Source organism: Callithrix jacchus, chromosome 9 (genome assembly GCF_049354715.1).
Source record: "Callithrix jacchus isolate 240 chromosome 9, calJac240_pri, whole genome shotgun sequence".
Taxonomy (NCBI): Eukaryota; Metazoa; Chordata; class Mammalia; order Primates; family Cebidae; genus Callithrix; species Callithrix jacchus.
In genome coordinates this window covers 116,334,216-116,475,237 of record NC_133510.1, presented here as the reverse complement: position 1 = coordinate 116,475,237, position 141,022 = coordinate 116,334,216, and the positions used below count along the sequence as shown (strand labels likewise).

The following is a 141,022-nucleotide window of genomic DNA, read 5'->3' as shown; positions in this document are numbered from 1 at the left end:
GTCTCCTTGCTCCAAGCCCCAAGTGAGGAGAGTGACAGAGAACAACCCTCAGTTCCCATGGGCCAACTCCACCAAACCCTCCCTTTGGTTCCCACCTTGGCTCCCTGTTCCGGGAAAAGAGCTGGTCTCTGAGCGCCTTCTCTTCATGATCAGTTTGCCCTCAGAAGGAAATAGAACTCTGTCTGCCAAATATCAGTCATTATACTTTGGATGGCTCTAACATAGTTCTCTAGGACGCTCTGGCCAATGTAAGTTGGGCTGAGGACATGCAACTCCTAATCCACAGATTGAAGGGTGAAACAGAGAGGTTTAGGAACTTTCCCAAAGCCACACAGTAAGCCCAAAGGCAGAACCAGGCCTTCTAATGTTGAGTGTGGCTTATCCCCAACACTGGCTGATGTTCTTTCTACCTACTCTCTCCAAATTTGCCTCCGAGGACAGTGAAGGTTGCAGGTTAGAAAAGCCACACCGAGTGGAGAAGTCAAGTGAACGGCCCATGGTCTCGCAGCTAGGAAGGAGCTGGTCTGTGCCTTTTCAAACCAGAATTCCTCCTCTCCTCCCATTTCTCAGGTCTCCAAGGAACATGTGCAATCACCGGTCTCTCTATTGATGTGCACCACTGAGCCTGGCTGGAACTGCAAACTCCTTCTTTGGATCATTTTTTATCTTCCTGGTTTCATATTTAATCTTCCCCATGAACTCCTGGGGCAAGATCTGGGTCTGATTCATCTTCCTGCTTCCCACCCCTCACCAAGTGTCTTGAGGCTCAATAAATACCTGCTTATTCAGTTTGATTCTTTTCTTTCTTTCTTTTTTTTTTTTTTTTGAGATGGAGTATGGCTCTGTTGCCCAGGCTGCTTGTGAGTGCAGTGGTGCAATCTCCGCTCACTGTAACCTTCACTTCCTGGATTCAAGCGATTCTCCTGCCTCAGCCTCCTGAGTAGCTGGGACTACAAGTGTGTGCCACCACACCCAGCTAATTTTTGTATTTTTAGTAGGGACAGAGTTTCTTCATGTTGGCCAGGCTGATCTCGATCTCCTGACCTCAGGTGATGAGGTGGACAGGGGAAATCATGGAAAGAAGGGAGAAACAAGTCATTGACTGAATAATGTTCACAGCCCTGGCTTGCTCTTTGCATACCTGGGTTTCTGTCCCCTCCATTTTTGCCATCATGTGTAAAACACCAAGGTAGCCAAATTCCAAACTCTGGGCTTCAGACGCCTCTAAGGTAGGAGTAATGACAGAAAGAAGGGCTTGAGATTTAGGCTATCCAAATCTGCCTTAAACGAATCACTCCACTCTTCCAGTAAAGGAGACAGGGAAAAGGAGAATGATGATCAGTTTAAATAAACTGATCAATACCCCAATCAAACCATTGTAGGGTCAGGGTTGCTGATACATGAGCTCCACTTCACAGAGTCGTGCCCAGAGAGGTAGAGCGATTCTCCCAAGTTCACACAGCAAAGAAGTGACCTATTTAGGCAACATAATATTGATCTAATAAAAAACATCCCTGTTGGAAGATGGTACTGGCAAGTTAACCATCCTCAGCTCTGGATTCAGTCTTGGCTTTGCTAATGACTGGGTGTGAAATCCTGGAAGAGTTGCTCAACCTCTCTGCACCTCAGTTTCCTTATCTGTGAAATGGGTGGAATAACAACACCTACCCTGATGATACATGGGAAGTGCTTTGCACTGTGCCCAGCACATGCAATCTCCAGACAAGTTGTCACAGCTGCTTACCTTCCCAAGAGCCCCAGAGAAGTGATGCTAATGGTGGAGATGCCTTGCACAGACACAGATCAGAAGAGGACATGTTTTAGACCAGAAGGACTTCGAATACCTCTCAGATCTTACAAGCATCTGGTCCCAGACTGCCTGCTCACCTCTGTGCACCCTGTGCCTGCAGACTCCACAGGTAACTTGGCCAGACTGAGAGCTATGTGCAAAATAGCAGGATCAGCTCTCTCCAGGGAAGGACCCAATGGTACCTTTTGAGGTTTTGGCACCTTTTGAGGTCTGGTTTCCTCAGGACCTCAAAAATGCCAAAGCATGAGGGAGAAAGGCAAAGAGGTTCTGAGAGGTTTTCACATTTGCCCTACCAGCAAAGATTCATCTTGGAAAAGCCCATGCAGCAGCGGGCCCTGGAACTCTGACCAGCCAGGGAACCCCATTGGCCCAAGGGGAATGGGCAGAGCCTAGCTGGGAGTGACACAGCCCCTTCCCAGGAGGACATTCAGTGGAGCTGGGCAGGAGAACCGGGCTTCTTCCCAGCCATGGGATGTGAGGCAGGGTATCTTCACCTCTGCGCTATTGACATTTTGAGCTGAATGATTCTGGGACTGCAGGAGGAGCGGGCATCCTTCTGTATATTGTAGGGCGTTGAGCAGCATCCGTGGCCTCTGAATACAGATGCCAGTAGCATCACCACTCAATTGGATCAACCAAACATGTCTCTGGACATTGCCAAATGTCCCTTGGGAGACAAAAATTTCCTAGTGAAAACCACTGATGTAAAGGCAGCTTCCCAGAGGAGGAGGGCACACAAGGAGGAAAGAGACACACAAGTTAACAGTGGTAGGTAGAAGGTGAAAGAGAAGAGGGAGGGAAGGCAGAGGTACCTGTGTGCTTTAGGGGTAGAAAAGGACTTCTTTTAACCCTGAACAGATCACATTTGTATCCCTGGAGATTTGATCCAGGAAGCTCTTATCCTCCTCCTTCACGCGGAGGTAGACCCCTTCCTATTTTTCTTAATAAGGGCAAAATTTCACTCTGTAAATATTTATTGATTGCTTTTTGTAGACAAGGTACTTTCATACATCCATTCCAAACAACTATTCAACAAGTCTGTAATGTTATTGTTATTACTTAATATTTCATCACTAACAATTAATTGCAGCCATCATAAGTTGGGCATTCGTCTTGTGCCATGCACTGTGCTAAGCACCTGACATTTGTCTTCTCCTTTAATCCTCCCAACAACTTCATGAGGTTATTAGTTTCTTTTATCTAATAAATGAGGAAATGAGCCCGAGAGTAAGTAACTGAACCAAAGGCACCCATCTCCATACACTTTTGGGTGAATGAGTGAATGAATTAACAGCCCCTCTTCCTCCGATATCCACAGTAATGCGTAGATGTTGTACAGAAATTTGTGTTGATGTGTAGGTCTCCTCTGCTAGGCTACGAGCAGCTTGCGGGGGTAGGGGGTAGGAGGTGTTCATTCACAGTGGTTTCTGCAGCCTCTGGTACATTCCCTAGTACACACAGTAGGTGCCAAATACATGCTTTCCTAATGAGCAAATGAAGGAGAGTGCTTTGCACGCTTCTAATTTAACTTTATAAACACCCAGCACAAGCCCTGTCCCCATGATAGCGCTCAGTATGATTGTGTTTTGTTCGAGGGGTAAAGGGTAGGAGACATGGAATGGACGCACATCTTTGTAGAACGCTTCTGTTATGTACAGGAAAGCTTCCCTGCAGGATCACAGTGGCTCAGATAAAACCTGTGGGAATGAGCTTTTGTGTGAAGGCAGGCCAACCCCAGCCCTGGGACTGGATATTGAAAGGCCCTTTCACAACTCCAAGCACACAGCTCTCTACACCTCTCTCCAAGAAGATAACCCTCACCTTCCTTCTCTAGCTATTTCAAAGTCCAACCAAATGAATTCACTTACTTTCACCTGCAAAAAAAAAAAAAAAAAAAAAAAAGCAAACAAAGTAACAAAAAAAACCTGTTTTTTCAAAAAATAAAGTCACCCCCAAACAAGACCCAGTAACACCACCTACTGTGCAGGGTGCTCCCCAGTTTCCCAAACATCATCTAGCTAAATGATCCCAGTAAGTCTCTAAGGCAGGCACCATTATTGCCCCACTTAACAGATTAGGAGACTGAGATTCAGGGAGGCTGGGCATTCCCACCTGCCATGCATGAGTAGGTTAGCATGGGAGCTACCAGGACTCTAACAGCTCCTCTAACTTCAGAGCCACCTTGTGTCTCCTCAGGTAAGAGAGAGCTCTTGAAGGAGATGAGCTCTTAAACAGTGAGTCGCATCTTTTCCCGTTTGCTCTAACACAGATAAAACAGGTCAAAACAATCCCTCGTGGCTATTCTGTGAGACAGACATACACCTTTTTTATGTGACAGCTGCCATAGAAACAAGTATATGCTTTTATCCCCATTCCTTAGATGTGGAAACTGAGGCACAAAGAGGCTAAGTGATTTGCCCTCTATTGCACAGCTGATGAGTGATGGAGCCATATTCCAACCTAGGAGCACTGAGCCCCAGAGTCTTGATGTTAACACTATACTTCATCAGCTCCCCCACAGATGGGACTGGTAACCTTTCCAAAAATTGTATAATTTAGATGTCTTGTTGATTCCCTGTATTTTCCACTATCACTCTTTTTTTTTTTTTTTTTTTGTAATCAAGTGAAGATTTCAGATCCAACAAGAACAATAAAAATCACTCTCTGAAGCCATAGACCTGTTTCTCCACCCCAATGTGATTCTGTATCTGGTCTGCAGAATCCACCCAATGACTGCACTCTCCTGGGGTCCTTGGACAAGCTTTTCTTTCATCCTCTTTCCAAACTGGAAACCCACCCAGCCAGCTGCTCCATTTTCGGACCTCAGAAGATGGGCAAATAAAGCTCAGTCTTGTCTCAGCTCTGCCCATCCATCTCCATTCACTTCTGTAGCTCTCTCTATGTATTCATTCATTATTCATTCAGTCAACAAATATGTATTGAACAACTATGTTCCAGGTACTGAGCGAGGCATTGGGGATTCAACAGTCAGCAAGACAAACACAGTTTCTCTGCCCTCATGGAACTGATATTTTATTAAGAAAGACAGACAATGTGCACCTAAATATATAAATAGAATAATTCTAGATATTGATAAAAGCTACAAAGAAAGTAGACAGAGAGGAGGGCTAGAGAGTGACTGGGGTTGAGGTGCTTTTAGACAAGGTGGTCAGAAGAGGTTTCTTTGAAGAGTTGACATTTGAGCTGAGACCTAAATGACAAAAGGGAGCCAACCGTGTAAGAATCTGAGGGCAGAGGAGAAGCCAAGTGCAAAGGTCTTGAGGTGAGAAAAACTAGGTCTGTGTGAGCCACAGCAGGGGCGGGCGTGAGGTGAGCAGAAACCAATCACAAAGAGCCCTGCAGACCAGGGTGAGGAGTATGGATTTTATTCTAAGTGCAATGGGGAGTTGTTGGAGGGTTAAAAGCAGAATGACAAGATCTGATTTATGATTTTAAAATATAACTTTAGTTATAGTGTGGAGACTAGATTGCAGACGAGGGCAAGGATAGAAGAATCAGGGAGCCCGGTCAGGAGGCTGCTGCTATAAAACAGATGAGATGGTGGTGGCTTGGACCAGGCTGGTAATGGAGGAGAAGATGAGAAGTAGATGGGTTGGAATATATTTCCAAGGCAGAGCTAACTGAACTTGCTGATGGATTGTGTGTGAGGCAGGAGAGAAAGGGGAAATCAAGGATGACTCCTAACTGTGGGTCTAAGAGATTTTCACATTAAGCTGGGCTCATTCTGCAAAATGCCCACCCAACCCACATGGAATGAGAGCCTCTGACCTCACCACTTTCACTCCTTCCTCTCAAATTTAGGACTTAAACCAAATTCAAGTCTAGTCCACAGTCCATAATGGCCAGGGAATTCAATGGGACTGTGCTAAAAAAAAAAAAAAACAACAACAACAACAAAAAAAAAAAACATTGTAAGCACAAGGCAACCATCAGTGTGGCTCCGATATCATGGGTTATTAGAGTAAGTACAGTCTCCAAAGCCAATAAGATCTGGGTTAGAATCACACGCCTTCACAGCATAACTATAAGCAACTTAACTATTTCTGGGCCTCAGTTTCCCCATGCATAAAATGGGGCCATGATATGTATCCACCATTTTTTAGATTTGCAAAGATCAAGGAACCAGATGTACAGAATGATCACTAAATAAATGGCTTTTTAACAAATGAATCCTTCACCCACCCAAGGTCAGTACATCTCTCCTAGCACCATGTAGCTCTGCATTCTGAGGGGGATGGAGGTTCATGGTCCAAAGGAGTGACCACATTGGTCTTAATTAAAGAGCTAAGGGTGTTTGAGTGAAAATTTAACAGTCAGGGTCTGGAGGAACTGGAGTGTCACTCCCCCAACCCAAAGATACAACCCTTTATCACAAATTCTTTGGGTTTGAGAATTCTGGTTCATCTGCCTTTATGGGCAAATTAGCTCTACACTGTTTAAGTAGGGAGCCAGAGTTATTGTATTCCATTGAACTCACAAGAACCACCCCCCTTCACATGTACTGGCAATACTAACAACTGGGCTTAGCTGACACCCCTGCAGTGGGGAGGCCTGAAGGATGCTGAGAAGACCAAATGAAGATGTGGCCCTAAGGCACCTGGGCCCTCTGGGAGGTAGCGTATCTATGAGATGCCAGAGGAAACATACACAGCTCTCTGTGCACTAAAATGGGTGCCCACCCCCAGGAAGGAGGAAATATGTGATTTTTTTTCCTTCCCTGTACAAACTTATTTAGGCAAGTACTGCATAATAATTTGAGCAAAGGAATACTCTTGGTGATGCACCATGCCAGGTGTCTAGGTAACACCATGAACATTTAGAAAATTAAGCACCAGATTAACCCTTTTCTACCCAAACTTTCCAAAGGAATCATTTTCCTCTTACTGCCGATCCTGAAGATTGCTGTCCTTATGGATCTCATCTCTGTCTCAAAGGGTTAAGTCAACTTCATTTCCATCACTTTGGCCCTCACAAGCCATCTTTCATCACACAGGCAGGTGTCTTAGTCTGTTCACCACCAACTTCCCACCCCCCGCTCCAGCTCTTGTATTTTCTACCCAAGAAGTTAAGATGTTAAGGATATGATATTCCTGAAACTAAAATTTCTAAACCCTTTGCCTCTTTATTGGAATAAATCAAAGGGCAGACTCGTGGCATTTGATATGGTTAGTTCTATTGTTTTAAATATGAATTTCCATTTATTTGGGAGTGGAAATATCCATTTCTCTCTGTTTTAGAGTACAGTTAAACCTTTCTAACATCATTTAGTTGGGAAGAAAGAAGACACCGTTTTCAATCAATCATTTTGTTCTTTGATATACGTATATACACCTGTGTACAGGGCGCAGGTTCTAAGGTGAGCCCCAGAAACGGGAAATAAATTCAGGGGAAGGCAACAGTCACAGAGCGAAGGGAGCTAGAAGGATGGGGGGTAAATGAGCGGAGGGCTGGTTACTGGAGCCCTTTTGCCCCAGCGGCGACGCAGCCGATTCAGCACCGCGGACAGCTCCTGTCTTTGTCTTGGTCCAAACTCCGGCGCTGCAGCACCGCCGGGCAGCGACCAAGGTTCAGTCCCGCCTTCTCCGACAAACCTGCTTAGGGGATAAAGAAAGAGAGAGCAGAGCAGAGCAGAGCAGAGCGGTGGAGATTTTTCTATTCTCTCCCCGCATCCTCCGAACTCGGCCCTAATCCTATCCCACCGCCTCTCAGAGGCCGATTTTAACTCGGTTTCACGGGGACCTGGCTTCTGCCCAAACGGGGCTTGGGTGGGTGTTGGGGGCCGGGCGAGCGCATTGGTGAATCCAGAATGGGTTTGGAATTCGTTTCACTGTTACTGCCCGAGGCCCCAGTGGGCCGCGATCTGTCCCGAGACAACGCCTTGCCTTCGACCAAACAAAACAAAACAAAACAAACAAACAACAACAACATAAAGCGGCGATGTCAAACATTTCACGGGTGCATGTCCGGGTCTGTGAATACGCAAGGACCCCCCCCCCCCCAGATCAGCTGAGCCTCGTTCCAAGACCCGTAACCTAAAATCCAGGGAACTAGAAAGATGAGAAAGTGTTTCTTCCGTCGCAACCGCGTCCCGGGAAAAATACAAAATAAAAAACTTGCTGAATTACGTTACAATCAGAACGTATATTCCCCAACCCTGGGCACCGTTTCCACCGCATTTTTTCTCCCTTTAGCCGGGAAAAGCGTCTGGCTCCGAGTTCAACAAGCCTCATTCACAGAGGCTGCTCAAAATGTTTATTTTTTCTGGGTCCGTTTGCAGGAACCAGGATAAAAGGGATTCTTCTCACGTTTTACACTGCCCGAAATCTCGCTTCTTCCAGAGGGTGAAAAATGCTGTGCACGAAGCTCCCTCGCCAAATCTCACACACATACGTAAACAAACATCACAGGCACACACTCACCCTCTAGCCCAGATTCAATAGTTACTCGCTTCCTCCAAGCTTTAGGGAAGTAGGCCAGCCTAGCTATGATTTTATTCTCACTGAATTTATTCCCGAAGTGGGGCTCTAGGGTAGGGGTATTCCTGGGAAAGAAAGTTTAAGAATGAACCCTTCCCAAACCCCGCCTACGCAAGGAAGGCTCTTCCTGCGGTCTGCAAATGCCTTAGGAGGCAAGAAAGACGCCTCTTCGCAGGCTCCCTAAAGCCTGGGGCCCCACTTGGGCATCGAGGTATAAGGAGCTCACCCCTAACCAACTACCCAGAAGACCCAGAGCATCTGCAGGCCGATTTGTATTTGCCTCTAAAATAAGATACCTCATCCCACCACCTTCAAAAACATCCCTGAAATTTTTTTTGAAACGGCACTCTGCCCTTCCCTACCCCTCCCCAAGAAACATGGGGGAGAAAGGACCCCTCTCACAGTGGGGCAGCTCAGAGGAGTTTTAGCACGATCCCGCAGCGGTCCCCATGGAGCAGAAGGGTGCCCAGCAGGGTAAACATACTCGCCTTGGAAGTAAGGAGCTGGGGTCGCTTTCCCCGGACCCCTCCTCCCTCCCGGAATCTTCGGCGTTGGGCGCCTAGGGGGAGGATGGGCGCCTGGCAGGGTGGGCAGGGTCCCCGCCCCCCAGCCCCTCGGCTGTCGGTGTTCAGCCAGGCTGCTTCGTAAACCGCCGCTTCCCGATGCAGATTTCCCTTTTAACACCTTCTAAACAAAGGCTAATGAGGCCACTGCATCACTCTATCAACACACAATCATTAGCAAGCGAGAAATACACGCGCGGGCGCGCGCGCACACACACACACACACACACACACACACAGCGCTAGGGCTGCCAAAGTCGGGCCAATTCTAAAGGAACCCATATTAGGCTAACAAAAAGGAGGTGGGATATGGAGAGGCGGGAGAGGGGCTGGGAGAGAATGGAGAGAGAGAAGGGGAAGAGCGTGTTTTCTTGATACTGAAAAAAAGGCCAAGAGAAAAGAAAGAGGAAGCAGATGCAGACTGAAACATGCCTGTGCTGGTTGGAGGCAGATCATTAAAAAGTCTGGGGACCCTTATTTTGAAGGATGGGGTCCCTGCAAATCTCTTCCTCTAAGGGCACAGGAGCTAGAGTGGGGCTGCAGGTGTCTTCTTAGAAATAGCTCTCAGGGCCTGGTGCATGGCCTCTACCATCAGATAGTCTCAGTGGGGCCAGAGGGGCCAAGACCATGGCCTCCTATACCCCAGCACTGCCTGCCATAAGACCCCAAAGGGCCAGGACCAGCCTCCAGCCCTAACCAGCTATGCGAGATGAAGAGAAGCCAGACAGTGCTCAATGCCCAGCTGGGACCCACTGCTCAACCAGGGCCACTGGCAGCCTGGAATCCAAGCTTCACCCTTGGGGAGGTGGGCTGCTCTGTGTTGAGTATGGGGCTTTCCCTCTCAGAACAAAAACATCAGTGTTTCCCTCACAGGTTTTCCTCACAGTGTTTCCCTCCCCTCCCCTCCTCACACCACCCCAGCCCCCTCCCCTCCCCTCCCCTCTCCTCTCCTTCTGTCCCTCCCAGGCCCCCTTCTGGTCCCCAGGGATCAGTCCCAGGTTTCACCCTCCTGGGAACTGAGTGTGTTTTGCCTGGGAAAGGAGCACCCAGCAGGAGAAGGTAGCCTGCTTTTGCTTGCCAGATAGCACTGGGTGTGGGACCTCTGGGGGAGGGGTGCATTCCAGGTGAGGGGCTTGCAGTAAGGAAGGAGAGAAACCCTGGCCGCTACAGGTTCAGAGGGACCTCTGAGCTGGTCCGCACTCACCAGCGCACACACTCACTAGGAGCCTGGATCTCAGCCACTGCCCTCTTCACCTGGTCCAACCCCCAAGATCCAGGGCCAGTCCCCCAGGGGTAGTAGGCCCAGTGGACTTCCACTAGCTGGGGCCACTGATGCTACAGCTCCAGAAGTCGCCTGTCAGGTCCCATAGGCAGCCCCCTTAAAGTTCCAGCCTGAATACTGGCCTGGGGTTGAGTTCGGACTCAGAGTCCTGCTTTCCTATGCTGGGAGGGTGGGAGGTGGATGCAGAGGAAGATTGGGCAGGGAATAAACTTGGAAAGGGGTGCCATTGTTTAATTCCCATTTTCTGCAGCTGTCCAAAGGAAGGAAGAAGGGAGGGAGGGAGGGAGGGAGGGAGGGCGGGCGGGCAAGGAAGGAAGGAACCAAGGAAGAAAGGAACCAAGGAAAGAAGAAGGAAGGAAGGAAGGAAGGAAGGAAGGAAGGAAGGAAGGAAGGACGGGAGGGAGGGAGGGAGGAAAGGAAGGAGGGAGGACATAGAGAAGGAGGGAGGGAATGACAGAGGGAGGAGAGAAGGGAGGGAGAGGAGAAATTCCCTGCCTTTTTGATTAAACGTCCCGGGTCGGGCCTGCCCAGTTAACGAGACCGTTAATTAAGCCGAGCTTGATTCAACTGACAGGAAGGCTCTGCGCCCCGCAGAGATGTTCTGGAAACCAAGCAGTCCAAGGCCTAGCGCCAGTGGGGCACACCAGCCGCGACGCCCCCGACTCTCAGGGTTCCACGCGGGCTAGGACACTCTCCCCGCCCAGGCTCTGGGACCCTCTGAGCCGGCCACTTTGAGGGTTCCCCAGAAAATTCACCCACCCCCTCCCCACCCACCCCACTCCTACCCCCGCCATGCCTCTCGCATCCCTGCCCGAGTGTCTAGGCCTTAGCACCCATCACAGCCCGCCGGCGTCCACTTTGGGCAGCATGGGCGCACGCGGTCTCGAGGTCCTTGGGAAACCCGAACTGTGGAGCCCAGAGGCTGGCCTCGCTGGGTCTCGCCGGAGCGCCACACCAGTCGCTCTCCTAGGGCCTCTAGGCAGCGGGGCCCAGCCTTCACGCCCGCTCCTACTCGGGGGCCCGATTCCTTCCGGCGGCGGGCGGTGCGCTGCGGCGCTGCGGGATGCTGAGTGTGTGTGCGAGGCGCGGCCTATATTTACACCCCAAACAAAATAATTACACTTTTGTCGGAGGGAGAAAGCCAGTGATTAGGCGTAGGCTCTTTGCGGCAAAACAGTTTCTCAGTGGTACACCAGTATAATTTTTCACGGCTGGCTGAAATCAAAGAGGGGAGGTAATGAATCCGGCGAGCAATTTAAATTTACAATTTGTAACGCCGCCGCCGCCGCCGCGCAGACCCGGCCGAGAGCGCAGCTCGGAGGCGCTCGCTGCGTTTGTTTAATGTTAAAGCCGCGCTGGCTCTTGGAGGTGGGGTGGGGGGAGTATGCGTGTTGGGGATAGAAGCGGTAATGACCGAACTCGGGAGAGGACGGGCTGGGTCGCTCAAGATGCCACCAGGAGAAGTGGGCAAAGGGCGCGCCTCTCCCTTCCCCCCAGCCACTCGGGACCCCAGCGCTTCCCAAAAAAGCCGTTCGAAGAGAGGGGAGCCAGGAGCGAGACTGTCCTCCAGAGAAGCCCCCCTTTTCTGCTTGGCTGCAGAATCCCCTGGCCAGAGACTTCTTGTGAAGAATAGCGAGGTGCTACTGAAACGACCTCTTCAACCCACGGGAGGGTCAGCTCCAAACGTCCGGAAGAGCCCTCATTCTGGCCGCTGCCCAGTGTCCCGGGTTAAAGAAGTCGAGAGAGGTAACCCCCCATGCCCCAGCTCAGCGATCCTCAAAAGTTCCACCACCGGCTAGTGTGCGCCTCCTCGCCCGTAATTAATTACCGAACTCAAGGGGGAATATGCAAACCGCATATTACTAACTCTACAGGGCTTAAGTGATTGGAAACAGATTATTATCTTGTTTGTCTTTTGTCTGTTTTACTTATCCCGCCGCCGTCTGTCGAGTTGTAATGTTGATACTCTGTACTCTAGGAGGAAATTTTTTATATAGTAAATTCCATCAACATCTTGTATAAGTGACATTGCGTCTCCATGCATTACCCTGTTAAGACACAAGCGGTTTATTAGTTACATATAGGAAGGGATTTCGCTGCCTGGTCGCCATCTGTTAGCGCTTTTAGGGCGGGATTCGTCTAATAGCTGGTCTGCTGGCATTTTCCGATGCTGTGCACCGGGAAGGAGGTGGGCTAGAGAAGGCCGGGCGGGTTCTGGGCAGCTTGGCTGGGCCCAGGTCCAGGGAGCTCTAGAATTGAGGCCAAGCTGTGAGGCCCCCAAGACAACTCTGGGGGCCTGCAGCAAGGGAAGGTAAGTTCCCCTACAAGAAATGGAAGGTCCGACCAAGGCTTCTCGAAGCAGAGTCCTCATCTCCTGCAACCAAATATTCAGCCCCAGGTAACTCACGCTCATCCCTACTCAGGGTTGCTCTCATCTTATTTCCTCTTCCTTCGACCTCCCTGGCCAGCTACATGGTGGCTGGGGCCTGGCTGTGCACTGAAGCTCTCTTGGAGAGGCGGACAAGTGAATCTGTCCAAGAGTCTGATACAGCTGGGTACGCAGGGTCCCAGCCACCACCATCAGGTGGGCAAAGCCAGGACTGGGAACACACACCAGACAGGGCACTTTGGATATTTTGTGCGGTTTGGGAAAGAATGGGCTCAGTGTGCCTAGCCTGGAGCAGAGAAGAAAGCTATCAGATGGAGGTTTTTAATGATCATGGAGCACGTGGCGGGGGTGCAAGCCTTTCCCCCCACACCCCAAAATCTGCACAATGGACAATAAGGAGCATTCATCTCAACACTGAGTCGGATGCTGGATTTGGAAGCTCCAGCAGAGAGGCCAGGAGAGGGGAACAAAAAGAGAGAGAAATGGAGAAAGAAAGTGAGGGAGAACCAAGAGAAAATGAAACAGAACAGTTTCTGAGCATAACAGAAAAACGGAGACAGAAAGGAAAACAGAGATGTGGCAAGAACTCAAGAGAGACAGAAAAAGCCAGTGAGACAAAGACAGAGAAGGCAGCGCGATTTGCCTCTGCCGGGAGCCTGAGCACCTCTCTTCTCTCCAGGTTCTTATTTCTTTCCATCTCTGCCCTGCCAGAGCTCAAGGATCCTTTATGCCCCAGGCGGGCAGGGCCAACTGCTGCCAGAAACTGCAGTTTCATCTGGAGTCTCTCATGGCTGAGCCTAGGAGGCCAAGTGAGATTCATCCTGCCTGTTCCTGGTTGAGCTGGGGTCTAACCAGCCTTATTACAATGCTCTGTAGACGCCTGTCCCCTGAAAAGCTAGTGGGTCAGGTAACAGCACCAACAAGCAGAAGTTGCCTGGGTTAGGGATTCCTTTTCCAGTGGACTGGCTAGTGAGTCAATGCTTCACTGTCACCAGCACCCATCAATTCCCTGTCCCAAGCGATACCACCTCCTTTAGAGACTGTGGGGAACAGTGTGGGGGACAGGTCTGAAGAGGAATGGGAACAAGTGGGCATCCCTGAGCCCCAACACAGGTACCCACAAATCCTGTTCCCTCAAGCTCTGAATCGACAAAGGTAAGTGCTGCTAGGAGTACACACACAAACACAAATACAAACATAACCCCACACACACACACACACACAAAGCCTACAGGAGTCACATAAACAAAAAAACTACTGTTTACAAAAATACACACGCATGCAGGCACACACACAGACTGGCACACAAACATTGATCTTCAAAATTCTGCACTCACAAACACACCCAACCCAGGTCAGTCTCATACACACAGGGTCTCAAGCATGCACGCCCTCACCTACACACAAACACACACATTCAGATTTTTAAAAATACACTTTTACATCAATGCTTGCAACCATAGGCACAAATACTCTTATGTGAATGCATGCATACACATGAAAACACCCTCACATTCATGCGTCCTCAAATAAGCATACAGACATAGGCACAGACCAACGAAAATAAAAGGTGATAAACACAAACATTAGCTGAACCATACACAATTATAAACACATATCTGCACACACACAAATGCACACGCAGAAATGTACTCACAGGACTGATACTAACACAATAGAAGCAAAAAATGGAATTCTCAAACAGCGAGTATACACTAACAAGCTCAGGAAATACGCCCAAACAAACGTTCACAGCCAAGCGTCAGCACAAAACCCTCTAGCTTCAGCCCTTGGGCCCAGGCCCTACTCCCTCGGCCACCTTTCCAGAAGCGAAACGAAAATCCTGGTTGTGCATTCCCGGCCTCCCCAACTTGGCCACGCTGGCCCCGAGGGAAAGGAGGCCTGGTCCCTTCGCCCCCTCAGACCCACACACCCCCGCCTCACACACACCTGCCAGCAGCCCCTCCACCCCACCCCCACTTTCTCTCTCTCTCTCTCTCTCTCTCTCTCTCTCTCTCTCTCTCTCTCTCTCTCTCTTTTCACACTGGGCTCCCTGCCGAGCGCAGAACACACGTGCGAAGCTTCTCCAGCCCCCAAAGAGGGGACGAACTTGCACACCCAGCCCGCACGGCGTGAGTGCAAACAGTGTTCATACAGTCGCTGGTGTCCCCGCCTCAGCGGTGCAACCCACTCATCACAGTGCCCAGACAGGCTGACCTGGAATCTGGAAGGCGCAGCGAGGAAAGGAGAGACTTGGTGAGTGCCACCTCCGAGCTGTCTCCGGGAACACCCGTCCACCCTGAATCTCCCACTGTCCACATCTCCCTCAGAGCCCGGTGAGCAGCGCACTCAGGCCTGAAACTCTGGAGTTCGAGACCAGGCCAAACGGCACCCCTCCTCCTCCCCCACCTCCCCAATCTGGGCCTTGGACTGGGCCGGGGCTCGGCGGCCAGGCGGAAAAAACTACCCAAGCTGCGCAGCCTCCACTAGCTAGCTCTCTCCATGAGAAAGGTCCGGCTGGGCCCCAGCCCCGTGTATGACAAAAAGAAGCCAGGGCCAGCTCCGCGAGCCCGGGGGACCGAGCTGACGCAGCTTCAGGGCGCGGACCGGGCGCGGGGAGGAGGAATCCAATCTGGGCTGGCTGGACTGGAGAAGGGGAGGCAGGTGTGGGGCGTGGGGCAATTTCTGCAAGTTCCGGGTATGGCGAAGGGGGCAGGGGTACCTCCCGGACTAGGCCTCGGAACCCCTGACCCCCAAATATTTTGTGAGGAGAGAGGAAGAGAGAAGCAGTTTTTGCATCGCGCGGCCCCCTCCCCCTCAGCCCCAAACTGGAAGGTAAATACTTACTTAGCCTCCGAACCAGGTACAAGCTAATACTCAACAATACTGATGCCTTGTTTTTTTTGCTCTGTCCGGACCGCAACGCTGTAGCCAATTTAGATATGCTATAAATTTAAGAGGTTGCCATGGCCACGGTGCGCCCATTGGCCGATGTGCCCCCTACGTGCCGCGCCACGTCACCAAATCTGAATAAGGATGCGCGAATTACGCGGCGACCAGACAAAGATGAGGATCGGGACCGCTTGAAAGTGGGGGAAAGTGCCGGCGCCTCCGCCACCGGGGAAAGCCGCTCCGCAGCGCTGAGGCCAGCAGCCACCCGAGATAGCTGGGGAAGCCCGGAACAGGCGCCGGGGCGTGCGGCCGGTGGCATGAGGTTGTGAACGCCACCACCCCCTACCTCACTCCGGGCCGCCCAGTGCCAGGCCAGCGATTGCCCAAGGACTTGACCGGCTGAGTCTTGGTCCGGACCAGACTCGCCCTGTAGCTGCTGAGACAAGAGGCGGAGGGCAGCGGAGGGCCCGGCAGGCCTGAGGGCCAGGGGCCCAAAGGGAGGGCAAGGCGGCCAGAGCCGCCGGGACGCGGGGCTATGATGGTGCACTGTGCGGGTTGCGAGCGGCCCATCCTCGACCGCTTTCTGCTGAACGTGCTGGACCGCGCGTGGCATATTAAATGTGTTCAGTGCTGCGAGTGCAAAACCAACCTCTCGGAGAAGTGCTTCTCGCGCGAGGGCAAGCTCTACTGCAAAAATGACTTCTTCAGGTAAGAGGCCGCGCCGCTGCTGCCTGCCCACTCTGGGCGTACTCCACTGGGGCGCCGAGGAAGGGGAGACCCCCACACCCATCCCAGCCTCCCTTCATAACAAGCTTAGATGGGGAGCGGGCAGCACTTTGCTCTCCTCCTGTCCTCAGTCCAGGAAAGGTCCCGAGCCCAGGTGGAGGAAGAAGGACGCGCTGCTTTGCTGCTTCACGTTCTCTGGAGGCCGGCTCAGAGCGCTGGCGGGGCAGAGGGAGGAAGCCCTGACAAACTTGCTCTCCACCCCTCTCTGCCCCTTCCCAGAGACTGCAACCCCAAGGCAGATGCTTCAAGCCAGGTCCCGACTGAGGGGAAGGATTTTTGCCTGAGTTAGAGACGCCTGGAAGCTTTTCGCTCCAGGCAGAAGGTGTGAGCCCAGCGGCCAGTCGCAATCCCAAACGGAAACTTCTCAGCTCCAGAGGGGGCCCAGTGAGGAAGGTCTCCCTGGTGATGGGAGGAGAGTACCTCCCCCTACTCACCTCCCAACCCCTTAAACATTTCCTCCCGTGTTGAAAAGCAGAAACGAAATCGAGGCTGACAATCAGGACCTCTGGGGTCTAGACTGGGCTGTGGCGCCTCCTCCACCCCACCCGTGTGAGCCCACTGGCTAGCCAGGGCAGATCAACTCTCTGGGCCTCAGTTTCCCCAGTCTGGAAGCCAGTGGGATTTAGGGCAGCTGAGTCCTGCCTGTTTCCCCTGGGCACCCAGAGCCAGCTTTGTGAACAGGACTTCCCCGCGCTGAGGAAGGGGGGCGTGAATCACGCCGTAGAGAAAGGCAGCCTGCCGGCCCTGGCGACTCTGCACTGGGAATTTGAATAGGAGAAAATGTCAGCCGCTCCTTTACACGTGTAAACTCCCTGGCCCCGGAGGCCCGGTGCCCCTAATGTAGCAGTTCTTGCAAAGCGCCTAATGATTTTTGATAAGGTGCATATGGCCAATTACGCTGCCGGATAAGGCCAAAAGTGACTTATGGCTTCTAATGCCCTCACTACATCAATGTCACCCAAATTCGCCCTGTTTAGAGGTATGGGTGTGAGTAGATGTGGGGTCCCCAGAGTCCTTAGTCCTCCCCCACGCCACCCTCAACCTGAGCCTCACCCATCTCCCATTTCGGGGGAGGCTAGCTTTCTCCCTGAGCTCAAAGAAGAAAGAAAAGGAATGAGATCAAGAACGTGGGAAGGAGGGATTTGAGAGATTCCCGTCCTGGCCGAGCAGGGTCTACAATTGTCTTCTATTCACATTCTCCTGGTGCCTGCCAGGCCAGAGGTTTAGTGGAGCTGAAACTCAGTCCCTGCTCTCTAGGATCTGCCACTATGAGGCCCTGCTGTCCACAGCTCCTGATTAGCTCCAGCGGGTCCCAGAGTGGTGAACTGGAAAGCCTCTCCACTGGTACTGGAAATCAGTGGAAGATTCCCTCCTTTCTGCTTCCTCCTTCCAGCCTGGGAGAAGGGAACCCCACCCCATGGCTAGGCTGAGCCAGGCAGGCAGATTGGCCCTACCTAGGCACCAGCAAACCAGAAAGGATGCAGGAGGCAAAACCACCAAGTGACCCAAACCCTGCCCGCCTGGTTTCAAATCATTCATGGGCTCAGAGTTTGCCTGAAGCAACCGAGGCAGGCCTGGCAGGGGTTGGGTTTGGGGAAGGATATCTTGAGATGCTCTGGGCCCTCTGCTTGGCTGAAGGCTACACCCGCTGCTCCCCACTTCCCAGCCCAGGAGAATCTGAAAAAACCCCAGTGGAGGCATGGGAGTCCCAGGCCCCAAAAACAGCTCAGGACATTTGTCCCACTTCTCCTGCTCTGGCCAGAGAGCTCAGGATTGGGGTTCCGTTTAACAGATGTGGAAATGGGGACTTCACAGAAGTCGCGGGGAGGGGGAAGAGGTCGGGGGCTGGGGACGGTTGGATTGGGTCCCACCCCGCAGTGACGGGCACCTTGTGTCCACAGGCGCTTTGGCACCAAATGCGCCGGCTGCGCACAAGGCATCTCGCCCAGCGACCTGGTGCGCAAGGCCCGGAGCAAAGTCTTTCACCTCAACTGTTTCACCTGCATGGTGTGTAACAAGCAGCTGTCCACTGGCGAGGAGCTGTACGTCATCGACGAGAACAAGTTCGTGTGCAAAGATGACTACCTGAGCTCATCCAGCCTCAAGGAGGGCAGCCTCAACTCAGGTAGGAAGGCCTCCGCCCCTCACTAGCCTTAGGCCTTAACACCCTCCCTCCGTGCCCAGCCTGGCACTCCCTGCTTGGCCCCCTGTGTGCTGTCTGTGCTGGGCTTAGAGCTCATCACCCCTAGGCAGCTCTAGGGCAAGGCCAGGGGGTGAGAGGCTAGAGAAGAGGCTTTGGAGCGGGTTTTACAGGGGAGCTGAGGGCCACCAGCTCTTCCCCCTACTCCTCCAATTCAGGAGCCTTTTCCAAGTTTCCCTCCTCCCCTAATTTAGCACCACACAATTCACCCTCATGTGTCATCTGAGCTCCAGGTAATTTCTAGAGGCACTGGGAGGACATTAATTGAGGTCTGGAGGAAGGAGGGAAGGGAGAGGAAGATCCAAGGGAATCTGCCCAAGGGAATCTGTGTTCAGTGCTGCGAACACAGGGAATCTGTGCCCTCCTCATCCCCTCTCCCTGAAGGCGGGAGTTCTCCAGAGGGCATGCCTACCCCCACCCTTACTCAGGTACTAGCTGAGACGCGCTGAGAGGGCCAACGAAGCGCCCGTTTCAAAGTCCGGGCCCCGCCTGGAGAGAGTGGGCGGGCACCGGGTCCCTGGGGGAGGGGCTGTCGCAGGTTTGGGAGGAAACCCCGCGGGGCCGGCCGTAGCTTGGGCCGGCAGGAACCCGCCACTGGATTGAAGAGGCGTCTGGCGGTCGCTGACGCCGTTGTACCCTTCCCGATCCGTCCGCCCGCAGTGTCATCCTGTACGGACCGCAGTTTGTCCCCGGACCTCCAGGACGCACTGCAGGACGACCCCAAGGAGACGGACAACTCGACCTCGTCGGACAAGGAAACGGCCAACAACGAGAACGAGGAGCAGAACTCGGGCACCAAGCGGCGCGGCCCCCGCACCACCATCAAGGCCAAGCAGCTGGAGACGCTCAAGGCTGCCTTCGCCGCCACGCCCAAGCCCACGCGCCACATCCGCGAGCAGCTGGCGCAGGAGACCGGCCTCAACATGCGCGTCATCCAGGTGCGGCCCGGGGCCCGCTGGCCCGGGAGCCGGGAGCCTCGGAGGAGTCTCCCACCAAGCTTCCTTGGCGCCGGGTTCTTGTCTGGGAGCAGACCTTGCGCCGGAGGCCGGGGAGCTCCGGGCACTCGCCAGAGGTCGGGAACTGTGAGCGGAAAAGATTCCATCTAGCCCAGCTGTCCTGGCTGTGCGATTTAGAGCGGATCACTTTACCTCCCTGAATTTCACGGCCGCCCTGACCCCCCGCCCCTTCCCCTTGCTCAAGGAAGGTTGTAAGACACTCTGGGATCCAGGATGCCTCTTTACCTCCCAACTTTTGAGCAGAGAAAGAGGCGATGCCCCCTCCCTCCCTGCGCCGAAGCGCGGGCAGATAAACCGCCCGAGGCCGGCTCCGGAGCCGAGCGGCCGAGGCAAGAGCCGTGCAGGGAGGGAGACCTTTATAGAGCCGTCAGGCCGCGGGCGAGCCGAGGGCCAGGAAGCCCAAGTCTTTATGAGTCGCCCCACGGGTCCGCGAAATCCTTCACCCTTGGCTGGCTCTCCACCCCTCCCGGCCTAATCCAGCCCGGCCCCGCCTCGGGGGAGTCTTGGTGCGGAAGAGGCGCAAGGACCCAAAGCGGGCAGCCCAGGCAAGGGATGGAGGAGAGGGGAGGGGAGGACGCTCCGGACCCGGAGCTCACAGCCCCCTCCTCTGTCCCAGGTGTGGTTTCAGAATCGACGGTCCAAAGAACGCCGGATGAAACAGCTGAGCGCCCTGGGCGCCCGGAGACACGCCTTCTTCCGGAGTCCGCGGCGCATGCGTCCGCTGGGCGGCCGCTTGGACGAGTCTGAGATGTTGGGGTCCACCCCGTACACCTACTACGGAGGTAAGGGGCGCTCCGGGATGCGCTGCTCTGCACCTGCCCCGTTCTGGGAGCTGAGGGCTCAGGGCCCCAGCCAACGCGCTTTCCGCCGCTCCGGGAAATCGCCCACTCGCTGGACCCAATCACAGACACACGTACACTCACCCATACGTTCTGGACACAAAATCAGATACATGGACTCACTCACCCATTCAGTGATGACACGGAAGCACACACGAGATAGTGACACACACCCTCATCCACGCAGGGCACAAGGCACACTCACACTTGCGTTCAGAGACTCCAGGGACACACGTCTAGACACGATCGCATGATCACGTACAGGTACATTCCACCCTTCCACACACAGGTACACTCACAGAGACACAAATCCACAGGCGCACACACTTCTAGCAGTCACACTGAGGCCAGCACTGGCAAATCCACATGCGTGCCACCCCCACGGACAGACACACGAACTTCCTGCAGCCCTGGCCCCTGTACCTAGTGTACTTGGCATGAGGAGGATTCTGAGAGCCGGAGGGTAGCTTGAAGGGAGGGGATGGGGGTCTGGATTCATCCCAGGCCGCCTGCTCACTAGCTTCGAAAGCAGCAATTCCTGTTCCCTGTGGCGGGGTGTGTGCCTACAGGATCTGCCAGTGTTAGCCCAAATGCCCGCAGTTACTCTGGGCAGGACTCTAGCCCACCCTCCAGCCCCAAACCCCGTGGGGTTCCTCCAGACTAGGGGCACCAGGTTTGGGCCAACCCCAGATGTCCGCCGTCTTTGGGGCTGCATAGATCTAGGTGCCCCAGTTCACAAAGGGGTTTGGATGGTGGTACAAAGCTTGGGCCTGGGGTGAGCCGCCCCCTTGTCACCGAGATTTTCCTTCTATCGCTTCCCTCACACTGGATTGGTGAACCATCAACTCCTCCACTCCGTTTTTTGAGCTCCTTGCCTTGAGCCGCGTTGCTTGAGCTCGCCGAGCTCACCGTCCTGTTCTTCCCAGAGCTGAGGACTCAGGAAAGCACCTCCCCTCTTCTGTTCTGAAGCTTCTGAATTTGGGGAGACCCCAGGACTGCCTGTGTCTGAGAGGCATCTGCACTTCTGCGTCACCCCTTGCCATGGGCCTATTTAGGGCCAGTAGCACAGGTTGGGGAGAGGCAATTTTTCTTAGAAAGTGGGTTCAGTGGCAGTGTTGGGGAGGCAGGGGCTAGGCACCAGGGTAGACCCAGAGGGAAAGGAAGATAACCCCATCACTGACCTCAGCACATCCGGAAGCCTGATAGGGGATTAGACCTTGAGACCCAACCGCGGCCCCTAGGAATTGTGGGCAAAATGCCAGGCTGTGCTTTTTTTCGGGGCAGAGACCCCACGCAGTGGCAGGGCTCAGACCAGAGCACTACAGCCGCCCAACCCTGGACAGCCCCCAACCCTGGAAAGACCCCCACCCCTGGACAGCCCCCAACCCTGGACAGTCTGGATGGTGGGCGTGTCCTCCGGGGTCTCCAGTCACCGACTCTCTCCACCTAAATTTGCCTCTTTCCCTACGAAATCTGGGCTCGGAGCAGCGAGGTGGTGGGGGCAGTACCAGCCCGGAATTTTTCCCCGCCTGGGTAATTAACCAAGGTTTCCCGGAGGACGAGTTCGCCCCCTCCCCGACCTATCCCACCGCCTCCTCTCCCTGCGCGCTAAATGGGGTGGGGAGCCGGACATGGGGGCCTCCCATTCCCCGGAATGGTGGGAAGGCCTCCCCAGCCCCCAGCGAGGCAGCCCCGCCTAATCCGCGCTGGGAGATCCCGGCGTTGGCGACCGGCAGCGGGCGAGAAAAGGGGCCGGGCGGCGGGGCCGGCGGCTCCCCGTGGGAGCGCGGACAAAGCCCCAGCTGCGGCTTTTGTGCCCTTTTCAGACGGCGTTTGTTCCAATTACCTCCGGCCCGGCAGCCATATGGGCGGAGGCGGCGCGCACGGCGCCGGGGCCGCGGCCTCCGCTGGTTTGCCGGCTCGCTGCGGGCCGCGGCGGTCTCCCATCCCAGTCCCTTTGGGGCTCCAGATTCTCAGTTCCCCATCTTTCCCCGAAAGGAAAGACTTTCGGGGAGAATTAAATTAATGGTTTTAAAAAGTAATTGGCAACCGTTTTAGCTATTGCCTAGACTGCCTCCAAGCCACGCCTCCAGACAACCCCCACACCCCAATTTGGACAGATTTCAGGTTTTGGAGAGGGAAGATGGTGGCGGGGGCACCAGGAACTCGCCCCTTGACTGAGCTCCCAGGACTCAGCAGGGAGAGTGGATTTGCCGAGGAGACTCTGGCTTCTGGACACGCTGGTTTTCCCGCTGTACAAAGCGGGTGCCAGGTACAAGATGGTCCTTTCGTGAGGTCCCCCACCCTAGTCCTTTCAGGGCCCCACCTGGTGGGGGGAGACAGGATATCCCGAAGGTTCTGGAAGAGGAGCTATGTGAGGAGGTCAGCGGGTTGATGCAGATTTGTTGAGGCATAATGGGTTTGTAATCCCGAGTCCCTGCACCTCCTGAATTTGTGGGCAAAATTCACATCCTTGCATTTTCCTCGAGAGAGCCCATAGCTATCACCAGCTTCCCAAAAGGTCTCAATGTCCTCAGATGCTTCAGAACCTGGGGGTCCTGGCAAAACCAGCCCGGGGCGATGCTGGAGGACCGAACTTCTACCCCAAGGCGCCCGCGGAGCTCTGGGCATGACCCAGAGCATTTTCTTGTCCTCCCCCTCTCTCAAGTCGCTGGAGCTCAGCTTTCTCTGTCCCAGGCCAGGCGAGGCCGGCACAAACGGTCTCACCCGGATCAACACGGGGGCCTTCCTTGGCGAGGCGAAGTACTTGCACCGGGTTGGCGGGGCTCAAGGGCCGAGTTCCTGGCGCCGAGGTCCACTCCACCAGCCCCTCTACGCTCCGGCCGCGGCCCGAATCGAGCTTCCCCTGGCCCAGTCTCTTCCCGGTCTCGACCATTTCACGCTCTGCTCTGTCCGATGTTCGGTCCCTGCCCGGTTCCTCTCCCGGGCCTCTCAGCCTCAGCTTCTCTGGAGGTTTCTGGGACTCATCCTTGATCCACCGTCTTGCGTTATCAGGGCTCATTGACCTCTCTCCATCTTCAGGCTCACTCCTCACTCCCTCGCCGTCCGCCCCCCGGGGTTTCCACGCGTGTCTCTAACCACGGTCGTCTCACCGCTCCCGGCATCTCCTCGACTCCTCCGCGACCTCCGATCTCTCGGGCTCTCAGGTCTCAGCCGCGGACTGCGTCTCTGGGTCTCTTTTCCGCCTTTCCCTCTGCCCCTGTGCCGATCTCTCCGTCTGTCTCTCGCTGTCCCGCGTCTCTGTGTCTCTCACCGACTCTAAGACTCTCAGGAATCGTTCTCTGTCTCTGCGTCTCTGGCCGCCGCTGTCTCTCTCCACCTCTAGGTGTCAGGGAACCTGTGACTTTGAAATCTCCGAGTATTAGCCGCTTGTGTCCCCCACGGTCTCGGAGTCTCTCCCGTCTCTGCCCTTTCGAGAGCTCTCATTGTCTCTCTCCCCAACCTTACCCGTGGGTCTGCAACGTCCACCATCTCGAGGGACTCTGGCCTCCGCGGGTCTCTCTAACCTCGGGTTGGTGTCGCGCGCTCCCCTCTCTCGCCTGCCCGGGCCTCTGGACTTGGTCTCCCCGTTCCCTCCCCGGATCCCAGGTCCCCCGCCTCCTTCGCCTTCTCTCACTGCCCCCTCTCTCCTTCCCTCTCCCCGCCGCAGACTACCAAGGCGACTACTACGCCCCGGGAAGCAACTACGACTTCTTCGCGCACGGCCCGCCGTCGCAGGCGCAGTCCCCGGCCGACTCCAGCTTTCTGGCGGCCTCGGGGCCCGGTTCGACGCCACTGGGCGCGCTGGAGCCGCCGCTCGCTGGCCCGCACGCCGCGGACAACCCCAGGTTCACCGACATGATCTCACACCCGGACACGCCGAGCCCCGAGCCGGGCCTGCCGGGCGCGTTGCACCCCATGCCAGGCGAGGTGTTCAGCGGCGGGCCCAGCCCGCCCTTCCCCATGAGCGGCACCAGTGGCTACAGCGGACCCCTGTCGCATCCCAACCCCGAGCTCAACGAGGCCGCCGTGTGGTAAGGCCGCCGGGCCACCCCCGGCGCTCGGCCCCCGGGGGCTCCCGCCCCGACACAGCCTCCTGAAACCAAAAGGCCCGAAGCGGACGCAGTGGGAGACGTGGTGTCCCTGGGGGTTCTCTCTCGGGTCCGCACTCCACCGGCAGCTGCTCCTCGGCTGGGCGCCGAGGGCGGAGCCGACTCTCATCTCCACCCTGCGGGCTCTCCAGGAGCCCCAGCCCACCGCCAGCGCTCTCCTGGCCACGCGAGCAATTTCTTGGGACCAAAGTCAATACTCCAGAGGGTCAAGAGATTTCAAGCACGCTCTAGACTTTCCCCGGGCCCCCACCCACGCACCCACCCACCGCCACCTCTTCGAACTGAGAGAGGGTGAGGCCAAGGGGCGGAGGCCGTGTTTTCCCCTCTCTGCAATCCGAGTGGCATTTTGTAATCTTATTTCTCGCTGTGCTTTCCCCGTCTTTAAAAAAAATAAAAATATAAAAGGAGGAGAGATTGAAAGAGAGAAAGGAAGCGGGGGCAGGATGAGGAAGAGAGAGATGGAGAGAGCGTCAGCCAGAGGGAGAAGACGGAGAGCGAGCGAGGAACTCTCGTGAACCGGGAGCCACCTGGAGGGAGACCGAGCCACCTGCACGCTGGCGCTCCCTGGTGGCCAATCTTGAGGTTCAAGGTCAGCTTCTCTAGGAAGGGGGCTGTGGGTCCGGACGTGGCCAGCTGGGGCCAGCTCCTGCTCTTCCTTACTTTGCCGTTTATGCTGAGCCCGAGGGTGCAGGCCGGACTCGAACACGCGCACATCCTGCTCTCCCCCTGGGTGAGGCGCCAAGGTTGCTGGGCTCAGACCCACAGATCACCCTCCCTGCCCGGGGCCTGGAGGCTGGGCCGTCAGGATGTACAATATTATACTTTTTTGGAAGTTGAACGCTTCTAGTTTCCTTATTTTGTATAAAGAAGAAACAAATAAAGTATGTTTTTGTGTTTACTGTTTATTTATTGTACTCTAATTATCCGGGGCTGGACATTTTTATATTTTTAAGAGGAGGTAGGACAGAGTGAGGGAGGGGAGGCAGAGAGGTTTACCTAAAAAAAAAAACAAAAAAACAAAAACAAAAAAAAACTTTTTTAAAAAAGAAAGATTAATAAAAAAATTCTTTTTTTTCCCTCAGTGCTGTGTGGCTTTCTTTTTATTGTCCCTAGTTTGATAATGACTCAGAGTGAATGAAACCTTTTCTTTCCCTGGTTCTTGTCTCTGACGTTAAGCTTCTGATGGATGCAAAAACCTCTGCTCACCCAAAGGGGGAGCTCTTCTAGTGACTCCCAAGTTCATGAAAGTGGCTGTCCTCCGTTGAAAGCTACTATGGGCCAGGCCCTGTATCTCTCCATGCTTTACGTAATACCCTGCTCTAATACAGGCCTGCCCAGCACATAGAAGATCTTCAGAATGTCTGACAAATGAATGAATGTGTGATTTGTTTGTTGCCAGCACATCAAAAGAATTACAGCTTCACTCCTAACTATCCCCCCCCCCCCCGCTTCCCCGCCCCATGTAATTCCTGGTGGCCAAAAACAAAAAGAGCAGGCTGGTAAGCTGATGCTGGTTATCTGCAAGGCTATGTTAGGATTGAAGAGCCCCTCCCCAAAGTGGGGCTGTTGTGCTCTGCAAGTCTTATGCAGTACATGCTTATCTTTGGGTAAAGGCATGAAGGAAAGAGAGCCAAGTCAGATTTAGGAGGCCTGAGGCCACCACCTAAAACAACACTCTCTTTTTTTGCCTCAGTTTCCCTACTTGCAAAAGCAGGGGTTGGAGAGGGTGCTTCCTACATCTCCTTCTAACTCAATCATCTGTAATCCCAGCACTTTGGGAAGCCAAGGCAGGTGGGTCACCTGAGGCCAGGAGTTTGAGACCAGCCTGGCCAACATGGTGAAACCCTGTCTCTCCTAAAAATACAAAAATTAGCCAGATGTGATGACAGGCGCCTGTAATCCCAGCTACTTGGGAGGCTGAGACAGGAGAATCACCTGAACCTGGTAGACAGAGGTTGCAGTAAGCCAGTATTGCATCACTGCACTCTAGCTTGAGTGACAGAGCAAGACTCAGTCTCAAAAGAAAAAGAAGAAAAGAAAAGCAGGAGAGGAGAGGGAGGTAAAAATAAATGGAAGAGTGTCCTGCATTGGGATGACTCTTCACCCAAGCTTGGGCCAGGGGGAAGCTGGCCCATTGTAGCTGCAGCAGGGGAAGATGGGGGAATGAACTACCATGGGACAGGCACGTGCTCAGAGCCCCACACTTCCGTCCTTCTTCTTCATGTGCTCCTCACAAGAACCATGCAAGGTGACTTGCCTTTTTCTTTTCTCTCTTTATCACACATTTGTCTTTATCAGACCAATGCTACTTGCTCGAGGAAAATTTAGAAATCTCAGGTAAACAAAAGGAAGAAAATGTCATTACCGAGAATCTCGAGCACTGTGGAAAGGTAGTTGATGCATTTTCTTTCAGACTTCTTTTTTCTTTCTTTCTTTCTTTTTTCATTTTGAAACTAGAGATCGTACCCTGTACTCAACATGTGGTCATCTGCTCTGGTTCACTCAGCAATAGCTTCCAGATGTATAAACTGATCTTCGTAGACAGAGCTCTGTCATTCCATGTAATCACTGCTTAAAAGTTCCCTTGAATGGCTGAGCCATGCTTTTTTGGTTTTTGTTTTATTTTAAACCAATTCTATTTGTTGGATGTTTGGGTTCATTTCCAAGGTTTCACCACTGTAAACCACATTGGAATATCCTTGCAGTTGAATCCTTGGAAGTTTATCAGGGTAGGTATGATTAGCCCCCTCAGGGTACTCAGAGAGGTTGAGGGACCGGCCCAAGGTCACATAGCTGGGAAATGGAAAAGCTGGGATTCAAATCCATGTATTGGGTTGTGTTTCTACTTCCCTATGGTGCCCTAATTGTGATAGATTTTAGAGGCCAAAAGAGAATCTGCAAGGTGGACCTCATCTCTGGCAGGTCCCTGAATGCTTTCTGGGCATGTATGAACTTTGCAGAAGGGCTCACTTAGAACTTGCACCAGAGTGAGATGGGAGAAGTGAAGCTGGGGGAGGAGAGGACTCATCCCCACCTCAAACAGGGTTGTGACAGGGAAATAGAGGTCACGGAGAGAAGGCAGGTGAAAAGGGGTGAAAGAGAGAAAGAGGAGGGGAGGGAGGCAGGAGAAAAGGAAGGAATAAGAGAGGAAGAGGAGGATAAGGGAGAAAAGTTAGGAAGAGGGAGTGGGAGATGAAAGCTATAGAAGAAAGAGCCCCCATAGCTGTGACAAGTCACCTCCTGCTCATGCTCCACAGTGTCTGGGGACCCCCAGCCCCTACCAGATAGGACACTTAGACCCAGAGGTATCCATCAGTGAAGGCAGCAGAGTGAGGCAACAGGATGAGAAGTCACAATACAACCAAGCCCTCTGCCCCTTCCTCCAGCTACAGTCACACACCACCTTCCCGCGCACACACACACACACACACACACACGCGCGTGCGCGAACCAGACAGACATGTATGGGCCCACACAGTGTGCACTTACACGTGCAAATATGTGTACACAAACATATATGGATCCATGCTCACAGCCACATGGATACACACACACACACCACCAGCCACATGGATATACAGCTGTGCATGCACACAGAGACACATACAAATACAGACAAGGGCACAGTGGTAGGTGCAGACATCTACATACATGTGCAGCCACATGCACATTAACAAATAGACACCCATGGGCTTGTGGATGCAAATGCACACACCTACAATATGTCAAGCCATGTAGACACACAAACCCACACGTCCTTGCACACGTGCTAACACACATGTATACAAAATATGTACCTGCTCCTCGAATGCTCACAGCTTCAGTCTGGAAGAACCAGGAGAGGAAAAACCCCCGCTTTATGTCATGAGACTTAAATAACCCTGGAGTGGCCCATCAAGATCTCTGAAGGTGGCTCCAGAAGCCAGGTTCCAGGAGAGGTGCCGTCATTTCTGCATGATCAGTACTGGGGACACGTTCCTCTGAGTGTTCACAAAGTGAAGAGGGTTGGGAGCCTAGGTCACCCAGGAATGGGACAGAGGCAGGATGGAGCCAGGGCTCTGGGATTCAGGACACCACCTGGCTGAGGAACTGGACGTTGGTCACTATGCCCCCTTTCTGGGCCTCAGTTTGCTCACCATGAAATGGACTCACAACATCATTTCCTCTACAGGGTGTGGTGAGGATGGAGGAGAAGTGACTCAGCCTGTGTTAGGAAGTCTAGGGCCTGGGTTCCATTCCCATTTTCTCTCTCTCTCTCTCTCTCTCTCTCTCTCTCTCTCACACACACACACACACACACACACACAGGCGTACGCGCGCGCACCACAGCTTCCACGGAGGGTGACAAGAGGAGAGAGAGGGTCTGACTCACACCAAGTTCACCGCCACTCCTGTGAGCTCATTTTAACTCTCCAAGTGCTTTCTGGGCCCAGGGCTCTGGAAGGAGACATTCCACCCCACCCCACCCCCGCATGCGCCCTGCAGGTGGACAGCGTTGATGCTGGGTGCCCGGCGTCAGGGAGGCAGTTCCTGAGAAAGGCTGGGTGGGGAAGGGGAGCAGCTGGGAAAGGGTGATTTTCCTTCAGCATCCACAACCATTTTCTCAAAGTGTGATCACAGGTGAGTGCTTGCTACAAATCGCAGCCCCAGTTCCCACCACTTATGGTGGAATTGCCCTCTGGAATGGAGGCCAAGGGGCTTCACATTTAGCTCCACAAAAGATTCTGGCACCTCCCTTACCAGACCACACTTAACATGATGCTGCCTGTCTCCAAACCCACCGACCAGTGTCTCATCTAATCCTCCCAACATCCCTTCAAGATTAGCATTTTCTTCCCACTTTGGAGATGAGGAGACTGAGGCCCGAGAGGTGAAGTGAGCTGACCAAGGTCACACAGCCTGGTCAGGTTTTGAATCAAGTACTTTTGCCATAAGAGCCCACATTGTCCCTGGGCCCAGGACACAGACCAGTGTAACTACATGAATGAATGAATGAATGAATGAATGAATGAATGAATGAAATTCATCTGCTATAAAAAGGGATTCTTTAAAAAAGGGCTTACTGAATACTAATTCTTACCGATATCAACCTCGCTGGCTTTTGTTAAAACCCTCTCCCAGGCTAAACAAAGCTAGCCAGAAGAGCAGAGGGCATCGTGAACATTGCCAAGGTCAGCAGACACAGGACGTCTGGTTTCTCCATGTTCGCCCTCCTCCCTTTCCTCCTCCATTAATGTATCTGCTCATCTCCTTCTATCTTCATTGCCTGTATTTATTATCTCTTAAAAATAAAAGATTTCTGAGAGGAAAAAAAACATCCCAGGGCAGACAGGTAAAGAGGCAAGCCCGGCTCTCCTGCCAGTGCCCTCCAGCACTGGAAAAAAGGGGGACCTCGCCTGTCCCCTTGCTGCCCCTCAGCTATAATTCTGGCCAACACTGGCCAGTTAAGCCACACGTACTCCAGGTCCCATCATGCATGCTCTCCTCCTGTGCCTGTCCCTGTCCTCCTGTCCCAAAATATACACCCTGAAGAGCATGAGGGCAGACCCACTGTGCTTAGGACTAATATTTAACATGCAGAATGGCTGTGGAGGGCGCCTGCTCCCAAGCCTTTTCGTGCAGTAAAAAGATATAAACAGAATAAATTACCTCTCCAGCTTGGATTATGAGAATACCCATCTCCTGACCGGAATTTTAAGTCCTGCCTCCCTCGTCGCGCTGCACACGGCTGATTTATGGAAACTCGAGCACCTCTCTGCATATTTCTTCTGTTCAGCCAAGTGACCAAGTTTACCCTTCCTATGCCATTAGCGTTATTAACACCTGGGTAACCGATCATTGCAAATGGGCCATTTCTGTGATGAACGGAAACCTCTCCAGCCGCTTCTCCAGGGCAGCACCACCTCTGGCCTCCCCTTTCTGAATTTTGTGCCAGAGCTCAGAACCATCCTCACCTGCCCCTGCCCCCAGCACCTGCTGATGGGTTCCAAGGGGGTTGGGGAGGAAACGTCTCATGAGCAGGTGCTCTTGGCTTTCTGGCAAGCACACAGGAAGTGACACTACTGCTGGTGTTCATTTATTCTTCAGAGAATTGACCAGGGAATGAAACTGACGCTCAAGGAGGGCATAGAGTAGCCTAAAGTCCCACAAAGAGTTTACAGAGGAATTGGGATCAGAATTCATATCTACTAGCCTCTTGCTCTTCAAACCATGGTCTGAGGACTGGCAGTGGCATCACCTGGGAGCTGGTTAGAATCCCAGCATTTCAGGCCCCACCCCAGAACTGCACATCACAGGCTGCACAATCCTTAGGGGACCTGTGTGCACGTTCCATTTTTGGAGGACTGGCTTGGAAATCACACCCAGATTCTCCATGATCCCTTTTTCATTGCAGGAAAACCTTATGGTATAAATTTTCTTTGTTGAAACAGCTGAGATCCCCAACTCTATGAGCTAGCTGAGTGAGTGTAGAGGAAGTAGCTGGCTGACCTAGTGACGCCCTCCTGGGCACCCGCAACATCTCTATCCATGTCTTCCTCCATTGTAACACCTCAACCCACATTGTTTGTGTCTCCATCCCACAGCTCTGAGCAACTAGAGACCAGGACTGTGTGACCTCACATTAGGTACACAACATCTCTGAGCCTCAGCTTTGCAAGGCCCTATAAAAAGGGCACAAAGTCTGGGCACAGTGGCTCATGCCTGTAATCACAGCACTTTGGGAGGCCGAGGCAGCACGTGGATCACGAGTTCAAGAGATCAAGACCATCCTGGCCAGCATGGTAAAACCCGGTCTCTACTGAAAATACAAAAGTTAGCTGGGCGTGATGGTGTGCACCTATAGTCTCAGCTACTTGGGAGGCTGAGGCAAGAGAATCACTTGAACCCGGGAGGCGGAAGTTGCAGTGAGTGGAGATCGTGCCATTGCACTTGAGCCTGGTGACAGAACGACATTCCATCTCAAAAAAAAACAAAAAGGCACAAAAACACCTAACTTCAAGTTTCACTGTAAGGGTTAAATAAGGCCATACATGTCATAGTCTAAACACGGTGCTTGTTAGAGAACCGGCCTTTGAGTAACAAACACAAAAATGAAACGACGATAATAATATAGTAATCATAACAATGGCCATTCATTGGATGCTGGCATTACTATCTATTCTATTTTCTTCTTTGAGGAGGTGCTTAAAACATTTTTTAAAACAAAGACTAACTTCACAGCCTATTGAAGTTAGGCTGTTTATTACTTTTCAGAATATATTTCAAGCTCATCGATGCTGCCTAATGGAAAATTACAGGACCTGTAAAGATAAGACTGGGTGCGGTGGCTCATGCCGCCAATCCCAGCACTTTGTGAGCCCGAGGCAGATGGATCACTTGAAGTCAGAAGTTCAACACCAGCCTGGTCAACGTGGTGAAACCCCATCTCTATTAAAAATACAACAAAATTAGCCAAGTGTGGTGGTGTGCACCTGTAATCCTAGCTACTCAGGGGGCTGAGGTGGTAGGATCGCTTGAACCCAGGAGGTGGAGGTTGCAGTGAACTAAGATTGCACCACTGTACTCCAACCTGGGTGACAGAGCAAGACTTCGTCTCAAAAAAAAAAGATTGGGTCTGACACATAGTAAGAGGTCAAGGCCTAGTGGTAAATAATTTGACTTTTTTTTTTTTGAAACAGAGTCTCGCTCTGTTGCCAGAAGCTGGCGTGCCGTGGCACAATCTCAGCTCTCTGCAACCTCCACCTCCCAGGTTCAAGTGATTTTCCTGCCTCAGCCTCCTTAGTAGCTGGGACTATAGGCCACCATGCCCAGCTAATTTTTGTATTTTTAGTAGAGATGGAGTTTGGCCAGGATGGTCTCCATCTCTTGACCTCATGATCTGCCCACATTGGCCTCCCAAAGTGCTGGAATTACAGGTGTGAACCACCGTGCCAGGCTGATATCTTTTAAAAAAAGAAATGAGGCCAGGTGCAGTGGCTCATGCCTGTAATCCCAGCATTTTGGGAGGCTTGGGTGGGAGGATTGCTTGAGCCCAGGAGTTGAGACTAGCCTGGGCAATACAGCAAGACCCCATCTCTACAAAAAAATTTAAAAAATTAAAACTTAAAAATGAGCCAAGTATGGTGGTAGCCCCAACTACTCAGGATGCTGAGGTGGGAGGATCACGGGAGCCCAGGAGGCTGAGGTTGCAGTGAGCTGTGTCTGTACCAAGGCACTCCAGGCTGCATGACAGAGTGAGACTCTGTCTTAAAAAAATTAATAAAAATAAATGCATCATCAACAAATGAGTAGATAAACAAAATGTGGGCTGGGCATGATGTCCATAATCCCAGCACTTTGAGATGCTCATGTGGGAGGATTGCTTGAGTCCACGAGGTCGAGACTAGCGTGGGCAACATGGCAAAAACCCATCTTCATTTAAAAAGAAACGTACACACACACACACACACACACACACACACACTTCGCTGGGTGTAGTGGCTCATGCCTGTGGTCCCAGCCACTCAGAAGCCTGAGGTAGAAGGATAGTTTGAGCCTGGGAGGTCGAGGCTGCAGTGAGCCACGATCGCATCACTGCCCTCCAGCCTGGGCAATGGAGCGAAACTCTGTCTCAGTAATAATAATAATTAATTAATTAAAGACAAACAACATGTGGTCTAGTCATACAATGGAATATGATCCAGCCATAAAAAGGAAGGAAATCCATACACATACAACATGAATGAACTTTGAAAATTTTATGGTAATTAAAAGAAGTCAGTCACAAGAAAATTACACATTATAGGATTCCATTTATAGGAAATATCCAGAATAGATAAAACCACAGAAGCACAGAGTGGATTGGTGGTTGCCAGGGGATAGGGGGAGGGGGATAGGGAGTGGCTGCTAAATTGATACAGAGTTTCCTTTCCGTGTGATGAAATATTCTGGAACTAGACAGAAGAGGTGGCTGCACAGCCTTGTGAATGCACTAAATGCCTCTGGATTGTTTATTTTAAAACGGTTAATTTTATGTTATATTTTTACTTTTTTAAAAATATGAAGAAGGGCTGGGTCCAGTGGCTCACACCTGTAATCCCAGAACTTTTTGAGGCTGAGGCAGGCAGATTATTTGACGTCGGGAGTTCAAGACCAGCCTGGCCAACATGATGAAACCCAGTCTCTACTAAAAATACAAAAATTAGCCAAAGGTGGTGGTGCACACCTGTAACCCCAGCTACGAGGGAGACTGAGGCTCAAAAACCACTTGAACCCAGGAGGCGGAGGTTGCAGTCAGCCGAGATCTCATCACTGCAAAATGCAGTTTTGGTATCCTCAGGGATTTAAGGAAGACTGAAGCCCAGCTAAACGCCAAACCCCATGCCTGACGAAGTGTCTGGGAGTCTGCGTTATAACACCAGTTGCAGGTTGTCTGGCTTTAGCTTCTGACTGCAGATATTGCTGAGTAAAGACTTGGCTTTGCACCCTTTTTTTTGGAGGGTGGTCCCTGAAATGCAGATCAGCCTTGTTATATGATGCTCCCACTGAGGCAGGGTTTCCTGGCATGTGGGATGGGTACCCCTGGAAAGCCAGGTATTTTCAGAGATGCCTAACATTCCATGAAGAAGTCACTGTCTTTCCAGCTCTCTTTCGGCATGGAGGAGAGAGTCTCTGTTGGGGGTTAGCATGTCTTTTTTTTTTTAATTGCATTTTAGGTTTTGGGGCACATGTGAAGAACATGCAAGATTGTTGCATAGGTACACATGTGGCAGTGTGATTTCCTGCCTTCCTCCCCATCACGTGTATCTGGCATTTCTCCCCATGCTCTCTCCCCAACTCCTCACCCCCCGCTGTCCCTCCCCTATTTCCCCCCAACAGACCCCAGTGTGTGATGCTCCCCTTCCTGTGTCCTTGTGTTCTCATTGCTCAACACCCACCTATGAGTGAGAACATGTGGTGTTTGATTTTCTGTTCTTGTGTCAGTTTGCTGAAAGTGATGGTTTCCAGGTTCATCCATGTCGCTACAAAGGACACGAACTCATTGTTTTTATGGCCACATAGTATTCCATGGTGTATATGTGCCACATTTTCCCTGTCCAGTCTATCACACTTGCTTGCCAGGCAACCATAGGTTCAGGCTTGGAGACTTGGTGGGCAGAAGCTAGTAACTATGTAATGATATTGTTTTTTCTTTCATTGTATCTATTTCCACATGTAGTATGTAATTCTGGAAGTGATACTGTTTCTCCATTTAGAGTGGTGATAACATTTTCTTTCTAATGGCATTGAAAACTTCAAGAAAAGCAGGAATGAGGGAATAGTGAAGATGATGCATGAGGCCAGACACCGTGTCATGTCCCACACCTATAATCTTTGGGAGGCTGAAGCGAGAGGTTCTTTTGAGCCCAGGAGTTGAGTTCAAGACCAGCCTGGGCAACACAGTGAAATTCAGTCTCTACAAAAAATATATAAAAATTAGCCAGACTCAGTGGTGCATGCCTGTGGTCCCAGCTACTTGGGAGGCTGAGATAGAATGGATCTCTGGAGCACAGGAGGTTCAGGCTGCAGTGAGCTATGATCACTTAACTGTACCCCAGCCTGGGTAACAGAGCCAGACCCTGCCTCTCTAGAAAGAAGAAAAAGGAGGAGGAGGAGGAGGAGGAGGAGGAGGAGGAGGAGGAGGAGGAGGAGGAGGAGGAGGAGGAGGAGGAGGAGAGGAGGAAGAAGAAGAAAGAAGAATAACAAGGAGGAGGAGGAGGAGAAGGAAAGGAAGAGGAGAAGAAGAAGAAAAAGAAAAAGAAGGAGAAGGAGAGGAAGAGGAAGAAGGAGGAGGAGGAGAAGGAGGAGGAGAAGAAGAAGGAGGAGGAGGAGGAGGAGGAGGAGGAGGAGGAGGAGGAGGAAGAAGAAGAAGAAAGAAGAAGAAGAAAGGGAAGAAGAGGGAGGAGGAGGAAGGAGGAAGAGGGGGGAGGAGGGGGAGGAGGCGGAGGAGGGGGAGGAGGGGGAGGAGGGGGGAGGAGGAGGAAAACAAAAGATGATGCATGGATCTGGCAAAATCCTATGTGGCAATATGGGGATTTGGGGATGATATTTCAGGAATGTGTCTACTCAGAGCCAGCTGGTCCCCAGCTGGCCCACTCTAGGTCACTAGCACTTTCTCTTTAGTAACTGCACATCCCCATGGGATTTTCAGTTTTGGACTGGCTAGGTTAGTGACTAGGTGAGTGACTCTCTGGGCCTCAGTCTCTTTATCTGAAACATGTGGGTGGAAAGTGGACCAAAGACCCTGGAGCCAAGTTGTGCGGACCTCTGGCTTCTCTGACTGCACACTGAGCTTCAGGTTGAGGCTGCAGTGAGCTATGATCACTCCACTGCCATCCAGCCTGGGCTGCAGAGCAAGACGCTCTCTCTCTAAAAAAATAAAAAAAAATTTTAAAAGGCGATGTCTGACTTCCTGAACTTTCTCTTCATTTGTTCATTCATTAAATTATTCAGCAAACATTTGTTAATGAGATGAGATTGAGAAACTGGGTGATGGGACAGGTACTCGCCAAGGATGGCCCAGGGTAGGACAGGTGGGGTACTCACTTGGATGCAAAATTTAGGAGGGGGGCACCAAAAACTGAGAAATAAAAATAAATATTTCTTTGGTTTTGGTTTTGATTTTTGAGACAGCCTCACTCTGCTGCTCAGACTGGTGTGCAGTGATGCAATCACAGCTCACTGCAGCCTCAACCTCCCAGGGTTAAGCAATCCTCCCACCTCAGCCTCTGAAAGAGCTGGGACAACAGGCGTGTGCCACCACACTCGGCTAATCTTGTTATTATTTGTAGGTCTTGCTAGGTTGTCCAGGCTGGTCTCAAATTCCTGGGCTCCAGTGATCCATACAATTTAGCCTCCCAAAATGTTGGGATTACAGACATGAGCCACCATGCCTAGCCAAAAAATATATATATATTTTATATATATACACATATAATTATATATACATAAAAGTATATTACATATAATTATATATATTATATATTATACATATATAATTTTTTAATAAGCTAGGGGTGGGAGTGTTGTACACCTGTCATCCCAGCTACTCTGGAGGCTGAGGCAGGAGGATCGTTTGAGCCCAAGAGTCCAAAGCTGCAATGAACCATGATCACACCACTCTCCAGCCTCGGCAGCAGAGCAAGGCTCTGATACAAAAACAAAAAAAAGACTAGCCTGCCTTCTGGGTGGCAATTAAATTGGGGATCCCATCCTCAAGACTAGCAATGGGGAGTCTGGGCGGAGGCTGCTGTTTCCTTCAGGTGAAGGATGAACCTGTTGGTGTCTTTTGCGTACACGACCGCACATCTTCTCTCTGGAAGCTTTCAGGGATGTTTCCATTCCCCATTTTGCAGAAAAGGAAGCTGAGGCTCATAGAGGTGAATGCGCCTGCTCAGGGTCCTAGTTAGTAGGAAGCAGAGGTGGGACTTGAACCCACATTTTTATACACCTGGCCTGGCCTATTTTCTGCCTGCCTCACCATCTCAGAAAAATGGGCCAACCATGTAATTTCAGAGGAGCTTCAGCTTTCCTCATCTGTAATATGAGCCAAATTATAGAACCCATAGCTAAGGGCTGAGGTAGTTAAAGAAATATGCTACACACAGGCTAAGTCCCCATTCACTTTACATTGAAAGAAAGGGAAGAGGGTCTTTTCTCACTCACTTCTCTCTCTGCTGGTTCTCCCCTAAAAGGAGAAACTTTGGCATTTGTTCTTCAAACATTTATTTTGTTTTTTAGATCTTTTTGGAAGGGGAAGGATTGGTGAAGGTAATCAGTTTTCGGACTTAAGATAAAAAATCACAGGAAAGGATCGACTTGACTCTTTATAATTAATGGGGCGGCTTGTAATAGGATTCTCCTGCCTTTGGCGCTCCCAGGAAACACCTTTTTACATAAGATATTGCCCACGCCGGGGTGATTTATGGGGTTTCTTGCTCCAGAAAACCTCTCCTGGGGTTGCCCAGCCAGTGGAATTTATCAGGGAGTTTGGAAGCAAAGCAAGAAACCTACCTGTGACATTTTTGGTGGAGTTTAAAAAGCACAAACACAGGGGAAGAAAGAGGCCGATGGGACAGGGGTGAGGGGGAGAGTGTTCATTTACGCTGGGTTTTCTACAAGCAGAGGCTGAGCTGGAGATTCTGCACACGTGGTTGACTAAGGGGGTGCTCCCAGTAGAAGGAGTGAGAGGGGCAGAATAGAGACATAGGGGAAGCCAGGCTCAGACACAACCTCAGGGGGAGTCTGGACCCTGAATGGTACCCATGGGGTTGCCCCACTTTGAAATGAGGGGATCCACTTTTCTTTCCTTCTTCTTCTTTTTGGAGACAGAGTCTTGCTCTGTCACCCAGGCTAGAGTGCAGTGGCAAAATCTCAGCTCACTGCAACCTCTGCCTTTCAAGTTCAAGTGATTCTCGTGCTTCAGTTTCCAAGTAGCTGGGACTACAGGCGCCCGCCACCATGGCCTGCCAATTTTTTGTATTTTTAGTAGAGATGGGGTTTCACCATGTTGGCCGCTCTTGAACTCCTGACCTCAGGTGGTCCGCCCATCTCAGCCTCCCAAAGTGCTGGGATTACAGGTGTGAGCCACCGTGCCCAGGCTGGGGGTGTGCTTTTCATTAATATATGTCTGTATTAGCCAGTCACTGGCTGTGGGCCACCCTCAGGCAGCTGTGACCCCATGCATCTCTGGACAAGGGGACCCCCATGGGCCATTCTCTGGACAGGGTGCACTGAAGTCTGTTAGCAGCTGGGAGATGAGTGCACCTATCTAGTTAGAGAATCTGAATCCAGGAATGGAGGACACCAGTAGCGTTCAGCACAGGATGCCCCGCACAGGAGACGGAAATCAAGGCTGAGAACAGGGCTGAGGGGCAGGCAGGGGAGATGTGGCCTCATGCTGAACTCTTCCCTGACCTCCCTCACACGCAGAGGAGAAACCAAAGCCCTGACCACAGCCTGCAAGGCCTTTCATGATCTGGCATCTCTTCCGTTGACCCATAGGCTCTCGGTCTGTCTTCTATTACCTTCTACTGTTCTCCCCTCACGCTCTTCCCACAGCCACCCTGGCCCTCCTCGCACATTCCCAACTTAGGACATTTGCACACGCATTTCCCTGCATGCCCAGCATGGCCTCCTCCTTCATTTCCTCCCAGCCTCGTCTTGAACTTCACCTATTCAAAGAGGCTTTCTTTGACCACTCACACTCAGCTAACTGTAATACATTGAAAGACATAAGAAACGGAGCAATCAAACACAACATGGGCCGAGTGCAGTGACTCAAGGCTGTAATCCCAGCACTTTGGGAGGCTGAGGCAAGATCACTTGAGCCCAGGAGTTAGAGGCCAGTTTGGGCAATATATGGAGACCTTTTCTATTTAAAAACAAAAAGCAATATGAAGACTATTTAGATCCTGATCCAACAAACTAATTCTCCCTCTCTCTCTCCAAGGGATTCTCCTGCCTCAGCCTCCCAAGTGGCTGGGATTACAGGTGTGTGCCATCGCACCTGGCTAATTTTTGTATTTTTAGTAGAGACGGGGTTTCACCACGTTGGTCAGGCTTGTCTCAACTCCTGACCTCAAGTGATCCACCTGCCTCAGCCTCCCAAAGTGTTGGGATTACAGGTGTGAGCCATCATGCCAGGCCTTGTCATTTTTAAGACAAGATCTCATTCTGTTACCCAGAAGGAAATATAGCAGCACAATCACAGCTCACTGCAGCCTTGAACTCCTGGCTTTAAGTGATCCTCCTGCCCCAGCTTCCCAAGTATCTGGGACTATAGGCATGAGTCACCATGCCTGGCTAAATGTTTTTGCTTTTTTTGTAAAGATGGGGTATCTCTATGTTGCCCAGGCAAGAAAAGTTTTTTCCTTATCTGTTAGAGATCCATACCAATATACTTGATGAGTAAAACAGTATAATGCTTAGGATTTGTTGATTCCAACACAATAAATAACCCCACCCCCACTCCTTTCTTGCTATTCTCTCTCCCTTTATCCTGTCTCTTCTTTCCTCAAAGTGCCTATCAGTATCTGACACATTGAATTTTTATTTTGGGTATTGCCATTGTCTGTCTCTTTCCATTAGAATGTAAGCCCCCTGAGGTCAGGACTTTTGCTGTGTCCCTATGCCTAGAAAAGTGCCTGGTACAGAGTAGGTGCTTAATAAATAATTGCTAAATAAATGATTGCACGGATCTCTAGGCTCTTCATTCCAAACCCCCTTTCTCCCTCCTTTTGGATCCCCAATCTCAGACATCTACACAGATGGCTGTCCAAGCCAGAAATTTGGGGGCCACCCCAGGCCCACCCCTCTCCCAATCAATCACTGAGCTGTGTTGACTTCACCTTCTTAATTTCTCAAAATTTATTGCCTTTACATGCAAACCACATGACTGATCTAAGCCTCCAGGGCCCTTCCCAGGGGCTCCCAATCAAATAGAGATCAGTCTGGAGCTGGTCCTCCAAACAACTTATCCCAGTGCAGAGAGACTTTAGCTCACCTGGAGTCCCACCTCCACATCCACAGCCACTCACTCATCCACTCCTTCATTCTTCATTGTAGTAGAGACTGCTAGTTACCCTCCGTCCCAAGTCTTCCTTTTAGAAATTGAACCCTGAGCTTCAGCTGGGTAAGTGTCCTCCCAGCTAGAGACTACATTACCCATACTTTCTTGCAGCTGAGTGGTTAAGTCTTGGCCAATGGGCTGTGAGCAGAAGGGAAGAGTGCCACATCCAGGTAGTAATGCCCTTAAAAGGAAATATCTCGCCCTCTACTTTCTCTTTCCCCTTACTGAAGCCCTGGCAATTATGAGTCAATTTTGAGCAGGCACATGAGAACAATATTTCAAGGGATGGTGAAGCAACAGGACAGAAAGAACCTGCCTGGTTCCCTGTGTTTCCTTGTGGAACGGAGCTGCCTACCTCCCTGCCCTGAAATAACACTGTAGTTTTAGATCTTTTTGTTATAGCAGCTCAACTTATACTCTCACACATTTGCTCCATATGGCAAAGACTTCTTGTCATCCTCAATATCCATTCTCCCCTTCCTCCTCTTCTTCTTCTTCTTCTTTTCTTCTTCTTCTTCTTTCTTCCTTCTTCCTTCCTCCTTCCTCCTTCCTCCCTCCTCCCTCCTCCTCCTCCTCCTCCTCCTCCTCCTCCTCCTCCTCCTCCTTCTTCTTCTTCTTCTTTTCTTCTTCTTCTTCTGGCAGAGTCTTGCTCTGTTGCTCAGGCTGGAGGGCAATGGCATGATCTTGGCTTACTGCAACTCCTGCCTCCTGGGTTCAAGTGATTCTTGTGCCTCAGCCTCTGGAGTAATGTAGTAGAGCACACCACCATGTCAGCTAATTTTTGTAATTTTAGTAGAGATGGGGTTTCACTATGTTGCTCAGGCTGGTCTCAAACTCCTGGCCTCAAGCAATCCATCCACCTCAGCCTCACAAAGTGCTGTGATTACAGGCATGAGCCACTGTGCCTGGCCCATTCTATTTGTCTTCCTCTACAGCAGAACCTCTGATTTTGGCTGAGTTGCATGGCTGCCTTTTATGAAGACTTCATTTTTCAGCCATTTTTGCAGTTAGTTAGGGCACTTAACTAAGTTCTGACCAATGAGCTACGAGCAGAATAGTGTGTAGAACTATTTTAAGTGTCCTTAAAGACAAGGAAGTTTCCCTTCCTCATCTCTTCATCTGGTCCTCCTTCCTGCTGCCTTCAATTAGCACACAGCAGCTGTCTCTCCAGCATCCACACGGGACCCTGAGGTGACTGTGGGAGTGGATGCCATTCACAGCCACGCAAGCAAAGCAGAGGAGTCTGAGTCCCTGACACCATTGGGACACAACACCAGCCTTGAAGTGCTTAATTCCAAACTTTTATTTGTTTATTTTTTGTTTGTTTGTTTGCTTGAGTCTCTGTCACCCGGGCTAGAGTGCAGAGGTATGATCTTGGCTCACTGCAGCCTCCACCTTCCAGGTTCAAGCAATTCTTCTGCCTCAGCCTCCTGGGTAGTTGGGACTACAGACACGTGCCACCACACCTGGCTACTTTTTGTAATTTTAGTAGAGACAGCATTTCACCATGTTGGTCAGGCTGGTCTCAAACTCCTAACCTCAAGTGATTTGCCCACTTCAGCCTCCCAAAGTGCTGGAATTAAAGGCATGAGCCACTGCTCCTGGCCTTAATTCCAAACTTTTACGTGAAAGAGAAACAAACTTCTATTTTGTTTAAGTCTCTTATCTTGTGTTTCTTGAATTGACAAACTGAACCAAACCTTAACTGATATTCATTCATTCATTTGGAAATGAACCAGAAACACAAAGTAATGGAACTAGGTGTGCAGGTCCAGAACGGATCTCCAAATCCCCCTCCCATGGGACACAAAGTGCTCAGTCTGACCCAGGAAGCCCTGGAAGAGCTAGACATGGAAGTTCCCCAATCAATCGCTCTATGTCCCCGTAAGAACAAAGCACCCCACCAGGCATACTGGTAGACCCTTGGGTCCCCATACCAGGCATCCTGGAGTGAGCAGCTGCCCATTTCTGGACCTCACCATGTTTGCTCTGCTGGGCCTCCAGGAAGCTCAGGTAGGAGGCTCCAACTCAGAGTAATTTTCCAAGCCCCTAAGGTGGATGGAGAATTAGGAAACTGCCAGGCGCAGTGGCTCCTGCCAATACTCCCAGCACTTTGGGAGGCCAAACTGGGTGGATCACTTTGAGGCCAGGAGTTTGAGACCACCCTGGCCAACATGGCAAAATCCCTTCTCTACCAAAAATAGAAAAATTAGTTGGCGTGGTGGTGTGCTTTTGTAGTCTCAACTACTCAGGAGGCTGAGGTAGGAGAATTGCTTGAACCCAGAAGGTAGAGGTTGCAGTGAGCTAAGATAGTGCCACTGCCCTCCAGCCTGGGCAACAGAGTGAGACTCATCTCAAGGAAGGAAGGGAGGGAAGGAGAGAGGAAGGGAGGGAGGGAGGGAAAAGAAACTCAGGAAACTGTCCTCCTAACAGGCTTAAATTTTAAATGTTGGGGGTGTCTCTGGGTTACCCCAGCTTTAACTCTTATTTATACAAGTCACTTCCAAAAGAGACTTTTTACCCAGTCTGATTTTTAAATCCCCCTATCTTCATAAAACACTGCCACCCAACTCCTTAGCAATATGCCACTGAGTTTTACTTTGCTCTTCTGTATGGGCAAGTGGCCTGAACTCCCAGGTTCCTGGGAGCAACAATAAAAAGTAGATCCAAAGAGAAGATTGCCATCATTTTGCTGAGGGCCAATCTGAGATACGACTCAAATCCAGGCAGCTCAAAGCAAATCAATTCAATTCAGCAGACAGGCGTGAAGTATGTACCCCGTCCATTGGGACCCTTCCAGTCCCAAATGACAGGAGGCCCCGACTTGTGCAGAAAGGGGCATATATTGGCTTAAGGAAATGAACAGCTATGGGTGCCTCCCCAGTCCCAGCTAAAGTCCTGAGGGCCACTCTGATTGGACAGCTTGGCTCCTGGGCCCACCCTTGAGCCAACCACCATGAGCAGGGAAAATGTAATGCTCTGATTGGCTCAGGTCAAGGTCACATGCTCCTCCCCCAGATTCAGTGACTTTCCTGCAGGACTTGTCAGAGCCTTTATATGAATTTGTGGGCAAATGGAACAAACAGTATTTCCCAATGTCTCTGATTTTGAGTGAACACTATGAAATTGGGAGATGTGTTATGTTGAGCCTGAAATTGGCTGGAGCTGAGTAATGGCTAAGTCCTTTAGACAGACCATAAGCCCTCCATTTGGCTCCAATCCCCATCACTCCTTAATGTCTATCTAGCCCCCAGGCCGCTTCACTGTAGCTATCCAAGTTTGATGTCTGGCTAGTGATTACATTGCAAGTCCCAAATACAACAATGTGAAGCACTACACTCAGGGGGAAATCAAGTCGCCCTCAATTACTGTGTCTGTGCCCTCATAAACACACAAGTATTCATGCACGTGACACAAACACACATGCATGCGGGTACACAATTACACAGGTGCACACACAACCACAGAGCCGACTTAGGGTACGAAGTGCTGCAGTCGAAATGTTTGTGTCCCTCCAAAATTCAGGTTGAAACCCTGACCCCCATGGTTTTAGGAGGTGGGACCTTTGGGAGGTGACTGGGCCATGGAGAGAGGACCTTATAAGGATCAGTGCCTTATAAGAGAGGTCTGAGGCCAGGCATGGTGGCTCACACCTGTAATCCCAACACTTTAGGAGGCTGAGGCACGTGGATCACTTGAGGTCAGCAGTCCGAGAGCAGTCTGGCCAATATGGTGAAACTCCATTTCTACCAAAAATTAGCCAGGCATGGTGGCATGTGCCTATAATCCCAGCTATTTGGGAGGCTGAGGCACAAGAATCACTTGAACCCAGAAGGCGGAGGTTGCAGTGAGCTGAGATTGGACCACTGCACTCCAGGCTGGGTGACAGAGTGAGACTCCATCCCCAAAAAAATTAAAAAATTAAGAGAGGTTTGAGAGAGATCCTTCCACCAAGGTAGGGCAATGTGAGAAGATGACTGCTGATTAGGGCGGGTCCTCACCAGACACCGAATCTGCTGGCACCTTGGTCTTGGACTTCCCAGCCTCCAGAACTGTGTTTCTAAGCCGCCCCATTTATGGCACTTGGTTATAGCACCCCAAAAAGACAAAGACACAAAGTCAGTCTGAGCCATCACTTCCCTGCATGAGAGTGAGACCATCCTCTGCAGGTGCTGGAACATTTACTCTGCCCAGGACTGGGCTCCTGCCAAGGCTGAGGATGGGATTGGGGAGGAGAAGGCCTGACCCTGGATCCCCCTCCTCATGTCCCTGCCCTACCTGGGGCCAGCTTTGGGGTGAGTGCACCTCCTTTTCCCATGAAAGGTAAGATTCCAAGCCTCCCTGTCACCTAGCTGTAAAACTAGAAGGACTAGATGGACCACTAGGCACGTGGCTCACGCCTGTGATCCCAGTACTTTCAGAGGCTAAGGCGGGTGGATCACCTGAGGTTAGGAGTTCGAGACCAGCCTGACTAAAATGGTGAAACCCCGTCTCTACTAAAAAATACAAAAATTAGCTGGGTGTGGTGGCAGGTGCCTGTAATCTCAGCTACTCAGGAGGCTGAGGCAGGAGAATCACTTGAACCCAGGAGGCAGAGATTGCAGCGAGCTGAGATTGCACCACTGCACTCCAGCCTGGCAACAGACCAAGACTCTGTCAGTAAAGAAGAAGAAGAAGTAAGAAAGGAAGGAGGACTAGATGGAGGTGAGAACCCTGGAGTCGGGGGGTGTTAGGGTCATCTGGTGAGAGGACAGAGGGAGCCTCAGCTGCACAGGGAGCCAAAGGGGCCCGCAGCCTCAAGAGAGGGACCCCAGCTAGGGTGGGAGGCTGGCACATCTCAGGCAGACACACAGCTGGTGTCCTAGTTTGCAGTGTTTTTATGCAGCCTAGACAAACAGAGAGGCCCCAGCTCTGCATTTCCCCAGCTGAGAGGCCAAGAAGGCAGAAGCAGAATCAGAAGAGCCTCTGCCTTCCAAGCTACGCATCATAGCAGCCGTGGACTCAGCTTCAAACACTCCCCCGTCTCCTGGCTCTCTCCCTGTGCCTCATCCTAGTCTCTGCATTCCTTGGGTGTCAACCAGGAAGGGCTAAACTGAGTTAATTGACATGTGTTATCTGGACAGGGTCAACAGCCCCCTCGGCTTCTTATCTCCAACTCATTGAGACCAGGAGAGATGTAAACAGCAGCTGACAAGTCTCCCAGGAAGGGAGCCAACAGCATGAGACTGTGGGTGGGGTGGAGGGTGCCCGGCTGGGAGACGGAGCACCTGGAGCCGAGGTGGGCTCGGCACCTCACCTGGAGGAGCATGGGTTGGGGGACTATCATCGCTGGCTAAAGCAATCCAGGGAGGCTTCAGGGAGGAGGCTGCACTCATGCTGGGCTGTGAAGAATGTGTAGGATTCAGAAGCAGAGCAGGCATGGCAGGCAGGGGACAGAGCTTAAGCAAAGGAAAGGAAGTGTATGAGCCAGAGTGGTTAGACTCATAAGCCTCAGATTTCCACTTATTGGGGCTCCCATACAGCTGGGTGACCCTTACTAAGTGGCTTAACTCTTCCATGCCCCAGTTTCCTCATCTGCAAAATGGGGATAATAATAGTATCTACCATGTGGGTTATTGTGAGATTAAATGAAGTAGCTGCTGAAGTCCATAACATACTGTAGGTGCTCAATACATGAACCAATTCTAGTTCCTCTCATTGTTTGGGGAAGAATGCTCAGGAAGAATAGATATTTCTTGAAAGACTAGATATGTCGGGTCCGTAGTAACAATCCCCCAACCACCCATTTTACAGCGGAGAACACTGAGGCACTGAGAAGGAGCGTCCTTTGCTCAAGGTGGCCAGGCTGCTAAGCAGGAAGAGTCCAGGCTCAGGTCTGGCTGCATCCAACTCTGGTGCTCTTCATGTCTCCTCTGTTTGGGGAATTCACAAAGCATGACTCCAAGCAAATGGGACTGACTCATGGGGGTTTCTGGAACTGGTGGGCGGCAGGAATGGTGAGGGGATGGTCCCTGGCTACCAAAAGTTACGTCTGGGGTTAAAGAGAAAATGAGACCAAGGCAGCAGGGGCACAGAGGGAGGTCACGGTTGCTCTCAAATTCTGCTCTTCAGAAAAGGAGGGGTTGGGCATGGTGCCTGTAATCCCAGTACTTTGGGAGGCCAAGGCAGGAGGATGGCTTGAGCGCAGAAGTTCAAGACCAGCCTGGGCAATGAGCAAGACCACATCTCTACAAAAAATAATTTAAAAATTAGCTGGGTATGGTGGCACATGCCTGTGGTCCTAACCTACTCGGGAGGCTGGGGCAGGAGGATTGCTTGAGCCCAGGAGTTCAAGGCTGAAGTGAGTTATGATTGTGCCATTGCACTTTGGCCTGGGTGACAGAGTGAGGTCCTTTCCCTAAAAAACAAAGAAGGAAGAGGAGGAGGCATCTGGCGAAGGAAACAGCCTGAGCAAAGGAAAAGAGGTGGGAAGTGGCAAGTGGGTCTCCTACAGCATGAGGTGCAGCCTGAGGCCCAGAGAGGGAAAGAGACTAGCCCAAGGTCACACAGCCCACAGGAGTCAGGAGACAAGATGTTGCTGGGGCCCAGGATCCAGTTCTGCCAGGGCATGTGATGCTGCACAGACCCTGTACTCTCTGAGCTTCGCTTCCTGGCAGGGCTGTGAGGGGTTGGAAAAGGCTCCTGTATGCCAAGACCGTGTGGACCTCAGCATGCCCAACTGGGGTGAGCGCCCCACAAGAAGTAGCGTCCAGGAGGACCCAAGGGGAGGGTCTCTCCTGCCTGGAGCCAGCCTTCCCCATAGGAGACACTTTGCTGCCCCCCTGTGGCTCGGAGGAGTGCAACTTTCCATCCCGCTTCCTAAGAGAGACTTCCCAGAAGCTAGAGGTACCCAATTCCAAGCATACAACCTGCCTCTCTCTGTGACCCACAGGCGTGTCCAGATCGAGCTACCCTTCCCTTCCCTTTCTTCAGTATTCCACCACCACCCACCCCCACGCAGATAGTTCAGATTGAAGCAATAGAGAGTGACCCTGAAAATCAGTTTGAATCTGGATAAATGGATATGTCGATTGATGGATGCACAGATGGTCTAATGATGGCTAGAGGAATGAATATGTTAATGTGTGAATGGATGGATGGATTATAGATAGATGGATGAATATGTTGATGGATTGATACAATGATAGAGGAACTGATGAATGAATGGATTACAGATGGATGAATGGATTATAGATGAATGGATGCATGGATGGATGGATGGATACACTGACAGATGGACAGAAAGTCTAATGTTGGATAGAGGAATGGGTGAATGGATGCATGGATGGATGGATGGATTAGAGATGAATGGATGGATGTGGATAGATATATTATAGATAAATGGATGGATATGTGGATGGATGATACACTGATGGATGGACAGTCTAATGGTGGATAGAAGGGTGGATGGATGGATTGTAGATGAATAAATGTATTATGGATGGATGGATATGTTGATGTATTGGTACAATGATAGGTAGAGGAATTAATGAATGAATGGATTATAGATGGATAGATGGATTATAGATGAATGGATGGGTATGTGGATAGATGGATACACTGATGGATGGACAGACAGTCTAATGATGGATAGGGGTGGATGGATGGATTGGTAGATGAATGAATGGATTATGGATGGGTGAATGGATGGTTTATAGACAAATGGATGGATATGCGGATGGATGGATACACTGATGGATGGACAGTCTAATGATGGATAGAGGAATGGGTGGATGGATGCATGGGTGGACAGACAGTCTAAGGATAGATAGATGAATTGATGGATGAGTGGATGGCTTATGAATAGATGGATGAATTATGGATGAATGGATTATGGATAGACGAATGGATGGATAAGTGGATGGATGAATACACTGATGGATGGACAGACACTTTAATGATGGATACAGGAATGGATGGATGGATGGATAGAGAGATAAAAGATGGATGGGTAGAGGGATAGGTGATCAGGTTGATGGATGGAGGGAGACAAGTGATCCCATATGCTAACTATGTGATCTTGGGCAAGTTATGTAAACATCCCAAGTCTCAGTTTCTGCATCTGTAACACAGGGATGGTAATAGTGGTTTTTACTTTCTAGTACCTTTGTGAACATTAGACAATGAGTAGAAAGAGTTTCTGGTACATAACAAGCACTGGATGAAGACAGGTGATATTTTCCTCTCCTCCCAGGCCTGAGAACTGACAGAACATCTCCCTCTCTTTCCTGACCCGGTCAACCTGGGCTGGTCCTCCAGGTAAAGGAAGCTCATTTAAGATCTCAGAATGGTTGGATTCCTTTAGAGACTGAGGTTTTCAAGCCTTGGTTTTGTTGCCTAAGATGGGGCTTGGAGTCACTTTAACACAGAATTGGCAACAGGATTGTGGGTTGTCTCCTGTGAGCTCATGGAACTGGAAAGATCGGATCCACAGCAGTTACAAACTCAACTCAGAAAGTGTTTATTGGCTGGAGTTGTCAGGGAGCCAAAAGGGGCAGTCCGGGAGGGATTCCTTCGGGAGGCACCCAGCACAGATGCACAGGGCAGCTTCCACTGCCACCCACCAGCACTGAGCCCCACTCATTCAGCCACAGGAGTCTCCATGTACCTCTCAGGCTCTTCTAGGCTGGGCCCTCAGACCTGACCCAGCTGGGTTTTCAGAGCCTGTAGCTCTTGGCTATTGATGTTGTTACCTCCACACACGATGACCACAACTGAAGTCAGGGAAGGGGGCAGGCAACCCTCAGCCTGGAGCCTCCTGAGGAGACCTGAGTAGATGGCTGCTAAGGCTGCCCCACAGGCAGGCTCCACCAGCACACGCTCGTCATCTGCCGGGACCAGGGGGATGGGAGAGGAGGCAAAGGGAAGAACAGTCAGTGCTCAGCGGGTCCTGAGCACTGCAGACCCTTGCAGCCATCTCTCCAGCCAGCCAGCCATTCATCTGCTCGGCTGGCAATCCATCACTTGTCTCACTCTCTCCCCATCCATCAGCCTGGCCTCCTACCCCTCCACCCACCCACCTTTTATCTCTCTATCCATCCATCTATTTCTCTATCCCTCATTAGACTATCTGTCCATCCATCAGTGTACCCATCCATCAACATACCCATCCATCCACCCATTCATAACCATCTATCCATTCCTCTATCCATCATTTGACTGTCTGTCTATCCGTCAACATGTTCATTAATCAATGTGCCTGTCCATCCATCTATTTATATTCCATTCATCAATCCATCACTTCATCATCCATCCGTCCTTCCATCCACTGTCCATTTATCCATTATCCACCTTTCAACTCACTCATACATTCATCCCTTCAGTCAACAAACATCTGAGTGCCTACAACCTGCCATGCCCTGTGCCAAGAAAGCCCTAGGGATACATCGGTGACTGAAACACACAAGCCCTCATGGGGCTCACAATCTATGATGTAAATGGATAAAAACCAGGAAGTTATGAACACAGGGATTGGTGCATTGGAGGTCCCCAACCTAGGCAGGGTAGGGTGGGAGATCAGGGGAGGCTTCCTGGAGGAGGTGCCATGGTGGCTGAGTAGCCCTTAGTCACATAAAACCAAAAGGGACAGGGCCAGAGAGAGGAGGAGCATGTATAAAATTCTGGGGGCTAGAGACAGCAGGACACATCCTTTACCCCCACCCACTTCCATCTACTCAAAGTGCACTTAGTGCATAGTAAGTGCACACCTAGCCAGCACCTGGTGCTGAGGATACAGACAAGAGCGAACACACACCTGCTAGAGGATGCAGGGACTTTGTGATCTCCAAGCCCAGGTGGGGGACGGTGTTCACTCACCCAGGAACTGCTGTACAGCGCTCACAGCCTCAGCATCCTCCACCACTTCGGAGTGGATCTCGCATACCCGCGTGCACTCCAGGGCCCGCGCGGCCACTGTCTTGGCACCCAGGCACTTGGCCACGCTGCAGGATAGAGCAGAGTGGGGCAGGGAGACCAGGGGATCAGGGAAGAGCTGGTGAACCAGGTCTCCCCAGCCCCAGCCACAACCCCATCCTGCAATGGGCTGGTTGGAGCTCAGTCTTAAAAGGCACAGAGGAGGTGCTCAAAAAACGCGTGTCCATCGAATGAATAATACTAAATGTGGCCGGGCACGGTGGCTCACACCTGTAATCCCACCACTTTGGGAGGCCGAGGTGGGCGGTTCACAAGGTCAGAAGTTCGAGACCAGCCTGACCAACATGGTGAAACCCCTCCTCTGCTAAAAATATAAAATTTAGCCAGGCATGGTGGTGCGCACTTGTAATCCCAGCTACTCAGGAGGCTGAGGCAGGAGACTCACTTGAATGCGGGAGGCAGGGGTTGTGATGAACCGAGATCAAGCCACTGCACTCCAGCCTGAGTGACAGAGCAAGACTCCTTCTCAAAAATCAATCAATCAATCAATAAAGTACTCAATGTGCATCAGTGCCTCTGACTCTGCAATCCTGATTGAGCCATTCCTTGCACAGACCCCAGAAAGCCAAGCACAGAAAGGAATTTTTTTCATTTTATTCATTAATCATGTCTATAATATAAATACATTTTTTTCTTTTACATTCCATTTTTAGTAGTGGAAGGTGTCTTACTATATTGCCCAGGCTGCTCTCGAATTCCTGAGCTCAAGCGATCCTTCTGCCTTGGTCTCTCAAAGTCCTGGGATTACAGGCATGAGCCGCTGCGCCCCACCTAAATATATACTTTTGTTTTGAGACATGGTCTTGCTACACCCAGGCAGTGGTGTCCTGTTAGCTCCCTGTAGCCTTGAGCTCCTGGGCTCACGTTAGCCTCCCACCTCAACCTCCCAAAGTGTCAGGATTACAGGCATGAGCCACCACACCAGGCCAATAGCTAATATTTATTAAATGTGTACAATGTGCTGGATGTATGGATATTGTTTTAATCTTCTCAACCACCCTTTGAGTTAGAAACATATTAGCTCCATTTTACAGGAGAGGGAACAGAAGCTCAGAGAGGTTAAGTAACTAGCTGAAGGACACACAGTAGCAGAAGGTAGATTTAAGTCCAGGCAGTTTGGCTCCAGGATTCATGGTCTTTGCCTCTGTGCTTGGGATCACTACATGCTGGTACCTGCTATGAGCTGGGCCATGTGTTTCAGGCCCAGGAGAGCCTTGGGAAAGCCTCAGACCCTAGAGTGGCCCAGAACACAGATTCTGCAGCCTGGCTGCCTGGTTTTGAAACTTGGCCCCATACCAGCTGTGTGACCATGGGAAAGTCACTTCACCTTTCTGAACCTTTGTTTCTTCAACTGAAAACTGGGGTTCATGAGATTATCATGGGGATTGAGTTGTTTTTTTGTTTTTTGTTTTTCTTTTGAGATGGAGTCTCGCTGTGTGCCCCAAGCTGGGTGCAATGGCGCCATCTTGGCTCACTGCAACCTCCACCTCCCCAGTTCAAGCGATTCTCCTGCCTCAGACTTCTGAGTAGCTGGGATTACAGGCATGCACTACCACATCTGGCTAATTTTTGTATTTTTAGTAGAGACGGGGTTTCACCATGTTGGCCAGGCTGGTCTCAAACTCCTGACCTCAGGTGATCCGCCTGCCTGAGCCTCTCAAAGCACTGGGATTACAGGTGTGAGCCACCGCATCCAGCCAAGTGGGTTAAAATATTTAAAGTGCTTAGAACAAGGCTGAGGCTTAGTGAATTTGATGGAAGTGTCAGTTGCAGTTCCTAGTACTGCTGCTGTAATTAAGAGCACAGACTTGTGGGAGAGATGGCGAGGAATAAGCAAGCACAAGAACCAGTCAATAGATGCACACTGTGGTGAGCTGCTGTGAAGGAGAACATCAGAAGGGGCATCTCCCCAGCGGGAGTGTTGTGGGGAGGGCCTGAGACGTGAGAGACAAGGAGAAACCAGCCCAAAGGAGAGTAGAGTGGGGGCTGGGGGTGGTGGCCCGGGGTGGTGGCTCATGCCTGTGACCCCAGCACTGTGGGAGGCCCAGGTGGGAGGATCGCTTGAGGCCAGGAGCTGGAGAAGAATGGGGCAGTGGGGAACAGTGTGCTATGAAGAGGAAACAGCCTGTGCACAGGCTTAGAGGTAGGAAAAGCATTACCCATTCAAGGAACTGGAGAACAGGCTGGTGGTTGGGGGAGTGGTCTGTATTTTAGCCTGAGAGCTTGGGAGAGGCATGGATGGGTTTAAGTGGACGAAGAAAACGTTCTGTGCATTAGCAATGGCGGAAGGACACACTGCCTGCTGGGGGACAGCGAAGGACTCAAAGGCAACAAAGGTACCAACAATTTCCTCCCTAGGCATAGACCCAAGAGAAATGAAAACACAGCCACAAAAATGTGTAAGCGAATGTTCATAACAGCACTATTCACTATAGCCAAAAAGTGGAAAGAATCCAAATGTTTGGACAAAGTTGATGTATTCATACAGTAAAATAGTATTTGCCCATAAAAAGGAATGAAGCATCTACACGCTACGATGTGGCTGAACCTTGAAAACACGACGGTAAGTGAGAGAAGCCAGACACAAAAGACCACGTGGTGTATGATTCCATTCATGTGAAATGTCCAGAATAGGCTGGGCGTAGTGGCTCATGCCTATAATCCCAGCACTTCGAGAAGCCAAGGCGGGTGGATCACCTGAGGTCAGGCGTTCAAGATCAGCCTGATCAACATGGCAAAACCCTGTCTCTACTAAAAGAAATGCTCAGCCAGTCTAAGAGGATGTCCTCAGGGTGAGCAGGGCTGGCAGTCCAGGTGGCAGGGGCAGGACAAGCAACAGCTCAGAGGTAAGATGGTACAAAGGATTTCCAGGCAGGCCAGGCACAGTGCCTCAGGCCTGTAATCCCGACCCTTTGAACCCAGGAAGCGGAGGCTGCAGTGAGCTGAGATCACACCACTGCACTCTAGCCTGGGCAACAGAGCCAGACTCAAAAGAAAGATAAGAAAAGAAAGAAAGAAGAGAAGAAAGAAGGAAGGAAGGGAGGGAGAGAAGGAGGGAGCAAGGGAGCAAGGGAGGGAGGGAGGGTGGGAGGGAGGGAGGGAGGAAGGAAGGAAGGAAGGAAGGAAGGAAGGAAGGAAGGAAGGAAGGAAAAAAAAAAAAAAAAAAAAAGTCCATAATAGGCAAATCAGTGGAGACATAAAGTAAAGTAGTATTTGCCTGGGGCTGGGGTGGAGGAATAAGGAATATGGTGGGTGATGGCCAAAGGGTGTGGAGTTTCTTCTGGAGGCGATAAAAATGTTCTAAAATTGATTGTGATGATGGTTGCATAACTCTGTGAATCTACTAAAACCATTGAATAGTACACCTTTTTATTTATTTATTTATTTATTTATTTTATTTTATTTTTTTTTTTTAGACAGAGTTTCGCTCTTGTTACCCAGGCTGGAGTGCAATGGCACGATCTCAGCTCACCGCAACCTCCGCCTCCTGGGTTCAGGCAATTCTCCTGCCTCAGCCTCCCGAGTAGCTGGGATTACAGGCATGCGCCACCATGCCCAGCTAATTTTTTGTATTTTTAGTAGAGACGGGGTTTCACCATGTTGACCAGGATGGTCTCGATCTGTTGATCTCGTGATCCACCCGCCTTGGCCTCCCAAAGTGCTAGGATTACAGGCTTGAGCCACCGCGCCCGGCCCTATTTATTTATTTATTTATTTTTGAGACAGGGTCTTACTCTGTTACCCAGGCTGGAGTGCAGTAGCTTGATCTCAGCTCACTGCAACCTCCACCTCCTGAGTTCAAGCAGTTCTCCTGCCTCAGCCTCCTGAGTAGCTGGGACTACAGGTGCACGTCACCATGCCTGGCTAATTTTTGTATTTTTTAGTACCATGAGGTTTTGCCATGTTGGCCAGGCTGGTCTGAACTCCTGATCTCAAGTGATCCACCTGCCTTAGCCTCCCTAAGTGCTGGGATTACAGGTGTGAGCCACCACACTGGCCTGGAATCATACACATTAAATAAGTAAATCAAATGGCACATGAAACAGATCTCAATAGAGGTGTTATCCATTTTTTTAAAAAGGCAACGGGGGTGGCACAGGGGCTGGGGAGAGCTGTTACACCCATCTAGGGAAATGAAGGCTGGAAGGGAGCTGGATTCAAGAAGTAGGATGGGGCCGGGCGCAGTGGCTCACGCCTGTAATCCCAGCACTTTGGGAGGCCAAGGCGGGTGGATCATGAGGTCAAGAGATCAAGACCATCCTGGTCAACATGGTGAAACCCCGTCTCTACTAAAAATACAAAAAATTAGCTGGGCATGGTGGCGCGTGCCTGTAATCCCAGCTACTCAGGAGGCTGAGGCAGGAGAATTGCCTGAACCCAGGAGGCGGAGGTTGCAGTGAGCCGAGATAGTGCCATTGCACTCCAGCCTGGGTAACAAGAGCAAAACTCCATCTCAAAAAAAAAATAAGAAGAAGAAGTAGGATGGATGGAACTCGATGGAGCAGGGGTAGCCTGTGTGATACTCAGGTGCCCAGTCAGAGCACCTGGATGGATGTTGGTGTCATCTACAGACATCATAATCCATGAGCTTCCCTTAGTGCTTCTGCTGTGCCAGGCTCGGGGATGGGTATCAAGGATCAGAGCTAAATCAGCCAGTCCTTACCCTCTGACTCCTCCACTCCAGCCAGTAACCCAAACCAAGACACAGCAAAGAGTGACACAGATACAACACAGTGCCCTGAGGGTCTCCCAGCTGGGATATAGCTGCCTAAGCAGTCTAAGAAGATTTCCTCAGGGTGAGCAGGACTGGCATCCAGGTGGCAGGGGCAGGACAAGCAATGGTTCAGAAGTAAGACAGTACAAATGATTTCCAGGCAGGCAGGGCACAGTGGCTCATGCCTGTAATCCCAGCCCTTTGAGAGGCTGAGGCAGGAGGATCACTTGAGCCCAGGAACTCGAGACCAGCCTGGGCAACACAGTAATGCCCCAACTCTACCCAAAAAAAAAAAAAAAAAAAAAAAAAAAATTTTTTTTTAAAGAATTTCCAGGCTAAGATAGCACAGCAAGGCTGGAAGGCAGATGCAGCCCAAGAAAGACTGGAGGTGGTACTGGAAAGACAAGGAGACTTGTGTCCAGGTATCATTTTCTTGATAGGTGGCTCATTGGCCACCTAGAGCCTTGCACACAGTAGATGCTTAAGGAGCTAACTTCAGACTGTCTTGATTTCGCATACCTTGCTGTCATACCCCATTACATCCTGGGTACCAGTGTCCAATGGGTGTTTTACAGAATCCAGGCAGAGATTGTATCTGTACTGGGTTGAATCACAGCTCCTTCCAAAGTGCACAACCAGGCCACGTGCGGTGGCTCAACGCCTGTAATCCCAACACTCTGGGAGGCCAAGGCAGGTGGATCACTTGAGGTCAGGAGTTCAACACCAGCCTGGCCAACACGGTGAAACCCTGTGTCTACTAAAAATACAAAGTTAGCCAGGCATAGTGGCATATGCCTGTAATCCCAACTATTTGGGAGGCTGAGGCAGGAGAATCACTTGAACCCAAGAGGCAGAGGTTGCAGTGAGGCGAGGTCATACCACTGCACTCCAACCTGGAAAACAGAGTGAGACTCCATCTCGAAAAAAAAAAAAAAAACCCACCCAGAACCTTGAAATGTGACCTTACTTGGAAATAGAGTCTCTGCGGATGTAATTAGTTAAATTAAGGTGAAGTCATACTGGATGAGGGTAGGTCCTAAATTCAATGATCATGTTCTTTATAAAATTTCTTGGCTTTTTGGGGTATGGAGGAGGACAGGGTCTTGCTAGGTTTTCCAGGCTGGAGTGCAGTGGCTATTCACAGGCACCATCAGAGCACACTACAGCCTCCAACTCCTGGGCTCAAGCAATCCTCCTATCTCAGCCTCCCAAGTAGCTGGGACTACAGGTGTGTACCACCACTCCCGGGTAATGTTCATATTTTTAGTAGAGATGGGGTTTCACTATATGTTGGCCAAGATGGTCTCAAACTCCTGACCTCAGGTGACCCACCCACCTCAGCCTCCCAAAGTGCTGGGATTACAGGCATAAGCCGCCTCACCTGGCATACATTTTCTAACTTTTCTGCAACATAGGTAGATGGCTTTTGCAATGATAAGTCAATGAAAGCTTGTTTTATGAATTGATGAGGTTTAAACGAACATATTCCTCATCTTCTTTTTCAGCACTGCCTTCTACCTTAGGTCCACATTACTGTGGTTGGAGTCCCAGGACCGAGGACAGCATTTTGGGTGTCCCCTGTCTCTACTGGCTGGGACTGGAAGGCCTTAGGGTGGTGGCAACCCCACCCTCCAGCCCCCCCGCAAATGTCCCCAGCCTTTACCCACCTGGTAATGCCTGGCAATGTGACCACCTTGCCAGCCTTGATGGCCGCATTGAAGCAGTGTGCCCCATGGGTCTCCATGGCAATGATGGGCACATGCTGCCAGCCCACCTCCAGCAAGCCAGCCACCACCCCAGCCAGGAGGCCTCCGCCCCCAACTGCCAGCACCAGGGCACCTGGTGGGGTCCCCAGCACTGCCTTCAGCTCCCGCACCAGGCTGGCGTGGCCTTCCCTGGGGAGGTGGGTGAGAGAGAGAAGCAGAGTGAGGGAGGACCCCAGCCCCAAAGGCTCCTGGGGTGGGGGTATTTACCAGGGGTGGGTTCCCTGCCCCACATATATATAAACCCCCTCCCCACCATCCCATCCCATCCACAGCAAAGGGAGAGGAAGTCCTGCAACAGTTACTCCATTCAGCTTCATTCATTCTCTTTATTTTTATTTCTTTGGATACAGAGTCTCACTCTGTCACCCAGGCTGCAGTGCAGTGGCCCAGTCTCGGCTCACTGCAACCTCCACTTCCCGAGTTCAAGTGATTCTCCTGCCTCAGTCTCCGGAGTAGCTGGGACTACAGGCACGCACCACCACACCCAGCTAATTTTTGTATTTTTAGTAGAGACGAGGTTTCACCATGTCGGCCAGGATGTTCTGAAGCTCCTGACCTCAGGTGATCCATGTGCCTCGGCCTCCCAAAGTGCTGGGATTACACCCTGGCGTGAGGCCGGAGCCACCGCGCACGGGACTCGTTCGTTTTCGTTATCATGTTCGTGCATCCCTTCCACCTCCACCAACCTCCCAGGCCCTCTCTTGGATATACCCCCTTTAGTCCCCTCCCCAACTTTGCAAAGAGGCAATGGCAATGTGTGGTTAAGAGGGGACAGTATATCACTTGGGACCAAACTGACTCAAGTCCCGGCCCTGTGGCTCTCTGTCTCTGCCACATTCTTAGCTGTGTAATCTTGGACACGTCGTTCGGCCTCGCTGTGCCTCAGTTTCCTCACTTATGAAATGCAGATAACAGCACCCACCTCTAGGGCCGTGGGGAGGGTAAACGGAACGGTTCAGGAGGAGCCACGAGCCTGGTGACCAGTCTCAAAGCACACGTTTGGTAAAGGAGACTTGGTACTATCACTTCCACATACACGGAAACTGAGGAACAGGATGCCTGCACCTTGGGAGGCCTGGCCAGCATGGTGAAACCCCATCTCCACTAAAAATACAAAAGATTGGCCTGGCATGGTGGTGCACACCTGTAATCCCAGCTACTCGGGAGGCTGAGGCAGGAGAATCACTCGAACCCAAGAGGCAGAAGTTGCAGTGAGCTAAGATTACACCACTGCACTCCATCCTGGGCAACAGAGCGAGACTCCGTCTCAAAAAATAAAAAAATAAAAGAATAAAAGAAACTGAGGCACAGGATGCTGGGTGCTTTGCACAAAGTCCCACAATTCACAAGAGGCATAAGTGGGATCTGAACCCATGTCTGCCTGGCTTTGAAGCTTATTCTCCCCTCTGAACCTCAGTTTCTCCTTCTGTCCAATGGGAGGACCCTGACTCAGTAAGGGTCTCCCAGCTCTGGACTCCCTGGAGAGAAGGGCATCAGACTTACCATATTAGGGGATGGTCAAATGGGGGGACATTCACCCAGCCGTCTCTCTTGGCTAACTCTTGTGCCCTCAGATTAGCCTCGTCCCAGACCTACAGAGAAATCAAGGACCCTCAGAAGAGCCAGGAGTGGGACTGCTGTGGAGGCCAGAGCAGAGGTCCAGGCTCACCTTGGTGGCCCCATGATCCAATAGTCTGGGGATACCCCTGGGGATGAGACCAGACCTAGTGTGGGCCCAGAGGCCTCCTGAGACACAGACAAGCGCTTCCAGGGGGACAAACAGATGCCATGTGCTTTCCACAATACTGAAGAGACTCGTCCTGCTTCCCCACCATGAAAACCAGGCCAGGCCAAGCCAGCCAGGGAGGCCGGAAGCAGGGTCAGCTCCAAGGTCAGCCATGTGGTGCCCGCTTCTAGCTGATCAGTAGGGGAGAAGCCCCTAAAATCAAACCCCAGATATCAATGTGGTCACCTTAGCGTGTGTTGGTGAAAATCAGCAATGGCCCAGCTGATGACCTGCTAGCTGAGTTCAAGCAGCCAGAGAGATCGTGCATCCAGCTAGCCCTGAGCCTGATGCACCCAAGCCAACCACAGCAGGGGTGGGTTTTCTTTTCTCACTGGCTTTGGCCTCTGTGGCAGAGATCCCTGTCCCCTGCTCATTCCACACCATTTACAGGCTTTCTTCCCTTCCCTGACTCATTTCCGCACTCCCTACCAAGGCTTCCTGCAGCCACCTCACAAATAAACTGCATGCACCCCAGTCCTTGTCTCAGGAACCACTTTTGGGGGAACCCAAACTAAGACAGCATTTCAGAGGGACCCCATGCCAGCGAATCTTAGCAGGAACCGGATACAGAAACTAAATGATAGACAACAGCCTCCTCTCCCGAGGGAGGAGCGGAGGGTCACAGGGGGGCAGAAATAGCCCCTGCTCATCCTCAGGGACTCTGCAGTGCCCACTCTGTGCCCAGTTCTAGGCATGGGGACTCTTCAGCAGCAGCGAAGCCAAAGAAATGGTCTCTGACCACAGAGAATTTCCCATCTGGCTGAAGAGAGGAGCCTCATTCCCCTGAGTTGTTGAAACCAAAAAAATACACTGTTGGTAGGAATGAAAATTAGTTCGGCCCCTGTAGGAAGCAGTTTGGAGATTTCTCAAAGAACTAAAAATAGAATTACCATTTGACCCAGCAATCCCATGACTGAGTATCTACCCAGAGGAAAATAAACCATTTTACAAAAAAGATCCGCATTTGTATGTTCATCGGCAGTATTCACAATAGCCAAGACAGAGAATCAACCCCGGTGCCCATCAGTGGTGGATTGGATGCTGAAAATGTGGTGCATATACATCATGGAATACTATGCAGCCATAAAAAAGAAAATCACGTCCTTTGCAGCAACATGGATGCCGCTGGAGGCCGTTATCCTGAGAGCATTAACTCAAGAACAGAAAACCAAACACTGCCTATTCTCATTTATAACTGGGAGTTAAACACTAGGTACGCATGGGCACAAAGATGGGAACAAGAGACACTGAGGACTCCAACAGTGGGGAGAGAGGGAGAGTGGCAGAGGTTGAAAGATACCTGTCGGCTGGGCATGGTGGCTCATGCCTGTAATGCCAGCACTTTGGGAGGCTGAGGTGGGCAGATCACGAGGTCAGGAGATTGAGACCAGCCTGGCCAACATGGTGAAACCCCGTCTCTACTAAAATACAAAAATTAGCTTGGAATGGTGGCATGCACCTGTAGTCCCAACTACTCAGGAGACTGAGCCAGAAGAATTGCTTGAACCTGGGGGGCAGAGGTTGCAGTGAGCCAAGATCGCACCACTGCACTCCAGCTTAGTGACATAGCACGACTCCATCTCAAAAAGAAAAAAGAAAAAGAAAAGAAATACCTGTCAGCCAGGGACAGTGGCTCATGCCTATAATGACGCATTTTGGGAGGCCGAGGTGGGTAGATTACCTGAGGTCAGGAGTTCCAGACCAGCCCGATCAACATAATGAAACCCTGTCTCTACTAAAAATATAAAAAAAATTGGCCGGGCACAGTGGCTCAAGCCTGTAATCCCAGCACTTTGGGAGGCCGAGGCAGGTGGATCACAAGGTCAAGAGATCAAGACCATCCTGGTCAACATGGTGAAACCCCGTCTCTACTAAAAATACAAAAAATTAGCTGGGCATGGTGGCGCGCGCCTGTAATCCCAGCTACTCAGGAGGCTGAGGCAGGAGAATTGCCTGAACCCAGGAGGCGGAGGTTGTGGTGAGCTGAGATCGCGCCATTGCACTCCAGCCTGGGTAACAAGAGCGAAACTCCGTCTCAAAAAAAAAAAAAAAGAAAAAAATAGATTCGACACTGTGTAGTACCTGACATCCCTGACCCGTAGCGCACCAAGCAGCCTCCTCTCCAGCTCCTCTCCTGAATCACCCCAGAGCAGGCCGAGTGAAAATCCAACCAGGTCCCTCCCCTGCTCAGACTCTTTTCATGCTTCCCTAGTGCCCTCAGGTGAAACGCTTTAGCTTCAGCTGCAAGCCGCCCTGCCTGATGGAGCCCCTCTCCCCATCTTCAGCCTCACCCTTCACTCCCTCCCTCCATGCTGGGCTCAGCCTGAATGCAACATGCTCAGCAAGGGCCACACCTTCACTCACACCCTTTCCTGTGCTCACAACCAGATCAGGCCTCCCTTGTCTCCGTGGTGGGGACTCAGATCTCTCCTTTCATACCCAGCCCTGGGGACCCATGACAGGAGCCTTTCCTGGACCCTTTTCTCAAATCTAAGGCGCAGCCCATTGGTTCGACCATGGCCCAATTCTCCACTCCCTCCCTCTATTGGCTTAATTGTTATTATTGTTAGAGACATGGTCTCACTATGTTGCCCAGGCTGGCCTCAAACTCCTGGGCTCAAGTGATCCTCCCAACTCAGCCTCCTGAATGGCTGAGACTACAGGTGCATGCCACAGTACCCAGATTTTTTTTTTAAGATGGGGTTTCACCATGATGGCCACGCTGGTTTTGAACTCCTCACCTCAGGTGATCCACCCACCTCAGCCTCCCAAAGTGCTAGGATTACAGGCGTGAGCCACCACGCCCGACCCTATTTTTTATTTATTTTATTTTTGCTGTTCTTTCATGTGGGTGGAGCACATGCCCCCTCCCCGTTGATGTTGGTCTCAGTTGTGTGACTTGCTCTGGCCAACAGCATGTGGCAGAACTGACAGTGTAACAGTTCTGGGCCAAGATCTTAAGAGGCATCACATGTTTCTTCTCATCCCTGTTGCCATTTCCCTTGAGAATAACGTGCCCCAGGTGGCCACTGACTGGGGGAGACAAAGGGCACATCTGCAAACCTCACTCCTTCCCGAATTCTGAAGCAGAACCACCCTAACCCACCCACAGACCCAAAGTATGAAAAACAATGTTTCTCAAAAGCTTCTGCTATTTGGGGGATGTTTGTTATGCAGCATTACCAAGCCACAATTGCTGACTAAACAAATGCCCTCTCACTGACTTCCTTGGTACCCTGTGCTTCCGCCATGGCAACACTCTTTGCACTCTGTTACCATCATCTGGTTACCTGTGTGTCTCCACATAATACTCTGAAATGTATGAGGGTAAAGACCATGTCTTACTCTCTCTGTTTCTAGAATGTCTAACATAGCAGGTGCTGAATATGTGTTCAATGAATACCTGTTGGATGAATGGGTGAGTGGATGGATGGATGGATGGATGGATAGATGGACAGAAAGAAGAAGAGAGGGAGGGAGGGAGAAAGGGTGATGTATGGAAGGATGATTAGATGGATGAAGAAATGGAAGAAAGGAAGGAGAAAAAAGGGGGGGAGGGGAGGGGAGGGGAGGAAAGGGGAGGGGAGGGGAGAGGAGGGGAAGGGAGAGAGAGGGAGGGAGGGAGGGAGGAAGGAAAGAAGGAAGGAAGGAAAGAAGGAGGGAGGGAGGGAAGGAAGGAAGGAGGGAAGGAAGAAGGGAAGGAAGGGAAGAAACTATATACAGGAAGTATTTGGGACCAGCTTTGCGGTAGCATAGTATGGATTTTCATTTTAATTTTGAGAGGTTTAAATATCTGTTTTCCATTATTTGAATGAAATTTTTCCTTCTTCCCAGAAGGAAAGAAAGACTTTGTGTCTCTGCTTCTCTGGTAACACAGGGAACCGGCAGTATCCTTCTCAGCAGACACCATTCCTACTGGGGCGGTCTCAGAACTGGAACTGACACTGACATCTCTTGTCTTATCTAATAGCAAGAATGTTAAAAGTGGACAGTAACAGGTGCTGGTGAGGATGTCAGTAGACAGAGTCTCCTGTCCATTGCCAGCTTCCCATTTGTCTTGGTTCACACATGGGGGGTACTTCTCAGGGTAGGCAGGGGCAAGTCGGGAGGTCCCAGCCCTCAACACCCATCACACCTCATTCCCCACTCAGCTCAGCTATCCTGAGAGAGGACTGGGTCCCAGCCACAGCTCACGGAAAGGAAAAGGAGACAGGATGTCTTGGGGTGTGGTGGGGTGTTAGGGGAACAGCCCACTCCAGATGATTTTCCCTCCCGGGGCCCTTACCTTTCCAGTCAGCTGGACCTTGGCCCCCTCCCCCTGCAGCCTCTGCACCACCTGCAAGGAGGTGTTCTCGGGGAGCACGATGGTGGCAGGGATGCCCAGCTTCCCAGCGGCGTAGGCAGCAGCGATGCCCGCATTACCCCCTGTGCAGAAATGAGGAAAGGGGCAGTGGGCAGATATGCACTGGCCTTTGACATGCCTTCCCCTCCCCTCCATATCCCTTCCAGAGCCACTCCTCCCCCACATTCATATGCCCCACTGACCCCTTCCTCTACTCCAGAGGGGGACACGTGACCTAGGTTGAGCCAATCAGAGAACCTAACCCCCAACCCACGACTGGTTCAGGGATGAAGATGCCACCCAAGCAGGACCAAAAAAGATCAATTCCAGGATTGAGGCAAGGCATTAGCAAGGGGTGTTCCCTTTCTCTAGTGTTGGGAGGGTGGTAGAATGCCAGGCTGGAATTCCTGGTGGCCACCTGCTACCATGAGGCCCACCTAAAAATAAAGCTGATATACAGGAAAGCAAAGCCCAGAGAAGGAGAGACAGAGAGGAGAGCTCCTGGATCCCCCTGGTGGCCATCTGCTACCATGACGCCCACCTAAAAATAAAGCTAAAATACAGGAAAGCAAAGCCCAGAGAAGGAGAGACAGAGAGGAGAGCTCCTGGATCCCCCTGTTCCTGAAAGCCACTTATCCCAAGAATTTTCCATTCTCAGAGCCTGTAGCTTAAACCTATATGAATTGTGTTTCTGGCACTTGCTGCCACCGTGAGTCCTGAACTATGGGAGAGGGCTAGGTTGGGAAACACAGTAGCCATCTCATCAACGACCTTGATGGGGCTGGGGCCTTTTTTTTTTTTTTTTTTTTTTTTTTGGAGACAGAGGCTTGCTCTGTTGCCAGGCTGCAGGCTGGAGTGCAGTGGTGCGATCTCGACTCACTGCAACCTCTGCCTCCCAGGTTAAAGCAATTCTCCTGCCTCAGCCTCTGGAGTAGCTGGGATTACAGGCATGCACCACCACGCCCAGCTAATTTTTGTATTTTAGTAGACACAGGGTTTCACCATGTTGGCCAGGATGGTCTCCATCTCTTGACCTTGGGATCCACCCACCTGAGCCTCCCAAAGTGCTGGGATTACAGGCGTTGAGCCACCGCGCCTGGAAGAGGAGACCAAGCCCTGAACATGTACTGTGGCTCCAGCTAGCTCCTCCTCCCCCAACCTCTGCCCTGAGGACCCCCATGAAACAAAAAAGGGTGGGGTCACCTGAGGAGCACACCAGGTGTCTGCATCCCTTCTTGGCCATCTGGGAAGAGAAGGAATGGGGTTAGGGGCTAACCCAAGCTGGTGTCATGAAGGCCTATGTGGAATGGGGTTAGAATCTCCCCACCCTACTCCCAACACGCCTTTACCCCTCATCCTGCCCACAGCCCTGCCCTCACCTCTATTCTCCCATCTGCATTTCTTCATGTTTCCCTCCTGCCTGAATCCATCCCCAGCCCACACCCCTCACTCCTCCCTCCCTCCTATATAGTTCACTTCTCCCCTCCTGCCCACACGACCTCACCTCCTGGCAAAAATGCCCAATGCCCCGAATCTTGAAGGAGCCGCTGGGCTGCACATTCTCATACTTGAGGAAGACAGGCACTCCTGCCACCTGGGACAGTGCCCAGCTCTCCAACAGAGGCGTGACCACGTGGAAGGGCTCCTGCTTGGCACGTTCCACCACAGGCCTGTCCATTCTGGAGACCAGGTAGCTAGCCTGCAGGAGGACATGAAGGTCACCACCAGGCAGTCCCTGTCAAGAGCTTCCTTAACCAGGACAGGAAAGGGGAAGGTGGAGAAAGCCCTTAGCTTAGGTGCCCTTGGCCCCATCCAGCTGCCAAGCTGTGAGACCCCTGTCAAGTATCTTTTCCACTCTGGGCCTCAGTTTTCCCATCTGGTCAAAGAAGTTTGACCTGGGGTCCTTTCATTCTATAAGTGTGGTTGTCCACAGTGCCGGGGATATAAAATGTGGCCAATATATGCGGAGGAATGAATGAGGGAGTGGGAGAATCCATTCATCATTCAAAAAATACTTATTGAGCACCTACTATGTGCCAGGCATTTCCAGGTTTGGGGACCCATGAGTCATATAAACTTCCCACTAGGAAAAATTGCAGAATTACAAACAAGAGTGACTTGCAGAAGGTATGAGGTGTTATTTTAGTAAGCACAGTCAGGAAAGATCTCTCGGGAGGAAAACTTTGTAAAAACGTTTGTAATGGAAAACGTAAATATAGCAAAAGTATTAGGAACTGTATAAAGGCCTTCAGCTGGCTGGGCACGGTGGCTCACGTGTACAATCCTAGCACTTTGGGAGGCCAAGGCAGGCAGATCACTTGAAGTCAGGAGTTCGAGACCAGCCTGGCCAACGTGGCCAGTCCATCTCTACTAAAAATACAAAAAAAATAGCTGGGCGTGGCAGTATGCACCTGTAATTCCAGCTACTCAGAAGGCTGAGGCAGGAGAATCACTTGAACCTGGAATGCGGAGGTTGCAGTGAGCTAAGGTTGTGCCACTGCACTCCAGCCTGGGTGACAGAGTGAGACTCTGTCTCAAAAACAAACAAAAAAAAAACCCCTGCATCTTCAGCAATCATCAGCTCATGGTCTAACTCGCTTCCCTGGGGGTGCCTACTCCTCCTTCCTGTATTATTATTTACCCTTAATTACGATTACATTTTTCTTTTATATTATTTCATCTGTAAATATTTCAGCATGTATCTCTAGAGGTAAAGAACTTCTGTGTTGGAGACAGGATCTCACTCTGTCACTCAGGCTAGAGTACAGTACTGCAATCACAGCTCTCTGCAGCCTCAATCTCTCAGACTCAAGCCATCCTCCCAACTCAGCCTCCGGAGTAGCTGGGACCACAGGCGCACACCACCACGTCCAGCTAATTTTTGTCCCTTTTTGTAGAGATAGGGTCTCACTGTGTTGCCCGGAGTGGTCTCAAACTCCTGGACTCAAGGGATTCTCCTGCCCCAGCCTCCCAAAGTGCTGGGATTACAGGCATGAGCCACTGCATCTGGCTTAAGAACTCCTTTTTTATATGTAACCATATGGTTTCATTTCGATGTGAATATGGAATTCACATTGAATTCTATGTTTAAAGTGGGCTAATTTTATTTTATGTAAATTATACCTCACTGGGGCTAATTTTTTAAGAAAATGTAATCACAATTTTTAAGAAAATGATCACATCTAAAAATATAATTTCTTCGTATCATAAAATATCTGGTAATTATTTGCATTTCAAATCAGCCCATTAAATATGATCCGTGGCTGATTCTGTGGTTGGTTGTGGTTTGGGGTTTTTCATTTTTGAATCAGGTTGCAAATCAGATGCGTGCATTTTGATTGGCTGAGGGGTCTTTTAACTCTCTCTCCATCTGTATATTCCGGAAAGGGGAACTTTGAAATGGATGACAGGAAGGGCGCCAAGAGGAAAAGCATTCCTGCAGAGAACAGCAGCCAGGACCGCCTCCAGGGAGGAATGCACTTGGAGTGCTGCTGTTGCAGAGAGAGGGAGTTTGGGGAGGAGGTGAGCGCGGAGAGGTGGGCAGGGCTGCCGCCAGGGGTTTCCCACCTATAGAGAGAAGTTTGGAAGTTATTCAAATTCTACTTGCAATGCAAAGCCATTAGGAGGAGGAGGAGGAGGAAGAGGAGGAGGAGGAGGAGGAAGTGGTGATGGTGGCGGTGGTGGTGGTATTTGGGACCCAGGCTTGCTCTGTCGCCCAGGCTGGAGTGCAGTGGTGCAATCTCGGCTCACTGCAACCTCTGCCTTCCGGGTTCAAGCGATTCTCCTGCCTCAGTCTCCCAAGTAGCTGGGACCACAGGCGCACGTCACCATACCTGGTTAATTTTTGTATTTTCTGTAGAGACGGGGTTTCATCACGTTGGCCAATCTGGTCTCAAACTCCTGAACTCAAGAGATCTGCCCGCGTTGGCCTCCCAAAGTGCTGGAACTACAGGCATGAGCCACCGCGCTCAGCCCATTGGGAGGTTTTAAGCCAAGGAGTTGTAAGTGAATGGACCAGTGGGTAAGGACGGAAAGAAGAGAGGGAGGAAATGAGAGAGAGTAAAAGCAGCAGAGAAAAAAAGAAACAAATACAGCCAGTCCCTCTTCTCCCAGGCAGAAAAGCGTTGGGCCGGTTCCACCATTCCATTATTGGCCGCTAGGGGGAGCGCTCCAACCTCCCCTGCCCACTCACAAACCTAAGTCCACTTTTAAGTCACGGCTGGGGTTCCAAGATCAGAGAGATCGAGGTCTCTTGGCCCTGGGTTTGATCCCGCGCCCTTGTCAGAAAGCGGTGGGAAATCCTCAGGTCCCCCTCAGGCAGGGCACAGCCTGAGCCGACTCTTCCCAGTCTCATCCAAGGCACCTCTCAACTTGGGTCATCACCCATCCCCAAATGCGGCATACCCCAGCCTGGGCCTCAGCTCAACCCCGGACCCCAAGAGCACAGGCTTTGGGGTTGATCAGAACAAAAGTTAAAAACCAGCTCTGACTTCCTGGCTGTGTGACCCAAGTAAGTGTCACAACCTCTCTGTGCCTGTTTCCCCTTCTGTGAAATGGGGATAAAAACAGTCCCCAACTCACAGGTTGTAGTATAAATCAGTAAGAATAACATCAGCCACGTGCGGTGGCTCACGCCTGTAATCCCAGCATTTTGGGAGGCTGAGGCGGGTGGATCTCTTGAGGTCAGGAATTTGAGGCCAGCCTGGCCATCATGGTGAAACCCCATCTCTACTAAAAATACAAAAATTAGCCGGGCTTGGCAGTGCATGCCTGTAGTCCCCGCTACTTGGGAGGCTGGGGCAGGAGAACCGCTTGAGCCTGGGAGGCAGAGGTTGCAGTCAGCTGAGATAGCACCATTGTACTATAGCCTGGGCGACAGAGTGGGACTCTGTCTTAAAAAAAAAAAAAAAAAAGAATAACATCTATTATTTGTTGATTCCCTAATACGTCATTGGCTGAGTCCTCTGAAGACGTTATCTCACTGGACCTTGTGTCATGCTTTGAGCATGCTGACCTGCTCACCCTTACTTTAGCATGTTTACTGGGCACCTACAAGATGCAGGTCCTGACCTAGCAACAGGGGATACTGCTGTGGACAAAATAGACATCTACCTTGGAGCTGACTTATAGTCTGATGAGGAGATGGACGCTTAACAAATAACTGCATAGACAAACAAAATAATCAGAAATGTTGAAAACTGCTAAGAGGGAAACACGCATATAGGGAGTCCTAAAGAGAAGAACAAGGGGAACTACTTTGGGTATGGAGGTCAGAAAAGGCCTCTTAGAGGAGGTGACCATTAAAACTAAGAACTGAAAAATGAGAACAAACCGGCCAGGCACGGTGGCTCACGTCTGTAATCCCAGCACTTTGGGAGGCTGAGGCCAGCAGATCACGAGATCAGGAGATCAAGACCATCCTGGCCAAAATGGTGAAAAACTCTGTCTCTACTAAAAAACAAAAAAATTAGCTGGACATGGTGCCACGCACCTGTAGTCCCAGCGACTTGCGGGGCTGAGGCAGGGGAATTGCTTGAATCTAGGAGGCAGAGGTTGCAGTGAGCCGAGATCACGCTACTGCACTCCAACCTGGGCAACAGAGCGAGACTCTGTCTACCAAACACACAACAAACTGCAAGAAGAGCATATGCATGGCAGGACTGTGCCATGTGAGGATTCAATGAGCCTGCCTGGTAAGGGCACCCCACTGGGTGGGGGGCAGGGGTCGATCTGATGCATCTGTCCACTTGGGATTGGGTCCCTCTTCCTTTCTTGTAAAATCCCGAGATTTTGCCCCTGGGGACCCTGGGATTGTCAGAATGAACTCCCCTTCTCCATAATCCTTCCTCTTTCTTGCTTTTTGGTGGTTTTTTAAGAGACAGTGTCTCACTCTCTCACCTGTGCTGGAGTGCATTGGTGCGATCATGGCTCACTGTAACCTTGAACTCCCAGGCTCAGGCAATCCTCCCACCTCAGCCTCCTGAGTAGCTGGAACTATAAACATGTACCACTGCATCTGGCTGATTTTTAAATTTTTATAGATACCCAGTTTTGCTGAGTTGGTCCAGGCTGGTCTTTTACTCCTGGCCTCAGGAGTAATTTCTTGTCAATTTCTTGTCTCAGGTCAATTTCTTGTCTCCGCCTCCCAAAGTACTGGGATAACAGGTATGAGCCACCTGTTGGCCCACAACAGGTGAGCCATTAACTCACCACTGACTCCATTTTGTAGACAGTGAACCTGAGGCCCAGAGAGATTAAGTACCTTATCTAAGTTCACACAATTAGAAACAGCATAGCCAGAACTCACAGCCAGGCAGTGTCTTCGGCATCTGGGCTATTAACCACGATGCTATACATTCTCCAATATATTAGCATCATCATTACTCTTATGAAAGCTGTAGGCATTTAATATATATTGCCAATTGTCTTTAGGAACCAAATGCTGCTGGCTCAGTTTCCAGGCTTCCCCAGCTCTCTTGCTTATATTGACTCACAAGAGGACAGTGGGCATCAGTTAAACGAAAAAGCCCCAAGCTGCCAACAGCCTTATCAACCCCAGACCCCATCAGGCACCTGAGGTCTGGGGCTGAGCTGTCTTGGCCCGGGGACACACAGCTCTTGTCCAGTATGGCAGCCACTGGGGCTGAAATGGGGGACCTGGGTCCTCCCTCGTGTGGAATAACCCAGGGGGAATCATGGGGCTTAGTCTCAGGTCCCAGTCATGCCAACCTTGGCCAAGTCACTTTTGTCACTGGACCTTACCTGTCACATCTCTGAGTTGAGGTAAGCCCACCAATGCTGTCCACCTCCCTTGTTCCTGAAGTCTTTCCCCAGAGGCCACCTGGGTGGCACTCCACAGCCCAATCCCTGGTGCCAAGGCTGGGACACCTCAGGTGAGCCCCTTGGCTGGCAGAATGCCCAGCCCTGCTCCTCTGGCAGCAGAACCCACTCTCGCCCCTCAGGGTCCCCAGCACCATGCCTTCTTCTGCAGGGCACCCTGAATTCAATCGACATTCCTGGGAAGGCCTAGACCACGCTCGGCCCCTCTCACTTCTACCTGCTCAGCTTGGACTTTGCCCAAAGCCTCCCAAACTCCAGCAGTCTCTCATTGACGCACACGCTGAGCCCCAGAGGCCCCAGCTGGCCCCAGGCCCCTTACCTCTCTGCCAGACTGTCCCAGACCAGCGTGGCCGCAGCTGCTGCCCTCCAGCCTGCTGGGGAAACAGCCCTGTCCAGCTTTGGTCAGCTTCCTGCAACCTTGGCCCCTCCTCCCTTGTTAAAGACACAGCTCCAGATCCTAAGGCTCCGGGTGAAGACGGAGGAGGAAAGGGGATGAGAGCAAGCCTCACTGCCTTCCCGTGAACTGCCTATGACTCGTGCACTGCCTATATGACTCACAGACCACCCTGTCTCATTTGACAGATGAGCAAACTGAAACTCAGAGAAGGGAACTTATCTGGCCAAGGCTACCCAGCCGGCGAGGGGCAGACAGCCTTTGCCCCAGGCCCTGGCCGGCTCTTCCATGATGCAGGCATCTCCACATCCTCTCGTTTTAGGTCCAGTGATTGTCCCGGATGCCATCCACTTCCCCTGAACCCCTGTTGGGGTCAGCTTACGTCTGAGATGGGAAAACAGGGACAAAGAAACAATTTTTTTTTTTTAGATGGAGTTCCACTCATCGCCCAGGCTGGATTGCAGTGGCACGGTCTTGGCTGAGTGCAGCCTCTGTCTGCCATATTTAAGCAATTCTCCCACCTCAGCCTCCCGAGTAGCTGGGATTACAGGCACCTGCCACCATGCCCAGCTAATTTTTGTATTTTTAGTAGAGATGGGGTTTCACCATGTTGCCCAGGCAGGTCTCAAACTCCTGATCTCAGGTGATCCCCCACGTCGGCCTCCCAAAGTGCTGGGATTACTGGCATAATCTTGGCACCCAGCCAATAAAACAATTATTATTCGTCATGTGGGAAAGGTATATTTTTGTCTGAAGCACCTCTGCGTCTCTGATATTTTACACCAACATGAGAACCCACGCAATTATTTACTACTCAAATGAATGACCATTCATTCAATAAATATTGGACACCTACTATATGCCAATCCCTGCACTTTGGCCTTAAACAAGATGGCATGTCCCCTGCCTTCTCAAAGCCCTCGGGGGCCATTCGAGAGCAATAGCAATTATCATCAGTGCTATCGGACGTTGGCAGCTGAGGAGTGGGCAGGGCTTTCTAATCCAGAGCAGGCACCCCACCTGGCCCTAGGGGGCTGGGAAGGCTTCCTGGAGGAGGGGAAGTCTGAGTGAAGCCAGGAGTCTGGCACAGGGAGGGCAAAGGTCTGGAAATGAAAAACATGGTGTGTTCCAGGGTCGGGGAAGTATCCAGCGGGGCTGGGAGGGAGAAGGCAAGGGTGAGGAAGCAAGTGGGGTTGGGGCTGGAGACACCAGCAGAGATCAGAGTCCACAGGGATGCTTGTACCAATCCAGAGTTTGGACCTTACCCAGGGGCACTAGGGAGCCACAGAAGGCTTTAGGCGGGGGGATAACATGGTCAAATTCTTGTCTTGTGTCTGCCCCAACTCACTGTGTGAACCAAAGCAGATCATGCCATCTCTGGGCCTCACTTTCCCTATTTGGAAAGTGGGTGCAGGAAGACCAGGCAGCACAGATGTACATCCTTCTTGGGCTGTTTGTGATCTCCCCAGGTTTGATGATTAACTCCCAGCCACTTGGGGTCAGATGGAGCTGCTTGGCCATGATCCTTAATGTGGACTCTGGCAAGTTTATACCCACCCTCAGACACACACCCTTCCTGATCGGGTGCCTTGTCCTGGACTGGGCGCTGGGACACCGAGGTGGTAAAATCCAGTTTGTGCCTTGAGGTGGCCTCCAGCATGGAGCAGAGAGGAAGACACCCAATTTGGTGGCAACTCTAACACCTCCTAAGATGAAAGAGGGAGTCCCCATAGGGCAGCTGGGGGTGGGGCAAGACCAGGGAGGGCTTCTTGAAGTAGTAGAAACTCAATACACGGCTCAGGCTTTGACAAGAAGCAGACTAGCTGTACTGAGCGTGTGTCTGCCATATACCAGCGCATGGTGCTGTCCACCATATCCCACACTGTTTGTTGTTTGTTTCAGAAACGAGGTCTCACTGTGCTGCCCAAGCTGATCTTGAACTCCTGGCCTCAAGCAATCCTCCTACCTTGGCCTCCCAAAGTGCTGGGATTATAGGCAAGAACCACTGTGCCCAGCCCCCAAAGGTTTTTTAATAGTTGGTGATTTATTTCTGTGTGCACTAGGAAAGATATGTATATGTATGTAGATATATGGGTGTGTGTGTGTACATATGTATGTGTATGTATATGTAAAATATCAGATCCATCATTTCATGGATATGATGGCTTAGGAAGAAGCTAAGGGTGGTATTAAAGTTTAAAAATGGAGCCTCTTTAAAAAGATACATTAATTGGCCTGGCTCATATATGTCATCCCAGATCTTTGGGAGACCAAGGCAGGTGGATCACAAGGTCAGGAGTTCAAGACCAGCTTGGCCAACATGGTGAAACCGTGTCTCTACTAAAGAGACAAAAAATTTGCTGGGCATGGAGGCGGAGGCCTGTAATTTCAGCTACTTGGGAGGCTGAGGCAGAATTGGTTGAACCCAGGAGGCAGAGGTTGCAGTGAGCTGAGATCGCACCATTGCACTTCAGCCTGGGCGACAGGGTAAGATTCCATCTAAATATATATGTGTGTGTGTGTGTGTGTGTGTGTGTGTGTGTGTGTGTGTGTGTACATATATATATGTGTGTGTGTATATATATATTTAAAAAGGAATATATATATATTAATTGGCCAGGCACAGTGGCTCACGCCTGTAATCCCAGCACTTTGGGATGCCAAGGAGGGTGGATCACCTGAGGTCAGGAGTTCGAGACCAGCATGGCCAATGTGGTGAAACCCCATCTCTACTAAAAATATAAAAAATTAGCTGGGTGCTCAGGCGCTGCTGCTGGCTGGCGTACCGTGTTCTCCTGCCGCTCCGCTGCCCCACTTCTCCAATGGTCACAGTGGAAGAAGAAATTGCTGCATTCATCATCAACAATGGTTCCTGCATGTGCAAAGCTGGCTTTGCTGGGGACGACACCCCCTGAGCCATGTTTCCCTCCATTGTTGGGCGCCCTCGGCACCAGGGCGTGATGGTTGGCATGAGTCAGAAGAACTCCTATGTGGGCGACGAGGCCCAGAGCAAGCGCAGCATCTTGACCCTGAAGCACCCCATCGAGCACGGCATCGTCACCAAATGGGATGACATGGAGAAAATCTGGCACCACACCTTCTACAACGAGCTGTGTGTGGCACCAGAGGAGCACCCCGTGCTGCTGACCAAGGCCCCCCTGGCCAACAGAGAAAATGTGACTCAGATCATGTTTGAGACCTTCAGCACCCCGGCCACGTACGTGGCTATCCAGGCCGTGCTATCCCTCTACGCCTCTGGGCGCACCACTGGCATTGTCATGGACTCTGGAGGTGGGGTCACCCACACAGTGCCCATCTATGAGGGCTATGCCCTTCTGCACGCTATCCTGCATCTGGACCCGGATCCTCACTGAGCACGGCTGCAGCTTCACCGCCATGGCGGAGCAGGAGATTGTGGGCGACATCAAGGAGAAGCTGTGCTATGTCGCCCTGGACTTAGAGCAGGAGATGGCCACAGCCACATCCTCCTCCTCTCTGGAGAAGAGCTAGGAGCTGCCCAATGGCCAGGTCATCACCATCGGTAACGAGCGGTTCCAGTGTCCGGAGGTGCTGTTCCAGCCTTCCTTCCTCGGCATGGAATCTTGTGGCATCCACGACGTCACCTTCAACTCCATCATGAAGTGTGACATGGACATTGCAAAGACCTGTACACGAACACAGTACGGTCTGGCGGCCCCGCCATGTACCCAGGCATCGCCGACAGGATGCAGAAGGAGATCACCACCCTGGCACCCAGCACCATGAAGATCAAGGTCATCATTTCCCCAGAGCGTAAGTACTCTGTGTGAATCGGTGGCTCCATCCTGGCCTCACTGTCCACCTTCCAGCAAATGTGGATTAGCAAGCAAGAGTAGAGCAAGTCTGGCCCCTCCATCGTCCACCACAAATGCTTCTAAATGGACTGCGAGCAGATGCGTGGCATTTGCTGCATGGGTTAATTCGGAAGTATAAATTTGCCCCTGACAGATGCATACACCTCATGCTAGCCTCATGAAACTGGAATAAGCCTTTGAAAAAAAATTGTCCTTGAAGCTTGTATCTGACATCAGCACTGGATTGTAGAACTTGTTGCTGATTCTGACCTGTATTCAAGTTAACTGTCCCCCTTGGTATTTGTTTAATATCCTGTACATATCTTTGCTCTCAACACTTACTACATGTGGCTTGCTCATTTTGTGGCTGAGGTAAGAACGTGCTTGTGGCAGACAAGTCTGGCTTGGTGAGTCTGTGTGGCCAGCAGTCTCCTATCTGTGCAGGTTATCCATGTGTCAGGGCTGAGTGTTCTGGGATTGCTCTAGAGGCTGGCAAGGGCTGCCAGTCCGTCAGGGTTGGAAAGTCCAAGCCGTAGGACCCAGATTCCCTTCTTAGCTGCTGTTTTTCTGCCAGAGCAGTGTGGGCTGTTACTTGCCTTGAGTTGGAAGCGGTTTGCATTTACACCTGTAAATGTGTTCGTCCTTTTCATTGATGTAAGGTTTGCTTGTACCCAGCTCTCGATTCTTTAAAGAGATGGCAACAGACTTTGGTTTTCTACTGTTATGTGAGAACATTAGGTCCCAGCAACGCATCATTGTGTGAGGAAAAATAAAAGTGCTGCCATAAAAAAAAAAAAAAAAAATTAGCTGGGCCTAGTGTTGAGCACCTGTTATACCGTCTACTCAAGAGGCTGAGGCAGGAGAATCACTTGAACCGGGGAGGCAGCGTTTGCAGTGAACCTAGGTCATGCCAAGAGCAAAACTCTATCTTTAAAAAATATATATATATATATATTCCTACATATACATTTTAGTAGTGGCAATAATAGCAGTAGTGGTTTCTGGCATGAACAAGCCTAATAGTTAAAACGCAGACCCCACAGCCAAGATCTGACACAAATACTTGCTCTGCCACTTTCTGGCTGTGTGACCTTGTCCCCTTGAGTAAGTCACCTCTCTGCGCCTTGTTCCCTCAAATGGAAGATGAGGATAACATCCTGCTTCTCTAGCAGTCGATGTGTGGGTCGAATGAGCTAACACAGGTAAAATGTGAGAACAGTAGTTAGTGCTCTGTGTTTGCTGCTGTTGCTTCTGTTTGATTTTGTTTCGTTTTTTTGAGACAGAGTCTCACTCACTCTGTCGCCCAGGCTGGAGTGCAGTGGGCGCAATCTCGGCTCACTGCAACCTCCACCTCATGGGTTCAAGTGATTCTCCTGCCTCAGCCTCCTCAGTAGCTGGGATTACAGGAGCTCATCACCAAGCCCAGCTAATTTTTGTACTTTTAGTAGAGACGGGGTTTCAGCATGTTGGCCAGGCTGCTCTCAAACTCCTGACCTCAAATGATCTGCCCGCCTCAGCCTCCCAGAGTGGTGGGATTGCAGGCATGAGCCACCGTGCCTGGCTGCTACTGCCTTTTATTACTATTATAAAAGAGGTGACAGGACAATATGTCAAAAGTTGCAAAGATGGCACGTGAGTGTTTGAAGTACCAATGGCGTCATTATGTCACAGAAGGCTAACAACTGTCTGGAAAGTATGATAATAAACCCTACATTGTGGAAATAGAGCCAGAGACACCAAGTCACTTTTCCAAGGTCACAGAGCAGTGGCAGTGCCCAGGGCTCAGACCTAGAGGGACCAGGCTCCTGGCTTGGATGAGGAAGAGGATGGGCTGGGGAAGCCACGTGCATCAGAGAGCAGATGAGGCTGGAGAGGTGGGCCAGGTCACTGACCCGTCCCCACCAGAGCCATGTTCGTCAGCCAGCCCCTGTCCCTGACACCTCGGGCTGCTAAACACCCACCCCGGCCAGTCCCCTGGGTTATTCATTAAGCTTCATTACACCATCCTCACCCCTGGCTGCCCTTCCTGTTCCCAGGACAAGGGAATTGCATGGAGAAGAGGGACAAGCCTCTGACGCCTGAGATTAGCCCTTCCCAATTTGCAGGTTTAAACAGCGTCATCTGTTTCCCAAGCCCCGAAGGCTTAGTTCCACTAAATTGTGAAAGAGCTGAGGCTCAGGCAGCCAGGGGACCAGCCCAGCTAGTGAGTAGTAACTGCTGGAATTTGGGGGCAGGTCTCCCAACACCCAATACAACAGAGCATCTTCGCTAAGTTCTCGGACTCATCAACCCTGGCCAAGATGACACATCGCTAGAAACCAGAGAGGGTCTCACACTGGGAGGTCACATTCCCCCTGGCTGGAGCTGGGGCACACTGTCCTCTGTAGAGAGACATGACTTTATGTGTCTCACTGTCCTACTCTCTCCCTACTGCAGCCCCAACACCTAACCGCACTTTGCTTGGCCCCTCGTAAGTATTTACCTTTGAGATCTTTACACAGAGGAACTCTCCCTGTCCTCTTGCCCTTGAAAAGGAAAGGAATCGGTGATCAAGGGAGAAGCTGAGGCACAGAAAGGTTAAGTAACTTGCTCCAGTTCGCCCAGCAAATGGGCTATGGGACCGATCTTCCAGGGACCCCACATCCAACCTGGATGCTCTGGTCCCAAGAGGCAGAAATTCATAGCCACAGTGTCTGAGCTGAAAGAATTCACAGAGGCTGAAACTTCCTTTGCAAAGATTATGACAGAGAGAAATCAGGCCTGGAGGACTCCAGCTTGCTTTTAGCCTCACCGGCTGGCCATCCTCATTCCCAGGTGTAGGCCAAGCCAACCATGGGAGGATTTTTTTTTTTCTTTGAGACAGGGTCTCACTCTGTCACAGGCTGGAGTGCAGAGGCACAATGACGGATAACTCCAGCCTCAATCTCCTGGGCTCAAGCAATCCTCCCACCTCAGCCTCCAGAGTAGCTGGGACTACAGGTGCATGCCACCACACTCAGCTGACTTCATTTTTTAGAGACAGAGTCTCCCTATGTTGCCCAGGCTGGTCTCAAACTCCTGGCCTCAAGCAATCCTCCCACCTTGGCTTCCCAAAATGCTGAGATTATAGGCATGAGCCATCATGCCTAGCCCACCATGGGAATTTAATTTATAGTTTAACTTTGAAGCAAGGTCAGTTGCAGTGGTTCACACCTGTAATTCCAGCACTTTGGGAGGCTGAGATGGAAGGATCACTTGGGCCAGGAGTTTGAGACCAGCCTGGGCAACACAGTGAGACCTTTCTTTATATATATTAAAAAAAAGTTAGCCAGGCATGGTACACACCTGTAGACTGAACTCCTAAGGAAGCTGAGGTGGGAGGCTCCCTGGAGCCCACGAGTTGGAGGCTAGAGTAAGCCCTGATCATGCCACTGCACTCCAGCCTGGGCAACAGAGTAAGGCTCTGTCTCAAAAAAAAAAAAAAAACTAACCCTCTCCTTGCTCAGGGACTGAAATCACTTTTGTAAAACTAGTAAAATATCATAAATTAAGATTATAAAAGAGGCTTGAGTTCCGCTAAAATCTAAATATACTTTCTGTAACCCCTGACTGTTTAAGAGTCATGTGAGGGCTGAGCATGGTGGCTCACAGCTATAATCTTAGCACTTTGGGAGGCTGAGGTGGGAGGATTGCTTGAGCCCAGGAGTTCAAGGAGGCCTGGGCACCATACTGAGACCCCATCCCTACTAACAAAAAAAATTAGCTGGGTGTGGTGGCACTGCTGTAGCTCCAGATACTCAGGAAGCTGAGGCAGGAGGACCCCCTGGGCTCAGGGGTTTGAGGATGCCGTGATCTGTGATTGCACCACTGCACCATAACCTGGGCAACAGAGTAAAACCCTGTCTTCAAAAAAAAAAAAGACAGAGAGAGAGTCATATGACCAGAGGTCACAAGATTTGTGACTTCCCGAATTACTTCCACAGAAACATTACTATTATAGAACCTTAGACTGGTCTTTTGAGATGTTTTTTAGACTTTCATATTCTGGCAATTGACTGACCCCCCCGACCCCCCAGACCCATGACTCAATCGGTATTTGATGACAGGTGCCCCACCTGGAAGCAGACTCACCCCATTTTCCCCAACCTCAGCACTACTGACATTTGGGGCCAGAGCATTCTTGGGTGTGAGGGGCAGTCGTGTCACTGCAGAGATCACGGTGCATCTTCTGGTCCTGCGCATAGCAGCATCCCTGGCCTCCATCCACCAGATGCTAATAGCACCCTCCATTCCAGACTTGACACCCCAAAATGTCTCCAGACATTGCCCAGCCCACCCCTGGGTTGCAAAATTGCTCCACTCTGAGAAGCACTGTCCTTGAGTAGGGGATTTGGGGTAAGCCTGACTCGTACAGGGGCTGGAGGGTGCACAGAAAGCACAGGTCCTGCAAGGAAGGACAGGAGGGAGAAGCCATCCCAGGGGCTTGAACAAGCACTGAGCCTTTAGAACATTTAGGGTGCTTTTGCATTTAGAAGGATGAATGCATGAAAACTGGTTAGCATGAAAGCTGGGCAGGCGGTGGAAACAGATACTGGCTTAGAGCAGGCATGAGGGGCTAACAGAAGGATCTTGGGGGTCCTTCCTCTGGAAGAGAGGGGTCATATGCCCAAATGCACTTTTTCTTTTCTTTTTTTTTTTTTTGAGATGTAGTCTCGATCTATTGCCCAGGCTGGAGTGCAGTGGTGAGATCTCAGTTCACCGCAGCCTCCGCCTCCCAGGTTCAAGCAATTCTCCTGCCTCAGCCCCCCAAGTAGCTGGGACTACAGGCATGTGCCACCACGTCCAGGCAATTTTTGTATTTTTAGTAGAAAAGGGTTTTCACCATGTTGGCCAGGCTGGTCTTGAACTCCTGAACTCAGGTGATCACTCGCCTCAACCTCTCGAAGTGCTAGGATTACAAGTGTTAGCCACCACACACCTACCTGGCCAATATGGTAAAACCCCATCTCTACTTAAAACACAAAAATTAGCCAGGTGTGGTGGTACGCACCTGCAATCCCAGCTGCTTGGAAGGCTGAGGCAGGAGAATCGCTTGAACCTGGGAGGCAGAGGCTGCAGTGAGCCAAGAATGCACCACTGCCCTCCAACCTAGGCAACAGAGTGAGACTCCATCTCAAAAACATAAATAAATAAAATGAAATAAAAAAGAGCAGCTGCTGTTCTTTGAGTCCTTACTCAGCGCCTCGCCCTAGGCTGCCATTGTCTCTAAGCCTCAAAATACCCTGTAGATATCATTGTTTCCATCTCTCCGGGCAGGAAACTGAGGCTAAGGGAAGTTAGGTGACCACCACCCCAACGTCACACAGCAGGGCAGCAGTTTCAGCCTGAGGTCTGAGCCCTTAGTTATCATGAGACTCAGGGCTTGGCTGCTCTGGCCAGAGAGGGCAAACAGAGGTGAGAGCTGCCTGTCCTCCCCAGCTGCGAAAACAACCGTCAGAATACCCACCTCCTGCAAGCTAGGACACGCTGATCTGGCCATCCCCCCGGGCACTTCCCCAGAAGGTGTGATGTAACTGAACCAGGAAGTGGAAATGACAGAGGCACTTGACAAAGCTCCCTGGCTGGAAGCCACCATCCGCCTCCTGGGATTTCAGGCTTGTTTAGATGGAGCTGGTTCTCAGTGTGTCCATCTATGAAATGGGAAGAAGGTGACTTGCACTTTCCCCCCTGCTTCCTAAGACTTTTCTTTTCTTTTTTTTTTTTTTTTTTTTTTTTTCCTGAGATGGAGTCTTGCTCTGTCACCCAGGCTGGAGTGCAGTGGCATGATCTCTGCTTACTGCAACCTCCGCCTCCCAGGTTCAAGTGATTCTCCTGCCTCAGCCTCCTGAGTAGCTGGGACTACAGGCATGAGCCACCATGCCTGGTTAATTTTTTTTTGTATTTTTAGTAGAGACGGTTTCACCATGTTGGCCAGGCTGGTCTTGAACTTCCAACCTCAGGTGATCCATCCGCCTCAACCTCCCAAAGTGCTGGGATTACAGGCACCTAGTCATCCAAGACCTTTTAAAGGAAAGCTAGGTGAGAGAAGAGCACCCTTGTGCTCCAGCACCCAGAGCTACAGACATGAATGCCTTCAGACCAAAAAGTCAAAATATCCATCTCTCTCTCTCTCTCTCTCTCTTTTTTTTTGAGACAGAGCCTGTCACTCTGTTCCCCAGCCTGGAGTGCAGTGGTACAATCTTGGCTCACTGCAGCCTCAACCTCCTGACCTCAAGTGATCCTCCCACCTCAGCCCCTCCAAGTAGCAGGGCGATGGGCACTTGCCACCAAGCCCGGCTAATGTTTTTGTATTTTTTGTAGAGACAGGGTCTTGCCATGTTGCCAAGTCTGGTCTCAAACTCCTGGGCTCAAGTGATCTACCCACCTCGACCTCCCAAAGTGCTAGGATTACAAGTATGAGCCACTGCCCCTGCTCTGGCCATCACCTCTTGAGTGCTCACTATGTGCTGGAAACTGTCCTTACAGTTTTACCTCAATGAAGCCACTAAAGCCTCATAACAAATCTAAGAGGTGGACACTCCCTAGTTGAAGAATTCAAAGCACAGAAAGGTTAAATGACTTGTCAAAGGTCACACAGCAAGTTGATGGCAACGGTTGGATTTGAACTTGGGCTTGTCTGACCATACAGCCTACGCGGCCTGCCACAAGGTTACACAGCCTCTCAGGAAAGTGACTTGCTTGCTATCTGGAAATGAACAAGCCTGGGATGCTACAATCACAGGTATGAACTAATCCCTCTGAGGTTCAAGCCTTTCCCTGAGACCCCTCAACACCTGATGGACTGGTCAGAATGCCCCCATCACATGGCCGCTCTACCTGGTTCTGTCTCCTTTCTCCCCGCATGACCTAGAGCAAGCCCCTAGTCCGCTTAGGGTCTTGGTCAGCCCATCCACATGACAGGACAAAGAAACACACATGTGCCACATGTGTAGGATTTTTTTTTTTTTTGTATATTTAAAAATTAAGATGTTGCCAGGCTCAGCGGCTCATGCCTGTAATCCCAGCACTTTGGGAGGCCAAGGCAGGTGGATTCGTTGAGCCAAGGAGTTCAAGACCAGCCTGGACAACATAGTGAAACCCTGTCTCTACAAAAAAATTACCAAAAAAATTAGTTGGGCATGGTAGCAAGTGCCTGTAGCCCCGCTACTTGGGGGGCTGAGGTGGGAGGATCACTTGAGTCCAGGAGGTCAAGGCTGCAGTGAGCCAAGATTGTACCACTGCACTCCAGCCTGGGGTGGCATGCACCTGTAGTCCCAGCCACTTGAGAGGCTGAGGTGGGAGGAGTCCAGGAGGTCAAGGCTGCAGTGAGCCAAGATTGTACCACTGCACTCTAGCCTGGGGTGGCATGCACCTGTAGTCCCAGCCACTTGAGAGGCTGAGGCAGGAGGATCACTTGAGCCCGGGAGGTTGAGGCTGCAGTGAGCCATGATCATGACACTGCACTCCAGCCTGGGCAACAGAGTGTGAGCTTGTCTCAAAAAGAAAAAATTAAGATGTACTCAGCAAATGTCCATGAATTGATGAACAGATAATCAAAAAGTGGTCTTTCCACAGGACGAAATAATATTTATTCGTGAGAAGAAATGGAGGCCTGGTACATGCTGCAACACGGATGAATTGTGAGAACGTGACAACAGTGAAAGCAGCCAGACACAAAGACCACACACTGTGTGGTTCTATTCACACCAAATGACAAAAGAGCAGAGGAGCCAGGCACAGTGGCTCACACCTGTAATACCAGCACTTGGGAGGCCAAGGCGGGTGAATCACTGAAGGTCAGGAGTTCAAAACCAGCCTGGCCAACATGGCAAATCCCCATCTCTACTAAAAATACAAAAATTACAGGGCATGGTGGTACACACCTGTAATTCCAGCTATCTGGGAGGCTGAGGCAGGAGATTCGCTTGAACCCAGGAGATGGAGGTTGAAGTGAGCCAGGATCACACTGAGAGAGCAAGACTCGGTTTCAAAAAAAAAAAAAGAACAGGGCGGATCCACAGCGACCGAATACAGACTGGTTGCCAGGGTTCTGGGGTGGGGAGGGAAGGATACAGAAAGACTTTTTGGAGTGATAAAAAAAGTTCTGAAATTAATACTCTAAATGGGTGAATTGTATTGGTACGTGAATTATATCTCAATCGAGTTGTTATTTTAAAAAGCATAATCCGAAACAGGATATCAAAGACAGTGATATATATTTTGCCTATTCCCCCTTTTTGGTTCTCATATCATCTGTTTTTGTTTGTTGTTTGTTTGTTTGTTTGTTTGTTTTTGAGACGGAGTTTCGCTCTTGTTACCCAGGCTGGAGTGCAATGGTGCGATCTTGGCTCACCGAAACCTCTGCCTCCTGGGTTCAGGCAATTCTCCTGCCTCAGCCTCCTGGGTAGCTGGGATTACAGGCACGCACCACCATGCCCAGCTAATTTTTTGTATTTTTCATAGAGACGGGGTTTCACCACGTTGATCAACAGCATGGTCTTGATCTGTTGACCTCATGATCCACCCGCCTTGGCCTCCCAAAGTGCTGGGATTATAGGCGTGAGCCACCGCACCTGTCCATTCTTTTTTTTAAAAAAAACAGACTCTTGCTATGTTGCCCAGGTTGATCTTGAACACCTGAGCTCAAGTGATCCTCCCACCTCAGCCTCCTTAGTAGACAAGTGCGCACCACCACTCAGCTTTGATATATTTTCTTTTAAATTGAGACAGGGTCTCGCTCTGTCACCCAGGCTAGAGTAGAGTGGTGCAATCTTGGCTCACTGCAGCCTCCACTTCCCAGGCTCAAGTGATCCTCCCACCTCAGTTTCCCAGGTAGCTGGGACTACAGGTGCACAGCACCACACCGGCTAATTTTTGTATTTTTTGTAGAGACAGAGTTTCACATGTTGCCCAGGCTGGTCTCGAACTCTTGGGCACAACTGAAGTCCTCTTGGTAAATATACCTCGTAAGTATATACATCTACTGTGAACCCACCAATAACATAAGAACCAAACCACCTCCTCCCACCTTGGCCTCCCACAGTGCTGGGATTGTAGGTGTGAGCCACCGTGCCCAGCCGGATACATTCTTGGTGAAGCAAATGGAGCAGTATACAGAGGTCTAGAGAGTTCGTCATCTTGTCCCTACCACTTGCAGCTCCAAATTCACCTCCTCCCCCATATCCAGTCATGACACTAGAGTGTCAATTTGGTGTTGTAAGATAGTGAATGGCTGTCTTTCTTCAGTCTGAACTCTCTGACTTCATGGGTAACCTCGCATGGAGATATTATCAAAAGTCTAAGTCTGGGGCCTCTGAATGTGACCAGGCAGGCAGGATCGCCCACCTGCTTCCTGCTCAACCCTCTCCACTGGCGCTATGTCCTCAAAGGACTCAGAAGTCCTGAGCTGACACTTCTGCACTACCACTCGCCACCTGGTGTTCCCAGGGACACTTTTACCCACCTTCTGAGCCTGTTCCTACCTGTACCATAGGACTCAAAATGCCCATTCCCCTGGTTGTCTGGAGCTTATGGGAGACCCTACCTGGGAAACATAAAGGATCGGGTGCCAGCAGGTGCTCCAGCAAAGTGAGTGCCAGCTGTATACACTCAGATGCACACGAGGGAGGCTCTGTCTCCACGTGAGCTTCACCATCCCCACCTCTCCCTAGGTTTGCCACCTCTCATCCCCAAAGCTTGCCCATGGATGCCCCACTGGGGAGAAAGCCTGGGAGTCCCATGGAAGGTGAGAGGGGGCCAGCAAGAGGGGACAGCTTGTCCCACAGAGGACGACAGCTGAGCACGCTGTTTGTACCCTGGTTGCCCTCTGGCTCATCAGTATTCTCGTCCCAGCTAGCCTGACAAGAGAGCTTTGTTGAGGAGGCCAGGGAGAGGGTCGGCCAGGCCCCTGTGTGTGGGGGGGGGGAGAGAGTTTGTGTGTGTGTGTGTGTGTGTGTACGCGCGCGCACGCACCACCCTGTGAATAGAAGATCTCCACACAGCTAGGGACAAACAAGAGTCTTGGCATGGGGCATGGAGAGTTTTCAGATGCAAGACCTTCCAGTTCTGTGATGATGATGATGATGACGACGACGATGATGGCTACTAACTTACTGAACACTCAGCCAATTCCAGGCCCCTCCCACACAGGCATTATCAAGTCACCTAAGCCTAGAAGGGAAGTAACATTATCATTGCCATTTCACAGATGAGTAAATTGAGGCTCCAGGAGGCAGAATAACTTACCCATTGCCACACAGCTAGGAAACAATAGAGCCAGGACTTGAACACTGGTACCCTGGGGTCACATCCACCCATCCCTTCATGCCAAAGGTCATAAAAGGCTGATGGGGGCAGGAATACAGAACTGCTCTGTTTTGAAAGTTTTTCATTATTTTTAATTTAAAAAAATTTTGGTGGGTACACAGTAGGTGTATGTACTTATAGGGTAGATTTACTGGGTAAGGACCTTTTTTTTTTTGAAACAGAGTCTCATTCTGTCACCCAGGCTGAAGTAAAATGGTGCAATCTCAGCTCACTGCAACCTCCACCGCCTGGGTTCAAGTGATTCTCCTGCCTCAGCCTCCTGAGTAGCTGGGATTACAGGTACCCACCACCACACCCAGCTAATTTTTCTATTTTTAGTACAGACGGGGTTTCACCATGTTCCCCAGGCTGGTCTCGAACTCCTGACCTCAACTGATACACCCACCTCAGCCTCCCAAAGTGCTGGGGTTACCGGTGTGAACCACCGTGCTCAGCCTGTTTTGGATTGCAGGTTTGGGAGCAGGCTGCCTGGTTTCTGCGGCCAGCTCCTCCCACTTACTGCCTAGGTGAAATTGGGCAAGTGACAATCTCACGTGCCTCGGTTTCCCTTTCTGTAATATGGGCATAACAGTACCCACCTTCTCTGTGGTTTGGTACTTGCTGAGGCTCAGTGGCTGTTAGACATTCTAGCTTTATTACTGTTATTGTTTCTTGGGCACCTGCTGCGTGCCAATCACATGCTAGCAATTTCAAGTGCATTATCTCACACAATCCTTATTTTATTTTTCTAATGGTCCTTGGGAAGTAGATATTGTCCCCATCTGCAAGTGAAGAAACTATAAATCAAGAAGCATTAGGCCGGGTGCAGTGGCTCACACCTGTAATCCAGCACTTTGGGAGGCCAGGAGTTCAAGACCAGCCTAGCCAACGTGGTGAAACCCTGTCTCCACCAAAATTACAAAAATTAGTTGGGCATGGTGGCAGGAGCCTTTAATCTCAGCTACTCAGGAGGCTGAGGGAGGAGAATCGTTTGAACCTGGGAGGCAGAGGTTGCAATGAGCCAAGATCGAACCACTGCACTCCAGCCTGGGCAACAGATTGAGACACTGTCTCAAAAAAAAAAAAAAAAGGCAGTATCTGAGGCAGTTCTCAATGCCAAGATTAAGAACATGACCAGGAGACAGGTCCATACCTTTCTCCAAAAATGATTTTAGGTCTTCAATATTTAAATCGGAAAAGCAGGCTGGAAGCTGGAAGAAAAAGAAAGAGGCTGTAGTCACACTACTGAATCTAGGTGTACCAAGAGAAGAGGAGCAGGGAGGGGAATAGTCAGGTATGTGATTGTTTCAAGCTCAATAAACTGGCACTTTACATAAGGTAAGGTGAACACAGAGTAGCTGCGTGCTATTTAACCTTTTATCTGCAGCTCTCTGCTTAGGGATGAAAGGAAAGGCAGCTTCTTGCATGACTCGGCTCCCAGCTCCGTTGTTTTCCTTTTGGCAAGGTGAACTGGGGTCCCAAATGTTGTCAACCTGGAAAAGCACTTGGGCTTAGAGTCTCTATTTTTCTGATAAAGTATCTGATTTAAGCACCTTTTTAAGTTGCTTCATTAGAGCTCTTTTATCTATTTTTAGGAGTAACATTAGATACATGACACAAATATATACAAGTATTAGACACAGAGAGAGGTAGATCTTTTTTTTAATATATTAATTTTGTTTCTTTTTTTAAACAGAGATAGGGTTGTTCACCATGTTGGCCAGGCTGGTCTCGAACTCTTGACCTCAGGTGATCCACCACCTCAGCCTCCCAAAGTGCTGAGATTACAGGCATGAGCCACTGTGCCCAGACTTTTTTTCCCCTTTTTTTTTCCAGACAGTCTCGCTCTGTCGCCCAGGCTGGAGTGCAGTGGCACAATCTCGGCTCACTGCAACCTCTGCCTCCCAGGTTCAAGCTATTCTCCTGCCTCACCCTCCCAAGTAGCTGGGACTACAGGCGCATGCCACCAGGCCTGGCTAATTTTTTGTGTTTTTAGTAGAGACGGGGTTTCACCATATTAGCCAGGATGGTCTCCATCTCCTGACCTTGTGATCCACCTGCTTCAGCCTCCCAAAGTGCTGGTATTATAGACATGAGCCACCGCGCCCGGGCAAACAGAGGTAGATCTTATAGATCCCTAACACTTCTTTTTTTCCCCCTCCTATTTAAGACTTTTAATTTCATTTATTTATTTATTTTTTAAAGACGGGATTTCACCATGTTGGCCAGGCTGGACTCGAACTCCTGACCTCCGGTGATCTGCCCACCTTGGCCTCCCAAAGTGCTGAGATTACAGGCAGGAGCCACCTCACCCAGCCAAGACTTCCAATTGTTTTCTTTTTCTTTTTTTTTTTTTTTTGAGACAAGGTCTCACTCTGTTGCCCAGGTAGGAGTGCAATAGTGTGATCATGGCTTACTGCAGCCTCAACCACTCAACTCCTGACTCAGGCTCAAGTGATCTTCCCACCTCAGCCTTCCAAGTAGCTTGGACTGTAGATATACGCCACCACACTCAGCTGATTTTTTTATTTTTTGTAGAGATGGGGTCTCACTATGTTGCCCAAGCTGGTGTCACTCCTGGGCTCAAGCAATCCTCCCACCTCAGCCTTCCAAAGTGCTGGAATTAGTGCTGGTTACCACGCCCAGCCCAACCCCTCATTTCTGGATAATCTGTTTCTCTAGCCTCGGCAACTGTCAGCTAGATAGCCCTAAATGTACATACTAAATAAACAACTCTTAGATGAAAATCAGATAGCAAAAATGTATAGCTCAAAGTACAGAGAGAGAGAAAAGAGTCTGAGTGTCTTAGAGAGATTTAAAATGGATGCCACGGCCAACGTAGTGGCTGACACCTGTAATCCCAACACTTTAGGAGGCTGACCTCCTCCCATCTCAGGAGTTCAAGACCAGTCTGGGCAATAATGATGAAACTTTGGCTCTTCAAAAAATAAAAATAAACATTAGCCAGGCATGGTAGCAAACACCTGTAGTCCCAGCTGCTTGGGAGGCTGAGGTGGGAGGATTGTTTGAACCTGGGAAGTCGAGGCTGCAGTGAGCCATGACTGCACCACTGCACTCCAGCCGGAGCAACAGAGTGAGACCTTTTCTCAAAAAAAAAAAAAGGAAGTCAAACAAAAAGTTATAGAAATCTACCATGGGATTATACAAGGAGACCAATTTTATTTAGATAGGTAGTTTTAAATTTAGTCTCTATCTTTTGACTGGATCTCAAAACTCTGGGCAAAGCCCACACCAAATCCTGAGTCTCCAAAGAGTGATATCACCAACCTAGGCTGCGTGATGCTTACCGAGTACTTTGTCGCAAAGACATTTATCTAAGTGTCTAAACCATACCCTTTCTTTTCTTTAAAAAAATTTTTTTTGGCTGGACACGGTGGCTCACGCCTGTAATCCCAGCACTTTGGGAGGCCGAGGCAAGCAGATCACGAGGTCAAAAGATTGAGTCCATCCTAGCCAACATGGTGAAACCTTGTCTCTACTAAAAAACACAAAAATTAGCTGGGCATGTGATTTTGGCTGGACTACTACTGCAGTAGTAGCTATAGTCCCAGCTACTAGGGAGGCTGAGGCAGGACAATTGCTTGAACCCAGGAGGCGGAGATTGCAGTAAGCCGAGATTGCGCCACTGTACTCCAGCCTGGTGCCTGGCAACAGAGCAAGACTGTCTCAAAAAAAAAAAAAAAAATTAATGTAACTAGACCCTCATCCAGACCCTCTCTTATTTTAAACATCCAAGAGTAGCTCCTGTTGTAATAACAATTTTAATCAAAAAGTAAACAGGTGGCCGGGCATGGTGGCTCACGCCTGTAATCCCAGCACTTTCAGAGGCCGACGCGGGCAGATCATGAGGTCGGGAGTTCAAGACCAGCATGACCAATGTAGTGAAACCCCATCTCCACTAAAAGTACAAAAATTTGCCAGGCATGGTGGCGCGCACCAGTAATCCCAGCAACTCAGCAGGCTGAGGCAGAATTGCTCGAACCCGGAAGGTGGAGGTTGCAGTGAGCTGAGATTGCACCACTGCACTCCAGCCTGGGCAACAGAGCGAGACTCTGTCTCAAAAAAAAAATCAGGTAACGCACTACAAAAGGCAGCAGTTGAAGATCTCAGAGGAGCTCATCTGTTTATACTCTTAGGGGTCAATAAGGAAAAACAGAGGTTTCTCCCCAAGAAGGAATCTGGCACCTTCTCTGTTTTCCTTAAGGAATCCCAAGCTGTTAGAAATTATTTTAGGTCCCTTGAGCTGTAGAGGGTGGCAAGAGAAAGGAGGCAGCCAGAACTAAACTGGAGAAAACAGAATTCAGTTGACTGAGAAAAAAACACAAGATCCTGGCCGGGTGGGGTGGCTCTCACCTGTAATTTCAGCACTTTGGGAGGCTGAGGTGGGTGAATAACTTGAGGCCAGGAGTTCGAGACCAGCCTGGCCAACACGGTGAAATACTGTCTCTACTAAAAATACAAAAGAAAAAAAAAAGTCCAGCATGGTGGCATGCGCCTGTAATCCCAGCCACTTGGGAGGGTGAGGCAGGAGAGGCACTTGTGTAGCAGGAGTGGCCACGAGAAACAGACCTCTAGAACTCGGAACTGGGAAGTAGGGGTGATTTATTTGGCCAGGAGCAAGGTGGCATAACTGCCTAACAGCCAAGCTCCCGTAACAAAGGAAACCTCTGCCTTTATATAGGCTTACAACTCTAGATAGTACATGTGAAAAGGTCTTGGGTGTACAGCTTTAGAAAGTACATGTGAGGGGTTCGTGATCAATGAAGTGTGGGTTTTGAGAAAGATTGAATGGGAACAGTAGAGGGCATTTCTCCATATCTCCCCCACCCTTAAGAGCACAGGTGATCTTTGATCGTAAGGGTTGGGGGGCGGGGTTTAATCTTTAACCTCCAGCCCACTGACCTCATGCCTACTATGTCTCAACTTTTACTTCCTCCTTCTTTGAGACAAGAGACAGGAAAGAGGGGTTTCTTTCCTCACTTGAACCCAGGGAGCAGAGGTTGCAGTAAGCTGAGATCACAACACTGCACTCCAGCCTGGGCGACAGAGTGAGACTCCATCTCAAAAAAAAAAAACAGATCCTAGGAGAGAAAAAAAAATGCACTAAGGCCCTTTAAATAAATAAACAAATATCCACATCTTGGGTATTTGCCTTTAATTAAGCTTTTAACCATTGAGCTCTTTAAAAAATCCTTTTAAATCGCATTACCATATTTTAGCTGAGACAAACTGCTGATATTTCAAAAGTAACACAAATATCAAATCAGAAACTATTCGAAATTATTTTAGGCCCCTCAAGCTGTAGAGGGTGGCAAGAGAAAGGAGACAAGCAGGAGTAAATTGGAGAAAACAGAATGCAGTCGACTGAGAAGAAAAAAGAAAAATTTTTCTCAAAAACGAGATCCTGGCCGGGTGGGGTGGCTCTCACCTATAATCCCAGCACTTTGGGAGGCTGTGAAAAAGGGTAAAAAAGGGACAGAATCTCAGCTACTGAACTAGAGTGAGGTGACAGCCAGGTAACCTCTTTCCGTTTGGTTTGGCTAGCAAAAGACGGCCTTGTTATGTTGTGATAACCTGCTTTTTGCCAGCTTAAACTAACTCTGTCTTTCTCAGACTAAAAGCTGTTCAGGCGTTATGTTAGCCTCTTGAGCCAGGCAGACTCCATCTTCGCTTCTTCATTTTAGATATTTTCTCACCATTGAGTATGTATGTAACTATAGCATGCAGCTGGGGCAGGCTGACACTGGGCACCCAGGAATGCCTTTGTTGATAAGAGGCCGAGTTAAGTGGTACGAGCAGAGCCTGGGAATGCAGGTGCAGGGAGCGCCCAGAGCCCCCATTATCTATAAGTTGTATGTCTTCCATGAAAGCTCTGCCCCTCACATCTGGCACTGTTTTATTTCTCATTATCAGTTTATCTTTTAACTTTTTTGCTTACTCTGCTTTTGTGAAAAATTTGCTTCAGCTAGGTTCCCCTCCCTTTTAAAAACTAGGGTATAAAAGACCCCCCAACTTTTTCTTCGGGGCCAAGAGAGTTTTGGGCATTAGCCACCTCTCATAATTCAGTCTCAGAGTGTGGCACATTCCTTGACTCGCTTGGGTACAACAGTGTAAATAATGCCCCTCAGGTAGTCAAAATCCTTCTCTATTTTTTTTTCTTTTGCTGTTTGCTGGCTGTTTGTTTTTTTTTTTTTCTTTTTTCCCCAGCTGTGGGAATTTAGCCAATTCATGAGGCCTTGTTCACCATCATTTTAAACTTTCCTTCAGATTTGACCAAGTCAAGTGGCGTTGGTCCAATCCAATGGGAACAAGACCAAAACAACAACAAAAACGAAAACAGTTAGGTGAAGGGAACCAACGGTCCAGCAACGTGTAAGACCACCGAGTGCTCTAACGGCAAGGAGAAGTTCAGGTCAGCCGGTTGTCAATCTTAACTTCTGGTCACGGGGCCCAGGCTGAAGGCTGCTCTCTGCCACCCTAGAATAAGGAAAAACTCACACTCGCCTTCCCTGCTGGACACGAGCGAAACTCCGGAAAGGAGCTGCCTGCCTGCCATCATCGTGGAAGCCAGAAAACTCACCTTCCTCGTTGGAAGCAAGTAATACTCAGAAAAGAAGCTTCACAGAGACATCAACTTTAGATATCAACCAATTTGGGGAGATCAGGAGTTCTCTGGAGGTGGGGAGCTCCCAGGCCTCTGCAGATTGTCCTGTTTTGGGGGCAATCAAGATAGCTCAAGGCTGGGTGCAGTGGCTCATGCCTGTAATCCCAGCACTCTGGGAGGCCGAGGTGGGTAGATCACTTGAGGTCAAGAGTTCAAGACCAGCCCTGGCTAACACGGTGAAACCCCATCTCCACTAAAAACAAAAAATTAGCCGGGTGTGGTGGCACGTGCCTATACTCCAGTGACTTGGGAAGCTGAGATAGGATAATTACTTGAACCCAGGAGAAGGAGGTTGCAATGAGCCAAGATCGTGCCATTGCACTCCAGCCTGGGCGATAGAGGGAGACTGTCTCAAAGGGAAAAAAAGATAGCTCAAGCTGGTACCAAGCACCAATAGGAGATTTGTCAAAGGTCAGGGCCACCTCCACCCAGGGTCCCTTTCAGAGTCTCCAATCTGTAAATCAAAAAGAAGGCCAGTCACAGTGGCTCATGCCTGTAATCCCAGCACTTTGGGAGGCCAAGGCAGGTGGATCACCTGAGGTCAGGAGTTTGAGACCAGCCTGACCAAAATGAAGAAACCTGATCTCTACTAAACCCCATCTCTACTAAAAATACAAAATTAGCCGGCATGGTGGTACATGCCTGTAATCCCAGATGGAGAATCACTTGAAACCATGAGGCGGAGGTTGTAGTGAGCTGAGGTCACGCAATTGCACTCCAGCCTGGGCAACAAGAGCGAAACTCCATCTCAAAAAAAAAAAAAAATCCAAAAGATTCAGACAGGTCTTGGCCAGGCGCGGTGGCTCACGCCTATAATCCCAGCACTTTGGGAGGCCAAGGTGGGTGGATCACAAGGTCAAGAGATCGAGACCATCCTGGTCAACAAGGTGAAACCCCGTCTCTACTAAAAATACAAAAATTAGCTGGGTATGGTGGTGCGCACCTGTAGTCCCAGCTACTCGGGAGGCTGAGGCAGGAGAATTGCTTGAACCCAGAAGGCGGAGGTTGCGGTGAGCCAAGATCGCGCCATTGCACTCCAGCCTGGGTAACAAGAGTGAAACTCCGTCTCAAAAAAAAAAAAGATTCAGACAGGTCTCAATCCATTTAAAAGTTTATTTTGCCAAGGTTAAGAATGCATCTGGGAGACGGGTCTATGCCTTTCTCCAGAGATGACTTCGGGGTGTCAGTACTTAAAGGAGAAAAGCTGGAGGGGAAAGAGGGGGGTATGGGCATATTACAGAATCCATAGTTAGTAAGAGAAGAGGAGCAGGTAGGGAAATACTCAACTACTATTTGTCTTGAGCTCAATAAACTGGTGCTTTACATAAGATAAGGTAAACATAGAGTAGCAACCTGTGGGGATATTTAACCTTTTTTTTTTTTTTTCTGTTGCCAAGGTTGGAGTGCAGTGGCGAGATCTTGTCTCACCGCAACCTCTGCCTCCCAGGTTCAAGCAATTCTTGTGCCTCGGCCTCCTGAGTAGCTGGGATTACAGGCACGTGCCACCACGCCCAGCTGATTTTTGTGTTTTTAGTAGAGGCAGGGTTTCACAATGTTGGCCAGGCTGGTCTCGAACGCCTGACCTCAGGTGATTCACCCACCTCCACCTCCCAAAGTGCCCAGCCAGTATTTAACTCTGAAGCTATCTGCTTAGGAACTAAAGGAAAGGCAGTTTTTTGCATGACTCAGCTTTTCACTTAATTCTTTTTCTTTTACAGTAGTGAGCTGGGGTCCCAAATTTTTATTTCTCTTTCACAAACTGAGGACAGACAAGGGGAAGTGGAAAGAGGGAGAAGGAGGGGTTGTGGGAAAAGCAGGAGGAAGCTGCCAGAGAAGGAAGCTTGGCCAGATTCCGCCTCTCTTCTGCGAGCTCCAGTGGCCTGGGGCCAGGGGGTGGGTCCTGGCTGGGGGTGTAACCAGCCCTGGGGCCCCATTGGCTGCCCTGAGGTGCTGGGGGAATAAAGCTCAGGACCAGGGTAGCCCCTGGGACTGTCCAGAAGACTGCAGACCTCTCTCTGTAAGCTACCTACTCAGTCCATCCCTCCCTCCCTAGCTGTCTTGGCTCTGTCTGCTGCTCAGACCCATCGCCTTTGCCAGGTAAGTGGCCCCATCCTGTTTCATCTCAGGACTGGAGTGTCCCGGCCAACCTGTGGTTTCCCAGGGGAAGAAGGAGACACAGAAAGACTCCACTGAGGCTGGGCATGGTGGCTGTGGCCTATAATCCCAACACTTCAGAAGGCTGAGGCAAGAGGGTTGCTTGAGGCCACAAGTTTGAGACCAGGCTGGGCAACATATTGAGACCCTCATCTCTAAAATATATATATATATATTTGAGATGGAGTCTCACTCTGTCACCCAGGCTGGAGTGCAGTGGCACAATCTCGGCTCACTGCAACCTCTGCCTACCTGGTTCAAGCGATTCTCCTGCCTCAGCCTCCCGAGTAGCTGTGACTACAGGTGTATGCCACCACACCCAGCTAATCCTTGTATTTTTAGCAGAGACAGAGTTTCATCATGCCCAGGCTGATCTTGAACTCCTGACCTAATAAAAAAAATTTTTTTTAATTAATACACTTTGGTGATGCATCCCTGTAGTCCCAACTACTGGGGAGGCTGAATTGGAAGGATTGCTTTCGCCCAGGAGGTCGAGGCTGCAGTGAGCAATGATTGTACCCCTGCACTCCAGCCTGGGTGCAAGACCCTGTCTCAAATTTGTAAAAAAAGAGAGTTAGGCATAAATGCTGCCTGAGTTCGTGTCCAGTTCCGTGCCTCAGCTTCCTCTTCTGTCGAATGGGGATAAGCGTAGAGCCTTACTCCTGAGGTGGCGGTGAGGGTGAAAGGATGACCGGCAATTCAGGTGCCCAGCCCAGATTTCATGAACGTTCATATCGACTGAGCTCTTACTGTGAACCAAGTGAGAGCAGAGGTGGCTTCTGACTAAGTCAAGTGGGCAGACAGCGGCTCAGGGCACCCTCCCTCCTCCTCGCCAGGCACAACCTCTTCTGAAGTCTTATACGATCCTTGGGGCAGGGTGGGACTGGCAGGCTGGACATGGTTAATGGATGCTCACTTTATGGAGAGCCGCAGCAGGGAAGGGGCTGCCTGCAGGAGGAGCCCTGGCCTTTTACCTGAAGGCATCCCATTTGCGCCACCTGGGACAGATGGCGGGAGGTTCGCCTCAAATCTGCCTGAAAAGGGTCTCCGTCGCCGGCTCCTCCCACCCCCGCCCTGGGTGTCCCTGACGGCAGGCCTTGGTGGCCAACATCAGCATCAATGTCAAGTCAGTCAGAACTGGGTGTGGTGGCTCATGCTTGTAATACCAGAACTTTGGGAAGCCGAGGCGGGCAGATCACTTGAAGTCAGGAGTTCGAGACCAGCCTGGCCAACATGGTGAAACCCTGTCTCTGCTAAAAATGCAGCCTGTGATCCCAGCTACTTGAGAGGCTAAGGCAGGAGAATCACTCGAACTCAGAATGCAGAGGTTGCAGCAACAGAGGGAGATTATAAATAAATAAACAAACAAACAAATAAATAAATAAATACTGGGCCACTGCCCTCCAGCCTGGGCAACAGAGGGAGATTCTCAATCAATCAATCAGTCAGTCAGTCCAGGGATGCCGTTGTTTGGGGATTAACCTCCAGGAGCTGAGAGTTTATTCCCATTTAGGGACATCCTGTTTTGAAGTGTGCCCCAGTCTCTGACTTTTATTCAAGAGATCCAGCGGGGAGAGGGCGTCTGTTCAAGTTCCCCCTCCCTAAGCCCTGAATGTCAGTTAATTCAGATACACTCTATTTGGGGGATGCTAAGGCTGGTGGGGCAGTTGGGATCCCCACTCCCCACTCTCCTTCTGACCGAGGGATGTCTGGCTCATTCTGGGGATGGATGTCCAAGCTAGGAGCGCCCAGGACAGGATGGCGGTGGAGATGGGCTGCAGGCTAGCCACCCTTTCCTGGCTTTCTGGGATGGTGGAGGGAGGGGGAACCAGAGAGCCCCTCAGCCAACACCTGCTGATCTCTTCTGGCCTGGTCCAAGTTGAGGAGAACCAAATCCACCCTCAGACTCTCGGGGTGGGAGGGGAAGATGGAAAGGCTGAGTGGGCGGACGTGGCTGTGGCTAGACCCAGGGCCACCTCAACCACTTCATCCCCCACAGCCCATCCGGAAGCGGGAGCCTGAGCCACACACATGGGTCAAAGACAGAGCCCGGGCCCTGGAGCCAACTGCCCAAGTTCAAATCCTGCCTCCCTGCCTCACTCACAGTATGACTTTGGGCAAATTATGTTAGTGTTTTGCTTCCTGCTCCAGTGGAGCAAACTACCCAAAAATGTGACGAAACAGCAAGTCAGGCGTCATGGCTCACGCCTCTAATCCCAGCACTTCGGGAGGCTGAGGCAGGTGGATCACAGGGTCAGGAGTTTGAGACCAGCCTGGCCAACATGGTGAAACCCCGTCTCTACTAAAAATACAAAAATTAGTCAGGCATGGTGGCACACGCCTGTAGTCCCAGCTACTCAGGGGGCTCAGGCAGGAGAATCGCTTGAACCTGGGAGGCGGAGGTTGCAGTGAGCTGAGATCTTGCCAATGCACTCCAGCCTGAGTGATGGACTGAGATTCTGTCTCAGAAACCCTCAAAAGACAGCAAGCCGGGCATTGTGGCTCACAACTGTAATCCGGCACTTTGGGAGGCTGAGGCAGGCAGATTGCTTGAGGCCAGGAGTTGGAGATGAGCCTGGCCAACATAGCAAGACCCCATCTCTACCAGAATAAACCAATAAAATTTAAAAGCTAAGTAATTAGTCAATGCTATAACAATTATGACAAAATTAATAATTATGAAAGCGTTTTCCTAACTGAATATTAGGCTTCCCAAACGTTAGTGTTTTTTTTAATGTATGTATTTAAATAAGTAATATAGGCATATGGTAAAACACCCAAACAGCTCAAAGAAGAGTGCTATGAACCTGAGGGCAGCTCTCCCAAGACCCCTCCCAGGCCATTCTGACATGCATGTTTTCTGAGATGCTCTGGGCGCACCGAAGCATGTAGACTGAAAAAAAAAAAAAAAAAAGAAAGAAAGAAAGGAAAAGAAAATAAATGAAAATTAAAAATTTTTTTTTAAATAAGGAAAACATGGCCGGGCGCGGTGGCTCAAGCCTGTAATCCCAGCACTTTGGGAGGCCGAGGTGGGTGGATCACGAGGTCAAGAGATCGAGACCATCCTGGTCAACATGGTGAAACCCCGTCTCTACTAAAAAAAAATACAAAAAATTAGCTGGGCATGGTGGCGTTTGCCTGTAATCCCAGCTACTCAGGAGGCTGAGGCAGGAGAAATGCCTGAACCCAGGAGGTGGAGGTTGCGGTGAGCCGTGATCGCACCATTGCACTCCAGCCTGGGTGACAAGAGTGAAAACTCCGTCTCAAGAAAAAAAAAATAAGAAAAACATGTAGACTATATGTGTGTATGTGTGGATGGACTGTATGTTTGGATGGATTATGTTATGTGTGTGGATGGATTGTGTGTGTGGATGGATTGTGTGTGTGGATGGATTGTGTGTGTGTTTGGATGGATTGTGCGTGTGTGGATGAATTGTGTGTGTGGATGGATTGTGTGTGTGTGTGTGGATGGATTGTGTGTGTGTGTGTGGATGGATTGTGTGTATGTTTGGAAGGATTGTGTGTGTGTGTGTGGATGGATTGTGTGTGTGTTTGGATGGATTGTGTGTGTGTGTGTATGGATTGTGTGTGTGTTTGGATGGATTGTGTGTGTATGTGTGTTCCTGCATTTTTTGCATAGACTATTTCTTTTCTCTCTCTCTCTCTTTTTTTTTTTTTTTTTTGAGGCAGAATCTCACTCTGCCGCCCAGGCTGGAGTGCCATGGTGTGATCTCAGCTCACTGCAACCTCTGCCTCCCCAGTTCAAGCAATGCTTCTGCCTCAGCCTCCCCAGTAGCTGGGATTACAGGCATGTGCCACCACGCCTGGCTAATTTTTGTATTTTGTACAGATGGGATTTTACCATGTCGGCCAGGCTGGTCTCAAACTCCTGATCTTATGATCTGACTGGCTCGGCCTTTCAAAGTGCTGGTATTATCAGTGTGAGCCACTGCACCTGGCATTGTTTTTTTGCTTTGTTTTGTTTTGTTTGTTTGTTTTTTGAGAAATAGTCTCACTCTCACCCAGGCTGGAGTGCAGTGGTGCAATCTCAGCTCACTGCAACCTCCACCTCCTGGGTTCAAGTGATTCTCCTGCCTCAGCCTCCTGAGTAGCTGGGACTACAGGTATGTGCCACCATGCTCAGCTAATTTTGTTGTTGTTGTTGTATTTTTAGTAGAGATAGGGTTTTGCCACGTTGGCCAGGCTGGTCCTGAACTCCTGACCCCGGACGATCAGCCTACCTTGACCTCCCAAAGTGCTGGGATTACACACACGGGTCACCATGCCTGGCCTGACCTCATGCATTTTGAAAGCTATGAGGTCTGAGTGTTATCTCTTCAGCCTTCCAGCAAATGTGTGAAAGGTCCCTGTCCCCATTTTATAGATGGCAGAGCTTAGGCTGAGGTGTGATTGCCTGTCTGATGTCACATGGCGAGTAGGTGGCCTAGTTGCGATTAGAGGCCAGGTCTCCAGGATGCTGTCTCATCTAAGCCCTTGCCTGACTTGCTGGGAAGTGAGGGAAGGGGTCCCTCCGGCAGTGCCGGCACCGGGGCTAACTCTCCTGACCCTCTGGGTTTTCTTCCTTTCTCCCAGCAATGATGTCCAGAGAGCCCTTGCATGTGAAGACCCCCATCCGTGACAGCATGGCCCTGTCCAAAGTGGCCAGTACCAGCGTCTACCTCAAGATGGACAGTGCCCAGCCCTCCGGCTCCTTCAAGATCCGGGGCATTGGGCATTTCTGCAAGAGGGTACGGGACCGGCTCAGCATCATCTGGGCAGGGGCGGCAGGTCCTCCTTCCTTGACAGGGCAGGGCCAGGGCTATGTGAAATTAAAGGTGTTGGGCCGGGCGCAGTGGCTCACACCTATAATCCCAGCGCTTTGGGAGGCCGAGGTGGGCAGGTCATGAGGTCAAGAAATCAAGACCATCCTACTAACATGGTGAAACCCTGTCTCTACTAAAAATACAAAAAAATTAGCTGGGCGTGCTGGCAGGTGCCTGTAGTCCCAGCTATCTGGGAGGCTGAGGCAGGAGAATCACTTGAATCCAGGAGGCAGAGGTTGCAGTGAGCCAAGATCATGCCACTGCACCCCAGCCTGGGTGACAGAGTGAGATTCTGTCTCAAAAAGAAAGAAATTAAAGGTGTTGCAGGATAAGCCTGCTGACTCCCTGCAAGGGCTGAGTGTCCACCATTAGGGCTTCCTCTGCTTGAGGGATGCCCCTCCAGGAGGGTCCCTGGGGACTGATCCCAGACCCATCAGTCGCCTGTTTTCCTCCACCCTTTCCTGAGCCAGTCTCTTTGGAGGCGGGAGATGCAGTCTCAGAAAAGGGGAGAACAAGTTCCGAATGAAGGAAACGTCAGTGTCCATGGGTCCTGGCAGCTATTCCAGGTGGGCAGGAAGAGCACAGGCAATGACGGGGACGTGGGCCTGAGCGCCTCTCCTGTTGTCTCCACAGTGGGCCAAGCAAGGCTGCGCACATTTTGTCTGCTCCTCGGGTAAGTGACCTGCTTCCCCGTCCTGTCCTCTGCTGTGTGTCCTGGGGTCAGGCACTCTGCTTCTCTGAGCACTGGATTTCCCAGCAATGAGCCATTGGAAACATGGGCAGCAGCCAATTTGGAATTCCAGGGGGAGGCCAGTAGTCGCACAGGGTGGAGAGGTGAGGGGGACAGCCAGAGTCCCCAGTAGACAGTGAGCAGTCCTGCCTGGGCTCCTAGACGCTCCTGCACTGACATGCTCTCCACCCTTGACCCTGGCAGCTGGCAACGCAGGCATGGCGGCTGCATATGCAGCCAGGCAACTGGGCATCCCTTCCACCGTCGTCGTGCCCAGCACCACACCTGCCCTCACCATTGAGCGCCTCAAGAATGAAGGTGCCACAGTCAAGGTGGTGGGTGAGGTGAGTGCCAACCCAGAGCAGGGGTGAGAGAGGGCACCCAGTGGCTGGACAGGGTCCCCTTGTGCCTCACCCCTCCCCTCTCCCCTGTGGCCTTGCAGTTACTGGACGAAGCCTTTGAGCTGGCCAAGGCCCTGGCGAAGAACAACCCTGGCTGGGTCTACATTCCCCCCTTTGACGACCCCCTCATCTGGTATGTGGAGTTCAAGGTCACTTGGTGGGGGTGGCAGCCACCGCCCTATATCGCTGGGCAGGCATTGCTGTGATGCACATCATCACATCCTCATGCACAGCAGCTGCACACGTGTGTACACACCACCAGGTAGAAGCACACAGAGGCCAGGCACAGCGGCTTACATCTATAATCCCAGCACTTCAGAAGACCAAGGTGGGAGTATCACCTCAGGTCAGGAGTTTGAGACCAGTCTGGCCAACATGGTGAAACCCCGTCTCTACTAAAAATATGAAAGTTAGCTGGGCGTGGTGACACACACCTGTAATCCCAGCTACTCGGGAGGCTGAGGCAGGAGTATCACTTGAACCGGAGAGGTGGAGGTTGCAGTGAGCTGAGATGGTGCCATTGCACTCCAGCCTGGGCAAGAGAGTGAGACTCCATCTCAAAAACAAAAAAGAAAGAAGAAACACACATGTCATAGCCCCGCACAGCAGCAGGTGCACACACACACATGCACCAAATGCCCCTTCTCCATGGCTGCACACACAACACACCCAAGACTGAGCACACAGGCACACAGATGCCCACGTGTCAGCGGTTGGGGCCTCCTGGAAGCAGACCTGGGAACAAAGGTTGCAGGGAAAGTTTATTTGAGGGGCAATTCTGTGGGGAGTGAAGAAGTCAAGCAGGGAAGGAAGGGGGCTTGCTTTTTCTTCTTTCTATCATCCAGTCCAAAATGTCAGGAAGGGGGCTTTCCAGGGCAGGTGGCCACTGTGGGTGGCTGGAGGTTAATCCCTTGGGGGACCCTGGGAGCCAGTGTAGAAGGTACACCGCAGTTTACCTGCCCCTGGAAGAGGGAGCCGGGGGTTCGTACACCAACCCGTAGGCGTTGGTTGAGGGCTGCTCTCGGGGGCTGCCATCTCTGACTGTGTTTGCAGGTAGCTCAGATGGCCAGAGAAAGTTCTCAGGTAGAGGAAGCTGATATGGGGGGTGGGGAAGGGACTAACCCCAGGGCCATCCACTGGGATGAGGCTGGTGCAAACCTGAGCTGGTGTCTCCAGGAAGCCCAGCCCTGACCTGCCACCCTGTCTCCCCACCCTCCAGGGAAGGCCACACTTCCATCATCAAAGAGCTGAAGGAGGCACTGGGGGCAAAGCCGGGGGCCATCGCACTGTCGGTGGGCGGCGGGGGCCTGCTGTGTGGAGTGGTCCAGGGACTGCAGGAGGTGGGCTGGGGGGACGTGCCTGTCATCGCCATGGAGACCTTTGGCGCCCACAGCTTCCACGCAGCCACCACTGCAGGCAAGCTCGTCTCCCTGCCCAAGATCACCAGGTGAGCAGCTGGGGTGCCTCCCTCGGGTGTCCAGCAAGCACTGGGGAGTAGGTCCTGATGTCAGCCTGTTTTACAGGTGAGGAAATGGAGGCTCTGATCACTTGCCCAGGGTCACGTCCACTGAGTGGTACAGCTTGGGCTCAACCCCAGGTCTGTGTGACTCCATCACGTCACACTTCCTCACATGAAAACCCTCCTAGGAAGCTGGGCACAGTGACTTGTGCCTGTAATCCCAGCACTTTGGGTGACTGAGGCAGGAGGACCACTTGCGGTTAGGAGTTCAAGACCAGTCTGAGCAACGTAGAGATTCCCATCTCTACAAAAAAAGTTGTCTTTTTTTGTTTGTTGTTGTTGTTTTAATTAACTGGGCATGGTAGCACACATCCATAGTCCCAGGTATTCAGGAGGCTAAGGTGGGAGGACTGCTTAAGCCCAGGAGGCAGAGGCTGCAGTAAGCCATGATCACACCAGTGCACTCCAGCCTGGGTGGCATAGCAAGACCCTGTCTAGAGACAAAAAAAAAGAAAGAAAGAGGCCGGGCACGGTGGCTCACGCCTGTAATCCCAGCACTTTGGGAGGCTGAGGCAGGTGGATCACGAGGTCCAGAGATCGAGACCATCCTGGTCAACATGGTGAAACTCTGTCTCTACTAAAGATACAAAAAATTAGCTGGGCATGGTGGCGCGTGCCTGTAATCCCAGCTACTCAGGAGGCTGAGGCAGGAGAATTGCCTGAACCCAGGAGGCGGAGGTTGCGGTGAGCCAAGATCACGCCATTGCACTCCAGCCTGGGTAACAAGAGCGAAACTCCGTCTCAAAAAAAAAAAAAAGAAAGAAAGAAAGAAAGAAAGAAAGAAAAAGAAGAAGGAAGGAAGGGAGGAAGGGAGGAAGGGAGGGAGGGAGGGAGAGAGGGAGAGAGAAAGCCCGTTCAGGGCTGGGATACGAACTCTTTAGGAACAAGACTTGTGTTTATGCACCACTCTTTCCCCAGATCAGCCAGTGTCTTGCACACAATAGGGTCTCAGGGGTGGGCTTCCTGGGAGGATGTTGGCAAAGTAATGAGGTATGTAAAACCTTGACACGGAGGAATCAGTAAACGATTCCTATGAGGCCTTCCTTCCTTCCTTCTTCCTTTTTCCTTCCTTCCTTCCTTCCTTCTTCCCTCCCTTCCTCCCTCCCTCCCTCTTTTCCTTCTCCTTTTTTCTTTCCTTCCTTTTTTCTATTTCCTTCCTTCTTTTCTTCCTTTCTTCTCTCTTCCTCTCCTTCTTTTTTCTTTTTCTTTCTTCTTTCTCTCTTTCCCTCCTTCCTTCCTCTTTCTTTCTTTCCTGTCTTTCTTTCCTTTTTGATAGATAGTACTTAATTAGAAAGAAGTTTTGGCCCCATTACACAGAAGACCCAAATAACAATGGCTTACGTGATATTGAGCTTTACCATGAAAAGTCAGGGCCCTGGGTCCCTTGAGTTTGTTTCCCCATTATCCTTAGCACATAGCCTTATGGTCCAAAATGGTTGCCTGAGTGCCAGCTATCACACCCACATTCCATCAGGCAGGGAGGGAGAAGCAAGGGCAGAAGGCTATGCGCCAACCTTCAAACACAGACACAACATTTCCACTTACCTTTTTGTTGGCCTGAATTTAGTCGCGTGGCCACACGCAGCTGCAAGAAAGGCTGGAAAATGTCTTTACAGTAGGGGCCCATGTGTGTAGCTAGAAGACACCGGGGCAGACCACAGTCTCTGCTACAGATATGGAAGACTGGGCCCAGCTAGCTAAGAACTCCTTCTGAATTCCTGAGCCTGGCATCTGGAGCTGCTGTGTCGCACACTCTAGGGACTGAAGATGTCATGGCTGAGTGCCTACTGTTAACAATGTGCTGCTCAGGGCTGAGGTGGCCCAGGCCCTCGAGATACTCCTGGGGAAGGGAGAGGGGGCAGCTGAGCTGGGAATAGAGCCAGTGGTTGCCCCGGGAGGCTGGGGACAGCATCAACACATTGGTTACCAGTGCAGGTCCTGGAGTTACACAGACCCTGCTTGTAGCCCCAGCTCCAGCACTCCCTAGGTGTGTGACCTTGGGCAAGTGACCTTATACTCTCTGCCTCAGTTTCCCCTTCCCCAAATCCAACCAACTAACAGCAAAGTTATTGTGCAAATTCAATAATGCCTGTGAAGTGCTTGGCACCTAATGCTTTCTTAAGAAGTGCTCAGGTTGCTTGTTACTATGAGGGAGAACCATTTGAGAATTCCACATAGGGCCGTGGGACTCAGTACTCTCCCAGGAGGACTCCTTGGAGGAGGTGGCCTTAATCCTGAGCCTTAAAGGTCAGTAGGATGTGGGCGGGCAGAGTGGTGCTAAACTTCGTGAGGGCTAACCAGGTAGAGGTTGCAACGGGGAGCAAAGGGAGTCCCATCAGGGAAGAACAAGGGTCCTCTTAGGCATTTGCTCCTGACTTAGTGTTAAATGGAATATGATGCTCAGCTGAGGCAGGAGGATCACTTGAGCCCAGGAATTCAAGATCAGCCTGAGTTCAGGCATAGTGGCTCATGCCTATAATCCCAACACTTTGGAAGGCTGAGGTGTTTGGATCACCTGAGGTCAGGAGTTCGAGGCCAGCTTGGCCAACATGATGAAACCCCATCTCTACTAAAAACACAAAAATTAGCCAGGCATGGTGGTGGGTGCCTGTTGTCCCTGCTAATTGGGCGGCTGAGGCAGGAGAATTGTTTGAACCCAGGAGGCAAAGATTGCAGTGAGCCGAGATCGTGCCACTGCACTCCAGCCTGGACAACAGAGCAAGACTCCATCTCAAAAAAAAGAAAAAAGAAAAAAAAAAGCCCAGCCTGGGCAACATAGTGACACCTAGTCTTAAAAAAATTAAAAATAATTATAATAAATAATACACTAAATGATGCCAATTCAAACACTCTGCACCTTATTAGAAGACCCCACTTGGTTTGGGATCCCTGAGACTTTTCAGTGCCTTACAGCTGCAGAGGTGACGCCTGGCTCTCTGCCGGCAGATGCACTGCCTTCTCCGTCTCACATCCGTCTCCTTCTCTCCCTCCCTGCCCCCACCTCTCTCCTGTTCCCCCACCCCTTCCTCTCCTGTGTTCCCACTTCTCTCAGTGTTGCCAAGGCCCTGGGTGTGAAGACTGTGGGGGCTCAGGCCCTGAAGCTGTTTCAGGAACACCCCATTTTCTCGGAAGTTATCTCAGACCAGGAGGCTGTCGCCGCCATTGAGAAGTTCGTGGGTATGTGCCAAGTCCTCTGAGGACCTGACCTGCTGACTCAGGAGCTAAGTGGCTGTCCACTTGGTGTGCCATTGGGGATCCCACTCACCCCAAATTTTCTTCACAGTTCTGTCTTCCATCTCTGCCTAGAACTTTCCGTTAATGGAATATAATACAATGCAGCATAGAAATAGAAAAGCAAAAGCCATACATCTTAGAAAAGTAACCCTGATAACCATAGCAGCAGCAAACAATAAGTGAATATTTAAAATGTTGCTTCTGAGTTTCCTGGTAGCCAAGGTAAAAACAGAAAACATGGGGCTCAGAGTTGGATTCATTCACAGGTGGGTCTGTAACTAGGTTGGGCTCTTTCTGGGTTCAGTCTAGGATAGGGATGGCAAAAAAAAAAAAAAAAGAAAGAAAGAAAGAAAAGAAAAGGAGAAAAAACATAGTAGCATTTGTGCTTCTGTACCTACTGCACACTTGGCTAATCAACCATGGAACTCTTGCTCAAATTATGCCTCAGAATCCTTCTCAACACAGTGCTCACACAACTGCACTCATTCCATCAGCATTAGCACTCATGATGAAACCTAGGCCCTGGCTCAGGGTTAGAAGGGCCAACCCAGGGTGATGACGAGATGTTTGGTCCAGGACCTGCGTCTGCAGTCAGGGCTGAGAGCTGATTGGCTCAGTATTCCCAAGCCTTGCCAATGGCCTATCAGCTCCCCGTGCACCCTGGGAAACTCAGGCCACACCCCTACTACCCCCTTTCTCTGGCAGATGATGAGAAGATCCTGGTGGAGCCCGCCTGTGGGGCAGCCCTGGCAGCCGTCTACAGCCACGTGGTCCAGAAGCTCCAATGGGAGGGGAAGCTCCCAGCCCCACTGCCATCCCTCGTGGTCATCGTCTGTGGAGGCAGCAACATCAGCCTGGCCCAGCTGCGGACGCTCAAGGAACAGCTGGGCATGACAAATGGGTTGCTCAAGTGAGGACGGATCACTTACCCGTCTGTCCTCTCCTAGCTCAGGAGACCCCTGGAGGGGCTAGTTTTATCCAGCGCCTCATTGTACGTTTGGTTGAGTGCCTGTGGCCGGGTGCAGGTCAACTTCTTGTTATCAGAAGCCCACTCTGCAGACACCAAAGGTCAGCAGGCAGTGAGGCTGTGAATTGGGCCTTTTTGGTATCTGTGTGACTGCTCTGTGCCCATCCTTAGCCACCCTGCTGGCGTGGCAAATGCCCACAAGTAACACACCAGGTCCCCAGAGTGGGGAGGATGGGGAAGACCTCAATCACAGCAGTGGGGGATTCCTCGAAGCTGTGACACGGCCCCAGAACTTGTTTCCAGGAAAGGTGAACAGAGCCACAGTGGTCCAGGGTTGAGGAATCATCTCAGCCATCCCCCCAGGAAGCCCACTCCTGACCCTTCCCAATTTTTCTAATGTGCAAACTTTTTCATTGGAAAAAGAAAAATACATATTTATGAAACAAAGATCCTGTACATTTTCTCATCATCAGTTGTCTTCCTTCCTCCTTTCATTCCACCCCAAGTCTGCTCTCAGGCCCAGCTCTCAACTGGGACCCCAGAGTGAGGCCAGAGCCTGACTCCAGCTGGTCTTATGTGCCAGGACAGGGGCATCCCTGTACCACAGGGAGCAGGTGGCTCAACAAGAAGGACTTGGGGTGGGACAAAGGCTGCCTCTGCTGAAGGGAGAAGCAGCTGGGGGAGGCCAACCTCATTCTGATATGAAGTCCTTCCTGATAAGTCAGAATTATTTCACCACAGCCCCACTGGAAGCAAAGAAGTGAAGGCCCCTCTCCTGAGGGTGTGTGAGCTGACAATGGACATCCATCTCTGGGAGAGGGAAGAGGTGGGTGGACTTGAAGTCAATGTCATGCAAACCCTTCTCAAACATGGAACCCTCTCTTCCAACGAAAGCATACGCTGAAGCCCGTATCATAGATCAGAGAGGAATTACTGGGGCTAGCTCCAGAGCATGAAGGGAACCTCACCCTCAGGGCACTTTTTGGATGACCCTACGTTCAAACTGAAGTTTAAGAATCACTTGGGGCTGGGTACAGTGGCTCATGCCTGAAATTCCAGCACTTTGGGAGGCCAAAGAGAGCAGACCACTTGAGGTCAGGAGTTCAAGACTGGCCTGGCCAACATGGTAAAATCCCATCTCTACTGAAAATACAAAAATTAGCCAGGTATGGTGGTGTGCACCTATAACCCCAGCTACTCGGGAGGCTGAGACAGGAGAATCTTTTGAACCCAGGAGGTGGAGCTGCAGTGAGCTGAGATTGCCCCACTGCAGTCCAGTCTGGGCAAGAAAAAAAAAAAAGTGAGATTCTGTCTAAAATTAAAACAAAAAAATGACTCAGATCTGAGTGAAAAGCCTGCCTGGAATAGGACTGCCTCTAGCTTCTGCTGTCCAGCCTGAGCCTGGCATGAAGCCCCCAAAAGGGGTGAGGCAGACACCTCTGCCTGCTAGAGGAGGCACCACGGCACTGTGGGCAGGGGCCGACCAGCTTGCTAGAGCATTGGGCTTCGGGGAGCCAGGAGCCATAGAGGTGCCTACAGCTGCCATCCTGAAGCCTTTGCGGCTGCCTCTGGAAAGGTGGGTCCCGCTGAAGGGATCACCTGAAGTCCCAGTGGTGGACCATCTGCATGACCACCCGCTATGCTCTGTGCGGAGTCAGCCTGGCTTCATGACCACCCCCATCCCCTGGAAAGCAGAAAGGGGCCAGAATCATTCTAGGGAATACAAAGTGACCTTGGGTGAGCTCCACCACCACCCAGGCCTCCACTTGCTCATCTGTAAAATGGGTCTCCCAAAGGCCCCAGCCTCAGGAGCGGCTGTGAAGAGTCAGTGGCTGCATCACAGTAGGTGTGGCCCGTTTCACCAGGGCCTGCACCATCGCAAGGAGATGGGGAAGGTGGGCTGGGCCCCAATCCTGACTCTGATGGGCCCAAGTCTTCAGACTTTGGGCACATGACCTCCCTGCACCAAGCCTGCTTCCTCATCTGTAAAACACCCGTGATAATCCCAGCCTCTCCCAACAGGGCTGTCCTGAGAAGGAAAGTTTTCATACTCAGGGTATGAAAACACTCTCAAAAATTGGGATTTTTTTTTTTTTTTTTTTTTGAGATGGAGTCTCTCTATGTAGCCCAGGCTGGAGGGCAGTGGCACAATCTCGGCTCACCGCAACCTCTGCCTCCTGGGTCCTAGTTCAAGCAATTCTCCTGCCTCAGCCTCCTGAGTAGCTGGGATTACAGGCATGCACCACCATACTCAGCTAATTTTTGTATTTTTAGTAGAGATGAGGTTTCACCATGTTGGCCAGGCTGGTCTCGAACTCCTGACCTCATGATCCACCTGTCTCGGCCTCTCAAAGCACTGGGATTACAGATTTGAGCCACTGCACCTGGCTGAAAGTTAGTTTTTAAAACCACAAGTAGGTTGGGCACAGTGGCTCATGACTGTAATCCCAGCACTTTCGGAGGCCGAGGTAGGAGGATCACTTGAGCCCAGGAGTTCAAGACCAGCCTGAGGCACAGTGAGACGCCGTCTCTACAAAGAGGAAAAATCAGATAAAACCACAAGTCAATTCCCAGGTAACGGGTTGTGAAGCCACAGGGAGGAGAAAAAGCAAACCAACCCCAGACCCCAAATTGCTTTATTCTCTCCGCGCATTTACCAGCACGGACACAACACAGATTTCATTTACTGTATTTACCATCTCCCCAGTGTAAACTTCACAAGAGCAGAGACGCTTCTGTCCCTTTTGTTATAAGGTATCCCCGGGACCTCATAACAGTGCCTGGCATGTACTAGGGATTCGATAAGTGTTTGCTAATGAAGAGGTGCTGAGTGCATGAGGCCCCACATGGGCTGCATCACATCCTCCAGGGAAATGCTGCTCACACCATTACCCCATTTCACAGATGAGATCATCAAGGCTCAGAGACAGTGAGTCCATAGCTAGCTATCAAGAAGTGGAAACAGAATTCAAAGCCAGGTCTGACTCCAGGGCTGTGTACTTTCCTCTCTCCAAGCACATAACACTGCGAAAATCTTGTCTCCAAGGCAGGCTGCATGAGATCAGGCAGGGAGCAAGCCTTTTTTGTACTGGTCTGTACAACACAGTATGGCTTAGGAAGGTCCTGGTGCTCAACACAGTTCCCAGACAGGACCAGAACATTGGTGCTCAATAAACATCTGGATGGATGGCTGGATATGAATGGATGGATGGCTGGATAGAAAATAGATAAATATGGATGAATGGGGGATGGATATGAAATACACAGATACGTGTGTGGATGGATGGGTAGATGGGTGATAAATGAAGATAGGTGAATGGATGGGTGGGTGGGCAGATAAATGGGTGGATGGATGGATGAGTGGGTGGATGGATGGGTAGATGGGTGATAAATTGATAGGTAGGTGGATGGATGAGTGAATGAGGTAGATGGATAGAAAATGAACAGATGGAATGTTGGATAGATGAATGAATGGTTGGATAGATGGTTGGATGGGTGACTGGATGGATGGGTGGGTAGATGGGTGACAAATGGGTAGGTGGATGGGTGGGTAGGTGAGTGGGTAGAAGAATAGGTGGGTGGGTGGATGGATGAATAGGCAGTTGGATGGGAGGGTGGATGAATGGGTGGGTGGATGGGCAATAAATGGACAGGTAAGAACTTCCTAAGCCATACTGCGGTGTACAGACCAACACAAAAAAGGCTCCTTCCCTGTCTGATCTCATAGGTGGATGGATGAGTGAATCGCTGGATGGATGAATAAATGGGTAGGCAGATAAGTGGATAGAAAATGGACAGATGAGACCAGACATGGTGACTCACACCTGTAATCCCAGCACTTTGGGAGGCCAAGACAGCAGATCACCTGAGATCAGGAGTTCGATTCCACTCTGACCAACATGGTGAAACCCTGTCTCTACTAAAAACACAAAATTAGCCGGGCATGGCAGTGCATGCCTGTAAACCAGCTACTCAGGAGGCTGAGGCAAGGGAATTGCCCTAACCCAGGAGGCAGAGGTTTCTATGAGCCACGCTCACACCACTGCACCGCAGCCTGGGCAACAAGAGCAAAACTCCCTCTCAAAAAAAGAAAAGAAAAAGAAAATGGACAGATGGAGATGGCTAAATGGTTGGCTGGATGGGTGGATGGTTGGCTGGATGGGTGGGTGGAAGGATGATGAATGAATAGGTAGTTGGATGGATGGATGGAAGATGGAGAGGCAGGTGGGAGGCTGTGCAGATGGATAATGGGTGAGTATGTTGGCAGATGAGTGAAGGGACAGAAAGACAGAGGGCTGCACAGGAGGCTACATAGGGGATGGCACAGAACCCAAACCTGAGAGGCGAAAAGCACTGACCCCGCCTTCCATGCCACCCCAAGCACAGCACAGTCCACAGCCACTCTTGTTTAACGGTGGCACAGACTGTGGTCTGGTTCTTCCATCAGAGCGCTATGGACACAGCCCCGAGTTGAGGGGCAGGCCTGGAGTGGGGTGGGGGCCTGAGGCAGAAGGGTGGGGGCTGACCCTCTGCCTGCGCTGGAGATAGCAGAACATTCAGGACCCTCCAGCCACAGATGGCCAGAAACTTTGGTTTGTGTTTGTTTTCAAGTTTCTGTCCTCAAGGAAGCTTCCCAGAAAGGGAGACGAGGGGACTGCTTCCTGAGGGAGCAGAGGGGCCAGAGCTGGGAGGAACGGAGATGGAGCTGGGAGGAATGGGGCCAGAGCTGGGAGGAACAGTGCCAGCCGGAGATAACGCCCAGGTCCTGGGGCTGAAACTCACCAATTCCAGGGCCACCCGTGGGAATGCAGCTGGGAGAAAGGGGCTGGAACAGTCTCTTCCCACCCCATGGGAGCCCCAGAGCCTGACCCTAGGACCTTCCCAAGCCCTCAGGAAGAAGCAGCAGGAGGAAGGAGCCCCAGAGGTGGGAATGAGATTAAGAGAGCAGCAGCAGGAGACAGAGAGAAACAGAGAGCACGAGATGGCAGGGAGCAGGCAGAGGAGACTGCCCCACTAACCTCAGGAAAGAGAGGGGTCACTTCTGAGCCCTATCAGGTTCGTGCTCCACCCTAGGAAGAGATAACTCAGACCCCAGATCAGGGAATAAAGCCCCCAGAAGGTGCTGGGTTTGGAGGTCCGGTGGCCTTGGGCTGGGGATGGCCCTGCTGAAGGTCAGCAGGGGCAAAAGCAGCAGAGCAGGGACAGAGCCTCAGTCCCATGAGACCTTAACGGGCGCAAACTTCCAGAGGTCCGGCTGGCCCATGTGTAGCAGGGTGCTGAAGGGTGAGGTGCTCCACTGGAACGGGGGCACCTGGTCCCACGTGGGACCGCTGGCTGCCAGCAGGCTCAGGATCTTGGCCAGTGACATGCTGGTCACCTGGGGGCAGGGCAGAGCCGAAGGTGAGCAGGGGCCCTAGCCTGCCCCAATCCAGGGGCCCGGCCTCCCACCCTGACCTTGACCGCAGAGCTCAATTCTGAACTGTCACTTTTTTTTTTGAAACTCTGCTCTGTCACCCAGGCTGAAGTGCAGTGGCATGATCTCGGTTCACTGCAACCTCTGCCTCTCCAGTTCAAGAAATTCTCATGCCTTAGCCTCCTGAGTACAGGTGCCCACCACCATGCCTGGCTCATTTTTGTATTATTAGTAGGGTTTCACCATGGTTGGCCAGGCTGGTCTCAAACTCCTGACCTCAAGTGATCTGTCTCCTTGGGCCTCCCAAAGTGCTGGGATCACAAGCATGAGCCACTGCACCAGACCCATACTGTCACCTTTACTGTGACCCCAACCACGGCCCAATTCTGACTGTGATTCCTGCCCGAAAATCATCGGCTTTGCCCCAACCTGTCCCCTCCCCCAGGCTGGTGATGGTGACTACCCCCACCCACAGCCCTCAGGCCCCACCCTCCAGGCCCTAGGGAGGAGGCGGCACCTTCACATCGATGCCCCCATGGGAGCGCTGGCGCAGGGCCTGGAAAGGGTAGGAGCCATTGGCCGGGTTGAGGTCAGAGCGGGCCGAGATAGCGTTCTCCCCATTGGGCTGGGGGTTGCAGGCTTTGCACAGTGACAGGGGGTCATGGAGGAAGTCATTGTACCTGGATGGGGGAAGGAGGGAACAACAGTCATGCCAGGAAGGAGGGGCTAAGACAGAGGCCAAAACCCTCACAGGCAGCCCCGTAAGAGCCACCAGCCTTCAACTTGCCCTGTCCCCCCCACCCCAGGTTGCCCCAGCCAGTTCCTCTGCCTGAGGTCCTGACGCCTTTCACCTAAGTCACTCATCCTTCATTATTCAGCTCTCTGCTCAGGCACCTGTCCTCAGGGAAGGCCTCCATGCCACTGCCCCAGCCAGGTGAGGCACCGTTTGTCCCTAGTCAGCCTTTCTCGGTGCCGTCTTTATACATCAACATCAGTGCAAGTACCTGATGGATTTCTGCACCACCCAGGAGATAGGACAGTGGGGCACAGGTTTTCTATCTGTTGCTCCTGGTACCAAGCACAGTGCCCAGCACTTGAGGTCACTCAACAGATGTCCAGCACCCTCCCCTTAACTATGAGGACAGTAATACGACCCAATTGGAGCATGGCCCCCGAGCAGCTGCACTGGCATTCAGCATCTGACCACCCGCTGCTGGCCCTCCGGGGCTGGCGGCAACGTTTGAATGAGTTGGTACCAAAAAACGCACAGAAAGTTCTGTGTGCCTACGGCCTCCCTCTCCCCAGCCCACCACCCAACCGGCACCCACCTCATCAGCCGGACCATGGATTCTATGTCATGCACCAGTGACTGGTTCCGCCGGAAGATCTGGGCCCGGGGGCTCCCGTCATAAGAAAACCAGTCCCCATACTGGGCCACTAGGGCCTGCAGCCCACTGGCGTTGAACACAGTCTCGAAGGACCTGCCAGGGACAAGGATGGTCACCCATGACCCCCACTAGCCTCACTCAGCCAAGACTGTAACCAGGGAGGGGAGGGGAAGTCACACCAGGACATTATCCCTTACAACTATGGCATTTGGGCAGGGCATGGGGGCTCAGGCCTGGAATCCCAGCACTTTGGGAGGCCGAGGCAGGCAGATCACCTGTGGTTAGAAGTTCAAGACCAGCCTGGCCAACATGATGAAACCCCGTTTCCACTAAACATATAAAAATCAGCTGGGAGCAGTGGTGCGCACCTGTAATACCAGCTACTCGGGAGGCTGAGGCAGGAGAATCACTTGAACCCAGAAGGTAGAGGTTGCAGTGAGCTGAGATCACGCCACTGTACTCCAACCTCACTGACAGAGTGAGACTGTCTTAAAAAAAAAAAAATTAGCTGGGCATGGTGGCGCATGCCTGTAATCTCAACTACTCGGGAGGCTGAGGCACAAGAATCGCTTGAACCTGGGAGGAGGAGGTTGCAGTGAGCTGAGATCGTGCCACTGCACTCCAGCCAGGGCAACAGAGTAAAGCTACATCTCAAAAAAAAACAAACAAAAACAACTCCGACATTCCGGATAACAATAATGTTTTTCATTTGTGCTGGGAGTGGCTTGGTGGGGTGGCCAAGCTTGGGCTCTGGGGCCCAAAAGTCATGGCTTCCAATCCTGCCTTCAGTCCAGGTGTGGTGGCTCACACCCGTAATCCCAGCACTTTGGGAGGCCAAGGCAGGCAGATCATTTGAGGTTAGGAGTTTGAGACCAGCCTGGCCAACATGGTGAAACCCTGTCTCTACTGAAAATAGAAAATTAGCCAAAGTTGGTAGCGGGTGCCTGTAATCCCAGCTACTCAGGAAGCTGAGGCAGGAGAATCACTTGAGCCCAGGAGCAGAGGCTGCAGTGAGCTGAGATCGTGCCACTGTACTCCAGCCTGGATGACAGGGCAAGACTCTGTCTCAAAACAAAAAACTAAAAACAAATTCTGCCTTCACTGTTCACCAACAGGGAAGGTTGGGAAAGTGAGGAACTTTCTCAGAGCCTCAGTATTATCATCTGTGAGCTGGGAGCAGGAACTCTAGTGACCACACGTGGCCGTTGCAAGACTCAAATGAGAAAACGCAGGTAAAGAGAGTGAGCCTCAGGTGATGGCTGCACAGCCCAGTAAGAGATCCAGCCAGAGACCCTGGCAGGGGTCAGGCCCTGAGCCTAGCCACCCCACACCACCCTACTCTGGGCATCAGAACCAGAGCTCACATCGCTGCTGACCTGAGCCACGAAACTACACTGCCAAGCTGTCTGGGCTCCCCCAGCCAGAAAAGGGTAGGCTGGGCTTTCTCGTTCCGTGGGTTTAAAAATAGCACCTAGGAAAGAGCTGGGCAAGGGAAGAGGTGGACCCGGAGGGTGACAGGGAGCGGGGTGAGAAGGCACGCACGGTATGTTGTAGCTGGCCCAGTAGGTCTTCTGGTAGAGTTCTGAGGTCTTGTCAGCCACCACCACCATGCCGCTGAGACCGAGAAGAGAGATGGGGTGGAAGTGATCAGAAAAGGGGCTCCCATGGGCACTGCCCTGTTTGGGGAACCCCGATGGCTCCCCATTGCCTGGAGGATGGATTAAGTCTTGAACTTCAGTCCCCTCCAGCCACACCTTCCTGAGAGCATTCCCTTCCTGCACGGTGCCAGCACAGCTCCAGGCCTTCACCATGGCAGTCCTCTCTGCCCCGAGCCCCACCTCCTCCCTCCCAGGGTACGCACGGGATCTGCTCCAGGACGGTGAGCACCCGGCTCCCGGGGCTGGGCCTGCCTGGGACGAATGCTTTGTAGTCCACGATCATCCACTGGTTGTTATACCTGCCAAGCACAGGTAGGGAGGACTGAACAGAGCTGGGGCCACCTCCCCAGCTTCCCCTACCCCGAAGTGTCTCACACAGCTAGGAATCAAGGGAAGTGGGCCTGGGGGTGTCCAGCCATTCAACTGACACCCTGACACTGCAATATGACCTGGTGTCCACAAACTCCTCTCTCATCATGCTGCTTGACTGTTCCAGAATATTCTATGGCTCCCTAGGTCAGCTCCTCTGCTGGATGCTGTAAGACCAGCATTGCCCAGTTCCAGTGCCTCTGGCTCATAGGCCCTGCTACCCACACACATCCACCTCCTCAAACAGCCCTCCCCACTGTCCCCTCGAGAGTCCTCAGGTTCCAAGTGCTCTTCCTCTACTGCCACCAAGGCACGCCTTCCTGGGCTGAGAAGCCTGCAGGGGAGAGGCAAATCCTTGCCTTCCCTAGCCTCAGTTTCCCCATGTATAAAACAGAGGAGGGCGTGGGGTATGCGACCCAGTGCCACATCTGATCCCCCAGGGTCTGAGTGTTAAAGTGGAGGTTCTATCTTTTGGTGCAGGGGAAGCCACTGGGCCAGAAGCCCACTCACGTGCCACTGTTGAACCTCTTGAAGATGTCTGCCCAGGTGGCCCCATCCGAGGCCAGGCGGTTGGCCACAATGTTGCGTACCCACTCCAGCACACAGCCCCTGGGCCGCACGTACTTCCACAGGGCTGGGTTCTTGTTGCCAATGGTGGTCTCCAGTGTTACCTGTGGGAAGGTCAAGGGGGGTGCTGCACAGCCTAGGCATGCTGCCACCAAGTGGCCGTACTTCATCAGTCATGGCTCATAAATTAAATGGTTTTGTTTTGTTTTGTTTTGTTTTGTTGTGTTTTGAGACAGAGTCTCACTCTGTTGCCCAGCTGGAGTGCAGTGGTGTAATCTCAGCTCTCTGCTAGCTCTGCTTCCCAGGTTCAAGCTATTCTCGTGCCTCAGCCTTCCTAGTAGCTGGGATTACAGCCAAGTGCCACTACGCCTGGCTAATTTTTGTATTTTTAGTAAAGACGGGGTTTCACCATGTTGGCTAGGCCAGTCTCGAGCTCCTGACCTTAAGTGATCCATCCACCTCGGCCTCCCAAAGTGCTGAGATTACAGGTGTTAAATACTTTAATCTGCCAGGCATGGTGGCTCACATCTGTAATCCCAGCACTTTGGGAGGCCAAAGAGGTGGATAACCTGAGGTCAGGAGTTCCAGACTCCTTATCTCCTGCCTCTATAGCCCTCAGCCCTACTGCTGCCATTTTCATGTCCATGAGTACCCAAGCCTGCATGACAGTGTGAGGCCCTATCTCTGGCCAACATGGTGAAACCCCATTTCTACTAAAAATACAAAAATTAGCTGGGCATGGTGGCACATGCCTGTAATCCCAGCTATTAGGGAAGCTGAGGCAAGAGAATCACTTGAACCTGGGAGGCAGAAGTTGGAGCGAGCCCAGATCAAGCCACTGCACTCCAGCCTGGGTAACAGAGGGAGATTCCATTTCAAAGAAATAAATAAAAATAAAAACTCATGTCCAGTTGAGGCACATGTTCCTTACTGGTTTCTTGGACAAGCACAGAGTGGGATTTGGTATCAGGCATCTAGCTTTGCCCTGGGGAACAGCCCCTGAGAAGCCAAAAGAGCTGCTCCCATGAACCCACTCCCTCACCAAGCTGGGCAACCTCCCATTCCCACCCCTTTCCCACAGTTCTGCAGGAAAGGTTGCACGGCTTGAGGCTGTCAGCCTGGCAGACCCAGCGGTCAGAGGCCTAGGAGGGCTTACAACAGGAGAGACCCTTGGTCCCCCTCCAGTCCTGGAGCAGGCAGGATGCCCACTGCTGCCTCCAACTGCCTCCTCCCCCTTCTCCATCTCCTGGAATGCTTGGCTGTCTTCAGCATATTTGAAAAGTAAAGCCTTGTTCTTGTGAGTTAAAAACAAAACAAAACAAAACAAAACTCTTGCAATCCCAGCTATTCAGAGGCTGAGACACAAGAATCACTTGAATCCAGGAGGCATATGTCGAAGTGAGCTGAGATCGCGCCACTGCCCTCCAACCTGGGCAACAGAGAGAGACCCTGTCTCAAAAAAAAAAAAAAAAAGAAGCTGAAGAAAGCTAAAAAATGGCTGTATCCATAAATGTGATTTTTTCTATTTATTTATTGATGTATTTATATACATTAAGACAGAGCCTTGCTTTGTCACCCAGGTTGGAATGCAGTGGCACGATCTCTGCTCACTGCAACCTCCTCCTCCCAGGTTCAAGTGATTCTCCTGCCTCAGCCTCCCAAGTAGCTGGAATTACAGATGTGCGCCACCATGCCCAGCTAATTTTTTTTTTTTTTTTTTTTTGTATTTTTAGTGGAGACAGGGTTTCACCATATTGGCCAGGATGGTCTTGAATTCCTGACCTTGTGATCTGCCTGCCTCGGCCTCCAAACATGTTGGGATTACAGGCATGAGCCACTGAACCCTTTTCTTCTCTTTAAAGAGGATATCCAGGCTGAGCACAGTGGCCCCTGCCTATAATCCCAGCACTTTGGGAGACCAAGAGGGGGCAGATCACTTGAGCCCAGGTGGTTGAGACCAGTCTGAGCAACATGGCAAAACCCTTTCTCTACAAAAAATAAAAAAAATGAGCCAGACATGGTGGCAGGCAACTATAGACCCAGCACTTGGGAGGCTGAGATGGGAGGATTGCATGAGGCTGGGGAGATAGAGGCTGCAGTGAGCTGTGATCATGCCACTGCTCTCAAGCCTGCCCAACAGTGTGAGACTCTATCTCTGAAAAAAAAAAGAAATCCTGAAATTTGGTATTTTCTTCCACTGTTAACGTGACACACCACAATGGTATTAGCAGTCGCTGGGACTGTCACTACCAGAAATCACAGATGTTTTTCCATCAGATTACAAGGCTGTACATATCTTAAAGTATTCATGCACCTTGCTTCTTCTAACTTAAAATATTTACCATACCTGCTGCTGGATCTTATTATTCAGTATGTTACTTAAAAGTTTACTTAGATTTTGATAACTGTATTTCACTATAACTGGTTTCCTTTATAATCCTATACATTTTGGTTTATCCATCTAAAAGCCCTACTCTGCCAGGCGCAGTGGCTCACACCTATAATCCCAGCACTTTGGGAAGTCGAGGCAGGAGGATCCCTCGAGCCAAGGAGTTCAAGACTAGCCTGGGAAATATAGTGAGACCTCATCTCTACAAAAATTAATAAATTAACTGAGTGCGGCATGGGCCTGTAATCCCAGCTACTCAAGTAGGTGAGGTGGGAGAATCGCTTGAACCCAGGAGGCTGGAGGTGGCAGTGAGCCATGATCACACTACTGCATCCAGCCTGGGTGACAGAGCGAGACCCTGTCACTATGAAAAACAAAATAGGCTGGGCGTGGTAGCTCAAGCCTGTAATCCCAGCACTTTGGGAGGCTGAGGCGGGTGGATCACGAGGTCAAGAGATTGAGACCATCCTGATCAACATGGTGAGACCCCGTCTCTACTAAAAATACAAAAAATTAGCTGGGCATGGTGGCGCGTGCCTGTAATCCCAGCTACTCGGGAGGCTGAGGCAGGAGAATTGCCTGAACCCAGGAGGCGGAGGTTGTGGTGAGCCGAGATTGCGCCATTGCACTCCAGCCTGGGTCACAAGAGCGAAACTCTGTCTCAAAAAAAAAAAAAAAAGAAAAAGAAAATGATAATAATAATAAAAACACTATTCTGAGAAGAGGGTCACCAGCCTCTTGGACTGCCCAAGGAATCTGTGGCACAAAAACAATTAGGAACCCTGAATGAAGGGAAGTTTCCTACCCAGATTCTTTCCTGGTAACTAGCTGGAACCATTTCACTTGTCCCTCCCCAGCTGCCTCCGTCCCCTTCCTGGGCCACAGCATAAGGGTTCCCTCACCCACTTCCTGGCCCTCTCCTGCCTCATTCCAAACTCAGAAAAAAGCAAAAGGATCAGACAAGAAGAGCCCCCTCCCCTCCCATCCCCGCAGGGAGCTGGGCGTTCTCTACCCTAAGGGTGTTTTTTAAAGTGATGTTTTTTTCTCCTCTGCAGCGTTGCCCTGGAGATCAAAGAGTTCACTTACTCAGCGAGGAATGCCAGGGACAAATTTCTAAACAAGTCTGGACCCCATCCAGGAAAAAAGATAAAAACAACACACTGTAAACAGCCTCTATTCAGCAAACCTGGTCAGGTCAGAGGGGCTCTGGGGAAAGCAAGAGGGAGGCAGGAGGAGAGAGAAGTGGGGTGGGTTGGGGGAGTTAGCCTGAATCAATAAAAACAAGCGTGGTCACTGAGGTCAGGGATAGTCCCAAACATCCCAAGTTTAGCCTTTCCTGACAACCACGGTTACATGCAGAGTCCCAGGCCAGCTGCAGGCTTTGGAGGCCCTGTGTAGGGCCTGGGGGTCTACACTTAAATACCCCTTGTGGTGATCCAAGTCCCCAGAGCAGGAGATGGGTGAGCCTGGGCTCTGACTGGCAGGCGGGGGGATGTGTCCCCCTTGTCCTCTGCTGCACCCCTAGCTCCTACAGGGCACCCAGCACCGGGCTGCAGCCTGGTCCCCACTTGCTGCAGTAATCAATTCTGCCGGCTCAGAGCTGCTGTGTGACAAACACCTGGAACGGAGGAGACACGAGAAGGGAACTCACCAGCCCGCTGCCCAGGATGTAGAAGTCATCGCAGGAGAAGATGGTGCCAGGGTAGGAGGAGAAGACCAGCTTGCTGCCGGGAACCAGCGGGTAGCCCCCTGTGCAGGCGGAGCGAGCCGGGGATGCTGGTCAGACAGGCCCATGGGGAGGCCCCTGCACCCCACCTGACAAGACTCAGATCTCAAGGTGGGGTGCAGGCAGGCCTCAGAGAAAGCCCCTACTCTGTCCTTTCTGTCACTTAGCAAATGAGGTCACTGGACATAGAAAAGTGCGAACGTGTGCAAGTAAAAATAAAAGCTAGCAGCAAAACTTATATAGTTGGTCCTCCATTATCTGTGGGCTCCACATCCTTGGGTTCAGTCAACTGAGAAGCAAAATACTCGGAAAGAAACATGATTAAAGAAAAACAACAGTCAGGCTAGGCGCGGTGGCTCACGCCTGTAGTCCCAGCACTTTGGGAGACTGAGGCGGGCAGATCATGAGGCCAGGAGATCGAGACCATCCTGGCCAACATGGTGAACACTCATCTCTACTGAAAACACAAAACTTAGCTGGGTGTGATGGCGCGCGTCTATAATCCCAGCTACTCGGGAGACTAAGAAAGGAGAATTGCTTGAACCTGGGAGGCAGAGATTACAGTGTGCTGAGATCGCGCCACTGCACTCCAGCCTGGCAACAGAGTGAGATTCCATCTCAAAAAAAAAAAAACCAAAAAAACAAAACAGTAAAAGATAATACAAATTTTAAAAATATAGTATAACAACTATGAACATGGCATTTACATTGTATTGGATATTACAAGTAATCTAGAGATGAGTGCAGTATATGGGAGGATACTATAGGTTATATGTAAGCAGCCGCCATGTTACATACGAGACCTGAGCTTCCACAGGGAATCCTGGAGCCAACCCCCACACAACACCAAGGGACAACTCTGTGTGTGTGTGTGTAGTAAATACATATACATATATATACTCAAATAGATAGACAAACAGATATTTTGTTTTTGTTTACTGGTCCCTTTCTTTTTTTTTTTTTTGAGACAATTTCGCTCTTGTTGCCCAGGCTGGAGTGCAATGGGGCAATCTCGGGTCACTGCAACCTCCACCTCTTGGGTTTAAGCGATTCTCTTGCCTCAGCTTCCCCAGTAGCTGGGATTACAGGTGCACCCCCTGCAGGTACCCTCACCCCTGCTCTAGAATTCCTTGTACCTGAAGCCCATGCCTTGACAAGTGCTAGTCTGGTTTTAGGTACGGTCTACGGCAGGCCTACTGTGACCTCACACTTATGCTGGAAGCTCATTACCCCTGTGATCTTGTAAACTGACTCCTTACAACTGCCCTATGTGGGGGCAGGGAATTATCATCTCCACTTTGCAGATAAGGAAATCTGAGACTAAGAAAGGCTAAGTAACTTAGCAGAGGTCAAACAGTTAAACAGCTGAGCAGGGATTCTACCCAGCTTTCTTCCCTCCAGTGCTGCAGAGTTCTGGGTGTAGCTCTCTGAATTCTCCTTTTTTTTTTTTTGATACAGAGTCATGCTCTGTTGCCCAGGCTAGAGTGCAGTGGGGTGATCTCGGCTCACTGCAACCTCTGCCTCCCAGGTTCAAGTGATACTCTTGCCTTAGCCTCCCAGGTAGCTGCGATTACAGGCATCCACTACTACACTTGGCTAATTTTTGTATTTTTAGTAGAGACAGGGTTTTACGATGTTGGCCAGCCTGGTCTGGAACTCCTGACCTCAAGTGATCCATTGGCCTCGCCCTCCCAAAGTGCTGGAATTACAGGCATGAGCCACCGTGTCCAGCCTGAATTATCTCTTCTATAGTAAGTTTTTGTACTTTAAAAGAAAAGGATCAGTAGGTCGGATGTGGTGGCTCACCCCTATAATCACAGCACGTTGGAAGGCCAGGTTCAGGAGTTCGAGACCAGCCTCACCAACACAGTGAAATTCCATCTCTACTAAAAATACAAAATTAGCCAGGGATGGGGGTGTGCACCTGTAGTCCCAGCTACTCAGGAGGCTGAGGCAGGAGAAGCATTTGAACCCGGGAGGCAGAGGCTGAAATAAGCTGAGATGGTGTCACTGCACTCCAACCTGGGCAACAGAGTGAGACTTGGTCTCACACACACACAAAAAAAAAAAAGAAAGAAAAAGAAAAAAAGGCAAAGTGGGACCCAGTGCAGTGGCTCACACCTGAAATCCCAGCACTTTGGGAGGCTGAGGCAGGGGTATCACCTGAGGCCAGAAGTTTGAGACCAGCCTGGGCAACACAGTGAGACCCTGTCTCAAAATAAATAAATAATTTGGAGAAACAAAACGTGTAGCGGACCAAACATGACAGTACTGGCAACTCTCCAAGGCAGCCTATCGAGCAAAAGAAGGAAGTCACAAATTATCCATGTGGTATCATCTTAATTATGCTTTTAAAAAAAACAGAAAGCAAATATTTTAGAGCAATGAAACTATTCTGTATAATACGATAATGATGGGTACAGCACCCCAGTCCATGCATGAAGCCCACCCTTGCAAATTTTTTTGAGAAGGAGGCTCACTCTGTCACCCAGGCTGGAGTATAGTGGCACCATCTTGCCTCACTGCAACCTCTCCCTTCGAGGTTCAAGCAATTCTAGGGCTTCAGCCTCCCAAGTAGCTGGGATTACAGGTGTGCACCACCATGCCCGGCTAATTTTTGTATTTTTAGTAGAGATGGGGTTTCGCTATGTTGGCCAGGCTGGTCTTCAACTCCTGGCCTCAAGTGATCCACCCACTTCACACTCCCAAACTGCTGGGTTCACAAGCGTGAGCCATTGTGCCCAGCCAAGGTACATTTTTAAAAGTCTAGAAGAAAACATAACCAAATGTTGACAGAAATTTTCTCTTTCAGGTTGTGGAGCGTTTGAGTGATTTTCATTGTGAGGGTGTTTTGGAAGATTCTCTAATGTTTCATAACATACATGCATAACTTATGCAGTTTTTAAAATATATTAAAATTTTAATGCACATATAGCAATGAAAATGATATATCTACAGCTACACACAGTAATACAGATGAATCTCACAGACATACAGAACAAGTGAGCACATACTACAAGATTCCATTCATATAACATTCAAAACCAGGCAACCTAACGTATACTGTGAGGAATCAGGATAGGTGGTTGGATCAGGAGTTCGAGACCAGCCTGGCCAACATGGCAAAACCCCACCTCTGTTAAAAATACAAAAGTTAGCTGGGCATGGTGGTGCACGCCTATAATCCGCGCTACTCAGGAGACTGAGGCAGGAGAATTGCTTGAACCTAGGAGGCGAAGGTTGCAGTGAGCCAAGATTATGCCACTGCACTCTAGCCTGGACAACAGAGAGAGACTCTGTCTCAAAAAAAAAATAATAATAATCAGGTAACACACCACAAAAGCAAGCAGTTGAAGATCTCAGAGAAACTCATCTGTTTATACTTTCAGGGCTCCATAAGGAAACATAGAGGTTTCTCCCCGAAAAGGAGACTGGCACCTTGGCATCTTCTTGGTTGGATCACTTGAGGTCAGGACCAGCCTGGCTAATATGGTGAAACCCGTCCCTACCAAAACTACAAAAATTAGCCGGGCATGGTGGTATGCACCTGTAATCCCAGCTACTCGGGAGGCTGAGGCAGAAGAATCGCTTGAACCCAGAGGTGGAAGCTGCAGTGAGCTGAGACCGCACCACTGCACTGTAGTCTGTGTGACAGAGCAAGACTTTGTCTTGTACAAAAAAAAAAAGAAAAAAGAAAGAGAGAAAGCAGAATAGAGGTGATGCTGGGGTGGGGCTGTGCCTGGACAGGAATATGAGGGAAGCTTCCAGGGGCTGGGAATGTTCTGTCTCTCCAGCTGGCTGCTGTACATAGGTGTGTTCCACGTGCAGGAAATGCAAGCTGTACACTTACAGTGTATATGACGCCCTGTGTAAATGTCAATTTAGAGTTGACTTGAATTTCAATGAGTGGACGTTAGGTTGTTACCAAACCACTGTGGCAGCAGACTTGCTTATACACACTCCCCATGCAGAAGCTGAAATGTCTCTCTAGGGACAGACTGGAGTCAGAAAATTGCTGGATCACTGGAGTGACGAATTTTGAATTTTATTAGATGCCAGCTGGATTCCTCTTAAAAGTAGCTGCGCCAACACATGCTCCCATTAGCAACAAATAAGACTGGACACTTCCGCACCTCCTCACCAGCTCCTGCACATCAAATTTTTACATTTGGCCAAGGAGGTACTGTAAACATCTGGCAGGTATCCCTGGGGCTGATGCTGGGGCCTGCGATGAAGGACATGGCTCTATGGAGGACTTTGGCCTTGATCATAAACTTTTGTTTTCTTTTTCTTTTTCTTTTTTTGAGACGGAGTCTCACTCTGTTGCCCAGGCTGGAGTGCAGTGGCACAATCTCAGTTCACAGCAACCTCCACCTCCTGGGTTCAAGCAATTTTCCTGCCTCAGCCTCCCGAGTATCTGAGACTACAGGCACTCACCACCACACCTGGCTAACTTTTAGTATTTTTAGTAGAGACAGGGTTTCACCATGTTAGCCAGGATGGTCTCGATCTCCTGACCTTGTGATCTGCCCACCTCAGCCTTCCAAAGTGCTGGGATTACAGGCATGAGCCAACGTACCCGGCCTTTTTTCTTCTTTATTAGAGACGAGGTCTTGCATTGTCACCCAGGCTGGGGTGCAGTGGCGTAATCACTGCTCACTGCAGCCTCGACCTTCTGGGCTCAAGCAATCCTCCTGCTTCGAACTCCCAAAGTGCGGAGATTATAGGCATGGGCCACCATGCCCGGTCAGTTTGCATATTTGACAGGAAGAGTGTATTCACGCATGCCCTGCAGTTGGTTGTTAGTAAAAATAGCTCTAATTTTTCCCATGCCTGCATCCAAGTCATGTGCAATATGACTCTGCAGTTTCTCACAGCAAATGGTAGAGCCTGTTCTCCCACCTCTTGAGTCTGGGCTGGCCACCAGACTTGATTTGGGTAAAGAATGCTATGTCAGCCAGGTGCAGTGGCTTACTCCTTTAATCCCAGTACTTTGGGAGGCCGAGGCAGGCAGATCACCTGAGGTCAGGAGTTCAAGACTAGCCTGGCCAACGTGGCAAACCCCATCTCTACTAAAATTAGACGAACACAGTAGCATGCCCCTGTAATTTCAGCTACTCAGGAGTCTGAGGCAGGAGAATTGCTTGAAGCTGGGAGGTAGAGGTTGCAGTAAGCTGAGCACTGCACTCCAGCCTAGGTGACAGAGCAAGACTCTGTCTTAAAACAAACAAACAAACAAAAAAAACCACACTGGGTCAAGCCAGGTGTGGTGATCCAAGTACTTTGGGAGGCCAAAGTGAGCAGATCACTTGAGGTCAGGAGTTCAAGACCACCCTGGCCAATATGGGTAAACCCTGTCTACTAAAAACCCAAAAATTAGCTAGGTATGGTGATACATGCCTATAATCCCAGCTTCTCAAGAGGCTGAGGCAGGAGAATTGTTTGAACCCGGGAGGCAGAGGTTGCAGTGAGCTGAGATCATACTACTACACTTCAGCCTGGGCACCAGAGCAAGACACTGTCTCAAAATTTAAAAAAATAAAAGAATGCTGTGTTAGTTTCACCAAGGCCTCAAGAGGTCTTCACCACATCCCACCCCAATGCCACATGCAACAGGCCTGTGTTCACCTGCTGATGATGGCCCAGCTGTCCCCATCACCCTGGCTGACAGTCAACCCCAGACAGGAGAATGAAGCCAACCCAGGTCAGCCAGCCCACCCAAGCTGACCTGCCAGTGGACTGCAGATGCATCAGTGAGCCTAGCCAAGATCAGCCTGGCCCAGCCCAGAAAACCAAAACCACCCAGCTGACCCACAGAGGCAGGAACAAAAAATAAATAGTGGTTGCTTAAGCTTTGGTTATTTTAGATTTTGGGGTGGCTGATTAAGCAGCAATAGGTAAAATTAAAAAGGCAATAAACATGTATAAAAAGATGCACTGGCTAGGCGCAGTGGCTCACATAAGTAATGGCAGCATTCTGGGAGGCCAAGTCAGAAGGATCACTTGAGCCCAGGGTTTGAGACAAGCCTGGGCAACATTGTGAGACTCTGTCTCTTAAAAAAATAAAAAATAAAAAAATTAGCTGAGTGTGGTAGTACATACTTTTAGTTCAAGATTCTTGGAAGGCTGAGGTGGGAGGATAACCTGAGACTGGGAAGTCAAGGCTGCAGTGAGCCACGACTGTGCCACTGCACTCCAGCCTGGGCAACAGAGCAAGATCCTGACTCAAAAAGAAAAAAACAAAAACAGGATGAACTCTTGAAATGTGCCTACAGTGACTCCATGTGTTGGAAGGGTTTCCAAGGCCCACACCTCCTAGGACCACCCCCATGTGGGTGCCCACCCACTTGCTCATCCCCCCAGACACGCCCGCAGCCACCTACCCTGGGGGCCTTCCCGGAACTGAAGCCAGTACTTCTTGATAACGCGCAGCATGTGCTGATAGTTGTTCCAGGTGTTGTGGGCAACCAGGAGGTCACGCTGGTTGGGCAGCAGCTTGATGAGGGCAGAGCAGGAGCCGGAGCCCAGGGAAGATTTGATCTCGGTCTTGTTCAAGGCCAGCTCCAGGTCTTCCAGATCCCCAGAGAGCTGCAACAGACTAAGGAGGGCCAGGGCACCAGAGGGTTACCATGCTGCTGTGGGTGCTGTTATGTTCCCATTTTGCAGAGGAGAAAGCTGAGGCTCTGGGAGGTCAGCTGACTGTTCTGAGGCCATAGAGCCAGGCAGTGGCAGGATTGACACTGGAATCCAGGTCTGTCCAACTATGAGCATGTGGCCCTTCTTCCCACCCTGTCCACTCTGGGGGTGGCACTTACAGGAACCCCAAGGGTTTGATGGTGAACTTCCCAGCTGGGAAGCTTACACGGCCTTCGAAGCTGTCCTCCAGGCCTTTCAGCTGCAGGAGGGTCAGCCGCACCTAGGGGAGGGGGCAGGGGCAGAGGGAGGGTGAGGCCTCTCCTCCAGGCTCACACCTTCTTCTTCAATGGGAGGGGCTCTGGCTTAGGGGTTCAGACAGAGCAGGAGGCCTGGGGGTACCCTTCAGACTCCAGCCAGCTTTGACCCCCCCAAACTACCATCCACCCCTCCATGCTGAGTACTCTCCTGCTTTCAGTGAATTAACTCTATGTCTGTGCCCTGTGGATGCGTGGTGGATGTGTTAACCCTAAATCAGCCACACTTAAGAGCCTAGTTCAGAAGCCATCTCTTCTAGGATGACTCCCAGCCTGGTCTGGCCTCTTGCCAACTGCTCCTGTTCTGAGTTCTGTACTGACTATATTATTGCCTCGGCCACCTGTCACATGCATCTGACTTCTCCCCATTGTCATCGTTTTGCCTCAACATCCTGTAACCATAAAGTATCATCAGTGCATCCCTCATGGGGCCTTGGCCAGGGACACCAGGCACTTAGTAAGCATCTGCAAGACGGATGGGTGGGCTGTTGGATGGATGGATGGTGGATGTATGTATGTATGTATGAGTGGATGGGTGGCTTGACAGGTGGAAGGCAGATGGATGTGTGGGTGAGTAGGTAAGTGGATTTGTATATATAAGCATGGGTGGGTGGGTGGATGGATGGACGACGGATGGACAGGTGGGTGGACAGATGAATGGGTGGGTAAATGAATGGATGCATGAATGGATAGATATGTAGATGGGTGAGTGGGTGAGTGGGTGGGTGGATAGATGGATGGATGGATGGATGGATGGGGGGTGGGAGAATAGATGGGTAAATGGATGGATGGGTGAGTAAATGAATAGATGGAGGTAGATGGCTGAGTGCTGGGTGGGTGGGTGGATGGGTGGGTGGGTGGATGGATGGATGGATGGATGGATGGATGGATGGAAGAATAAACAGGTAAATGGTTGGATGGAAGAGTGAATAAACAGATGGAGGTAGATGGGTGAGTGATGGGTGGGTGGATGAATGGATAGATGGGTGTGCAAATGGATGGATAGATAGATGCATGATGGGTGGATGGGTGGGTGGTAGATGTGTGAAACGGACAAGTAGATGGGTGGGTGGTAGAAGAGGCTGTCTTAGTAAGGGTATGAGTAGGGGGGTTGGTGAACACTGAGAAGTGCTACAGAGGAAAATGGTGCCAACCTGGCCTAGGCTAGGCAGACATGCTAATAGGCATTGACAGCCACTTCACACAGTGTCATGTGTACTTCACTGTAAGCACCTGGCATTAAATAACTGACTTTTCCAGGGATGGCCTAGCCAGTGGCCCAAAGGCAGAGCACCTGCCTGGCCTCTCCGTTAGCTGCCAGCTGATCAGCAGCTTCCTCAAGGAAAGGAAAACGAAATTCACTGTGCCCAGATTCTGGGATTTTCCAGCTTTCCCCTTCCTCTCTTTCTCATATTGTATTTACTTGCATCCAACATAACCAATCTACCAAGCAACCTCCCTTGTATGCAAGTGAAACAGCATGCTAACTGACTTTGTTTTCAGTCATTCTTTGACAGTAAGTAGGCTAGGGTGGATGGCTGGAACTCCAGCAAGTGGACAGATGGAGACTGGACAGATGGACATGTGGCAGGTTGGCTAGGAGGGTGGAGATGATGATGGACACATGGCGGCTGGGCAGCTGGACATGCCACGAGGCTGGCCAGGACAGCAGGGGACAGGACGGCTGGCCAGCTGGAAGCCCCCTCCCACCAAGCGTGGCAGCTGGGCTCACCTGGTGCCAGTAAGCTGAGTCTGGGTTTGACTGCATCTCTTCCTGCATCCACTCCAGGTTGGCCTCCAGGAAGCTCTTGAGCCTCTCACAATAACCAACTTCGTACTCGAAGGGACCACAGTAATTCACCACGGTGTTCATCCAGTGCATGTAGATGAGCTGCGGGGCAGGGTGATGGGTGAGGTGGGGGTGGGCAGCTGGGGTGCTCTCTTCCCTGAGAGCCCCCACCCAGGCTGCCCCAAAGCAGAGGCTGCTGGCGTGGCTACCTGAACCCTTGCTCATGCCATCCTCTCCCTGGAGGCTCCTCTTCCTGCCCAGCTCTATTCCTGGTAGGGACCCCAGATCCCTGGAAGTCGCCCTGAGAGCCTTTAGCCTGCAAAGCCTGTACCTGATGGCACCATCTCTGCTACTGGGGACCCCAATCTATGTGTTCAGCTAGTCAATCAATGAACGTTTTTTTGAGTACCTATTACGTTCCAGCCTAAGCACTGAGGAGGCATTAGGGAACAAAACAGCAACACCCCTGCTGACTCCACCAGGCACAAGAATGCCATGCCAGTTTCACCCAGATCTCATGCAGCCCTCTGCACTTCCCACCCAAATGCCACCTGCCTGAATCTGGGCTCGCCTGCTGGGGGACAAAAGACCATGCAGCCTGGTCATCCCTGTCACCCCAGCTGACAGAGAGCCAGCCCCCAGACATGTGAACGAGGCCATCGAGGCCAGCCAGCAGACTCAGAAGCATCAGAGAGCCCAGCCAAGATCAGCTGCCTGGCCCAGAGTAACACCAGCCACCCAGCTGGCACCCCAGGAGGAGGGGAGTGGCTGCTGCTGCCGCTCTATGGAAGGGGGCTCACTACCCATAGCTAGTGGTAATGACCACCCTTTCTATGAACTGGCACATTCAACCCCCACAACTCTGTCAGGAGGGTGCTATTATCACCACTCCCACTTACAGCTGAGGAAATCAGGGCACAGGTTAAGTAACTCCCAAGGTCACCCAGGTGGTAAATCAAAGAGCCATAACAAATCCATATTAAGATGGGGCTTAAGCCGGGCATGGTGGTGTGTGCTTGTATTCTCAGCCACCTGAGAAGTGGAGGTGGAAGGATGGCCCGAGCCCGGGATTTTGGGGCTAGCCTGGGCAACACAGGAAGAAGTGCTCCTTCCCCGTCACCTCTAGGCATCTCAGATTCACCCATTTCCGCTGCTCTGTTAACGCTGCCCTGCACACCTCCACCTAGTTAGCTATTCACCTGCCCGGGGCATCTTAAAGACACTTTGGGGCTGCTTTGAGCACCTCATGCACACCCCTGGGTATGCATCCCCCCTAGGGTATACCCTCTAGCAGGAGGGCTGCTGGGTCCTAGGGCACACACAGGTTCAACTCCACAAGCTGACGTCAAATTATTTTCCAATTTGGGTGACCCAATGCACACCGCCATCTATATCATGGGAGACAGCTGTCACTCCATAGCCTCGTCTACTTCGTGTGCGTGTGTGTGTTTGTGTGTGTGTGTGTGTGTGTGTGTTTTGAGACAAGGTTTCACTTTGTCACCAGGCTGGAGTACAGTGGTACAATCCTAGCTCACTGCAGCCTCCAGCTCCTGGGCTCAAGCAATCCTCCCTCCTGGGCCTCCCAACGTCCTGGGATTACGGGCAGGCGCTCTGCCTTTGGGCCACTGGTTAGGCCATCAATGGAAAAGTCAGTTATTGATGGAGTCCCTGGAAGATGGCAGGTATTTACTGTGAAGTACACATGACAATGCCTGTTAGCATGTCTGCCTAGCCTAGGCCAGGTGGCTCACACCTGAAATCCCAGCACTTTGGGATGAGGCGGGCAGATCACTTGAGGTCAGGAGTTTGAGATCAGCCTGGCCAACACGACAAAACCCCATCTCTACGAGAAATGCAAAAACTAGCCAGGCGTGGTGGTGTGCACCAGTAAATTCCAGCTACTCTGGAGGCTGAGGCATGAGAATTGTTTGAACCCAGGGAGGTAGAGGTTGCAGTGAGCCGAGATCGCGCCACTGTACTCCAGCTTAGGTGACAGAGCAAGACGGTCTCAAAAAAAAAAAAATTTTACCCTAGGTACTATCTGATACACAGAAATAATACACAACATATTCTAAGTTATGATGCATGATAATAAAATGAACACCCAAACTAAAACCTAGAACGTTACTGGTACCATTGAGTATCCCCTAAGCCCCTGCCTCCTCTACCACAAAGGTACCCACCACCCTAAATGTGGTAGCTATCATTCTCTTTCATTCATTCATTTATATTGAGATATAGTCTGCATACCATAAAATTCACCATTTAAAAATGTATAAATCAGCTGGGCGTGGTGGCTCCCACCTGTAATCCCAGCACTTTGGGAGGCCTAGGCGGGCGAATACTTGAGGTCAGTAGTTCAAGACCAGCCTGGCCAACATGGCAAAAACCCATCTCTACTAAAAATATAAAAATTAGCTGGGCATAGTGGTGCATGCCTTAATCCCAGCTACCTGGGAGGCTGAGGCAGGAGAATCTCTTGAACCTGGGAGGCAGAGGTTGCAGCGAGCCAAGATCGCACCACCACACTCCAGCCTGGGAAACAGAGCAAGACTCTGTCTCAAAAAATAAAAAAGGTATAATTCATGGTTTTTAATGTATTTATAAGGTTGTGCAACCATTACCACTCTCTAACTCCAGAACATTCTCATCGTCCCAGAAAGAAACCCCCTACCCATCAATAGTCACTCCCCATTCCCCCCAAGTCCTGGCACCCACTAGGCAGCTTTCTGTCTCTGTAGATTTGCTAATTTGGGACTTTTTTTTTTTGAGACAGAGTCTCGCTTTGTCGCCCAAGCTGGAGTGCCTGCCCGGCCTCTGGACATTTTATATAAATAGAATCATACAGTATGTGCCCTTTTGTGACTGGCTTTTTTCCTTAGCATGTTTTCAAGGTTCCTTCATGTTCTGATGTATGTCAGTCCTTCATTCCCTTTTATAGCCGAATGAACTTATGCTGTGTGAGAGATCACGTTTAATGCATCCATTCATCAGTAGCTGGGCTCTCGAGTTTTGCCCACTGCCTTACTTTTGTTCAGCTGCTTTTACTGCATGTGATGAGTCCCTCAACAATATATTATTTTGCTTTACTCCTCACTGAGCTTTATAAAAATTAACATCATCCATTCAAGAAGTCAGCAATATCAGAAGTGGATGAGAGCCAGGCTCAGTGGCCAGCCCCTAGTGTAATTTTCTCAAGAATGCATGTCCACTTTTTCTCCCCAGATAGATGGAAGGCAGCCGCAGGAGTAGGGAGGCCTATTCTGCATATATCTCAAAAGCACCCTGGAGAACACACTGCTAGGGGTGGGGCAGGGTGGGAGTCCCATGTCCACACTTCAGCCCTTACCTCCTCTGACACGGCGGCCTCCACCACGCCGGCTGCGTAGGCCTGCAAGCTGTCATTGTATCGGCCACTCGTGCCCAGCTCCAGAAAGGCCCACCTGGAGGGGAAGGAGGGGACACTCAGTCAGTGGCAGAGGCCCCCAGCTAGTCACATAGCATCTCCAGGCTTGAACCATGAAAATGACATGGTTCTAAGTTGGTCAGCAGATGCTCACGTGAATCTCCGTCTGTCCATCTTTGAAGCTTGCAGGAGTAAATCCCTCCAGTAGGAACTACTGGCTCAAAGGCCACATGTATTTTTAATTTTTGTAGATATTGACAAACAGCCTCCCCAAAAATGCTCGACCCGTCCACATTCCCTCACCCACAGTAACACCAGCTAACATCCACTGAGGATGAGATTCTGGCTCTGTGCCAAGCCATGTTCTAGCCACTTTCATGTCTATTAACTAATTGAGTCCTTGTGATAATCTTATAATCCTTCAAGGTGGGCAGGGTTATCATCCCCATCTTGTCCTCTTGCAGAAGAGGAGGAAATTAAAACACAAACTTATGTCACATACCACCCTCATTCCCATGTCCATGCCCTCTGCAACATGACTGCATTCCTCCACCAATAGCCGAATGTCCTTGTCTCCTCCTTCATTTGGTTTGGTTGTGTCATGTGACCTGCTTTGGCCAATGGGATGTCGGTGGAATTGACAGCATGCTGGTCATAAGATTAGCCTTCAGGAAGCCTCACTTGCCCTTTTGTGCCTCTGCCATCACCATGGGAAGAACACGCCTTGGCCAGCCTACTTGTCCCAGGGATATGAGAGTCACACAGGCACACCAGGTCTGCAGAGTTGCAGCATGAAGTAGAGCTGCCCCATGAGGATCAATGTTGTTTGTTTAAGCCACTGGGTTGGGGCTGGTTTGTTACACAGCACTGCTGCCCAATACTAGCAGATACATCTGAAAGGTCATAGAGTTGTCAGGGGCAGGATTTACTTCCAGGAAGGCTGGCTCCCATGCCTCTGAAGGAGCACTTCTCCACCTGATATATGCAGGTCACCTGCAGGCCTGGGTAGAAGGCAAATTCTGATCAGGTCTGCGATGGGGTCTGAGACTCCATAGTTTTTTGTTTTTTGTTTTTTCCTGAGATAGTCTGGCTGTTCCCCAGGCTGGAATGCACTGGCATGATACTGGCTCACTGCAACCTCCACCTCCCAGGTTCAAGCGATTCTCCTACCTCAGCCTCCCAAGTAGCTGGGATTACAGGTGTGAGCCACCACGCCTAGCTAATTTATTTGTGTATTTTTAGTGAGAGACAGGGTTTCACTATGCTGGCCAGGCTGGTCTTGAACTCCTGGCCTCAAGAGATCTGCCCAACTCAGCCTCCCAAAGTGCTGGGATTACAGGCATGGCCACTGCACCGGAGCTTTTGTTTTGAGACAGCATCTTGCTCTGTCACTCAGGCTGGAGTACAGTGGCATGATCTTGGCTCACTACAGCCTCTAGCCTCCCAGACTCAATCTGTCCTTCCACCTAAGTCTTCTGAGCAGCTAGAACTATGGGCATGCACGAGCACACCCAGCTAATTTTTGTATATTTAGTAAAGATGGGGTTTCACCATGTTGGCCAGGCCAGTCTCAAACTCCTGACCTCAGGTGATGTACCCGCCTTAGCCTCCCAAAGTGAACGGGATTACCTGAGTGAGCCACTGCACCATGCCTCTGCACTTCTATGTAGCCTCCAGGTAAGGCCAGCACTGCCAGTCCTGGAACCCCAGCAGGTCATAGACTGAGTCTCTAGAGTGAGCGAACTTCCATTTGCCCACCTCCTCATTAAAATCATCACTAGCAAACAAGGTGTTAGTTGCAAAAGTTCCAAGGTGCTTACAATGTTTAAATTAGTTAAGTGACATATAGTTTCTTATTTTTATTGGTCATTTCTATTTCTCTGTTTCATGTCTTTACCCATTTTTCTCTAATGGGTTTTTGAAATCTTTTCTTATTGGTTGGTGAAATTCCCTGTATACATTAGCCCTCTGCTTGTCACTAATATTGAAAATACGAGGCTGAGCACAGTGGCTCTTGCCTGTAATCCCAGAACTTTGGGAGGCTGAGAATTCGAGGAATTCTAGACCAGCCTGGCCAACATGGTGAAACCCTGTCTCTACTAAAAATAGAATAATTAGCTGGGCGTGGCAACACACTCCTGTAATCCCAGCTACTCAGGAGTCTGAGGCAGAATCACCTGAACCTGGGAGGCAGAGGTTGCAGTGAGCCAAGATGGCACCACTGCATTCCAGCCTGGGTGATAGAGCCAGACTCCTGACTCAAAAAAGAATAAAAGAAGGAGAGGGGACAGGAGGGGGAAAAGGGAGGGGAGGTAGGGGAAGGAAGGGGAAGGCAGGAGAGGGGAGGAAGGGGAAGGGAGGGGAAGGGAGGAGAGGGGAAGGAGGAGAAGGGAGGTGAAGGGAGGAGAGGGGATGGAGGGAAATGGAGGAGAGGGGATGGAGGGAAAGGGAGGAGAGGTGAGGAGAGAGGAAGGAGGGGAAGGGAGGAGAGGTGGAGAGGGAAAGGGAGGGGAAGGGAGGAGAGGGGAGGGAGGGGAAGGAAGGAGAGCAGAGGGAGGGGAGGGAGGGGAAGGGAGGGGAGGGGCCAGGTGCAGGGGCTGATGTCTATAATCCCAGCATGTTAGGAGGCCAAGGCAGGAGCATCACTTGAGGCCAGGAGTTCAAGACCAGCCTGGGAAACATAGTAAGACCCAGTCTATATGAAAAAAATTAAAAATTAGAGGTGCAGTGGGGTGTGCCTGTAGTCCCAGCCACTCAGGAGGTTGAGATAGGAAGATCACGTGAGCCCAAGAATTTGAGGCTGCAGTAAGTTATGATCACACCACTGCACTCCAGCCTGGATGACAGAGATAACTCTGTCTCTAAATAATAGTAAGAGAAAACACGTTTGTATTTTAATTGGTTTTTGCATTTGTTCTTGCCATATAAACGTTTCCATTTTTATGTGGCCAGATCAATCTTTTCCTTTATGGTCCTATATATCATTTTTGCTCCAAGGACACAAAAATATTCAGTCATGTCATTTCTATAACTAGCTGGGGGCAGGGGGGAGCATTTTAAAAGGCAGTTTCTAGTAAGAAAATGAGGGCAACAGGAAGACACTAAAGAGACCTTGAAGAGGCTACAAGATGAGGGAGAGGCAGGCTCAGCCAGGGAAGTTAGCTAAAAGCCATTGGACACTTCCAGGACAGGAATAGCTCAGCCTCGGACAGGGAAAGACTCAAAAATACCCACACCTGATACCTTCAGTAAGCAAGCCTTTTTGAGTGCTTACTGGGTACCAGACATTGAGGGTGTCTAAGGATGAATGATGTTCATCTCTGGCCTTCAAAAAGCTAGTGGCAACAGAGGGGAATGGCATGAAAACAGGTAAGGACATAACAGGGTAACCATGATGACAGAAAAAGGAATAAAGTGTCAAGGAGGTGTCCTGAGAAGATACACTGCTGCTGCTACAATTAGTACAGTCTGTGACGGCATCACAGAATAGGTGACAGCTGTTCTGGGTTTTGAAGTTTACATAAGAGTTCGCCAGGTGAAGAGAACAGGGAAAGTAAAAGGAGGAAGCCTGAGTTCTGAATGTTCCAAAGCAAAGTACTCTGGAGACAGGGTGGAGCTGTGGGGATCTTTAGCGGGGCCCTGATATGGGGAATTACAATAGCCCCAGAGTACTCAGATGTTTATGTATCTCTAAATTCTTCCAAAAACAGGCCAGGCTCGGTGGCTCACGCCTGTAATCCCAGCACTTTGGGAAGCAGAGGCAGGAAGATCACTTGAGGTCAGGAGTTCGAGGCCAGCCTGGTCAACATGGTGAAACCCCATCTCTACTGAAAATACAAAAATTAGCTGGGTGTGGTGGTGTGTGCCTGTAGTCCCAGCTACCCTGGTGGCTGAGACATGAATCACTTGAACCTGGGAGATTACGCTTAGCTCACCGTAATCATGCCACGATACTCCAGCCAGGGTGAAAGAGTGAGACTCTGTCTCAAAAAAAAAAAATTCTTCCCACAACACTATGATATGGGTTTTATTCTCCCCATTTTACAGATGTGGAAGCTGAGGCTCCCACATAATACAGTGAGATGAAGTGATTTGCCCAAGGTCACACAGCAGGTGAGCAGCAGAGCTGAGGTTAACATTCTTGAGTGTACGCTCTCCACCTCGAACTCAGGTTTGTGGGGAGTGTTGGGGTCAAGGAAGTATAGTTCTTATCAAATGCAGATTCGAGCCATGAACTTAAGACTAATGACTCACATCTCATCACAGATGAGGACAGAAAAACACAAGGGAAAGGAATGAAGATTTTAAATTTCAAGGAGAATAGAAGAGCCGGAGTTTGGGCTTGTGGGTCCCTCTGACTTGGTTTGAATCCCTGGGTAGATCCGTTATTGGTTGTGTACCCTTTGGGCAAACTGCTTTAACTCTTGGGGCCTCCGTTTCCTTATCTGTAAAATGGGCGGAGTGACTCCCCATTCAGAGGACTGCTGTGGCATGTGCCAGGAGAGAATGCACATTATGCACTAAGTATTTGTCTCATCCAGAATCTGAGGGGGATGGCGCAGTGGCTCATGCCTGTAATCCCAGCACTTTGGGAGGCAGAGGTTGGGGGATCGCTTGAGGCCAGGAGTAAGAGACCAGCCTGGGCAACAAAGCGAGATCCACTTTGCTACAAAAAAATACAAAATAAATTAGCCAGCTCTGGTGGTGCTTGCCTATAGTCACAGGGGGCTGGGACTAAGGTGGGAGGATCGCTTGAGCCCAGGAGGTCGAGGCTGCAGTGAGCTGCCACCACGCCACTGAACTCCAGCCCAGGCAACAGAGCAAGACGCTGTCTCATTAAAAAATAATCTGAGGTGGGAGTTTGAGGAGACCTGACAAGTGTGGTGATGGGAGAAAGATTGTAACAGGGCCCAATATGCAGATGCCCTCATGCTAAAAGCTGGCAGTGCATCAAAGGAGACCTTGGGCAAACTGCGTCAAACCAAAAAGCTATGCAGCCCCCAGTAGTCACTGAGCAAGCGGCCAGTGGCCTCCTCCAGGGCACACCTAGTGAGAGCTGCCCCTTCCAGCAAGGGTGGGCTCAGCCAAGGCATTGGCACTGAGGCCCTGGAGATGGACGGCAGTTAGGAACGCATTCCCTGGCCGGGTGCTCATACAGTCCTGCAGAGATGGGCATAGCACCCTTCTTTTTTTTTTTTTTTTGAGAGTTTCGCTCTTGTTACCCAGGCTGGAGTACAATGGCGCGATCTCGGCTCACCGCAACCTCCGCCTCCTGGGATCAGGCAATTCTCCTGCCTCAGCCTCCCGAGTAGCTGGGATTACAGGCACACACCACCATGCCCAGCTAATTTTTGTATTTTTAGTAGAGACGGGGTTTCACCATGTTGACCAGGATGGTCTTGATCTCTTGACCTCGTGATCCACCTGCCTTGGCCTCCCAAAATGCTGAGATTACAGGCGTGAGCCACCGCACCCGGCCTTCACAGCAGCCCTTTTCTCCAAAGTCAGAAAAGCTGGGCCCTCCCGAAATGCCCATCGTTAGGGGCCTGATACAATAATCTAACCACACATGCCATGATGGTCTGCATGTGCCGATGAGCAAAGAGGTCAGAGACGAAGTTCAAAAAAAGGTACAGAAGTCCAAATGGTAGGCATGGGCTAAGCACACATGTAAATGCATCACACACATGTATCCCTCTACATGTATATGCATGCAAGAAGGTTTAGGCCTCTTTATGCATAGAAAATTCTGGAAGAAAGAGCTACAAGTGTTTATATCTAGGAAAAACTATATGGGGAGGTTTTTAAATCCCATCCTCTCTTTCTAAACCGCTAGAAATTTGTTTTTTTGTTTGTTTGAGATAGGGTCTCGCTCTGTCACCCAGGTTGGAGTGCAGTGGTGTGATCACAGCTCACTGTAGCCTCACCTGGGCTGAAGCAACCCTCCTGCCTCAGCCTCCGAGTAGCTGGAACTATAGGCACACACCACCACACCCAGCTAATTGTTTAATATTTTTTGCAGAGACAGGATCTCAGCATGTTACCCAGGCTGGTCTCAAACTCCTGGACTCAAGCAATCCTCCTGCCTTGGCCTCCCAAAGTGCTGGCATTACAGGCACAAGCCACTGCGCCTGGACAGAAAAGCACTTTAGAGTGTATCTATAACTAGATGTGCTTATTAAAGACTACTCTTTGGCCAGGCACAGTAGCTCACTCCCATAATCCCAGCACTTTGGGAGGCCAAGGTGGGCAGATCACCTGAAGTTGGAGTTCAAGACCAGCCTGGACAACATGTTGAAACCCCATCTCTATTAAAAATACAAAAAAAAAAATTAGCCAGGTATAGTGGCACACACCTGTAATCCCAGCTACTAGCAAGGCTGAGGTAGGAAGATCACTTGAACCAGGGAGGCAGAGTTTGCAGTGAGCCAAGATCATGCCACTGCACTCCAGCCTGGGTGACAGAGCAGATTCCATCTCAAAAAAATAAATAAATGAAAAGAAGACTACTCTTTATTCAGAGAGTATGTCCTTTCTGCTTGTTTGCTCTAAAATTGCTCTAAAATCTTTTATGAGATAAATACTGACAGGGGTTGACAAGTACTGCTCTGCTTTGCTTTTAATGCACTTGCTTGAAAAAAATAAAAAGTTGGCAGCTGTAGGTCTGTTTCCTCAATCTTTTTTTTTTCCTGGAAAGTCTATGGGCCACGCTGATTTCATGCCACGTGCAGTTAATGTCTCTAAGATGACTCAAGAGTCTAATCAAGGTGCCTCTTGAAAGAAGGGACATTTGAAAGTTGGACCACTGATATGAGATGAGCAGAGGACCACAAATACTTCATAAATATCAGCATCCCACTTCCGCAGACCAATATGGCTGTGGATGCTCTCCATTATGTGGGATGCCCTGGTATCTGTGGCTATCATTCCTATCTCAGCCTTTTTTTTTTTCCTTGAGATAGGGTCTCTCTCTGTTGCCCAGGCTGGAGTGCAGTGGTACAATCACGGCTCATGGCAGCCTCGACTCCCTAGGCTCAAACAAGTAGCTGGGACCACAGGCATGCACCACCACACCCGGCTAATTTTTTAATTTTTGGCATAGATGGGGTTTCATCATGCTGCCCAAGCTAGTCTCTAAATCCTGGCCTCAAGCCATCCTCCTGCCTTGGCCTCCCAAAATGCTAGGATTACAGGCGTGAGCCATCATGCTTGGCCTCCTTTCTCATTCTTGATGGTGGAGATTCATCTCTTGTCACTGTTCAAAGAAACAGCCGGACCTTATTTATCCATTTTACTGGGCTGTTTTTGCCTGTTGGTTGGTGGATTGGGGATGCTTCCTGGTTTACTAATTTGTAATTCCCTTTTATTTTGATTCACTTCCTCTCTCAGTGGGATGGTGATTTACTTCAAGCAGCCTCATAGATAAGGTGCTGGTCAGTGGGATCAGATCAGGGAAGGAAGACAAAACAAGGTTGGAGGACACAGCTTCCCCAGGACCAAGGCCAGAACTAGATTAAGGCAGGCTCTGCTCCCAGTGACATCTCTGATCTCCAAGCATCAAATCCTAAATGTTTCCAGGCTGTGTGGGGGTGTTGGCCCAAAGTCAGATACAGCACAACTGAAAAAAGGGGCTGAGCCCAGTGGCTCAAATCTGTAATCCCAGCAGTTGACGGTGCTAAGGTGAGCGGATCACCTGAGCCCAGGAGTTCAAGACCAGCCTGGGAAATATGACAAGACCCCGTTTCTACAAATAAAAATAAAAAATTAGCCAGGCATGGGGGTGCATATGCATAGTCCCAGCTACTTGGGAGGCCAAGGTGGGAGGATTTCTTGAGTCCAGGAGTTCGAGGCTGCAGTGAACTATGATCACACCACTGCACACCAGCTTGAACAGCAGAGTGAGACACTGTCTCAAAAAAAAATCTTTAATAAAAAAGACAAAGGATTAAAAAAAAAAAAAAGACAAAGTATTATGGAGTAGGGAGAATTTATCCTGACAATCCCAGGATCCCCAGTAGCAAAATCTGGAGATTTCACCAGAAAGAAGGAGGGATCCCAATTCTGAGCAAACAGAGGCATCAAATCCCTGACCCTCACTCTCTGAAACAAGACAGAGTCCCCCAGAGATCAGAGATTCTGCTGATCAGGAGCCAGGACACCCCCAATGGCTTTCTTTCATCGGACCCTGAGTCTTCAAGTGGCTGTCTCTGAGGGCCTCAGTTTCCTGCCTGTGAAATGGGGCTCCCTGTATGGTTTTCCCTCCATCAGAGCCTCAAGTGCTGGCAAACTCAGAGGGAAAGGGGCATGTGAGCATAAGAGGAGAGGATGAGAGAGAGAGTGCCAAAAACAAGTTAGAAAGGCAGAGGTGAGCAGATCACCTGAGGTTAGGAGTTCGAGACCAGCCTGGCCAACATGGTGAAACCCCATCTCTACTAATAATACAAAAATTAGCCTGGCGTGATAGCACATACCTGTGATTCGAGCTACTCGGGAAGCTGAGGCATGAGAATCACTTGAACCCAGGAGGCAGAGATTACAGTGAGCCAAGATCATGCCACTGCACTCCAGCCTTGGCAACAGAGTTAAATTTTGTCTCAAAAATAAAAAATAAAAATAAACAAACAGCGGTGCTTTTCATGACCCCAGTGAATTTCCATGACCCTTTCGGCCCTACCTTGAGATAAGAGAACAGGCTCAGAGAGGTGAAGGGATTTGCCCAAGGTCACCCAGCAGAGGGGCTGAGGCTGGAAGAACTTTCCATCCAGCACAATCAAGGAGCCCTTCTCTTCACTTCCGTGTTTACCATAGTCAAGAGCAACACAGCCCAGCAGGGGCCTCTGGAGGTCAAAGCCCCCTCCCCATGCTGGGTTTCCCTGTGCCTCCTCCCCTGCACAGTACTGTCTGTCATGCCCTCTTGTTTCTGCTATGCAGGCCAAAAACACGAGTGAGTCAGCAAAGAACGGTCACCAGATCCCAGAGTCCCAGCAGGCTCCACGGCCAGCCACAAAGCTTCAGTTCCCTCCATAGATGCCAGCTCACTCTGTGGCCTCCTCTCCCTGGGAGCCTTCCCAGATTGGCCCCACCTGGCTCCTTTGTCTGCGGCAAATATCTCCCCCAAATCTCACCTCTATTTGATACCCCCAAGTGCCACCAGAAGGGGAGTGTCCTCCGAATCCTGTGTCTCCCAGCACCTGCAGAAGTCAATGCATGCCAGCAAAACGGATGGCAGCTGCAGTGGGAGGAGGCCCTTTCTGCAGGAGAGGGCACCATGGTCTGAGCGCAGACCACATCCTGGGCATATCCTAGTGCTGGGTTCCCTAGTGTAATCTAGGCACTAGGATATGTCCAATGCACCCCGGGTTCCCTAAAATCCCCCAGCACAGCCTAGATCCCGTGCCTGGGCCCTGCTGACAAGGCTTTGAAGCTGAGCCCTCAGTTTCCCTTCTGTCGCTGTCTGTCTCTCCCACTGAGTAGGGACCCCCACCTTGCTCAGCTGCGTCCCTAAGGCCAAGCATCAGGATAATGAATAAATTAATGGACGCTAGCCCTGTACAGAACCTGCTCCACACGACCACCCAACTAGAGCACATCCTCAAAATCTGGGCCACAGATGGGGAAACGGGAGCCCAGACAGGCGGAGGAGTTATGTGAGACTCACACATCAGAATGACAGCCTGGGTCCCAGCAATAAAGATGGTGAGCATAGCTACCAAACATGGCATCCAGCCAAGGACTTCCCCTTGGACCAGGACACAGAAGGCAAGGAAGGTGCAGAGCCCTAGCATGGTACTAAGTGGGTCTATGTGAATTTAGGGACCCTCTGCTTTTGGACTGGCCTGGAACCCATGCTCAGTCCTGGCACCGGAAGGGAGGCAGGGGGCTGGCACCCATGAGCAAGCCACAGCCAAGCAGGTGAGAATTAGCCTCCTGTTGAGTTCTCATCACCTCTCAGGCCTAGGGACAGGGGACTGGACTCCATGGGGAGAGGAGGCAAAGTCTGGGGAAGGGGGCTGGCCCCCGTGGGAATAGAAGTTATTGTATTACCCACCAGCCATGAACCTGATCCAGATGCAGGCACTGCGGCCTCGTGGTGGGGAGCTGGCCTTTTGAGGACAGAAGTACTGTCATCACTGGCTGAAGGCAAGGGACTAGCGCTATGAGGAGAGGGATGCTGCAGTAGCCCCCTCCCAAACAGGGAGCTGGTCCACAGGGTGGTGTTGCAGCCTTGGGAGTAGCTGACCCCCAGGAAAACGGGCGCTCCCACCCGGCACGAGGCCGGTCCCGGGCACAAGCGAGGTCCGGCGCCCACGCACCCCCCTCCCCCTCGAGGGGACGGGCCAACCCTTACCCGGTCTCGTGGATGGCGTTGGTGAGGTTGGCCCAGGCCACGGCGTCAGGGTGGCGGCCGTCCACCAGAAGCAGCTGGCCCGCCGCGGCGTCCAGGACCACCGAGCGGCTGCCAGAGCCGCTGGGGACCGACCCATCGCGTGCCCAGCGGCCCCCCGGCGCTGGGATCGCCCCCGACAGGCCGCTCAGGAACAGCCCGGCCAGCAGGGCCAGCACCAGGGCCAGCGCCAACGCCCGCGTCAGGGCCTGGGCCAGGCGGCTGCTAGGGGAACTGTACATCTTGCCCACCATGACAGCGCCGCTGCACGCAGACAACCCGGATCACGTGACTGCGCTCCGCCGGGGGCGGGGCAGGGGGCGGGGCAGGGCTTGAGGAGAGCCTTTCCGGGGTGGGAGGGGCTGGGGAGAGGGGAGGCCTACGGGGCGGGATGGGGCGGGGTGGGGTCCATCCCACCTTAAAGAGCCGGGTTACCCCTTCCACCTACGCAAACCCAGTTTAGCACACGTCCCCGAAACTTTTTTTTCTTTTTGGGGGGACAAGACAAAATCTCGATCTGTCGCT

The 141,022-nt window shown here is 50.8% G+C and overlaps 4 protein-coding genes, 1 long non-coding RNA gene and 1 pseudogene across 10 annotated transcripts; 3 read left to right on the top strand and 3 right to left on the bottom strand.

Moving 5' to 3' along the window:
- Positions 1-6,987: 6,987 nt before the first annotated feature.
- Positions 6,988-15,451, bottom strand: LOC118144343 (uncharacterized). Its single transcript, XR_004729092.3, has 2 exons — positions 15,389-15,451; positions 6,988-7,422 (listed from the first exon to the last, which is right to left on the bottom strand). It is a non-coding gene; the product is annotated as an uncharacterized LOC118144343 (long non-coding RNA).
- A 148-nt stretch (positions 15,452-15,599) lies between these two features.
- On the top strand, positions 15,600-25,467 carry LHX5 (LIM homeobox 5). Its single transcript, XM_002753041.6, has 5 exons — positions 15,600-16,141; positions 18,121-18,344; positions 19,080-19,357; positions 20,052-20,217; positions 23,945-25,467. The coding sequence occupies exons 1-5, from the start codon at positions 15,969-15,971 to the stop codon at positions 24,310-24,312; spliced, it is 1,209 nt and encodes a 402-aa protein (XP_002753087.1). The 5' UTR covers positions 15,600-15,968; the 3' UTR covers positions 24,313-25,467.
- Positions 25,468-48,454: 22,987 nt separating this feature from the next.
- SDSL (serine dehydratase like) lies at positions 48,455-69,779 on the bottom strand. Of its 6 annotated transcripts, none has more exons than XM_078337395.1 (9): positions 69,318-69,779; positions 64,060-64,254; positions 63,759-63,798; positions 63,606-63,651; positions 62,499-62,638; positions 57,931-58,019; positions 56,329-56,556; positions 49,831-49,955; positions 48,455-48,842 (listed from the first exon to the last, which is right to left on the bottom strand). In XM_078337395.1, exons 1-9 carry the CDS (start codon positions 69,530-69,532, stop codon positions 48,649-48,651), a joined length of 1,272 nt encoding a protein of 423 aa, XP_078193521.1. In that variant the 5' UTR covers positions 69,533-69,779; the 3' UTR covers positions 48,455-48,648. The 6 variants fall into 6 exon arrangements, with proteins under 6 accessions (XP_078193521.1, XP_054094918.2, XP_078193522.1 ...); XM_054238943.2 differs by lacking the exon at positions 63,606-63,651 and adding an exon at positions 66,389-66,501 and having other exon boundaries at positions 69,715-69,779; XM_078337396.1 differs by lacking the exon at positions 56,329-56,556.
- Positions 69,780-72,611: 2,832 nt separating this feature from the next.
- Positions 72,612-74,000, top strand: LOC100413941 (actin, cytoplasmic 2-like; annotated as a pseudogene).
- An 18,616-nt stretch (positions 74,001-92,616) lies between these two features.
- On the top strand, positions 92,617-104,905 carry SDS (serine dehydratase). Its single transcript, XM_002753040.7, has 8 exons — positions 92,617-92,727; positions 97,378-97,532; positions 98,241-98,280; positions 98,542-98,681; positions 98,780-98,871; positions 99,958-100,185; positions 103,310-103,434; positions 104,197-104,905. The coding sequence occupies exons 2-8, from the start codon at positions 97,380-97,382 to the stop codon at positions 104,403-104,405; spliced, it is 987 nt and encodes a 328-aa protein (XP_002753086.2). The 5' UTR covers positions 92,617-92,727; positions 97,378-97,379; the 3' UTR covers positions 104,406-104,905.
- A 2,226-nt stretch (positions 104,906-107,131) lies between these two features.
- PLBD2 (phospholipase B domain containing 2) lies at positions 107,132-140,773 on the bottom strand. The gene is made up of 12 exons (XM_078337394.1): positions 140,462-140,773; positions 130,057-130,150; positions 126,651-126,809; positions 124,784-124,884; positions 124,352-124,566; positions 117,894-117,991; positions 113,797-113,957; positions 113,121-113,216; positions 112,802-112,873; positions 111,200-111,352; positions 110,389-110,551; positions 107,132-109,835 (listed from the first exon to the last, which is right to left on the bottom strand). The coding sequence occupies exons 1-12, from the start codon at positions 140,749-140,751 to the stop codon at positions 109,668-109,670; spliced, it is 1,770 nt and encodes a 589-aa protein (XP_078193520.1). The 5' UTR covers positions 140,752-140,773; the 3' UTR covers positions 107,132-109,667.
- Positions 140,774-141,022: the final 249 nt, after the last annotated feature.

Bases quoted from the DNA above. Each gene is read 5' to 3' on its own strand.
- SDS (XM_002753040.7), top strand. From the start codon at position 97,380: ATGATGTCCAGAGAGCCCTTGCATGTGAAGACCCCCATCCGTGACAGC. The intron at 98,281-98,541 runs GTAAGTGACCTG...TGACCCTGGCAG, and splicing joins ACATTTTGTCTGCTCCTCGG to CTGGCAACGCAGGCATGGCG. The intron at 98,682-98,779 runs GTGAGTGCCAAC...GTGGCCTTGCAG, and splicing joins CAGTCAAGGTGGTGGGTGAG to TTACTGGACGAAGCCTTTGA.
- LHX5 (XM_002753041.6), top strand. From the start codon at position 15,969: ATGATGGTGCACTGTGCGGGTTGCGAGCGGCCCATCCTCGACCGCTTT. The intron at 18,345-19,079 runs GTAGGAAGGCCT...GTCCGCCCGCAG, and splicing joins GGAGGGCAGCCTCAACTCAG to TGTCATCCTGTACGGACCGC. The intron at 19,358-20,051 runs GTGCGGCCCGGG...CCTCTGTCCCAG, and splicing joins TCAACATGCGCGTCATCCAG to GTGTGGTTTCAGAATCGACG.
- SDSL (XM_078337395.1), bottom strand. From the start codon at position 69,532: ATGGTGCTGGGGACCCTGAGGGGCGAGAGTGGGTTCTGCTGCCAGAGG. The intron at 64,255-69,317 runs GTAAGGTCCAGT...GTCCTCCTGCAG, and splicing joins TCAACTCAGAGATGTGACAG to GCTAGCTACCTGGTCTCCAG. The intron at 48,843-49,830 runs GTGAGTGAACAC...TGGTCCCGGCAG, and splicing joins CGCTGTACAGCAGTTCCTGG to ATGACGAGCGTGTGCTGGTG.
- PLBD2 (XM_078337394.1), bottom strand. From the start codon at position 140,751: ATGGTGGGCAAGATGTACAGTTCCCCTAGCAGCCGCCTGGCCCAGGCC. The intron at 117,992-124,351 runs GTAGGTGGCTGC...CCGCCTGCACAG, and splicing joins GTTCCGGGAAGGCCCCCAGG to GGGGCTACCCGCTGGTTCCC. The intron at 112,874-113,120 runs GTGCGTACCCTG...TCTCGGTCTCAG, and splicing joins ACCGTCCTGGAGCAGATCCC to CGGCATGGTGGTGGTGGCTG.